Source organism: Pan troglodytes, chromosome 7 (genome assembly GCF_028858775.2).
Source record: "Pan troglodytes isolate AG18354 chromosome 7, NHGRI_mPanTro3-v2.0_pri, whole genome shotgun sequence".
In the NCBI taxonomy this organism is placed as follows: Eukaryota; Metazoa; Chordata; class Mammalia; order Primates; family Hominidae; genus Pan; species Pan troglodytes.
The window spans coordinates 68,760,103-68,904,281 of NC_072405.2; the positions used below are offsets into that span (position 1 = coordinate 68,760,103).

At 39.1% G+C, this 144,179-nt stretch overlaps 1 protein-coding gene across 1 annotated transcript; it reads right to left on the bottom strand.

Annotated features, from left to right (window-relative positions):
- Window positions 1-21,183: 21,183 nt before the first annotated feature.
- On the bottom strand, window positions 21,184-114,785 carry CA8 (carbonic anhydrase 8). Its single transcript, XM_024345179.3, has 9 exons — window positions 114,188-114,785; window positions 112,829-113,020; window positions 99,011-99,135; window positions 65,381-65,476; window positions 59,960-60,022; window positions 57,624-57,672; window positions 55,739-55,851; window positions 41,850-42,019; window positions 21,184-23,074 (listed from the first exon to the last, which is right to left on the bottom strand). The coding sequence occupies exons 1-8, from the start codon at window positions 114,285-114,287 to the stop codon at window positions 41,885-41,887; spliced, it is 873 nt and encodes a 290-aa protein (XP_024200947.1). The 5' UTR covers window positions 114,288-114,785; the 3' UTR covers window positions 21,184-23,074; window positions 41,850-41,884.
- Between the last annotated feature and the right edge of the window lie 29,394 nt (window positions 114,786-144,179).

A 144,179-nucleotide genomic window follows, 5' to 3' on the forward strand; every position in this document is an offset into this window, starting at 1 on the left:
AATTCATATGGAACCAAAACAGAGCCCACATAGCCAAAGCAAGACTAAGCAAAAAGAATAAATCTAGAGGCATCACACTACCTGATTTCAAACTATACTATAAGGCCATAGTCACCAAAACAGCCTGGTACTGGTACAAAAATAGGCACATAGACCGATGAAACAGAATAAAGAACCCAGAAATAAACCTAAATACTTACAGCCAACTGATCTTCGACAAAGCAAACAAAACATAAAGTGGGGAAAGGACACCCTTTTCAAAAATGGTGCTGGGATCATTGATAAGCCACATGTAGGAGAATGAAATTGGATCCTCATCTCTCACCTTGTACAAAAATCAACTCAAGATGGATTAAGGACTTAAACCTAAGACCTGAAAGTATAAAAATTCTAGAAGATAACATTTGAAAAACCCTTCTAGACATTGGCTTAGGCAAGGATTTCATGACCAAGAACCCAAATGCAATTAAAACAAAGAAAAATAGCTGGGACCTAATTAAACTAAAGAGCTTTTGCACAGCAAAAGGGGCAGTCAGCAGAGTAAACAGAGAACACACACAGTGGGAGAAAATCTTCACAATCTACACATCCGACAAAAAACTAATATCCAGAATCTACAACAAACTCAAACAAATCAGTAAGAAAAAAAATAATTCCATCAAAAAGTGGGCTAAGGACATAAATAGACAATTCCCTAAAGAAGATATACAAATGACCAACAAACATATGAAAAAATGCTCAACATCACTAATGATCAGGAAATTGCAAATCAAAACCACAATGCAATACCATGTCACTCCTGCAGAATGGCCATAATCAAAAAATCAAAAACCAGTAGATGCTGGTGTGGATGCAGTGAACAGAGAGCACTTCTACACTGCTGGTGGGAGTGTAAACTAGTACAACTACTATGGAAAACAGTGTGGAGATTCCTTAAAGAACCAAAAGTATAACTACCATTTGATCCAGCAATCTCACTACCAGGTGTCTACCCAGAGGAAAAGAAGTAATTATTCAGAAAAGATATTTGCACATGCATGTTTATAGCAGCACGATTCACAATTGCAAAATCATGGAAGCAACCCAAATGTCCATCAATCAACAAGTGGATAAAGAAACTGTGGTATATATATATATGAGGGAATACTGTGCAGCCATAAAAAGGAATGAATTAACAGCATTTGCAGTAACCTGGATGAGCTGGAGACCATTATTCTAAGTAAAGTAACTCAGGAATGGAAAGCCGAACATCATATGTTCTCACTGATAAGTGGGAGCTAAGCTATGAGAATGCAAAGGCATAAGAATGATGTAATGGACTTTAGAAACTTGGGGGGAAGAGTGGGAGGGGGGCGAGGGATAGAAGACTACTCATATGCTGCAGTGTATGCTGCTTGGGTGATGGATGCTTGAAAATTTCACCAATCACCACTAAAGAACTTACTCGTGTAACCAAATACCACCTGTACCCCAATAACTTATGGAAAAATAAAATATATAAATATAAATAAAAAAGCAAACTTTATCTAAAATAAAATAAAATAAAATACTGCGTAACACATATAGATATTGAAAAATAATATTGGGTGAATAAGGCAAGATAAAATGACAAATATAATAAGAAATAATTAATAAAAACATACAAAGCAATAATATGTATTCACATATCTATACATTTAAATGAACTGGAAAGCTGCACACTATAGGAGTTGGCTCTGAAAAATGGATTGGGGGATGCAACTGGTAACGGTTAAAGAAGACTTTAGTTTTTTGTTACGTTTCACATCTTTAACAACAGGTTAAACAAATATGACAATTTTTTTATAGTCATTAACTCTTCATGTTGGAAAAATAAGTGTTCTTAATTTACTATTATTATTATTTTAACTTTCTGTAAATTTTAAATCTATTAAATTTATTATTCAAAATAAAGAAAAAATAAAATGGGCTCAAACACAGAGCTTAGCAGCAACTTTCAGTAGTTTGTCTAAACTGGTAATGAAGACAGGATAGTGGGATGAGGACTGGATTTGAGTTGAGTAAATGTGACCTTATATGCTCTACCTCTCCAGCTGTGGCCAGGAGGGATTGCTGTGTGTTGTGCACCCTGGAAGCTGTAGAGGCGAAGCTCTTACACATCCGTATATATATATAACAAATGTATGGCATACTGAGATATATGAACCACCAAGGAGAACCTCAGCTGAAGGAATACAAGTTTATTTATTTTTAAATCTCAGTAGCATGGGATGGAGGCACTCACACAATTTATATACCTGAACAATGTTCTTTGAAAAAAAAAAAAAAAAGAAGCCATGGGAAGAGGCAATGGCCAACTATTTTCTTCAGTCTATTTTTTTGGTATTAACTAATAGAGACTTTGAACATACAAAATAGCGAACCTCACTTATAAAGAAAGGTGAGAAGGAAAAAAGAGAAAATAAGGACTTAAAAAGATATTAAAATAATCAGAGCAAATAAACAGGGAAAAATCCTTTTAACAATATTAACTTTTTAGAGATCTTTTGAAGTTTAAAAAAATCTACATGATATTATTTATATATTTATCACCCATTGATTAAAAAAACTGCAAAAAAGTGAGATATTTATAAATGAGTTTTATTTAGTTATTGAAATTTTTATGTAGTTATTGAAAGAAATAAATATATACATATTTGAAAAATAATGTAGCATACAATGTGTGTATATATATATATATGGCATTATTTAGTTAGTTTATAGGTAATATTTGAAATATCTCTGATTCTGTGAACCCTTTATAATAATCTGTGGACCCACCCTCCTCCCATCAGGTTATGGCAAAATAGAGAATTTTTGACTTTGGGTGTAAGATGACTAGAATAAATGGAAAAACAATAACCTACAGAAATTGGTAGCATAAGTTCAGAAAAGTCTTCTAAAGACATAAAAATAGATAAAGCTTATTTCCAAATGCTAAGTGGTAGAGCAAGGACTCAGATTAATCTGTTTGGATCAAAAACTTGCACTTTTTCTACTGAACATACCACTTGCTTTTTGAACACTACATTCTCCACGCAATGCTAGGATGAGTAAAACAGGTTGAAGCCAAGCTCAACACAAGCCCTAAAGCAAAGATTAAACTTTAGTTAAATCAGCCGATGCATTATGTTGGTAGAGGGTTATTTTTCATTATTCCAAGCAACATCTTTCTGGTAGTATGAGGGGAAGCAACCTAGTGCATTTAATGTGGCAACCTGGCAATGAGCAGGGGGCAATGCTAAGCACACAATGTTCTTATCTGTCTTGCTGTCTCTGCATTGGTGGATGCCTCTATCATGGATCCTGAGGCCGTCTATAAAATCTCCCCTCCCATTTTGCCAAATTTATTTATTTTCATGCTTTTAACCACCTCAGCCAATAATTCACCTAGCTTTCATGCTTACCTTTCATGAAGTGTTTTTATTTCTTAATAACATATTAAATTGAGGCTTACTATTCTAGAAGGGAGTTCGATTTGAGATACATGATATTTTTGCTGCTCCCTTAATTTTGAAGAATGCACATTCTGGAAAGGAGAAATACAGAAATAGAACACCAAGAAAAGATAGTTTCCCTACATTTTGGTTAATTTTATGTTCACTCTTAGTCTTTTTTCAAACCGTATGGTTTGTTAAGGTCCTGATGATATGAATTCTTTCTGAAACAGTCATAACTTTGGATACATTTATATTACTGAGGCAGCTTATTTACATTTATATATGTATACATGTATGTATTGCATTTTTTCTTGCTCCCCTTACTCTCTGTATGATACTGTTTTCTCAAAAGTGATATAAAATTGGAGACTCCATTCATATTCAAATATACACAGTTTAAAATGTGGATTCACGAAATTATCACGCTCATGGGCTCTATTTTCTAGGGACAAGTGAATGAATAAAATTGGGTTGAGTTAAATATATGTGGACATGATAACTGTATCAGAAGAAAATTTGAAGGTTAGATATATATACACATACACACACATATATATACACAGCATATATATACACACAACATATATATGTATATATATGTTGATGTATTATTATATTGGTAGAAGGTGGTTTTCATTATCCCAACCAAGATCCTTGCTAACTCCTCATTTCAGGAAGCTTCAGCAAAATTCCTGGATTTGCCTAGTTTGGGTCATGTGCCCATCCCAGACTAATCACTATGGCCACTTGGCCACTATGTATATAGAGTATTTAGATTGCCTTGCCTGAGTCATATCATGAAGGAGGTACTCTATGATTCAAATATCCCCTCCAAAATCCACATTGAAATGTAATTGTCATGGTGGTGGTATTAAAAGGTGGGATATTTAAGAGATGAATAGGCCATAAGGGTTCTGCCTTCATGAAGGAATTAGTGTTGTTATCACAAAAGTGCATTAGTTATCCTGGGAGTGAGCTCATTATAAAAGCAAGTTTGGCCCCCTCTTGCTCTCAAGCTGTCACAATCTCTTGCCCCTCTGCCTTCTTCCATAGGATAATGCAGCATGAAGGCCCTAGCCAGATGCTGACCCCTTGATATTGGACTTCCCAGTCTCCAGAACCATGAAAACTAAATTTCTTTTTTTTATAAACTAACCATTCTGTGGCACTCTGTTCTGGCAACACAAAGCAGACTAAGACAAATATACACATTTTAGAGATAAGGTCTCACTCTGTCACCTAGGCTGGAGTGCAGTGGCATAATCATAACTCACTGCAGCCTTGAACTTCTGGGCTCGAGTGATCCTCCCATCTCAGACTCCCAAATAGCTTGAACTATAAGCATGTGCCACCATGCCCAGCTAATTGTTTTTATTTTTGTAGAAACAGAGTCTTGCTATGGGAGCTCTCAGCCTCCCACAGCACTGGCATTACAGGTGTGAGCCATCACACCTGGCCACAAGGTAAGATATTAACAACCTTGCTAAGTTCCAAACACAAAATTCCATAGCCACAAGGAAGCTGAACACTTGAGTTCATAACACATAAATATTTGCTGAAAAAATAAACTTGAGCCTGTGTTCTGAATCCCAAAACCCATGCTCTTTCTGCTACATGTGCAGCCTCCCCATTTGAGCAAAATGTTAAACTACCCCAAAATTCTCAAAGTGAATGGGATTTACCAGGTGGATTGACATAAAACATTAAAACATAAAATGATAATTCTTATAAGAGCAATGTTCCATGATACTTCCCTATTGTCAGACGCTTTCTATTACTCTTGGTTGTAAGGATTTAGTAATTGATATCGCTAATACTTTGAAAATGAAGCATTTTCTGTGCACTCAGCCCACCAACATCAGAGACAGTTTAACTCAATAAGAATGATAGAATAGGCTTCCTTAAGAGATGAGGAACAGGACCATTATGCTGCTACTATTTCAGTGTCTTTCATCTATTGTGTTTCATCTCCTCTCGTTCCTCAGATTCTATCCTATAAGGATTCTTGATTTGAATTAGTGAGAAAAGTAGTGGATAGTGTATGTAAAATATTTTTAAAATCTGTTTTATCTTTTTAAAGTCAAAATGACTTTTACTTTCCCTTCAAAGTGAAAAAGAGAGAGAAATCTGAAAAGTATCAAGCACAGATGGAGACATTTGCATTTATGCTCTGACAATAAGGTATTTTTCTAGTGTCAACAAATGGAGATCTTTATTTTAAATGTTGCCAGGTTCTGCCTCAGCTCCATTTTTCCATCCCGCCCAACTACAAAAAGTAAAGAAGGCCAGACACTCTTTTCATTCTTAAAAAAATAATGTAGGATTCCTGGGGAAAGACTGAGGCATCTTTTCTGGCTTTGAGGTAAATGTGTGACTTTCATTAACATTAATGGGAGTTCTTCCCACTGAAAGAACAGACTCCATGTTTTTAAATGCTTGAGTAAAGATTCACACAAAGCTGGAAAAAAAGCTTTTTTGTTTTACGCAGCTATGACCACTGCTGCTGTACTAGGATTATGAATCACAGTAGGCTGTCCTTTTAAGACAGTTCATCCATTCAGTCATTTCAGAATGCTTGTGAAGAAAAAGATGGCATGACAAAGCAGGGCAATGTACCAGGCATGGTTTATCTCTTCAACATGAAAGGAGAAGGCTTTCAGGCAACCCTCTCGTTACAACCTTTTTTGTAAAAAGGCTAAGCTAATTGAAAAACTACTTGGGGCTCTATCTTTTCTCGGATAGGTTCAAAGTAAAAGAATAATAATAGTATTGCTCTTGGCATTTGCAAAGACTGAAGAAAACTCACCGAAACATGTAGACACAACAAACTAATCCTGGCAATTTTTTACTCTGATTTTAACACATAAACAGAATAACAGTTTTTTTTTATGTTCACTTCCAAATAAGAAAAAATATAACTTCATAAATTTTAAGTAAAATAATTATGGAACAGGAAGAAATATTTTTAAAGATCTAATGAATCATCTAAATTGTCTTTCAAAGTTCCGTCTGTAGCTAAAGATACGAAGAGATGATTGAAATTAATTCTGAAGACAAATCCCCATCAAAATGAGAAATAGCGCGCTACCTTACATTAAATGAAAAATCACTCATGTGGCATAAAACAGATAGAATAAATCAATTTTTTAAGAAGAATACAAGTATTCAATAGGAGTGCTGTTTTAAAAACGAAGGAGAGGGTTGAAGACTGCAACACTGACGAGGCAGCGGGTGGGCCGGGGCAGTGCACAGGGAGGGCTTGCTAACTCTCGTGGGCTTGCCCTGAGTCTCGCGAGTGCCAGCATTGCCCCGCCCTTGGATGGGCTCCTGCTTTCCAGCGTCTCACCGTCCCACTGTCCTACCGTCCCAGTGTCCCAGCGCTTCTATTAAACCAGCTGCTCTCGCCAGCTTGCCCCGTGCCGCCCCCTCCCCTTTGCCCTCTAAATGCATTTCTCCAAAGTCCTCTTAAATTTGTCTCACACTGCATGGATAAGACTGCATGGGCCTGGAGAAAATGGAGCCCTACACGGTTACAGCATGCCAGGAAGAGCTGAGGACGGCCCTGGGTGGGGCAGCTGACCCATGCAGCCTCTTAGAGAATGCTTAGAAACCAGAAATAAGCTCAGAAACTAACAGGACAACCACATATCCGTTAGGTTTTATCAAGAAGACACTCCCATCCTGAGTCTATGACCTGAACAGCTGTGTTGTTAGCAAGTTGGAAAGAAAAAGGGTGCTACGGCTTTAGGATCATATTAAAGGCCATGAAGCCGCTGAGTACTTTCCATATCACAAGCATTTGTACCGTGAAATCATGGATTCAGCAATGACTGCTGAGAAAAGATGGGAAAATGTACACAAAGAGACAGGTCATAGTTTACATTTCCACAAAATAAGTAAATTTGTATTTAGTTGTTACTGAGGTTTGTTTGTGTCTGGTAATAAGTTCAGAATCTTTTATCTCATTAGGAAATCTATCAGGCAACAAAGGTCTATGGGGGAACCATATGCTGTGGGAATTACCGAAGAGATCAAAAGCACAGTGCTGGAGGTGCTTAAGCACTACCTGAGAGAATCAGACATGGTCATAAAGTTTTTAAAGGACAATTTAAAAGCAAGGTATTTGAAGATAAGAAGATGTTTTTCTATTTTTTGGAGCCTAAAGAGAAATGAAAAAAATTGCAAGTAACTAAATAACTCCCCCAAAAAAGTAAGCTGAGAATCAGCAGCTTACTCACGTCTGGACTTATCTGTTAGAGGAGTGACTTAGAAGAAAGGCTTGGGATGAGGGGAAGGAGGCAGCCTCATACACAGCTCTCAGCCCTGGAAGTGAAGCAGGCACCGTCCTACCTTGTCTGTTTCTTCCATTTCGCTTCCACCTGCCCACACACCTCTGGGAGTTAGGATTGCCTGCCTTCCGCTTTTCTCCATTGCAGTCCACCATGAATAATGTGTGGGGCTAACCTCCAGAAAACATCAATTCTGTTAAAATTCTGCCAGGTCTTCTCTGCTTTTATTTGAGGTTAAATGTCAGGGTCTTATTTATCCTCAAATATCTCCAGTGTCTATTATAATGTCTGCTACTTAAGTGCTCAGTCTTTAACTTGTAAAATGGATCCATTATCTTCTATAGGTAGGTGAAGGTCCAGTTTCATAATTTAGTTCTCAAAGCACTCAGTTTGATTCCTTCATCCTGTCTTTTATTATCACCTCTCTCCACCTTCTTGTATATATTTAGATTCAGTCCATCCACCAACTCTCTGTTGGATTTCCTGTCTCCCCCTCACACCTTTCCTCCAGCTAGTCTACACACCTGAATCCCTTCTCCTCACCTGCCCTCTCCAACCTTAAAGTCATATGTCACCTTCCCTGATCACCTCAGCATATTCTTTGTTCTTTTTTGAACCCACGCGTGTGCCATCCACTCACATAATTCAGAGTACAAGATACTCTGAATTATAATTAGGTGTGTGTAGGGCAAGGATTGCATTTTCCTTAGCCCCAATGCAGTAATTACACATAATAAGAATTCAATAAGCATTTGTTGAATAAATACATGACAGCATAGCATCCTGTCCCCCTCGCTGCCAAGAAAGAAATATCACAATGTTAGCAATCATGTGTAACTTACAACAATAGAAAAGGAAGAAGAGAGACAAGTCAGATGGGGGAGCTTAATGACTGCACTTGGCTTTACCCATTTTTCCATACCATCCACAGCCATCCCTCACATACCCTTCTCTGTCCAACAGCCCCTACACTGGTGGATACAGACACCTGCTCACCAGACATAAAATACACATCACGATATGCAACATATTAAAGACAACAACAAAGTTTATGGCAAGCACTAAGTGAAATCATCCTAATGGGTTTTCGGATCCCAAGCAGCCTGCAAATCGGATTTTATACTATTTTTTGCCTCTAAGTGAGCTCGCCATCATTCCAGGAGGCATCTCAGTAAGCAATAACGCTTACATGCTTGCATTTAGGGACACCTGATAGTGGCACTATGCTTCAGAAATCTCGGAATTTCTAAAAAAGGACAATGCATTGATTCAATGAATTCTTAAAAATACTTTCTTCAGGAATTGTTTCAATTATTATATGGGGACATTTGTCGAGGATTTCTGATGGGTTGAAATTGAAAGGCAAAGAATACATTGCTACCAAAAAAATTGCACTGGTCCTGACTGGAGGCTGGGTATGGAAATAAATGGAAGGTGTACACTGAGAGAACATCAATGGTGACTAAATTGGGGTTTTGTGGCATAAGTGAATAAAGGAACATAAAATAAGGCAATAGTTCAATAGAGTGGTATTAATTAGGAATGTGGGGGAATAGAATTAAAGGGACTACTGTTAACTCACACTTATGTTCTGGATCACCTCCCACAAACCTACATCCTGTCCAAGAAAGGACTGCCCATTGTGTAAGTGAATGAGAGTTTTAGTCCCTGAGTGACCCTCAAGTCTCCTTGTCACTTAATTCTGTACTCGATGTGCCGCTAGAAGAACCCTGCCCATTTCCTAACTATGCAATTCAATCATACAGTAATTGTTGATTTTTTAAGCAGTTAAAGAACCTTGTCTAAAATCTAGTTTAAATAAAACTGTTAGCATTTTAATATATTAATACTAGAACTAGATCAAATTCATTAGTCTATCGTTTATATGAATCAAAAGACCATTTATTTATCTGCTTGAGATTCTCTTGCTAGAGTGTTGTTACACAGCTATGAAATGATTCCAAACACTAACATCGCTTCGTGAATGATGTATGTTTTTCTGTAATAAGAACTTGGAGTGTATTCCTTCCTCCCTTTGAGAATGTGACCTCTTATCAGATCCCATATGTGAGAACTTGGAGTGAACTCCCCCTTCTCTTCAGGACTATGACTTCAGACCTTATCAGACACCACATATGAGTTATTGACCCTGAACCACTAATTAGACTTCACTTTCCCCAGAAGTCTGCTTCTATTCTAATTGAGTAACTTGACTTTATAAAGTTTGGAGCCCATACCTATGTGGTTAGTGCACCTCATCTATCCAGTGTATTCCAGGTGAGGTTTCTTCATGTTATTCTCCCCCTCTTTAAGCATTATGAACCTAAGAAAAAAGTTTCTCTTTGACCAGATACCATGTGATTCATGAAATCATATCATACCTTGATCATCTCCCTATTTTCACCATACAGACCAAATGTTTTCAGGCAGAAACTGTGGAAGGCTCTGTTAATGTCATATATTTGTTTGGCGGCTGAAGGGCTGCTGAAAATCTGGCCGTATGGGTTGAAGAGGTTTTTTGCACACACCAAGATGAAGCAAGTGGTCCATGTATTGTCTTTGTTTGCCTTTGCAGCTCCACTATTATATATAAACAACAACAACAACAACAAATTTATAAAGGTAGATGGGCAATTGAGGAGCTTCCTTTCATTCAGCCATCTGGCCCTAAGAGATGCCTCTTTACTGTGGGCAATGAACAGGCCACAGATGAGGTCTAAATGCTAACTCTACTTGGAAGTAAAAGCAATGAGTGTTGATATTTGATGAATATAGGAACAACTCCATTTATCTACACAGTGTTTTCAATTCCTTATCTAAGTGTGTCATGGAAACTAAATATTCTTTCTATTCCCATTAAAGATAGGAAAAGCTAGGAATTCTTAACCTAATAAATTTTTTCAACTTTGAAATTTGGGGGTACACATGCAGGTTTGTTACATGAGTATACTGCATGATGCTGAGGTTTGGGGTACAAATGATCCTGTCACCTAGGTGGTGAGCACAGTACCCAATAGGAAGTTTTTCAGCCATTGTCCCCCTTCCTGCCTCCCCCTTCTTGTAGTCCCCAGTGTCTTTTGTTCCCATCTTTATGTCTGTGTATATCCAGTCTTGAGCTTCTGCTTATAAGTGAAACATGCAGTATTTGGTTTTCTATTTCTGCATCGATTTTCATAAGATAATGAACTCCAGCTGCATCCATGTTTCTGCAAAGAACATCATTTCATTCTTTTTTACTTAACCCAGTAATTCTGTAACACGTACAACACTTGGAATTAATTGATTAAAAAAGAAAGCCCACATCACCCACCCAGATTTAATGTTATTGCATAGGAAGTCTAGTGTGTTGTGAGGAAATGTGGGAGATTATTCCAGTCAGATCCAAGCAGAAAATGACTCTTTCTAATCAAACAGGTGATAAGTGTTTCATCATCTATCATTACATTGTAAAGAAGGCTGGTGTCACTGTAGAGAAAGAAGCTGCTATAGAGAACAGTGATGCAGCCACAGGACAGAGAGAGAGGCAGAGAGTGGGGCCTCCTGCAGCCATTTTCATTCAACAAGTCCATGAGGCACCATCACCTCACAGAACATTCTGGAGGAAAGACGTCTCCTGGAGAAATCTCTTGAAAAAGACTCAGGACTTCAAGACTGCACTTTGGGGCAAGTACATAAAAAGAGACCGAAGAATTATCTGTGATGAGAAAGACATTATCACGAGGAAAAATCAGAAGAGTTGGCTTGGAAGAGAACAATCTGCAGCACAAGGAAGGGCCCCAGAGGAGGTGCATGTGTTCTCCTTGTCACGTGGCTCAGGGCCAGTGACACGACCTTCGTGAGGAAGAGCTGCAGATGTGCATCCAAACCCACTGCATCTTCTTTACAGTTTGTTGTGTGTAAATAATAGATATGACTTCCTTTACCAGCTTGTGCATCAAAAGAGGTCACAGAGCTTTTACTTTTTTTAAATGAAGCACTTGTACCTCCACATATCCTTTTTAAATTTAAGAGACAGAGTCACTCTGTTACCCATGTTGAAGTGCAGTGGTTTCATCATAGCTCACTGGAGTCTCAAACTTTGCTCAAGTGATCCCCCCACCTCATCCTCACGAGTAGCTAGGACTACAGGCATGTGCCACCATACCCAACTAATTTTATTTTATGTAGAGATGGAGTCTCCCTGTGCTGCCCAGGCTGGTCTCAAACTCCTGGCCTCAAGTGATCCTCCTGCCTCCGTCTCCCAAAGTGCTGGATTATAGGTGTGGGCCAATGTGCCTGGCACACATACTCTTATTAATAGGAAGCCTAAGCATCCTCTTGGGGAGAGAGACTCCCCAAGCTGTCCCCAGTCCCCTCTCCTGCCCCAGAGAACCTGCCCCTTCCTTGGAATCAATTAATTCCAAGGGTGAGTGCATTGCTTTGTCATGCCTTTCCCACATAGCGAACTCCCAAGGTTTTACTCATCCTTCATGAATTATTTCATCTTCCTTCAAGAATTCTGATGTCCAGCACCTATTTTAGGTTGATCCTTCCTAAGCAATTCAGTTACTTTTGATGCCTAGTGTGCAGAAAGAAAAAAAAGGGGTGAGAGGCACCTCAGGTGTCTCTGCCTTGAAGAGTGTGATATTCCTCTCCTAGTACCTGAGCATGTATCAATACAGGCATAGGCTGCAGACAGCGATCCATGACTGTCTGTGCAGAGGGCTCCTGTGGAGCCGATGGGCCCTGGAATGATTATCCTTCCAAAAAGAAAAAGTGAATGAGAAAGAAGAGAAGCAAGACAGTGGTTGTATCAGTGGGACCTTGGGCAGTTTGCTCCAGCAGCCCAGGGCTCTTAGCCACTGGCATGTGGCGTGCTTCCTCTGTCTCTGAACATGTGGGCCTGCCAACAATCACTAGGAAAGCACAGAACCACAAGGCTGGTCCCTTCCATTCTCATGACAGAATTAATAGAGGTCATAGAAGGTGAGGTAACGAAAGCACCACAAATTTCCTCACTCTTTAGGCCCTACTTAAGGTCATGAGTTTTTCATGTTTGCTGTTTTGTCATGTTACTATTGAAGATCAGAGAAAACCCACATTTTGGTGTTCTGACTGAAGAATGAGAAGCTGTAACTGGATGTCATCCTTGTCAATCATCTTGGATAGGAAATGAGATCTGGGAAGATAAAAGGGATCAGGCCCTTTGGTGCAGCGGAGCCTGGGATGCTGATAGGCTAAACACAGAAGTATGTAGGTTGTAAAGTTTCCAGGAAGAGTGCAGAATGGGTTGCTGAGCCTAGGTCATCCAGGTAGCCTACCCACTTAAAGTCTATCAACCTCAAGAGGGTAGAGATTACATCGGTCCCATTCATCCCTGTTACTCTTTCCTAGCACAGTGCCTGGAACTTGAAAAAATGCTCAATAAACAGTTGTGGAATCAGTATTTTTGTAAACTACTAAAGCATAACTGTAGGATAAAAGGGCTTTTCTAATGTTTTAGATATTCCTATGGGTGATGGAGTAATAATAGCAAACACTTATGCAAACATATTCCCATGAGTACTAAAATACAAACATCTTAAGATTCATGTCTTGAAGTTAAAGATGAAGAAACTGAGGCCCAATAAATTAAGTACATTGCCCAAGGCACACGTTGCTGGGAGGACTCAGAGCCAGGATTTAATACAAGGAGTCTGGCTCCAGTCTATGCCCTGAACCTCTATATTGCCTGCCCATAGGACCATATGACACAATGTGACCACATGACTGCATTACTTGGAGTTAGTCACAAAACTGTGTCCAGAGAACAGTGTTACAAATATCAACTGGATTCATCTAAAGTACTGACCTGTGTCTTCCCCAGTTGTTACTCCACTGGGGATCTGGCTGCCTTGAAATCCTCTACTCCTTTTGTGACATCTCTCGTCGCTCTTGCCGCTTTCATTTCTGCACCTACCCCAGGCACATTCTCTTGTAATACATCGGCTCCTGCTTAGAGTCACTCTATGCCCTCCACTTGGTTGTGCTGAGGCACCACTTTCACATTTCAGCCGGAGGAGATGTGCCACAGCTTCCTGTTACTGATTTTCCTGCCTCTCAAGGTGATGGGGGAACTGGTGATGCTGGGGGATATTTGTTTTGTTTTTTGTTTTTTGTTTTTTTTACCAGTATTTTGCAAGTCATAGGAAAGATCCTAAATGAATTCAAAATCTAAATAATTGTTCTTTGACCACAGACACACTTAACACACTTTTCTTTCTGGTCAAAAGAAGTAGAAGATTTCCTTTGGCTAAATTGGAGTACAGAATTAAGAAATCCTTATATCTATTAGAGAAATGCAAATCAAAACCACAATGAGATAACCATCTCACACCAGTCAGAATGGCTATTATTAAAAAGTCAAAAAACAACAGATACTGACGAGGTTGTGGAGAAAAAGGAATGCTTTTTCACTGTTGGTGGGAGTGTACTTTAACCATTGTGGAAGACAGTGTGGCGATCCCTCAAAGATCTAGAGGTAGAAATACCATTTGACCCAGCAATTCCATTACTGGGTATATACCCAAAGGAATATAAATCATTCTATTATAACGGTACATGTATGTATATGTATGTTCTTTGCAGCACTATTCACAATAGCAAAGACATGGAATCAACCTAAATGCCCATCAATGGTAGACTGGATAAAGAAAATGTGGTACATATACACCATGGAGTATAATGCAGCCATAGAAAGGAACAAGATCATGTCCTTTGCAGCGACACAGATGGAGTTGGAAGCCATTATCCTCAGCAAACTAACACAGGAACAGAAAACCAAACACCACATGTTCTTACAAGTTGGAGCTAAAGGATAAGAACACATGGGCACAATGGCAGGGAACAACACACACTGGGGCCTGTGGGCAGGTGGGAGAACATCAGGAAGAATAGCTAAAGGATGCAGGGCTTTATACCTAGGTGATGGGATGTTCTGTGCAGCAAGCCACCATGGCACACATTTACCTATGTAACAAACCTGCACATCCTGCACATGTACCCCTGAACTTAAAAGTTGAAGAAAAGAAACCCTGATCAATTCTGTCATCTTATCTGGCCGGTTTTTAAAAGACAATTTAGAAAGAAAGAAAAAAAAAACATTACTGGCTCAAACATTGTCTGTCTCCTTTGAACTCATTTCTACAGTATGATTTGATAATAAGCATGTATTTGACAAATACAAATGCATGTGATGGTAAACATAAGTAAGGCCTCCCAGGGTGGCACTGAAAATATGTGTTCTCTTGCCAAAGATGTGTAAGTTAGCAATGGACTTAACAGCTTTCTCAGGGAGGCTCTGATACAGAGGAACACAAGGCTGGAGCCCGAGGGTCAGAACTACATTGAGAAATAGCAGGTGTAATCAATATCCATGAAATGCTTCAAATACATAGTTTTGTGCAAGCACTAACAGTAATAACATTCCTAACCTAGGTGACATGTACTGTTCCTTGGGAGTTAACTGCTCACCTGCTACTCGTCTCTCCAGCAGAGTGACACTTAGACATTACCTTATACTTGTATAAATAAGAAAGTCAGCCAGGGGTGGTGGCTCACACCTGTAATCCCAGCAATTTGGAAGACTGGGGAGGGAGGATTGCTTGAGGCTAGGAGTTCAAGACCAGCCTGGGCAACATAGCAAGACCCCATTTCTAAAAAGAACTTTTAAAATGTAGCCAGGTGTGGCAACACATGCCTATAGTCCCAGCCACTCAAGAAGCTAACATGAAGAATCTCTTGAACCCAGGAGTTCAAGGCTACAGTGAGCTATGATCATACCACTACACTGCAGAGTGGGAGACAAAGCAAGATACTAATTCTAAAAATAAAAATTTTTTAAAAGAGAAAAGAACCTCCTTGTACACTAGAAGCATTAATTCCTCTTCCTGGGAAGACCAATTTACCCACAAGAACTGTGCTCACATTTCCTTTCTGTGGACTCAGAAAATAATCTTTGGAATTACAGGCTTCATACTTACTTCCTCCCTGTCCTTCTTAAACTTCTTCCTGTTTCTGAGTATGTACGAGGCTGAGCTTGGCTATCATGACTACTGAGCCTAAGAGCGGAGGCAGTTCCCTTTCTGCAAAACCATCATAAGAGACTTCACTAGACTTGAGTGTGATTTTTTAGAGTTCCAAATATTTTTCTTGAGTATCTGGAACTATTTCATATGAAGATAATTTCCATAAGTGAGTAAAAAAATGAAAAAGAAATCATGTATATTATAGTTTCATATTAAGAGATTATTTCATTCAAGTGAGATTTGTTCAAAAAGCATTTGCAAGAAAATTTATTTAATATGACTAAAATTGCAAGGGGTCAGCTTTCATCCCAGTCTTGTGCTATAATACAATAGATTTCCTGTATGCCATAAAGAAGTAGCTTCATGTTATAATAGATAAAATGTTTTCATGCAATGTATAGACTTCCATCTGCATTTTTGAAAAGTCCCTTTGGGCCAGAGTCTATTATATTTTCACAGGAAAATTCCTATTGAGGCTGATTGAATTCCAGAATAATTTGAAAGCAATTAAAGTCCATCAAAGGAATGGCAATACAGTTATCCTGGAAATGAATCAGATCCAAAAAGTGTAAAACAAGCCAGTCTAGATCTTTGGAGCAGCTCTAAGAATTTTCTTAAGTTTTACTGACTCACTACAGCCACTGTTCCAGTGCAGGAAAAAGCTGTGTCACAGGCTCCACTCAAGTTTCAGAAATGGAAAATTTTCTTCAAATTCAATAGCATCATTTCCAAATGGGCATTCTGTATAACCTGAAGTGTAAAACCTCTAGTATGCTTTATCAAAACTTGATCTAAATCTGATATAGCACAAGATTTCCAATTAAAAACCTTTGCTTCTGTGTTGTTGTTTCCTAAAAGTGTTTGAAGGGTCAGTCACGTCTCACCACCTCACATCCTCAGTGAGTGCCAGGTAAGAGCTTCATACAAAAGCGCTACAGGAAAACAGCTCCACACAAAGGAAGGAAACATAAAAAAAAGAAAAGACTATTTCCTTGTACATATCCTTAGAGCTGCATTACATCATTGGTGGATAATGCCTCATCTTCTTCATAATTCTTTACGACCCAAGATTATAAACTATATTTAATAGCCTGCTTTTCATCAATCAATATTTGCTATATTAATATGTTTTAATAGAAACAAGTGGACAGCATTCTAAGGAAAATTAGGTTTTTCTAGGTGTCTATTTTATAACTGTGCCATGTTGGAGTTGTTTGTGAAGACTTAAAAATCATTAATTGGCGCACTCTAATTAATTGTCTTTAGTTAAAATATAGAAATAAAATTTCAGAGTAATTAACTCAATAAGTTAATGACTAATATTGTTATGTCAACTTCATTTTCATATTAAGAAACATTCCCTTTTAAACTTTAAGCTATCAAAAAGCATGAGCCCACCCTTAATTATAACATGATACAAAATTTTGAGAAATATGCTTACTTGAGAAAATTCCAAAACAGGACTGATAGCCTGACATTTTGAGTAACGTACTATCTTAAAATGACAGAAAACTACATCCAGGATAGCTGTGTGAGGATCTCCACAGACTTGCTCCCCAGTGAAAAAAACTGTGGCAATTAAAATAAATAAATAAATAAATAGGTGTCTGAAAACTGTCCTAAGGGTATATAGCAAATGGAGAAACATTTACTCAAGAAAATCTACTAAATCTCAGTAGGAAAAGTGAGAGTATTTGATTTGAAATTTGAGCCACAAATTCACTGCCTCCCTTCTTCTACCCCAGCTTAGTATGATTAAAACTCCACTCTTTGGGAAATATGATCAAGAAGATGGGTCTCCCTCTTCCCTCAGCTCCCAGCCAAGGGATACTAATAGGTTGCAGAGGCTAAATCTCTTGGGGCTGTGACCCAGAGGTCATGAGCCCTTTTCCTTTACCCAATCCCCACTAACAGAGCAGAAGTTCTATCTCTAATCCTGCAAAAGGGCCCAAATATAATTGAATCAGATGTGGAGCAATTTATGTCCCACGGCATTGCCAAAAACAATAGAATAATTAGCTAGCAATTAGTGGAACCTAACAGGTAGTTGTAATACCAATGGAAGCAAAGAGCTAGGCAGAGAAATCAAGGAAAGACACAGAGAGAGCCCTACTAACTTACTGTCATCCCAGAGTGACTGTGTACATGCCCAAGGCAGTGCTCTCTGAGAAACCACATTATAGGGTTCACACTACAAGAGTAACAGACTTAATTAAAATACTACAGCCGCTGGTTGCGGTGGCTCACGCCTGCATTTCCAGCACTTTGGGAAGCCGAGGTGGGTGGATCACGAGGTCAGGAGTTCAAGACCAGCCTGGCCAACATGGTGAAACCACGTCTCTACTAGAAATACAAAAATATTAGCTGGGCGCGATAGCAGGCACCTGTAATGCCAGCTACTTGGGAGGCTGAGGCAGGAGAAAACCCAGGTAGAGGAGGTTGCAGTGAGCCAAGATCCTGCCACTGCACTCCAGCCTGGGCAACAAAGTAAGACTCCATCTCAAAAATAAATAAATAAATAAATAAAATAAAATAGTACAGCCAAGTCACTAAACAAATAATCAAAAACAATGAAAACCCCAGAGGGGTGGTGTAAGATGGGGCAAAAATGAACAGAAGATCAGAGAAATATGAGACTCTATTAAGTGCATTAATACATGCATAATGGGAGTACCAGAAGAAAAGGAGAGAGAAAAAGAAGTGGAAATGAATATTCAAGGAAATAATGGCTCAAACATCCCAAATTTAATATTTTTCTTTAAAAAAATCATTCATCTACATACCCAAGAAGCTCAACAAATTCCAAGCAGAATAAATACAGACTCACACCCAGATACATCATAGTACGAAATCTGGGGCAGGGAGGAAACCATTTGTTTTTTGAAAGCAGAAACAGAAAAATGATTTGTCTTGTAGAAGGAAACCTCATTAAGCTTTATAGCTGGCATCTCAGCAGATGCTGAGAAAACAAAAACAGAAACTTTTCACCAGGAGTTTTATATTTAGCAAAACTATCTCAAAGAAGGTAAAATAAAGATAGCCCACATAAACAAAAACTAAAGATTTGTCCCTATCAGATTTGCCTTATATAAAAATATATTTAAAAAAGGACTTCTGCCTGGAACGAAGTGACCCCAGATATTATTTGAATCCACTCCAAAAAAAAAAAAGGGCACTGGTAAATGTAATTATGTAATTATGAAAGACAGTATAAATGCATTTCTTCCTTCTCTTAAAGAGCAATTGTATAAAATATCATGTAATTATGCTTTAGACCCAGAACATATACAAATGTGACATATTTGACAATGACAGCACAAAGGAGGTAAATAAGAACAAAGAAGTACTGGAGTAAGAAATCACACCAGATGGTGACTCAAATTTACAAGACAAAATGAACATAACCACAAATGGTAAATTAAAAGCTTACTAGAAGAAACTCTATAAATATAATTTGTTCTCAAGTCTTTGCTTGCTTCTTTAATATACAATTACAGAAAAAATATAACAATGTATTGTTGGGCTTACAGCATGTATAGATGTAATATGTATAACAATAATAGCACAAAAAGGGAGAAGAGAGTTCAGAGCTATTTAGTAGTAACTAAATAACTCACTGTAATGAAGTTATTATAAATCTGAAATCGATTCTGATAAATTAACAAGTATATGATATGCCCTTTAGCAACCACTGTGAAAATATACTCAAAAAAATGAAAAAAATCATTAAAGCAATTGAAATATACTAGAAAATATTCACCTAATTAAAAAAAAAGTAATAGAGAAGGAATAAAGGAACAACAACAAAAAAACACAAGACATGTAGAAAACAAAAAGTAAAATGGCAGATACAAATCCAACTATATAAACAATAGCATTAAGTGCAAATGGGTTAAATACTCCAATTAAAAGGCAGAGAGACTGTCAGACTGGATTTCAAAAAAAAAACAAGATCCAACTATAAGTTGGAGACACACTTTAGATTCAAAAATATAAATAAGTTGAAAGTGAAAAGATGAAAAAAGATACATCATACAAATAGCAACTATAAGAAAGCTGGAGCAGCTATATTAATATCTGACAAAGTATATATTAAAATAAAAAATGTTACTAGAGATAAAGAAGCACAAAAGTCCCAAAATGAATGTAGGAAAAAACTGACAGAATTGAAGGAAGAGATTATTCAACAACAGTCAGAGAATTCAATACACTACTTTCATTATAGACAGAAATAGGTGTATCAACAAGGAAATAGAAGACTTGAACAACACAACAGGCCAACACTATAGACCTAACAGCCATCTATAGAACATAGCATCCAACAACAGTACAATACATACTGTTAAGTACACATGGATTATTCTGCAGGATAAACCATATGCTAAGCCAGAAAGCAAACCTCAATAAATTTAAGACTGAGATCATATAAAGTATGTTTTCTGATCACAACAGAAAAAAATTATAAATCAATAACAAATTTGGGAATTCATAAATATGTGGAAATTAAACAATGTACTCCTAAATAACCATTGCCTCAAAAAGAAATTAAAAGGCAAAGTATTTTCTAATACCTTGAGATGAATGAAAACAAAAACATGGCATACCAAAACTTATTGGATGCAGCTAAAGCAATGCTCAGAGGAAAATTTATAACTGTTAATGCTTTTATTCAAAAAAGAATTCAAATCAATAACCTAACCTTCCACCTTAAAATACTGGAAAAGACACAAACTAAATACAAAGCAAGCAGAAGTTAGTCTGCTTTCTTACTAATCTTACTATTTTGTAAGAATTGAGCAGAGTTTGATGACATAGAGAATACAAACACAATAGAGAAAACCCCAAAATCCACTTTGGCTCCTTGAAAAAATCAATAAAATTGACAAGCCTTCAGCTAAACTAACCAACAAAAAAAGAGTAAACTCAAATTATCTTAATTGGCAAACCTTCTGACAACAGTATTACTTTACACACCATCAGGTACGTTAGTTACCATGAATCAGAGGCACTTACATGTGTATAAGCTACATGAAAAATCATTTCACTTTGTTGCCTTATTGTTTCATAAACAAAATGCACCCTAAATTAAATTTCAAGATCTATGACATTTGTCATTAATTCTCCCCTACTTTTTCTTTGGGAGATTCCTGCCCCAATTACAGGGTCCATCACATAGGTTTTACTTTCTTTCCTATCACACCATGAAAACGGATTTGAGATTAGTTGTTGTGCTTTTGTTTACTGACAAACTACCTTTCAAATTCATTCCTACAAAAGCGTATTATAAACAGTATTCATATTCTGAATCTGAGGTAACTAACTGTGGAATTAAAGGATTTTCCATATAAAGAATATTATGCCTCCAAACAATGTCACCAATGGACACCATGATCTGAACCAAGTAGTTCATTTCAGTCTTTTACTCAGAAAATATACAGTAAATAAATTCAAATTGCTTCAATATACAGAGATAAACACACATACACACACACACACACACACACCTGTGAAGGGTGAAGTCTGAACAACTAGATGTTATCCTGAAAGTCATTTAATTACTATTTGTTATTGTATTTGTTTATTTTGTGTATTTCAGGGAAAGATGAAAGGAGACTGCAAGAAGCATCAGAAGTCTAGTTCAAGAACAATCCCTGACTGTTCAGCACCAACCCGGTCAGGAGTGGAGAGGCTGGTACCTGTGCAGTGTTTTGTTCCAGGAATGCCATATGAATGGCCTCTCATTTATGGAAGGCTTCAGATCTAGTCTTTTGATGTTAATTACAAATAAGGCTACACGTGTGCAGCCAGTGTTTGGCATGTGAGTGGTAACAGTGCTAGATGTAAATATTTTTGTCACAGTTTTGTAACCATGCTTCACCGTTTCCTCATTGTTGGACACTAGGAACTGTTATACACAAGGGAAGTCCAGGACCTCTCTCCACTTTCAGAGGCACTGCCTGGTGCTGACCCCATGTGATCCAGGGCTACCAACAGATCTCAACCCTTAGCAAGCCCCAACTTTTCCACACATTGCCATAACCCTAGTCCTTTCTCTTGCTGCCCAAGAATAGATGATGAACTTTCTTTGCTTGAATTTCAGGGATATCTGGTGTGATTTTCATTTGTATTTAATGCTTCCATTATTACCATCTCTACTCAACACATCTAAAAACTCTGAACATATACTTATTCCACCTGTCTTAGATATTCTGCATCACAAAATCCCTCCAAACTGGGACTATGTTTTTGAAGTCATTCATTTTACAATTATAACAACAATAACAATAATATTTATTGTTTGCTTTGTGCCAGGTACTCTACTGCTTTACATAAATTATCTCATTCTGTCACATCTAACGGCAACTAAGTATACGCTTACATCTGCTAGTGGCACCTAAAATAAGGATATTGTTGGTCATCTTTAAAGAAATGTCTTAACATACCAAAGAAGTGGAATCAATAGAATAAAATATTTAAGTCTTACAAAGCGTACGACACTAAAGTAATATAGGATACCACTAAATTTATATTTCTATTTATGGAAAGTAAAGCTATTCCTGGTACATGGTGCTGACCTTCTTTTTATCCTATTTCTTACACCTTTCTCAAATTCCTATTAAACCACAGCTTCGAATATGTCAAATAAATATAATTTGATCCATACATTCAGTTAAATCCTTCAACTATGTAGTAATACCTAAAGTGAGTATTATGTTGCTGCATTAACGCCAAAAAATGTTTCCCATGGCAATCCAGCCTAATATTAATTGTGGTACGGGTGCTGAAAAAATAAAATGAGACATAATTTTACTAATCATTCACTTTGCATTTTGAAGCTCTATGCTGTTCTTAATCAAAACTCTTATTTTATTATCAAGAATTACACTAGTTCTAAAATGAGTGAATTTTCCGTTGGAGACAGGAAATGAAGAACTACTAACACCGGGAATGTATTTTTCCTTTCTCAATATTAACACGATATATATTCATATTAATAACAACTCTGGAAACTAGTTTCATTCCTTCTATACATAAGCAATAAACAGTATGTGCAACTATGAATCCTAGCAGCAGTAATGTGGATATATAATATAGGGTTTCTTTGGAATATACAGCCATTTCTAATATTTCATTTCAGCAAGTGTACAGGCAACCATCACAGATGTCCATCAAAGCTGGATTAGATGAAGACAAACAACGCAGGCTTTGAGGATAAACTGAAGGTGCAGCTCAAAAGTTTCCTTTTCTTATCCAAGGGCATTATAGGACCATTGTCTTCCTCCTTTAGGCAAAAAAAAAAAAAAAAAAAAAAAAAGTATCGATTATGTTACTGATATTCTTCCAAAGCAGACTGAAAAGTCTTTTTACAGTACAAGAGATAGTAAAAACTAAAAATTTCACAAGAAAATGTGGAAATTTCAAAAATATCTTTGTGCTCAAGTTTGTTATCTCTGCAATTTTTCCACAAGGTTTACCATAATTTTATTTCTATGGCAGACCTATTAATGCAGGATTTCACAGAAGCAAATACTTTCATCCAAAATAAATAATGCTTGAACTATTTTACAAACAAAAAATACGTACATCATGTCAAATAATAAAAATAAAGCTTTAAGTTCTTGTCATTCATTTCACGTATAATAATCACAGATGGATGGTAACTCAAGAGCACACAGACCCCTTCATTCCTAATTCCCAAATGACTTACAATTCTATTAAATAAATAAATAATAAATGCAGAATATATATATATATATGACAATAGTAATTGTTTGAGATAACAAATAATGTGCTTCTATATAGGAAAACAACATCAGCTAAGATTTTAGTTCATTGATACTGAACTTTTTGATGTTGAACTAGCATTGCTAGCAATGGCAGTGGGAAACTTGCAGTCTTATTAGTTGCCTAAGGTAGGTAATAAATCTCTGTTAAAATTTAGAATGCATATACTTTTGGACTTGGAATTCTAGGAACTTATAATAGACATATAATTATCCAATCATACAAACAGTCTATGTGTAAAGATATTCACTGCAAAAAGAAACTGGAAACAAACTAAATGGCCTCCTTCTGGGCAATGTCCTTTGGAAAAAAAGAAAAAAATAATAAAACAAAATAGCCTCCTTTCCTTAATAAATTATATTACTATGCAGTATTTCAGAATTATGCATATATAGTATGTATGTATCTGTGGACACACCTGCACACACACACACACACTATATATATATATATATATATATATACACACATTTCTACATATGCATACATATATAAACATAGATACATACAAATATATAGAATGTCTGGAAAAATTTATTAGAGAATATTTATAATGCTGGGTTATGTATTTCCAAACTATATATTTTTTCCTGCTCCCACTCTACCAGGACCAAACTACATTTCAAATACTATAGTCACAATAAAATCTTTTTAAATTTTTTAATCTTTTTAAATTGACAGAAAATATTGTAGATATTTATCACGTCAACAAAATGTTTTAAAATATATACACATTGTGAAATGGCTAAATCGAGCTAATTAGCATGTGTATTACCTCACATAGTTAAAAATATACTTTTAGCACTTTTCAAGAAAGTGACATGAAATTGATTATCAAACTGTAAAATCACACCAATTCAGAGTTAACGGGGCCTAAAGGTCACAATGTATGAATTTTCTGCAAAAGGAAATAACCTGGGGTCCAGTGTTTCCCAAACTATGTTCCATAAAAAACAACCTGGTTTAAAAAACGAATCCATGTTAAAAATATACTGTATCAACTCTGTTAAAATATGGTTCTTTAATTCAAAGCCATTTCAGAGGCTCTAATATGCTGATGTGCATTGCAAATCTCCAAAAGGAGGATATTATTACATCCAGGATTCTCCAGATATATGTGAACAGTCACCTCTTGATTTAACACACATTTTGGAGGACCAGTGCGCTGCAGGACTCATTTGGGAGAGGCTGGTCTAGAAGCATGTATCCTAAGTTTATGAAATTTCATTATAAAGAATATATCCAGCCTTCTAAATATTAAGCTACCATGGCCCAAAACATGAAATAAAATATGGGTAGGTAAATACACAGTCATTCTAATCATACGAGGTCAGGTCTCAAGCCAAAGCAGAATTTAACATTTAGTATACATCCACAGTGCAACAGATGCACATACATGTTGGTGTCCTATTCATTTTTGAAGCTCTCAGGGCATGATTCAGGGGGTTCTTGGTAAATGCTGAATGAATTCTAATTTACCTATGTGTAGAATCTGCTGGTGAATTTGCACACTCAGTTAAAATCTCCCTCACATGGGGAAACTCAATACCCTATGCTATTGAGCTTTTCTTACTTATATATTTTTCAAAGAAATGACACCCACCTATGCCAAGATCATATGATGACGATCTTCATTATTAGCTTTACCTGCCTCAAAAATGTACACTTGATCTTGTTTACTGCAAATGCCACATTAACTGAAAAAATGTTTCAATGAATCACAATCTGGGGTATGGATTTGGAATGAGGGAGAACCAAGTCCAAATCCCAGCTCTTCTATCCAATTTGCTGTAAGATTTTAGGCAATTTACTTGTCCCTTCTGAGACTCAGGCAATATCTACTTCTTAGGGAATGTGTGGGACTGTAATGACAGCAGGTATCATGTGCTGAGCATAGTACTATGAGTAATAATTTTGGTTGATTTTAAAATCATCTCACTAGCTAAAAATTAAACTACAATACTGTGCTCCAACATAAATGTGAAGTATGGCCCATTATTTTTATGCCATGTGTTGGAAGTTTACTTTTCAGTGTTTTAGAGAAAGTTTTCATAGGATAAAGTAATGCTTGGTCTCATCTGTTCTGTATTCCCAAGCTCCATCCCAACACCTGACCCAAAGCACTCAGAAAATGTGTGTGTGCATGCATAAATAAGTGCAACAAAATGAGAGTAGAAATTGCTAATTTTATTTATATCAAAATTATGCATGCATATAAAGGCTTAAAGTTTTTAAACGTTTGTTATGAAACTATCAGTCCCTTGTCCTATGCGTCACCAATTTCCTTCTCCTTAACTCTTTTAGCTGATTATTTTAACACTAGAGAGCTAAATGGCATGATTGTATTGCTTTCAATTTTGTTTCAGTATTATGTATACATTTTTCCTATGGAGAATGAAGATTTGACCCTCTTTCCTCCTGTCAACATCATGCACACACACACACACACACCACCCCATATGAACCCTTCCCATCTTCCCATCACCCCATCCTCCAAATATGGCTATATAGTAAATTTGGTTGAATCATTATGCAACTTCTATTATTGTAATGATGTAAAAGTATTCAGAGGTGAACTACATGTGTTAATTTTTCTTTCCTGCACAACATTTTGTTTTCTCTGGAGTGATAAATACCTTGGGTTTTTCCACCTAAGTGTTCTATGTGCTCATAACTGATTCAATGCACAAATACCTACCCATTGCCTAACTCTCCTCTCAAGAAGTGAAGATATATCATGCATTGTATCAACTTCACCATTCCTGAAGAAAGCTCATCTAGAACCTTCTCACCTGCTCACATCTGGACTGACTGGTTTGCCTATGATCTCATTCCACTGTCATTCTGGCATTTATTCATCCCCTTGGTTTTTCTCCTTTGCTGGCTCTCCTGTTTCGTGGATCCCACATCTTTTTCCTTAGCTTACTCCATTTTGGTGTGGCATTATCAAGTAGCTTCTGGGAAATAAATTTGTGGTGGCTTTGATATCTATAAATGACTACTGTAACCACACACTGGGTTAAAAGTTTGACTAGGTAAGGAATTTGGTGGGTTGTAATTTTCCCTCAGAATTCTGAAGGTCATGCTCACTGCCTTAGCTTCCAGCGTTGCTTTTGAGAAGTCTGGTATTCGAATTCCAGATTCCTTGATTTTGACATGTTTGTTGCTTTGGTTTTTGCCATTCTGGAATTTCTCCCTCCATGTTCTGAAGTTTCACAATGATGGTGTCTTGGTGTGAGTGTGTTTTGATCTACTGTGCTGGGAATTCAGTGGATTCTTTCCATTTGTAACTTTATGCTCACGAGTTCTGGGGAAATGCTTTGGATAATTTTGTTGCCTGATTCCTCTCCTCCACTTTCTGTGTTCTCTCTCTAGCTTATTACGTGGATGATAGACCTTTTAAACTGGTCCTCTAATTTGCTTACATTACTGTATTTTTCATCTTTTTGCCTTTTGCTGTAATTTCTGAGAATTTTCCATTCTGCCTTCTGATTCATCTGTAGAAGTTCTCATTTCTGCTACCATGCTTTCAGTTTCCAAAAGCTCTGTTTTCTAAATATTCCTTTTCTTAATAGCACCGTTTTTTTTGTGAATGCAATTTCTTTCCTTACCTCTCCAAATATATGAGTGACAACTTCTTGACAGTTTTTCTCTTCTTACAAAGTATTTATGTCTTTTAACTCACTTTATTGTCTGATTTGGGTTCTTTCATTTACAGTTCTTCTTCAAATATCTATAACTGTTCATATCTGGGACTGGCAAACAACCACTACAACAAAACCAGAGTGGAGGCGGAGGGCACCGTGGAGGCCTCTTTATTACACCATCACCACTGGATAAGCCCATTGGTCCACTTCTGCAGAGAAGTCACCTGGGCTGGTCAGACCCTCCCCAGAAGATACTTCCAGCTTCATCTGGAGAGTAGGGGCCTTTCTGCCAGTGTATGGGAGGATGACATGAGGTCTGAGGATGTTATTTACTCACTCAATTGTGTCTGTGTCCCCAAGTACAGAGTCTCTCTCTTAATCATCTCCAGAAGACAAGTATCTCCAGTCCGCCAAGGCTTTGGAGGGGGCTGAGAGATTAAGTGCTTCTTAAATAGCTTTCAACCAATACAGATGTCTTTAGCATCCTTTTACTCCAGCTTCCAGATGATGTCTGTTGCCACCAATTCCTGGGAATTTGAGAGATTCTATCATGCGAACGGGTTTGTTCCTCACATCTGCTAAATCTGTTACAAGACCATCTGCTTTCAGCTTCCAAAGTATTGTGGCTGTTGTCTCCTCTCTTGCTTCTGTATCCTTGTGAGGCAATGCACTTAAAAAAAATCTCTTTCCTGTTATTTTAATGCAGTCTGTGGTGGAAACAAAATTAATTGCCTATCTTCAATTGATGGTCGTTATTTGAAATAGAAGTTCATTTTTATGCCTTTGTGTATTTTCTAAAGTTCCTACAATAACTACATTAGTTAGTAATCAGAATACAAATTTATTTGGTAAAACAACCTAAAGAAGTAACACTTTGAATATATGAAGATAAGGCTGAACTCCTCCCTTTGGGATTTTCTCCAAATATTCATTTATCTACATCTAAATAATAAGGAAGCTTACTCATAAAGAGAAATTTTCTATTATACAATGATCAGCGTTCATAATGATGACCTCAAAGTATGGCCACATCCTAAGAAGTCTTCTAAATCATCAGCTATTTCAATATAATTATAGCAGATGCCGTCTTTCACATGACTTTTTCTTAACCTTGAATTATCTTTTATGAAGAGGCCCAAGGGAATGAGTGCAAAGCAAATCACTACTGGAGAATTTCCTGAAAAGCTACCAAAAATTTAAAAATCACGTGTTCACACACATGTTACTCCTCAGAGGTTGCTGCAGGTCACAGTACTGATATAAGTTCCAGTGATTTTGGCTCAGCTCATTGATAACTAACTAAAGTATCCCTCTTTAAGTACAGTAATTCAGTGTAACATCTCCAAAATAGAGTCTTTTAAGAAACAGCAATATGCTAGAAATAAGAACTCTCCTCTTCAGAGGGGGCTCTTTGTCCTGTACACTAGTGGAACACTTCCTCAGGCAGTTTGTACATGCTGCTCTGACGTGGAGTTAGCTGTGTGTCTGATTTACCCATGACACTAGGCTGTGAGCTATGTCAGGGGAGAGCTGATCTCTGGTTATGTTTATATTTTCACTCAGCCCCTAGAATACTGCCATACACCAAACAGAAGGTTAAAAATAAATGCCCTTCCATTACAAGCAATGGCATATAGACACCTTCTTTTTCAACATTCTCACTCATGACAGCATCAGGTCATGAGAGGAGGAAACAGAGGAAGAGGTCAGGAGTGTCAAACACTTTTGAAGAGTCAAAAGAGAAGAGGGAAACATGCCACTGGATTTGGAAACAGAAATCCAAGCACATGAGACATTTTTAAAAGGGTGCCAGATATTACTGTTAATTATTTAACATTATTCTGGAGTACTAGATAATGAAATGAAATAAAATCAGAAAGAAGGAGATAAAACTGTCATGATCATTGGGTGTTATCAGTGTCTATCTGGAAAACTCAAAATAATCAGTGGAAATCTTACTGAAAACTATATAAAGGTTAATAAGCAAGCCAGGGACAAATCTAATCCATTGTTTTTTCAATAAAAAAATTAACCAATGGAAAAATCTATAGCTAGTCAAAATCTATAATGATAATAATAGTAATTGCTCACATTTAATGCTAATCCTCCACAAAGCACTGTGATGTGCATTTTACCATAGCTCATGAAATCCTCACATCCCTGGGAGGTTATAACTCTTACTATATCCACTTCATAGATGAGGAAACTAGGGCTGAAAGAGAATCAATAGTTTGCCCAAGTTGTGGAACAGCAAATAGAGGTGGTGTGTTCCCCAAAAAGCCATACTCAAGCTGACTCCAGAGACCAAATATGCAAGTTGGAGTAAATATTGTGAGAACAGAGAATTATAAAATGCATGACAAACATAAAAAAACTTTAATAAGCATAGACCTATGCATTTTTCCTTGATATAAAGATTCAATATTATAAGGTATTAATTCTCCTTAATCACTCTATAAATACAATGCAAATTAAAAATCCTAATAGGATTCCTTTTTCTCTTTTATTTTTGTCTTTCATTTTCTTTTTCTCAACCTCTCTTTCTTTTGCTCTTTATTTCTATCCTTCTGATAAAATGATTTTATGGTTTATCTGAAAAAATTAAACATGTAAAAATAGCCAGAAAAATCCTGCAGAAGATACTAGTAAAGAGGGTCTTGTCTGGCCAAACACTGAAATATACACTAATGCCACATACATTGTGGTCGATGCACATGAATAGACAGATAAATGGAACAGAATAGGGAAATCAAGAATAGAACCAAGTATTTACAGGACATGATATAATGTAAGGAGCCATTTTTAATGAGATTGGCAAGGATGAAAAAATTTAAATATTCAACACTGGTGAAGGTGAAAAGTGTAATCTGACACATAGTTACCGGGAACATAAACATAGAACTCTTGGGAAAAGCAATCTGCATATGGATTACAATAAAACTCTTTGACCTAGTAATCTCATTTCTAAGAATTTTTTAAGGAAATGGGTAAGTTAACCACAGTATTATTGATGACAGCTCATCAAATTTTGGCATATACTTAAAAGCAATGTATGTAAAACCATTTTAAAAATAACTATTCAATGACATGAAAAGATATATCATCAAGCTGATTGAAAAATAGCATGCACAGTATAATCTCATAAGGTACATTACATATATATGTAACCATATGAGACACATATATAAAGAGAGGTCAATGGACAATCATAATGATAAAGGTAACATTTTTGAATCCTTACACTGTGGACAAAAAAAAAAATGTTAAGCACTTTAATTGCATTATCTCATTGTTATCTTCACAACCACCCTACGAGGTAAACACCACTATAGCCTTCTTTTAAGTGATGAAACAAGAGACAGTTATCAGTTAATGTTTTCAAGGTCACACAACTAATTACTGGTGGAATCTGAATGAAACCTGAGCCATCTCCACTGTGCTCCAGGGCCTCCATATCCATCACAACCCCCAGTGCTGGGGATGCTATCACTAAGAGGAGAGTTTGAGAGACGTTTGCTGCTGCTCCATTTTATTCTGTATTGTTTGAATATTCTACCATGAACATGTGCTATATGTGGAGACAAGGAAACAAAAAGCAAACAGAGAAATCAAAGGTGACCTTTGCTACAGCAGTTTCAATAGGTAGGAGATGTAAACTGAAGAGTAAAAAGATGAGAAAGAGATGCAGAATATATTGAATTGGTTTAAAAAAATGGCAAAAATGCCTTCTATAAAATACCCAATCAACAGTGCAAGCACAAATTAGCATAACCCTTGTAGAGGGTACTTCAGCAAATATGGTATGAAAAAATGAAAACATATGGTTCTTTCTTCCCAGGAATGTCATTCCTAGGAATTTATCTACAAGGGATAAGAAGGCAAAAGATAAACACAGTGCATAATGTTCTGCACTTTGCTGTTGTGAAATGTGGTGTCGTGAAAAGAGCTCAGCATTGGGAGTGGGGCCCACTTAGGTCTGAATTCTTGCTCTGCACTTTACTGGCTGTGACCTTTAGCAAGTTACTCAACGCATCTCAGCCTCAGTTTCTTTATCTCTAAAATGAAAAATAAAAATACCAGTCTCACAGGATTGTTACGAGGACTAAATGAGACAAAATACAGCATCATGTCTGAAATATTAAAAAGCAGTTGTTCTTTTTGTTCCCATCACTCACTAATATGTGTAACTTAGAATGAATAAATAAGCTTTGATAAAAACTCAAGGATAAATCATAGAAGTTGGTAATATTATAAAACGCTAAACTTAGCTTTTAAAGTTATTCAGAAGTAAACCTGTGTTAGGATACTTTGACACTTTCTCCATCTCAATTAGCACTAAACTAATTAGCAAAACTGTTTTACACACTACAGTGAGTCACATTTTTCTTCCTTCTTCTCTAATCCCTGGTGTGTTGTAAGGGTGATTGACTATCTAATTACTTCTTAATTGAATGCACATATTATACATTTTTCACTAGTTCGAGCTTAATGTTTTTAGTTCAGAAATCAAAGTCAATGAAATTAAGTTGAATTGGGATGTGGGCAACTATTATAATGAGAGAAGGTTTGTATTATATCTAATTATAAGTAAATGTGTATTTTAGCCTTATTTCCTATGGAAATATTTCAGGTACAGGAATGTTCCATACACAACTAATTCAGATGATTAATAACACTGTTATTCTTATTTACCATCCTTTATTCCTCGTTACAATGATTTTATTGCTAAGATCCACTAAATATAATTATTATTTAAAGAAAAGATGCCATTAGAGAAACATTGGTTGTATCTATACTAAAATCCGAATGAACATTCATACCTGCAAAAAACTGCGTTAAGTTTCTCTGCAACATAAAGGTTGCAGGAATTTTCACAGGCTGCTAACAAAAGGAAAACAAAAATCTTGGAACGCTTCAAATACAACCAGTTATATTCATGAAAAAATGTTTATTTACAAAAAACTAAAAATATTACCAACAAAATAGTATTCCAACTCAGTTAACACTTTACAGGTAGAATATCTTATAAAAGATTTTTTTTCCCTTTGGGCATTAGGCAGGAGTAAATGCTGAAGGAGATATTATCAGACAACAAAGGTTTATTGCTTCGGCTTTTTTCCAGGTATGCGGAGTAACCATCTGGAATAATTTAGTTGAAGACCTCTTCAGGCAAAAATTAGATTAAAGAACTTCTTGAGATACAATTCCACTCCGTGCTCCTAAGATGTCTCTGAAAATATGTTCTCTGGACAAGCCCTAAAGACATTTATGAGTTCCTAATAAAACTCATAAAAGAATGAGCAATAAGAATTCAGAGCAATAAAAGCAGTAAGAACTCAGAGATTCTGAAGGGGTTTTAAGAAGCACTGAAATGGAGAACAGACCCATCTGAAACCAATGTGGTTTTATGGTTTTAACAATTAATTTATTACCTGGTGCTACCTGGTTGCAAACTTCTTGACTGGAGAAATCTCCATATTATCCAATAAATATTTCAGATTCTGGGCATTATCTAGATTATTGTAGATAATCTGGGCATTATCTAGTACTGGGCATTATCTAGATTATTTTAGATAATCTGGGCATTATCTAGTACTGGGCATTATCTAGATTATTTTAGCTATTTATGTAATGAAAACAAGTTTTAACTGCAATGTTTAAGTAAAACTGAAGTAGCCCAAAGGATGAGGCCAATCTATATGTACCAACATAAAAATATCTCAAAGACCTTTAGTTAAAATGAAAATTTTTGTTTCTAGTATATTCTTGTTAAAAATATTTTTAAATAGCATGTTTCTCACCCTTCTGAGGGTTGTCAGTGTTTACCTTCCTGTTACATGGTTTCTTCTCTAACCAGAACTCCTATGTTAAAATCTTAACCACTAAGGGGATGAGGTGAGGCCTTAGAGAGGTGATTATATTGATCATGTGGGCAGAGCCCTAGTGATTGGGATTACTGCCCTTATAAAAGAGACCCCAGAAAACCAGTAGGCCCCTTCTACCATGTGAGGACACAGTGAGAAGGCACCATTCTACAAAACAAGAAGTGGGGCCTCACCAGATACCAAACCTGCTGGTGCCTTGATCTTGGACTTCCTAGCCTCTACAACTGTGAGAAACAAATTTCTGTTGCTTAGATGTTAGTTTATGGTATTTTGTTATAGAGGATCAAATGGAAGACATGTAACCCTTTCCCTTCTTCGGGAGATGGCTTCTACCCCCAATAAGGGGGTCTGGGTAAATTACTCCACACTACCATAATCCTTTCCTCACCCTTATGTAATTTCATTTCCATGCTGAGATTTTAGATTCTCTAGTTTTTGCCATATGTAAGCAATTTGCCATACATAAGCATCAGAACCATAACCTATATATAAATGAGATAAAAATAATAACAAGAAGGTAAATCAGGAGACGTCAGTAATTTTATCATGTTTCTGTGTTTCCTCAATAATTGCTAACACCTAGCTACATATCAGTAGATCTAATGTAGATCAGTTTTCCAGGGCCCATTTTTAAAAGACTTCATATAAATAGCTCAGATATTTAAATAAAATGCCAATAATACTACCTTATTTTGTGGATGACAATAACAAACCACCACACTCCTCCCCATCAATTCCATCACTCCCACTGTGCTCAGATGTGGATTCAGAATCCTTCTCAACACTCTCCAGACAGCTGGTACAAATCAACCAGAGCTGGCATGCAAGTTTGAGTGCTATAGGTCTTCTTGTCTTTTATTATTTTATATATTTTTATTTAATCTTGAATTTAATCTTGTATTTAATCTTGCCATAACAATCCTATGTAGAAGAAAGGGGAGATGCTCTTGCAACAGTCATGAGGAGATGAGGCTAACTTTATGGGTTGTGATGACAAAGATGGAAACACATAGATGGCTTTGAGAGCTATCAGAAGGCAAATCTGCAGAACTTGATAAATTGGAAATATGGGGTAAGGTAAAGAAGAGAGGTGTCATGCATGACTCACGTTTCAAAGAAAACTGGAAGAGAGGCAGGTCTGTGAAGGAAGACCATAAATTCAATATTGTATATGTTGAGTTTGAGATGTCTTTGACACATCTAAAAGAAAAGTTCTACAGACAGCTGGGCATTCAATTCTAGAAGTTAATTAAAAGACCTAGTCTAGGAATGTAAATGAGTCATGTGTTGTTAGTGGTGACAAGCTGTGAGAATGGATGAGTTCACCTACAGAGACAGCCCCAAAGGCTGAACCATGAGGACTCCAACATTAAGTGGACTCCAACATTAAGTAGCCTCCTAAAAGAACATTCGTGCAGCATGCAGAGGATGAAAGGTGGTGCAGGTAGAAAGAAAACTGGGTATATGGACACCAAAATAAGAACGTGGCAAGAAGGCAGGCAGTATCAGAACCTGTCGAGATCCAGTAAAATGAGGTCTAAAAATGCCCCTTAAAAAATGTATCATTTTTTGGTGAGGAAAAAAATGAACATTCCTTTTGTTGCATCACTATATAACAATAAAATATCTAAAATATGTAAAAGACAACCTACAGTCATACTTTCATAATTTCCAAATAATTCCAAGATAAATATGACGTTCACAGAAGTAAGTAAATACTTCCATTTAATTGACAAATATTTATTTGTAAGGTACTAGATGAGGTTCTAGATTGGTCAACTAGGTTTACTTCATTATTTCCTAACCTAGAAGTTTTAAATTTCATGTTGTACTTTAATGCAACTATAATCATCTTGAAAGCTGAAAGCTGTTCAGAATCAGAATTGACCAATAAAACAAAATAAATATCTGAATTTTTAAGGGCATTATTTTTAAATGACTGTTTCCATCAGTTTCATTGGTTGTATAGTTTGATAGCTTTATGTACCTTGGGAAGACAAACTTTCTGGGACTCAGTTTCTCTTTTTTTTTTTTTTGAGATGGAGTCTCGCTCTGTCGCCCAGGTTGGAGTGCAGTGGCGCGATCTCGGATCACTGCAAGCTCCACCTCCAGGGTTCACGCCATTTTCCTGCCTCAGCCTCCTGAGTAGCTGGGACTACAGGCGCCTGCCACCATTCCCAGCTAATTTTTTTTTTTTTTTTTTTTGTATTTTTAGTAGAGACGGGGTTTCACCATGTTAGCCAGGATGGTCTTATCTCCTGAACTCATGATCTGCCTGCCTCGGCCTCACAAACTGCTGGGATTACAGGCATGAGCCACCACGACTGGCCAGGACTCAGTTTCTTTATTGATAAAATTTTCAAAAAGCAATGTCCATCTTGAAGAGTTGTTCTGAGGTGAAATGAGACATACATGAACCGCATCTCATAGTTCTTGGCACCCTATGGCACACTGCAATTTATTACAAACAAATTATTATTACTACTGGAGGGTTTCCATGAAGGGTTTGTTAGCCTTTAACTCAAGTATAAAATTTAAAATCTATTTTTTAATTTATGCTTACTTCATGCTGTGTCTAAGATAGCTTAACAAGATCTCAGCACACATCCAGGATTCAACCTTCCATCCCTAAAGGGCATGTGGAGGAGAGGCTGGGGCATCTATGGGCTCTGGCCCCCACCTGTAGACTCTACCATACTCCCTATTTTAGGTCCTCCAAGATCACAACGAATGCTTTGGATCATTCCAAAGCACTTACCAAAACATATTCTGCAATCTCGTATTATTATCTGGTTAAATAAATTTGTGAAATGCTGTATACTATACCATACCCTCTTGGAGTTCACATAGGTCCCTGGCATAGTAAAGGTTCTCAGAAGTCTTGCATGAAGAAAACCTGCTTAATGAAGTATGTTACAAACTTGTTTGACTCTACTATATAGACATTTATAGTCTCGTGGAGTAAGTAAAACTAAAACTGCTAAGTGCAGTAGAAAACAAAAAAAATAATAATTTAAAACTAAACTAACATGGTACTAAACTCAGAAAGCAAAGAAGGATTAGTAAGGTCAGTTTACTTGGGAAAAAGACTTCATGGAGGTAAAACCTGGTCCTTCAAATATCAACAGCATTTAAATAGAAAACAGAGAGGAGAACATTCTAGACTTTAGGTTGGTAGATTTCTAGGAGTGACCCAAAAAAGGCAGACAGCTAAAACAAATTGTCAAAGTGCTAAGATTAGAGATACAAAAAAGAAAAATGAGATGCTTACAAATAGAAAACTGAAGGTCAGGTAAAATTTTATTGAAAGAAAAAGGATAACTTCCCTGATTGTCACTACTCTTACACGGTCTAATATGAACTCTTGGTATCTGCCTAGTAACAATCCAGTTTTTAATAAAGTTTCAATTCCTTAACCCCTTATTTTAATCTGAATGAGGTAGACTTTTAGGCAATGCTCTCAGTTTTTCCAATTGAAAAAATAGTAATCTCAGTATAAATCCTATTTTGATTCTATTTTCCCTCTATTTTTAAGATTTTTAATCATAATGAAATGCTGACATAAAAGCTTTATTTGATACTATTGCTTCTATAATACCCTCTTTTAAGAGGTACAGAAAATATTAAAACAAATTTATTCAATGCTTTTTTAAAAAAGTATCTCCTTATACTCCTGATTAAAGTATAGGTGATTTCCAATGATTTCTGCACTTGTTTTTTAGCATTTTTAGTAATTTCCTCAGATGAATTTTTAAGCTTTATGTTTCCAGTTGGAGACTTACTAACAAAACCTAATTCATAAAAAAAATTCACTTCATTTTCCTCCTCATTTACCTGCTTCCTGTTCTCTCTGGTTTCTCTTTTCCATGATAAATTTAATAGAGACACAGGAAAGCATATTCATCATAAACCAGGGAACTATAATATCCAGTGCTCGAAGGGCCTTTGTGAGGTCTATTGGAACATTTCCCCAATCCCTGTCCAGGCAGGTTCCCACCTAAACCACCTAGGAACCTCAAGTATTTAATGCCTTAGTCTTCCTCGAAAACCCACTCAAGATTTAAACCACCTACTTACAGGAAAGGTCTTTCTTGGAGCCTCTAGAAATAAATTCTTTCCTTAGCTAATTCAAAGCCTTTTGCTGATACTTGAAAGCCATTTTTTAATGTCCACTTTTGAGTATACATGAGGTAAAAGGCATGAAAGAACATGTTTAAATGACAAACTGGTCACAGTGATTTCCTTATGGAAAAATATATTCTTTAGGTTTAAAATCATGAAATCTACTGTATCTAGGGTATCAGAACATATTAACATTCGACATACAAGTTGGCCCATGACTGCAAAACATTCTTCCTCCCAAACACAATTTTGTTTTAATTCATAGTGGGAGGAAAAAATCATTCTGAAATTTTTATCCATGATAAATTATTAACATTTCTAAAACATAAAAAGGAAGAGATACATTTTAAAGCACGAATTATTTTCTTTGTTTAGTAATCTTGAAGAGAGCTCATACAGCTCTTGTATTTTTCATTGGTGGGTTAATAATTTTTATATCACATAATCAAAACATAATAGGTATTCTGAGCATCCTTGGTGTTTTGGCATTTTACTGAAATCATTTTGAGATCTGGTAGGAAATCCATTCCAGTTGGAGGAAATTCTATGAGATATAATAAATAGAAAACAGCTACATCTATAGAGCCTTCAGTTCTTACCCTAATGCTGTGCACCATGTTAAATTATCAGAGGAGAGTCCAAGTTCTACTGACTGAAAATATGGCTTTGAGCTTTCCATTTAATCTGGAAGGATAATAGCTTTCACCTACTTGGTCATTCAGAGTGAACATTCTCACTTTCCTTTCCTCACACAGGCACCCCCTTCTCTATAATGCCTTATCCTCTTCTAACCTGTAACTCTTTTAGGTTATCAAAGAAGACTGATATGAAATTGATACTTGCTATAGCTTTATTAAAGCTAAGAAGACAATATTATTAACCGCAAAAGTACAAGTAGGGAAGAGTTCAACAGTCAAGGATAACTTCAAAGATCCCAAAAGAAAAATAAGGGCAAGTTTGACAATGGGACTATTTGGAGATGCTTGCTGAATAACCCCATTTTTCTGGCTTTGTTTCTTTTTTAACGTATTTAGGGCATTCTTATTTTTCCACATTTAAGGCGGAAAAAAAGAGAAACTAAAGAGCCGTGTGACATTGCTTTTTACAGAAAATAATTATAATTCATTATAGTTACTGTAAACATGTATACAGCTTAACAATATTTAGGTCACAAGCGAGACAGTCTTTGAGCGTCAGAATACCCTTTTAAAAATGGGCTAACACTTTATGAAGTAAAAAGGCAAATAATCAAATAATCATTTTGCTGGAAGATGAGTACCAATGTCATGATACCAAAAGTAACAAGTAAACTGGACCTTAAACTTGTTATATCATTTGTTCATTGTTATTAAAATACATTTAGTTCTCCTGCATCATTTAGAAAATTCAATGGGTAAAGGATCATTTAATATCAATAGGCACCCATAAATCTGAATTAGCACCGCTGAACCAAAGAATTTCCAGCACCTGGATGACTTACATACTAATTCTTTAAACAAGTATAATACAAAATCATAGTTCATACTTCTTAAATGGTAATATAAAAAGTCACAGATTACTCATGGGAATAATAAAGCTTGGTTATCAAAGTCTTCCAGGTGCCCAGACACGTCATTTTTTTAAAAATCTGTCATTTTAAGTCTAAAACTAAAGTTATTTCAGTAAAACATAGCTAAAATATATCTGAATTATTTTAAACATTTTTTAGAGAACAACTACCAGAGAAATGTCTTTTCCTTTTTAGTTCCAAGAGCTTAAATGAAACATTCATGCATTAAATTCAAAGTCTGACTGTCAAATCATTTCACTTTAATAAAAATTTGAATTACCTGCCTTAGGGCATTATTAAATATCAAATAAAAAGTACACACACATAAGTCTGATTCCCAATATAATTTTTATATAGAACTCTGACCAGATTTGTATTACACATTTCAAGATAAAAGGATAAAAAAGTATTCATAAAAAAATGAAATAAGAATTAGTCACCTTAGAATTCCTGTACCATTCTTAGGAATTTGGGAGCAAATTATCCCCTTTAAGTAATCTCAGCCACCAAAGTAAGAACACAAATATATCTTCCTTTTAGAAATAGTACCTAAATTGTAATTAACTCAAAACTTTGAAAAACTACACATTATTCATCTATCATATAAAGAATATGAAGTATGTGAAATATACAAAATCTCACAAACAACGTTTCTCTGTGTGTGTGTGTGTGTGTGCGTATGTGTAAAAGAGAGAGAGAAAATAATAATAGTCATTTAGATATTCAGAGAATGGCAACTCTGGTCTAAGACCAGATACAAACCAAACATTCAAGGGAATAATCTCCCTTCATTAAAAGTATCATTTACAGGTATTGACATTCACAGGGAGTATACTAACTAAACCTAGACTGGAGAAATGCATAAATTCACGCTTTGCAACCCTCATCCCACCCCCGCTGCCTCTTGGCCTCTTCTGTGAACACATCCTTCCCTCTTTCTCTGCTCCTATCCCATCTTCGCTGCTGCTCTCCCACTCCTAGCTCCTGCCCCTTCATCATTAAATGGTAAGAGCAAGTCATGGGTACACAGCAGCTCTAAACCACCACCTCCTTCTTTCTTCCTTCCCATTGCAGCACAGAGAGTGCCCATCCTCTCAGCAAAAGCCAGTCTCCCTGTGTGCTTAGGATTTCATCCCTTTCAACTTTTCAGACTTCACTGCTCCAGCTCCTCCCAGAAGCAGTACCTTCAGCTTCTCTCCATCTACTTGCTCCTTTCCCACACCCCAGCATATAGACAAGTTCTATTTCTTTTGTTTAAAAAAGAAAAAAAAAGATTTCCTCAATCCCACCCCCTCTCTGTTGCTGCGGCCTCCTGCCCCACCCCAGCCCACCAAGGTGGCTGCGACCTGGAGTCTCCAGCTCCTCCCTTCCTATGGCCTTCAGCCTGCTGCAACCACATCCCTCCTTGATGTGTCACTCGACCACCAGTGTGGCAAAACTCTTTAACCTCTGCCCATGTCGTAGTGAAGAAAAAGGGCTCTGCCAGTCAAGCTGCCTGGATCTCCTTCAGCTCCACTGCTCAATAACTGTATTACTTTGGCCCGTAACCTAACTTATCTGTGTCTTGGCTAACTTGTCTGTAAAGCCTCCCACAAGATTTTATGCACACTTAATTAAGTAACCCCATTAGATCCATCAGAACATTATATGAACATATACAATGTCTACACCCAATACGTCCCTATTTCAACCCAGACTTGTTTTCTGTTCTCTACTCTTGAAATGTTAATGACCTTCATGACCAGAGTCCGCTATTGCAGTTTGTGGTTGACAGGCATCTCTCACTCACTGTGCTGCAACTCAACTCTTTATCTTCAACCAAACAGGGCCTCCCCGCAGCTTTCCCACTGCCACTCAGTGGCACTCCATCCAGGGTTTCCAAAGTGTAAAACCCCAGAATTTATCTTTGACACTTCCATCTCCCTCCACCCCTCATCCAATTCATCACTAGCTATAACCTGCGATTTCTATTTCACATACATCAACTTCTCTCCACCTCCACTGTTCCTATTCTAGTGTCTAAGCCTCTGCATCTATCACCCTGGCTACCTGGCAGACTTCTTCGTTTTTTTGTTTTGTTTTATTTTGTTTGAGACACGATCTCAATCTGTCACCCAGGCTGGAGAACAGTGGTGTGATCTCAGCTGACTGCGGCCTCCACCTCCCAGGCTCAAGTGATCCTCCCACCTCAGCCTCCTGAATAGCTGGGACTACAAGCGTATGCCACCACACCCAGCTAATTTTTAAATTGTTTATAGAGATGAGATTTCGCTGCTTCCCTAGGTTCTATTCCAACAGATGCTTTCCCCTTGGGAAGCTGTGGTTTGCCAGTGATGTACAATGACCTATGCACTTAGGCAATTTACAAGGTAAATAAATAATCCAATATATAGTCTTTTTTACATTTTATCTCGTCCATGTTTGTGATATTTTATTTTGTTAGTTCCTTAAGAGTAAGGAATACATAACATTGAATTCTATATATTAAAATACATAGATTATGTTTCAATCAATAGTGTATCATATTCAGATAATTAATAAGTGCTTCTCAATTTATCATATAAAAGGCACTTCCATAGAAGAAGTATTTCAATGCATGCCAGATATGCTCCCTCCCCCTGAGAAACAAGAGGATCAATTCTGCAGGAGACGAGAAGGGTCCACACTGAGGCTCACACGCTCCCCAAGTCCCCTCCTATGTGCTCCTTGGTCACTGGGACATGACTGGTGCTGCTTCAAGAGGACAACATGGTAAGTTACTAAAGAGGTATGCATGCATGTCACTTTTTCTGGGCCTGAGGGTGTCTGTTCTTATGAAAGCCACCAAAACTTGGAATTAAAGGCTACTCTGATAGGAAAATATAATCATAGTTTTTCTTCAATACTGCATAAAATTAAAATAACTACTTGACCTGTAATTAACAGAGCTCAAGAATGTGTCATAAATTTTATCAAGATGAAGTACATATGCTTTTATTACTAAATTACCAGGATCACAATAAGTGTACCTTTGGTACGCTAGGTTTAAGTAGCTGTGCACCTCATTTTCCTTACTTAATCTGGACATACCCTCATGAAGACAGACTTGTTCCTGTCCTCTTTGGCTACTGAAATGCAGCTCTAATGACTCTGTCACTAAGAGGCTGAGTGGGCCGAAAGTTGTCTCCCAAAATCCCATCACAGCCTTCCACAAGTTCTGCCCCCTTAACATGTGTCCTCAGCCTTCGAAATTCTTCTATCTGAAAATAAAAGCAGAAGAAAATAGATTAATCAATTATCGGACATTAACAAGATTGGAGTTTCATAAATGACATGCATAAAATATGTATAAATTACAAGAATTATTGAAGAGAAAATTAAAATTAAGCTTCAAAAAGAAAAAAAAACAGACTTAATTCTTCCAGACCTAAGACGTTAGAGAGGACCCTTTCAAGAGATGACAACAGAAGTAGACATATCAAGGTCTCTGAACAACTCAAATAGATAAAGAAATCTGCTCCATTTGTTAATGTAAAAATGATACAGGCCGGGCACAGTGGCTCACGCCTGTAATCCCATCACTTTGGGTGGCCAAGGTGGGCATGTCACAAGGTCAAGAGTTCAACACCAGCCTGATCAACACGGTGAAACCCTGTCTCTACTAAAAATACAAAAATCAGCCAGGCGTGGTGGTGCACACCTGTAATCCCAGCTACTCAGGAGGCTGAGGCAGGAGAAATCACTTGAACCCATGAGGTGGAGGTTGCAGTGAGCCGAGATCACACCATTGCACTCCAGCCTGAGTGACAGAGCCAGACTCCATCTCCAAAAAACAATGATACAAACCTCTCCCAAAAAGGTTTTATGCCTATCTATAGCATAATAAGAAAAAGTGAACAAATGAATGTGCTCTTAAATGCTTTCCAAGTACATTTTAATGGATTCTTATGTTACTGTATGTAAACACTGATTAGATCTTAGATTTATCAGATAGATTCAAGGTTTCCTTTCATCAAAAGACACTTTTGCCACTTTTCTAGCCCTCTGGAGAGCATAGGTCCAAAAAAATGATTTTCCAAAAGTCTGAGCCCAACTTCCTGTCTTTACAATATTGATTTTCAAGTTCATTTCCCTTTCTTGGGTGGGCTCTCCAGGTCCCATGGCTTCCCCACTGTAAGTGAAGAGGTTCTCAGAGTCCTCAGGGACATTGCCGATCAGCCGCCCTACAGTTTCTCTAAGAACCCAGAGCCTGCCAGACGTGACTCTCTGGGAAATACTAATGTTTAAGCAACAAGCAAAAGTGATGAGCATTCCCCAGGATTATTCCCATCTATCAATTTAACTACAGGGTTCATTGTCTGTTAATTCACTTAAGTGCCACACAGTCACATGACACATTCTTCATTCCATATACAGAAGGGGAAACTGAGGCTGGAAGTTTTGAAAATTACCAGATTAGCTAGTGGGTAAGTCTGACAATTCCAAGTCTACCTGCTCTTTTCTCAGCTCCACAGCCATCTCTTTAGGAATTCTAGTCAATTCAATATAATCTATCTCCTTCACATACCCCAGGGTATTGAGCAAACATGATTTGGGCAGCATCAATCCACCAAAAGTCCACCATCTGTGTATCAAGGGATTATATCCACAAAGATCCTTAATATGACATAGCTATAGAATTCTGCCATTCATAAAGAGAAATGAAACACAAGACAGCAACTAATTCAGGGGTTTCAACAAAGTCAAGAGACACCTATAGAGACTTTAGGGGGCCCACGAAAGCCCTAAATGATATGCAAATTTTTACATGTGCATTTTCCTCAGGAGAGGCTCCCTGACTCCAAGAGTTGAATCCCACAACATTCTAATTCAACACACTCATACATAGAGTCGGAAAAAAATTAAACAGCTAGTTCAATTAGAAACCAGGTCAGAAAGCCAGCTTCTTTTCTGTGGGTTTTTGTTTTTCTCTCTGTACTTACATGCGCTTCGAATGTCTTATTTTTCCATGTCACTGAATACTGATTGATTTCCCTTAATGAGATTAAGTCTGACCCAACTGGGATTGTCCTGTTTAGTTTTTTATTATACCTATATGCTGTATTTACATAGAGGAGCCAGTCAGATAAGCAATCAGCTGTTTAATCTACTTGATGGTTTTTCGCTAGATCTTCTTCAGCTATTAGAATGAAAATATGAGTAGCATCTATTGCTTGTTGCATCTGAAAAACTTCTAGAGACGAAGCTGCATGAGAATCCCTTATTATTTGCTTTCACCTTAAGGTTTTCCCTAAGTACAGAGTGAAAAGGAACCTGGTCAGTGAGAGAATCTTATGCTTTTTCAAAAAGAAGAATATCACGGTGAGGGCAGTGGACTCTGCACCCAAAGGCCAATTCTTGTGCTCTGCCACCTAAGATCCAAACGATCAAATGACTTCACCTCTTCAAACCTCAGTTTCCACATGTGTATAACAGACATAATAATAACAGTATTCACAAGGATAGCCTAGGAAATAAGAAAGAACATTCATGAAAATCACTCAGCATAGTTCCAAGCACATAGGAAGTGTCTGACAAATACTAGCACTTCTATTGCACAACTTCTTTTGAAGTGAAACCTTCAGCACTTTGAGATAAATATTTAGCTACAGTTGTATATGCAGAAAGTATTTATAATAAACCAATAATTCACTGAGGAAATTTAAAGTCATCTCTCCTAGCATTCACTTTCCATGTAATCATACTTAATACCTGCAACCTGAACCTATGAAGCATGCACAGGTCACTGAGGAGCAATGTGGGCTGGGAACTTTACTGCCTCAACATATGAAAGAATCCATTTTCTATTGACTTTGAAGATTATTTTAAAGCTGGGTTAATTTTATATTTATGCATTCTGAACTGGAGATAAACCTTTCAAGCCCCAGGCCTCACCCTGAAGCACATTCTGTGAAAACAACTTCTTCCAGAAGAGATGATCTGAATCAACAGCCAGCCAGTCTCAAATCACTGTACTCTCAGAGAAAACTATTTCACAAGAAATGTTTTTCTCTGATCACAGCAACACTTTGAAGACTTCAAACATCAACAGAGATGGAGGGGAAAATGTGTCTTTCTGAAATGCCAATTTTTCTAAAGCAACCACCCCCAAAAACCCTTTAGTCACTTCAAATGGTTTCAAGTGCATACTGAATCAGCCACACTGAAATGAGAGATTGTGATAAATGAACAGAATAATAGAATAATATTTCAGGATAGAAATCTTTAATGAAACTCAGATGTCAAGGCCTTCCAGAGACCATTATTATCACATATATCTGAATGTATGACTGCATCTATTGTCAATGCTACTCCACTTAAACATAGTATTTGTTATTTGTTTTTAACCAATTTAAGAGAAAACTGAATGCGGGGCACCAACATTGAACATTTCATGGAGAAGTCCCCACCTTCTGAAGGTATTAGATTCAACAGCCACTGTTTTTTGAACTACAGGTGCACTCCAATTGGTCTAAGACATTTATTCCAATCTTCACTGCCTCACAAACCAAATTATCCACTAAAAGTTCAGCTTTAAAACTGCTTCTTTATTAACGCATTCAAAGGGCTAATTTCCACGGTTTGCAGTTTAGTGCTACTTAACTTTCAGGAGTTCCCAAGTTCTAATAGATTTATTTTGACTTGCATTTCATGTGTCATCATGTTAAAAGAGAAATACAACACATAAAAGTCAGTATGCTCTATCCATTAACCCATCTATGGACGTTTATGTGGTTTCCCTGTCTTGGCTTAATGAACATGGGAGTGCAGATATCTCTTCAAGATACTGACTTCAATTTCTTTCAATCTATATCCAGAAGTGGAAATCAACAAGACATGGAAACACAAGTATTGTATGAACTCACTTATATGTGGAATCTAAAACAATCAAACTCTTAGAAGCAGAGAGAAGAATGGCAGCTGCCAAGAGCTGGCAGGAAGCAGAAATGGGGATATAATGGTTAAAGGGTACAAAATTTCAGTTATGCAAGATAAATAAGTCCTCGAGGTCTCCTATACAGCACAGTACCTATAGTTAACAATACTGCATTGTACACTTTAAAATGCTAAGATGGTAGATCTTATGTTAAGCGTTCTGACCCAGTAAAATATTTTTACAACAAAGGACATGGGAGGAAACTTTGGGAGGTGACAGATATTTTACGACCTTGATAAAATGGTTCTTTATAAAAGTTGGTGCTCTCATTTTCTTTTATTATCAATAACAAGAGTCAGAATAACACAATTCCAAATGGTACTAATCAAATTAAAAAGTCAAAAGCAAATTGTACTTAAACAGTCCATATATGTATACAGAGACAGATATAGACAGAGAGGACTCTCCACCTTTCATGTACTGCAGCCTTGTTTTTGCCTCATTTCTCTTCTACCCCATTATATAATGTTCTATCTAAAACCAGTGCTCCCTCTTCCTTACCAACCTCTCATTCATAAACCAACTCTCACTCTGTCATGACTCTTTAATCGATCTTTTCAATTTTTTTGAGGAAGAGAGTAGGAAGAACATTCACTCCCTGGTAACACTGACGTCAACGGTCCTGAAGCCATCCCCAGCCTAAAGGAGCCCCAGCCTTGGCCGCTGTTGGCCCTCATCACCTCAAGAGAGTTTCTGAGCCACACAGATTTAAACATACTAAAGAATTACAGATTAGAGCTCACAACCACAGGGAAAGTGCTGCCTATCACTTAAGACACTGAGAAAATACATATAAAAATCTCTACAAGCAATTAAAAATAACACATTTTAAGAAAGGGAAGAAAGAGTCTCCCCAGAGAGAAGATCCTTGATTTGCACTGTCCAGGATGGCAGCCACCAGGCCCACATGGCCACCAAGCACTTGAAATTTGGCTTGTCCAATCTGAGATGTGCTGGAAGTGCAGAATACACACTGCAAGGCAAAGACTCAGTATGAAAATAAGAAGAGAAATCTCATCAATAACTTTTTACCTTGACTACATGCTAAAATGATAGTATTTTGCACTTATTGGGTTAAATACACTATTTGAATTAATTTCTTAATTTCACCTGTTTCTTTTGACTTTTTTTTTTTTTTTTTACCGTGGCTACTAGAAAGTTTAATATGTGGATCACATCATGTTTCCACTGGACAGGACTGGCCTAGCGCTGCCCTTCACACGCACCTTCAGGACCTCAGCATTCTTGGGTTATAGCGCTGATCTCAATTACATGTAAAGACAAATGCAAGTACATATGAAACAGTGGTTCTCAAAGTATCCTCCCAGAATAAAAGTGTAAGTTGTCAGCAACTACCCCAGACCTACTGAATCAGCAACACAGGGGTGGAACCCCGCAATCTGTGCTTCAACAAGCCTTCCAGGGGATCTGACACATGCTCAAGTCTGAGAACCATGGATGTCTTCATCTGTTTTGTGCTGTTATAACAGAATACCTGAGACTGGATGATATATAAAGAACAGAAATGTATTTTCTCACAGTTCTGGAGGCTGGAAGTCCAAGATCAAGACATTTGGCATTTGGTGAGGGCATTCTTCATTCGTCCTCATGTAGCAGAAGGCAGAAGGACAAGCGAGCCAACAAGAAAATGCTGTGTGAAGCCTCTTTCTTAAAGGCCTTAATCCATTAACAAGGGAAGGACCCTCATGGCCTAAACACCTCTTAAAGGTCTCACGTCTTAATACATCACATTGGCAACACCTGAATTTTGGAGGGGACCCATTCAGGTGGGTCCTGAAGAAAGGACAGAGAAGAAAATCTCCAACAAATGTTCCCAATCATTGAAAATCTACAACAAATGTTCCCAATCATTTGAAGTGATTGTCAAACATAACCATGCTGTGGCCCTACGGCAACCTGGACTTTAGGGAAACAGCCCCTTTGATTCCATATGGAGCATGAAGACCCCTGAGAAAGACTTGCTGCTTCGTGAATGGGGTCAGACTTCCTCGATTGTCCAGGGCCAGATGTGCTTCCAGATCCCACAGGCTGAGCACATGGCAGGCACTAACTCGGGCTGTCAGGATGTAAAGAGTCCTACTTTCCAACCCACAGGAAACATGGAATGCAGAGGGAATGAAGAGGAGGAAAGACTGAAGAAAACAACATTTAAAGCAGTTTTCAATATTCTAGAAGACGTATCATGTATCCACAGGGTGAAAAAACAATAAACACATTCATATTCCTTCATTTCGCTGGTGTTATTTTAAGTTGAAAGAGAAAGGAAAAAACAGACATTTAATATGAAAATGTAGATAAGCTAAGAAATAGATAAGTAGGGAGGGAATGCAGAAAAAGGAGGAAGAAAAGGGCAGGAAAAGGAGAGCAAAACTTAATTATCAACCCATTTCTGTATGTGTACATACATATTTGCACAGATGGCACTATACCATAATACCCTGTTCTATCAATTCTAAGATTAATATGTATTCACATTTTAATGACTCTGTGAAATCAGAATATGTCTTAAAATTTCTGTTGTTAGATTTGGTAATGTTTTGGTATTTGTATTCTGTTCTTGGAATCTCATTTCCAAACACGACAATCCAGCTGATTGGCTTCCGAATGCTTAGACTGTCATTTATATTACAGTTATTTAATGGTTAAAATGTCCATAATCAATGAGTGGATAAAAAAACTGTGGTGTGTGTGTACATATATATACATACACACACACACACACACACACCCCGAGTCCCCACTTTGGGAACGCAGGGGGAAAGGGTGGGAAGGGGGTGAAGGATAAAAGACTACAAGTTGGGTTCAGTGTATACTGCTTGGGTGATGGGTCCACCAAAATCTCACAAATCACCACTAAAGAACTTACTCGTGTAACCAAATACCACCTGTTCCCTAAACACCTATGGAAATAAAAAATTTTTAATAAAGTTATTTAATGGTTAGAGATAATTTTTAAAAAAGAAATATATACTCATTCAGATCCGTCCAATTGTGTTTTTCTCCCTACATAAGGCAAGCTAACCAGGAATAATATGAAAAATTCAGCTAAGAAGGGGCTTCCAATTTTAGAATTCCTATTAATAGTACTCAGGACAATGTATGATGGGCTTAACAGTCCACACTACACTTCAGCTGAAGTCTACACCTCCCTGAATCACAGCTACTATGCATTTAATAGGAAACCATTATGATTTAGAACTTCTTCAATGTTGCTAGTGCCAATACTATTATCCTATGGCAGGTAATGCATGTCAAGATACCAATTCTTTCCACAATAATATTCAGCAGCTTAATTACATACATAAACCTTATGGTATAGAAGAAAACACTGTTCTTTAATTTAATGCAAATTTTTAAATTTCTCAATATAATCAGCTATGTGGGAAACTCCACCTGCCATTCATTGTTCCTTTTGCTATTTTATATGTCAAGCATCTCTCTCCTCCCCTTCTCAATTTTTGAGGCTTCTCAATTTTTCTTGGTCTAACTCCTAGAATCACATCCTCTTCTTTTGATTCCTCTCACTTTTGCTGCCTTCTTTGGACCTTTTCCATTTTTGCTCTGCTTCCTGTGAAATTCTATGAGCAGCACCAAGTAAAACATTCAAGGACAGACTGATTTATATTCCCCTAAGATTACAATTTTTTTCTAAATCACTCTAAATTGCATTTTAATATACGTAAATGTGTGTCTGTGTGTGTCTACATTTTAACTTTGCTGCCCTCTGAACAGATGCTATGATGGAGCTCTGTGCTAATAGCACCTAAATCTTTTCCTTGAGAAGTACAGCTAATTGAAAAGTCATCTATTTTCAAGGGCAGTTGAGATTATTCCTTCTAATATGCATTCATTCAGCTTCGGCTCCCCTGTGGTAAGATATGGTTTATCTCCCAATAATCAGGGAGCATGACTTTAGTAGGTTAGGGTTAGACTTTGTCACTGGCCTATTTTAAGGAAAAATACAAAGTTAGGTTCCCTTTGAAACCAGAGAGCCTAAGGCACAATGGTCTATCTCTGGATCTTAGCATAATACACTGGCCAGTATAGTAGTAAAATATTGTATCATATCTACAGGATCAGTTAACATTCTCAATATAGTTCAGCATTAACACTGTGAATGCTGGCAAGGGAATCCTTAAAGGAATTCTAGGTGGAAATGGGAATGTTGGGCACTCAACAAGTCTAAACCTTTCAATAAATTAAGATTTGTTGTGATTATAAAGAACATTTTTGTTTTTGAGATGGAGTTTCGTTCTTGTTGCCCAGGCTGGAGTGGAGTGGTACAGTCTCGGTTCACTGCAACTTCCGCCTCCCAGGTTCAAGTGATTCTCCTGCCTCAGCCTCCCAAGTAGCTGGGATTACAGGTACCTGCCACCACACCTGGCTAATTTTTGTATCTTTAGTAGAGACAGGTTTCACCATGTTGGCCAGGCAGGTCTCAAACTCCTGACCTCAGGTGATCCGTCCACCTCAGCCTCCTGAAGTGCTCGGATTACAGGCGTGAGCCACCGCGCCTGGCCAAGAAAAAAAAAGTTTCACTAAAAGATCTGATCTACTTTTAGGAAATTACCCTCGATAAAGTAATGCTGAACAAATGTGACTATAGACACCCAGCTCGTCTACTTTGTTCTCATGTCTATAATCTCTCCTTGTGGCTAAATCCAGTTAACACTTTTTAGTCCTTAACTGAATGTGTGTGCAGAATCTGACACTCATGATCTCTCCACTCCTTCTTGAAACTTGCCTCTCCCATGGCTTCTCTAACCATCACATGAGTCTCCTGACTTTTTCCACTTCTCAAGACATTTCCTGGGGACACTCTCACAGTGCACACCCCTGGTTACAAATCCCTCGTTCTCTGAATCAGTTCTTTTCTCTCCCTGAATGATTTCCTCTTCTATACTAACAGCTTCACCCACCACCTGTATACCATACCCCTTTCTTGGATGTCCTAAAGGCATCTCAAACTCTCAATATGCAACCACAAACTTGGCATCTTCTCCATGAAGGCTGCTCTTCCTCCTTGATTCCCTATCATGGTAGAAAGCAACACCTTACACTTGCCAGTCAACCAAGCCAAATCCAGGGGAGGTCCAGTGACAAAGCGGTCTTTCCTTCCCAAAATCCTTCCTATGTCATCAGCCACCAGGTTCTGCTTCTACTTCTTTATCATTTCTAAAGTTACTCCCTTCCCTCCATCTCATTGCCATGTGACCCACATCTTCATACTGCAGCTACAGAGTATGTTTCTTGAATTCAAATTTGGTCATATCTCTCTCCTCCTTACAACATTTCTGTGATTCTTTGCTACCTTCAGGAGAAAACCCAACCTCCATGGCACAGCCCTGAGGCTCACTGAGGAAGTCTCCTGCTTCCCTCTCCAACCCCCTCATGTCGCAGGCTCTCCACACTTACCGCAAGCGTTCCCCAAATACACTCTGCTCTCTGGCCTCCCTGCCAGACACAAGCATACAGACACTTTTCCCCTGTTGGCAATTCCCACGAATACTCAGACAACACCTCTTGACCTGGCTTGGGGAAGGCCTTCTAGATAACTAACTCTCATCCAGGCACCTTTCCTATGTGCTACCTCAAGACTACGTCCATAACATCCCATAGCGCTGGACACAGCAAATGACTGGGTTTTTTTTTTTTTTTTATGTACACCTATGTATCAGCTGGCCTTTCCTCCTAGTTGGTGAATTCTTTGAGAGTGTCTTTTTTATCTCCGCTTGTCAGTATTGATTACAGTAACTGGCACATAGCAAATGTCGAATAATTGCCAAATAAATGAAGGAATGAATGCATGCATTCCTTCAGACTCCACATCAGTCTCAAAGGAGCAATTTCACATGCTAAAAACTGCCTATGAAAAGGATAAAGAAAAGGAAGCTAGGACTATGACATAATTACCTTACTATATCAGTACACTGCTTGTATTAACAGGGTCAATGACAAGTAAAAGCAAATGAATGCATCCGAGTATCATAAAACATGCTGTATGTTAAGCCTTGGGGCTTTGAAATTTGGGCATCTAAGATTTTGGCTATCTGCAACAACAACAAAAAACTGTGTATGTATCCTCGAGACAAATTGTAGGAAAAGTAAATGCAGAGGAAAGTTTGATGTTTTACATGTATCATTCATAGAACAACAGTGACTATACGACCCACGGCCCCTGCTCGGGTTGCAGTCCCTGAGTCTGACCTGGATGGGGCGGCCGGCAGTGAGCATGGCCCTCACATGCCTGCTAACCCCAGACCCCTTCTCTGCTTCAGAAATACAAAGTCAGCAAGAGAAGGGACCTGGAGCAACTAGATGGCAAACAGAAAAGAGTGAATTGCACAGGGTCCTACCAGTTTAGAAGAGTCTTAGGAAGGATACTTCAGGAAGTATCAGCCTCAGGAAAGTGCCTCAGGGGACTGTATCCTCCCATCCTCACTACTTGACTCTTCTCTGTCCATATTCTTTTCTTGGGTGTCTTATTTCTTTTGTTTTTCTGCCTTTTTTTTTTTTTAGACGGAGTCTCGCTCTGTTGCCCAGCCTGGAGTGCAGTGGCACAATCTTGGCTCACTGCAACCTCCACCACCCGGGTTCAAGCAATTCTCCTGCCTCAGCCTCCTGAGTAGCTGGGATTACAGGCACCTGCCACCATACCCGGCTAATTTTGTATTTTTAGTAGAGATAAGGTTTCACCATATTGGCCAGGCTGGTCTCGAACTCCTGACCTCGTAATCTGCCCGCCTGGGCCTCCCAAAGTGCTGGGATTACAGGCATGAGCCACCGCGCCCGGCCTATTCTGCTCTTTTTTTGATGCTAAGGATCCCTAAATCTGCACATTAGGCCTCAGCCTCTGAAGTTCTTGTCATGTGTTTCCAACTGTCTGAGAGAAACAAAACTCCTCCAACTGGGGATACAGAACATAATAACAGAAAAGGCAGAAACCTCCTCTAACACTGCTGGGGGCTTCCTGACAAGGCCTCATGTAGAAAGGTCTCAAATAAACTGCAGTGTTGAAGATGGCACACCAAAAGGGGCAGTAGTTAAGCACCCAGCACTGACATCACACATGACTGGCTGGATCCCCAAATCCACCCTTACTACCTGTGTCAACCAGGCAAAGGTTTCTTAATCTCCCTAGGCCTCAATCACCTCATCTGAAACCTGGGAATGATAACAGCAGTCACCATATCAAGGGATCAACTGTTGTATTCACAGATTATTTTCAATATGCCTACAAAACCTCTAGTATTTCCTAAATCTTAACTTAAAAAAAAAAAACAAAAAACACTTGACTATTCTCTAAACGTTGTCCCTAAATCCCTCCTTGCCTTTCCCACAAAACTTCTAGAAAGATGGTCTATATATGGTCCATATTTATGCTTGGTCCCTCTACATTCAGCTCAACATTCTACGGAAACATCTTCTTTGGGTTAACAATGGCCTAACTGGCGATTATAGCTCTTGTTCATGAATCTTGTTTGCAGTGATGAGGCAAATCAGAAAAGAAAAGAAGGCGTTCATCATGGTAGGGGCCTCAAGGCAAACTGCTTAGATGGGCTAAGGTGTTTACTTACCTGGAGGAACCAGAAACAGCACAGTGGAAGGGATGGAGAAGGAATGGTATTGCAGAAGGGAAGCCAAAACTCAGCAACAGAGGAGGATACTAAAACCAGAATCAAGCAGTGAGCATACCTAGCCAGGGAAAACATTAGGTACCAGAGGACATGAACAAGCTGAGATCCAGAATTTAAGCCAGATGGAAGCCAGAAGTTCAGAACTCCGAACACCTGGGCCCATTTTTAAAAGGTCCTGTAGTTATTTGATGCTTGGGTTGGCAGCACTCGTCCACAGCACTTCTCAGTATTAACCCCCTCCTCCTCCACATCTTGGCAACACTCCCTCCCTGTTTTTCTCAAGACCCCTGGTCCTTAGTTCCTAAGAAGGCATCATCTCCCCCATCTCCACTGCAGTGTTGCACTCAGTGGGGGCTATCTTCTTGTCTTCCTACTCAGCTTGAGCTATGGCGCCAGGAATTCTAGCTCGCTGATCACTGAATCTGTTTTTTAGTTTCTTCTTGGGCATGAAGCTAGAATGCACTTTCCAGCCTCCCCCACCGTTAGGGTAGTTATGTGACCAGTTCTAGCTAACAGAAAGCAAGCACAAGTGGAGCTCCCTGTTTCTACTACTGGCCCTCAAAAGATCCCTGTTGAGATCCTTCACCCTATTTTCACTGAGGGCAACTGTGGGAGGAGGACAGTGAAGATGGAAGTGTTTCTTTCTATACAGAATGACTGCGAATGACTACACAGAGAAAAGCCTTCACTGCGAATCAGAAACACATATGTTGGATTTTATGTGAGCATGAAATAAATTTCTACTGTGTTAAGCCACTGACATTTTGAGGTTTATCTGTTGTAGCAGCCAACATCTTCACTGTTAAGTCCCAAATCTAGATATCGTGAATCCAAAACTCTAGGCTTAACATTAGACCCAAATTTCTAACTTCTTTCCTGTCCTTCACTGGACTAACTTCTAATATTTTGCAGAAATTATTCCCTAAACCTCTTGGACTGGGTTGGGTTTCTTCCATATGTGTTTCCAGAGCACCTTACTTATTATCATGTTAATTATTTAGTCATCTGCCTCCCCAACTCTATGGTGAAATTTTTGAGAGTAAAGACTGTGTTTTAATCTTGTTATCCTCTGTGTCCAGTTGGCATTCAGGAAGGGTTTCTTTTTGTTCTTCATTTTTAAATTAAAAGCAAAGTGCATTTAGTGGTACTAAGAAACAAGAACACATCACCAGTGATAAGTGAGTATTGGCAGCATATACCCCTGTTCAGTGTGATGACAAGAGCCCTTCACCTCCACAGTTGTTTTTCTCAAACCCATACCCCTAATCTAATCATGTGGAGAATAGTCTCTTATAAGAACAAATAGATGAATGACTAAATATAGGAATTAGGATTTGTCATAAAAATATGAAGGTTCAAAAGTGATATGATCGAAGTTCATAAAATAATGAAGGGTATGGGGAGGAGAGGCTGAGTGGGGAAATTTTTAAATTAATCCCTAGCAAAACAGAAATAAAGAGAAATTACTAAATGTTGGAAGAAGGATTTTTTTTTAAGATTTAAGGACAAAATAAAGAAAGCTTTACTGAGAAGTTAGTGAACTTGAGCTTTTTAACTTCAAGAATTAAAGGCAAATATTTAAAAGCTATCAAAGAAAACTGGTTTGCTGAGAGTATTTCCCAGGCCTTTTGAGGTTGATCATGGAAGAAACAATATAGCTCTCCAGAACATATCCATCCCTTACACAGATCCCTGAAAGACAGGAGATATTTAAAGCCCCTTCTGTAATATCAAAATCATGGCTTAAATACATTCGAGTGACGCTGCCTCATGTTCCACCAGCTAACATCCCAGTGACAATTCACTCGGATGCTCCCACCCACTGTGCAGTAGCATTTAGGGCACCTATGAAGAGCCCAAGGCCAGGGGTGGGCGACCAAAAGTAGAGCTAGAAAACAATCCAGAATTTTCTAGGGCACTCCTTCTGGGTCCTTCACCCCGCACATGCAGAATTTTCCTGTACACACCAAGGCAAAACTATTTCAAAGCCTATGAGTGACTTACAGAAATAACCGGCATCCCAACTTTACTTCCAGACTTTCTATTCTCCACACCTGGGGAAATTCACATAAGGAAATAACTAGACTAATAAAAAGTTTTGCTCTTTCAGTGATTTCTATTAACTCTCTAAAAACTAACTTTTAAAATATAGACCATAAATTAGTGTTGGATTCTGTCCATCCTTGACCTTTCAATCACTTTCACCAGTTCAAGCCATTTAACTTTCATCTGGAAAGGTATGACTGATCTAAAGGAAGCTAAAACATAAAACAGACATTTTCCTTTCTCAGAAACAATATTTAACTCAGAACTTCACTCTGAAAGATTCAAAGTAGCACACTCACCTGTAGCTGGGATATAGTTAAAGGGTATCGGAATAATATCCAGGTGACACCTTCACTGCAAGGTGGGATGGTGAGAGAGCCTTCATACACCCAGTAATCCCGCAGCAGAGGGTCTGCACAGCCACGTGGACATGTAATGGAAAAGGCAAGTGAATTAATAACAATCCTGATGACTCCAACAACAATTTTCAAAATTACAAACTGTTCAAATGATGCTTCTAAGATGGATGTCATTTTTAAACTAGAGCCCCACAGTCTTACACTACTCATTGTGGAGAAAATAATTGATAAAAAGCATGATGAATTCTCTATTATTTACAGTGATTTCTATCAATGGATTACTATAGATACCTGTCAAGCTTAATCACTTTAGAAGTGTATCTATATTTTGGGTTTTTTCACTTTATTAAAGAATTTACCTATTTCATATCTAATATTTATTGAATGCTTATGACGTGCCAGCAATTTACTTTAATTCATTTAACCTTCAAAACAAACCAGTGAGATAGGTAGTAATATTAATGTTATATTTCAGATGGGGAAACAGAATCTCAAAAGAGTAGTAGTTTGCCTGAGGTCACTCAGCTAATAATCACTGGCAGAGCCAGGATTCAAATTCAGGCAATCTGGCTTCATAACCTGTATTTTTTTTTCTTAAGAGACAGGGTCTGGCTCTATCACCCAGGCTGCTGGAGTGTGGTGGTGTGATCATGAATCACTGCAGCCTCAAACTCCTGGGCTCAAGCGATCATCTCACCTCAGCCTCCCAAGCAGCTGGGACTATGGGTGCACACCACCACAGCCAGCAATTATTTCTTCTTTTTTTGAGAGCGAGGTCTGGCTATGGCTAGTCTCAAACTCTTGGCCTCAAGCAATCCTCTTGCATCAGTCTCCCAAAGTGTTGGGATTACATAGGTATGAGCATGTCTGTCTGAAAGCCTGTATTTTTAACCATTCAGTTCTAGCTACCACTATACTGCTTCTGCAACAGCAAAATACTAAAATCATATTACAATAGAACAAAATGAGTCATTCTTATGAAATCCTTTAGCTCTGCATTAGAGGAATTTATGACTAATATGATGGATAAATGGTTAACATACGATAGAAATTGGTTTGTTGTAGAGCAATTAAATGTAGAAAATAGAAGATACAATGCATCAACTGGTTTTGTTTAAAACACTAAGGGACAGCACATAATTTGGGCAGAGAAATGTGAAGATCAAAATTTTATATACAACAACCTTTAAATCATATTCTGAGTATTTAATGTATAATTGTTACCTGTACAGAAATACAAGTGGAATAATATATAATAATAGTATTACTGCAGAGAGGTAACCTTATAAAATTAGATACAAAGTTTATTTTACTCTAAAGATTAAGAACTCCACTGATCAATCTTAGAAGTACATGAAGGTTTTTTCTTTGTTTGTTCGTTTGTTTGTTTGAGACAGTTTCACTTTGTTGCCCAGGCTGGAGTGCAGTCACGTGATCTCGGCTCACTGCAACCTCCACCTCCTGGGTTCAAGCGATTCTCCTGCTTCAGCCTCCTGAGTAGCTGGGATTACAGGCATGAGCCACCACACCCAGCCAAAGTTATTTTATTATACTGGTGCTTTACACAGAGGTAGCAATTTTTACAAATGACAATCCTACGAAAGCTCTTCATGGATCAATGGAACTAGTGGCAAAGTGTCTCTTTATTATTTCAGAAGGTTTACTTCCATATTTAGAGTAATCTGGAAATGGTATCTGCTAAACAGAATACAAATTGCAAATAAATTTTATTAATTAACAATATATAGTTTTACATAGTCTGAAGAAAACAATGTGACTATAGCCACAGTTAAAATTCATTTTATGCAATCAGGTAAATACTCACCTGGTAATAAAGTGTTAGGATTAAAGCAAGGTATTGTTTTGGACTTCCCCTGAAAAAGAAAAAAATATTTACCCAATGTTAAAGTAATATTTCTAGATTTTAGAATAAAAAATCTATTAGAACTAAAAAATTAGAATGAAGTCTTTTCTGAATGGCCTCATCAGGTCCCACAGACTTGTGGGTATCTCCTTCCACCTTCTCATTGGAGTAACATTGTCTGGTTCCTGCTCTAATTCTATGGCTATTTTCTTTGCTGCCACAGTTCAATTCTCCCTGTAAGTCCTGGTGTGGAACCTACACTTGGTGCCCCATCTGACCCATATCAGTTACCTTTTCTGCTCTGAGCACATTCATACCAAAGATTTGGGCTAAATTCTCATTGTAAAATGCCAGAACCCTGGATGGGGGAATTTTCAAAATGCCTTTCCTCCTGCTTGCTTTCATTTCAGCTCCTAACCTTTCCGGCATTACAACCTGGCTTGCAACTTCCTGTTTTGTCCTATTTGGATTTGGTAACTCAGCTCTGGGATCTATGCTAGATGCTCTCCTCATCTGGAAAGGGAGATCTGAAACAGATGGAAATATTCTGTTCCGATCAGTGTTTATCAAAGCTAGATACAAATTTCAAGGGAATCATTTGCGCTCTTATTCAACAATTCACATTTAAGATCATCATTTTAAATCATGTCATTTAAATTGCTTAGACTTTAGAGGAAAATAGTCCTGTCATGTGAATCAGATGTTTCTTAAAAGATTTTTCTCTATTGATACAGATGCAATAGGGAAAGTTATTGCATAACCTCCAAGTCCCTTCCTGACTCCCTGGGACTATTTCAAACATTAAAGAATCTAGCTTACTTGCCTCCCCGATCCCCCTGAATTCCATAATGACTGGTGTCCTATTAGATGATGAAATAAAGGAAATTTTCTCAGTCCACTGCAGTTGTACAAATGTAAGTCAAAATGTGCCCTTATTGTCTTTTTATCAGCCTTTTTTATCTGGACTGGGCATCCCTTGGAAGCTGGGTTCCTTCCAAACCTACTCAGGAGATCTTCAGTGGAGGTTCTGCCTGGTTCAGGATACCCTGGGCTGTGCTAGCATAAAGCTAATCAAACTTGATTCCCAAATTGATCTTTCTTAAAACTGGCTTTGGGTCTCTGGATCTCCTGTAATTAAACAAGTTCAATTTCTGCTCTGTATCTCCAGCAGCCCTACAGGACTAGACTACTTCCCCTCCCCAAGGCCACTCACATTCAGCTAAGTGTGAGCCAAGAAGGCACTGCTTATAAGAGGGACTGGCGTTGGGCCAGGCACGGTGGCTCACGCCTGTAATCCCAGCACTTTGCAAGGCCGAGGTGGGTGGATCATGAGGTCAAGAGGTCAAGATCACCCTGGCCAACATGGTGAAACCCTGTCTCTACTAAAAATACAAAAATTAGCTGGGCGTGGTGGTGGCATTGGCTTCCTAGCAATGCTAGGCCATATCATGGCAGGGTCATGTGGATCACCTTCTCTCGGATATTATCTTACCACATATGTGTACTTGTTTTCTTTTTTTAAATTTATTTAACATAAATACTTTGAAATATGATTCCCCAAATTTTTATTTGTTTCATTTATACAACTTTCCTATAGCACGCAGGTAGGAAAGGGTTAACTCAGCAGGCCTGAGTTGCTCAAACCCTGCACATCCCATATAAAGGCCTGTCTTCAGGACTAACTCTTTGCTCCTGGGATATAACCTCTGAGCTTGGAATATTCTACCTGATAAGACTGTTTCTGTGTGCCTGCAGCCTTGGGCCATGCTGTATTTATGGTGAACTCCTGTTGTTATATATCTGAGGCCTTGAGACATACTGTACCAATTGGAACAGATAAGCTGATGCTGACAATGTGACTTATGGCGAAGAGGGGAGGGAGACGGCTGCTGCTAGAGAGTGAGTAGCTGAGGTCAGCTATGTTGCATGCGTTTAGTGCTTGCATGACTGACCCCTAATAAATCTCTGGACACTAAGGCTAGAGTGAGCTTCCGTAGTTGTCAACACTTCACACATGTTGTGACACATCATTGCTAGGAGAATTAGGGGCATCCTCAAGTGACTCCACTGGGAGGGGACACCTGGAAGCTTGTGCCTGGTTTCCCCTGGACTTCATTCCATGCGCCTTTTCCCTCTGCTTTTTGATCTGTTTCTTTTCACTGTAATAAACCATAACCACAAGGATAGCAGCTTTTCTGAGATCTGTGAGTCCTTCTAACACAGCATCGAGCCCGCAGGTGGTCACAGGGACCTCCTACACAACCAGTATTTCTATATTATTTTAAATAATGACTTACCTTATACTGAATATCTTGGAGGATTTCAGTCACAGCCTTCAAGCCAACATGTTCCTTTCCTATCTGAAAAACATAAAGCATAAACCACAACCACAACATTTTTCAGTGTTTAGCTTTAACTAAAAAAAAACTAATAGGGCTGAGTGTGGTGGCTCATGCCTGTAACCCCAGCACTTTGGGAGGCCGAGTTGGGTGGATCACGAGGTTAGGAGATCGAGGCCATCCTGGCTAACACAGTGAAACCCTGTCTCTACTAAAAATGCAAAAAATTAGCTGGGCATGGTGGCACACCCCTGAAGTCCCAGCTACTCAGGAGGGTGAGGAAGAAGAATCGCTTGAACCCAGGAGGCGGAGAGGTTGCAGTGAGCCAAGATCATGCCACTGCACTCCAGCCTGGATGACACAGCAAGACTCTGTCTCAAAAAAAAAAAAAAAAACTAACAGAACTCGGTTCTAGTCCATCTGAATGTCCTTTTTGAGGAATAATTAAATGGCCTTTTATTAATAACTAGGTCAATGTCTACTAAAGGTAATTAAAGTTGTGACAAACCTAGTATAATAAAGTATTAGTTACGTAAATGTCCAAGAACTCATTCTAAATTCTCTTTACTGTGTATAGGAATCACTCACTTTGCTATATGTAGTATATCAAATTATAAAATACTGTTATATAAAAATATCAAGGATATTTTTGAATTAAAACTACTCAGTACATGTTCAAACCCTTCCATGTTTAACTCTGGCATTTATAGATCATTGCTATAAAGATTTTAACAATACTGAAAAATTATATTAACTTAGAAAAGCAGGTGTGTGATTTTGTATGTTAAATTCACCAAAATCAAGACCTTTCTTGATTACTACTAGACATAATTTTATAACTACCCTTCTATTCTTAAATAAATAATAATGTGCTTTTTATAGCCTTCTTTTTAAAAACATATCACTATATATTATTAGTGTATAAAATGCTCCCAAAAAATGGAGACAAAAAAATTCTAACATTTAATATTCTTGACTTTGGCTTTAAAACTTTTAAGTGAAATCTGACCAATTTCCAGTGGTCCATGATAATGGAGGAGAGTAATGGAGGTCATTTAGAACCTCAAATAAACAATCATTGCTTTTGTCAGTTTTTCTCCTTCCACATAGATATTTGGAGAATGACCTAAGAGAAGCCAGAGTAGCTGTCGATATGTTTACATTCTCTGTTTCTCCCAATGTTAACTAACTGCAAAACATGCAGATGAAAGAGCATCCAAAGGGACAGGAGAGAGACAAGAAACGCTCTACCTAAGATAGGCCAGTCAGCTCTAAACAATCAAGACGTGAACTACTTTCCAAGAGTCTACAATTATTCCTGAGATAGGCTCTAAAAACAGAAAATAAATTTTCTAAAGTTAAAAACAAAAAAACATTTAAAACCTAATGCATATGTACCTGTGGCAGCAGCCTGAAATTTTAGGCAGAAATCATTATCCATTCTTCAGGAGAAATGGACTTCTCTTTTGTCTTACTGGTTTAACCATGCTAGAGCACTGGGAGGCCTACGTCTGCACTTGGGGTCTGTTTTCATCTCAGGCATCTCCTGTTGGGTTGTAAACTCTTTCAAGAGTCCACATATGAACCCTAAGGCCACTCAATGTGGTGCTCAGGAACAGGCTCACTTTGCACTGGACTGCCTGGATTCCAATCCTGACTCTGCCACCTCTTAGCTGTGTGGCCTTAAGCAAGTATAGTTAACCTCTACATCCTTCCGCTTCCTCAGCTGTTTGCTGGAGAGGATAAAAATGATAGGGTTGAAGATAAGATTAAATCAAACAAAGACTGTGGAACAGGCTTGGGTCATCAAAATTCACTTAATGTCCATTATTATTCTTAATCTGGATGCCCTACAGCATCAAATATAGTTTTTCCATATAGTAGCTCTTAATGACTATTACTAGCTCCTTCTATCTATAAAGACTCTACTTTATGGGCAAAACCTCATATCTTGCAAATTCTATAAACTCTGCTATTATGCCATCTCTTTCTTTTCCTTCCTTGCCAAATTTGTGTATGAAGAAATGATGACCAGCAAAAAGCAAGTACTGATGATAATCTCCACACCCCAGCTGCTAAAACTGTGCAAGCAGCTGTTCAGATAACACAACCTGGTACCAAGAGTCCACCAGGAACCTTGAGAACAACTCATTTCTCACCTCTCACCTTTGCTGTCTTTCACCACCACTGGAAATGCAAACCACTTTGGTCTGTTCTCCTTTCCTGGCATCTCAGCCCTGAACCACCTGTTTTTTTTGTTTGTTTTTTACTTCTAACTCAATCTCTCCTTATCTTCCACTGCACTCTCTAGAACAGAACAACTCTGCATTTCTGCCAACATCTCCCACCACTTCCTGATCTACCTGAACCCTTCGAGTCTGCCCAAGGGCACAGCTCTTTTGCAGGCCTTTCAAGTGGATGCCATGCAGTCCCCCAGGGAGACAGACTGGGGTCCATGGTCAGTGCACTCCTGCTCCCTTCAGGGTGGAACTCTGACCCACGTGCTAAAGCCATCCTCCCGAGGGGACCATCTTCTAAGGCTATCACGCCCTCCTTCTTTCTCCCTTACTGACCCACTAGTCAATCTCTCCCAGGCATCACCTCCTGCTGCCACCCTGGATGACTTCAGCATTCAGGGGGTGACCCATCCCCTCCCTGGCCTAAGTCTCTTCACCCGTCAGTCCGTGGCCTTCTGCCCCATTCCACCCGAGCAAACCAACCCTGAGGACACTCCTGGTACGTGCTCTCATTCTGAAAACTTTAACTCTGAAAGACTGGCCTCTCTGACCAGATGCCCCGGGCCATCCAGCTCTCCTGCTCTTTCCTCTCTCCCCTTCACTGATCACCAGGTGCCAAGGCTGGCAGGTCCTTGTGGCCTCTCCTTCCCCCTCCTGCCTAGACATGGTGTGGGACTGGCTAGACAGAATGATATCTCTCCAACCACTCTCCATTCTTTAATCCTTTTACCTCCTAAATCATCTGCTCTCTGATGGATCAACACGACTTACCAGAACTCTCTATTCCTTTACCCGGATAAAGAAAAACCCACCATACCCTGTCCTGTATGATCTGGGGCATCCAATCCCAAGGGGGTTTCCCTCAGTGACTGCCAAATATATTATCATCCCCTTCTGGTCTATTTCAAGACTCAATCCCACACCCACGTTTTCTTTGCTCTATAAATAATTTTGCTTTGTGTGTCTCAGAGATAATGAAGGTTGTCAGGCATGAACTCCCTCAATGTCCTGCCTTTCTCCACCTACAAATCGGCCCCATGTGTGCCCACACTTTCCTCCTGGCCCTCTGTTTTGGAGAAGGGGCGGGTCTGCTCCTATCTGAGATTAGTCCACCTGCATAAGCTCTCCATCCCATGCCCTCTTGCCTCCTCCAGGACTTTTCCACATCAGTGACACCCTCTCTTTCCAGTATTTTTAATCTCTATGTCTGCAATAGCTCTTATTGCTCAGGGAAAAAAAAATACTACAGGCAGATCTCAGATCTCAAAAGATTCACTGGACATCATCGCTAGTTATTGCCCCATCTGTCCTTCCTTCCTTTGGCCAAGCTTCTTGGAAGGAAAGTCTACTCAATGTCTCCGACTTCCTCCCTCCAAATTTCTCTCCTCCAGCCTGAGGACCCGACCTCCCCCGATGGATTTCAGCCCATCCCTCCCTTCCCCTCTCCTTCCCTCCTTCCCTCCTTCCTTCCTTCCTTCCTGAAATTTTGCTCTCAGTTCTGCGATTTCACTCTCTCCTGAGAATCTGCACACAGATAACCTGAATTTTTCATCACAGAAACTTATGAAAAGTTAGAAAAAGTGTGCTTGCTCTCCAGGCTTTCCCTTGCCTGCAATAATGCAGCTTGTTCTTGGAAATACTCGCAGTAGTTCTAAGGGGCTGGGTTTTCAGTCGGGGGCTCTATGAATCCAGGTCACCTGTTAAATGCTAAGAATCAGGAAGTGAAAATACTAAGTTATCACACCTAATTCCATCCACAAATATTTATTGAGTACCAATTCCAAAGATGAAACTGACATGTTCCTTTCCCTTCTATATATGAATATGTGGTTATTTGTATTCTTATTTTTATTTTACTATTTTTTATTCTTACTTTTAATAATGAGATAGTACCTTCTACTGTCTCAATTTCTCAGATTTGGATATTTTATTAACTTTTCTGGGTTATAACAGTAGTCTTTCATAATTGTTACTTCAATATACTAAAAATTATCAAAATATATTTGTATAATGAAAACATTTTTCATTAATATTTTGTGATTTCTTTCTAGTTATATAACGCCGTTATAAAATACAAGGAATATAGGTCCCCGCCTGTGACACCATGAAATAAATAGTAAGAGGACTCACTGAAAAATGTAAGGATTTCCTTTAAATTTCTATGACATGTCATATTTGCAAGATGCTGATTTTAAAATATTAAGAGCCTAAACTGGATGGCTACTTTCAAACATCAATAAAGACATATCTAGGAGATATGTATTAAAAATTGTTGCAATTAATTTTTGATATATATGCCATAAAAAAACAAGTTTAAAAGGGCCCATTATCGAACTCTCTTTGGAAAATTAAGTTTCTGAAGAACACTGTGCTAACATGCTCTAATCCCAGGTTATCCAACAGGCAGCCCAGAGCCACGCAGAGCTGCAACTCTGGTTTCTGGTCCTGATGGCAGCTTTAAAGCTAAAATTTCCAGATACTCTTTCACCTCTAAATCTTTTACGATGTCAAATACGTAATAAGACAAAATTTAGAAGATTCACCTTAAAAACTGAATTAAGTTTTTACCTCTGAAAGCACGTGGCCTGCTTTCATATGTTTGGGTAAATTTATATACTCTTCTTTGCCTACCACAGAGCTCAAATCCAAATGTTATATTGACTATATCTGCCAAGGTCTTTGCCAGTCTGATTTTTATCAGTGTTTCCTATAAGGCATTTCAAGTCATCTCAGAGTGAAAATTGTTAATAAAGAAGGGCTAAAGTAATCTACTACATACTTCTATATTATTGTTATTGGGTTTTTTTGTAGATTTTTCTGTAAACCAGGGTCTAAAGACATTTTCTGAAATCCTTTTTCATAAAATAAACTCTACCTTCAGGAGTCATTTTCTAAATCATTTCTCCAAAGACCCTGAATGCTACTCTGAAGAAAATTTCTAATAAATAAAGGAACTATTTTCTATCAATGAATATGTCTGAACTCTGATAAACCATAAGGATCAAGTTTTCTGTTTTTATCAGGTGTTCTCTCTATGTGTGTAATTTCATCTCTAAGCAATAAAATTGAGAATAAAATTTTACAAAATGATTTAGAAATTAGCATCTCTAAACAATACGATAATCACAGCAGACCAAATTACCTGAACAAACAGAGCAATGATGGCGATTCCGTGCGGCTTCCCCACAGCCTCATCAATGCTGCCAAACAGAGTGGAGTTCCAGTGGATCAGATGGAGCTGAGTGAGTGGCAACAGACAGACCACATCATTTAATGTGCTACTTCTAGTCATATAAGCAAAGATACAGCCATTTCTTTACTATTTCTATATGGTATCACATACCACAAGAGGATCACAAGTAGACACAAACTACTGGCTTAATACGAGTTCTCTGTATGAATTCCTTCCTTCTTATTTCTGAACAGAAGCAGTGCTTAGTGGATCGCTGCCTCTTAAGTCCAGTTTTAGTCCTGATGAGGAGGAAGACAACTGGAGGGACTCACAGACTTCACATTGATTCAGTTATCTTTCCTTGGATGTCATCCTTTTGAATCTCCATGAAACAAAACTCCAGGTCTGGGCACAAACACTAGAACTCATTCAAAGGATGAATACCTGCATAATCAAATACTGCATCACCCAGTATTTCCATCAGGAGATGTACAAAGCCAGTTTCCAGTTCCAGTAAATTATTTCAACTTTCTAAGAATATTCAGAGATAGCATCCTGGAAAAAAAAAAAGCTGCATATTTAAAGCCATGGTAAAATAATAAATGCTGATGTAAATCTCTAAAAGAAGGCGATTTCCTGCACTGGCGATAAAATTTTATCTGTGAAGAAATGACAAACAATGCTCAGAGGCCTCCCTCACTCCTAGCCTCATAAAGCTTTGCAGCTTTCAAGTTTATCTAGAATACGCACTTGCTCCTACAGCACTGATAAAACACTTGCAAGAAGCCAAGCTCAATTCCTGATTAAAAACCAAATGTCCACTGAGGTTCCTAGTATAATAGTAGGTAGGTAAACCTTCTGCCTAGAATATTACCTTCATCACTATAGCTTTTCATCGTTATAATTACTTACCGCCTTGCGACGTCGCCTCATTTTAAAATTAGTTCTAACACCAAAAGACATATCTAAAATTCAACCACTATTTATTTTAGCATTTATATTAAAATATTCAGGAAAATTATCATAAGGATGGCCACAAATTGGATTTTTCCACTGCTGAATTTACCCAGGTAGAATCTGATATTATAAAACTGACCACTAGGGGGAGGTAATGAAGTCCTCTACCAATAATAGAACAGATAACTAGGAAAAGACTGTACCCATGGCCCACTCAGCCAGGTCAGGCTGTGAGGCTGTGAAAAACTCACAGAGACTGTGACTACCCAGTAAATGCAACTGAAAGGCACTGCTTTTAAGAAAACGATGTTCTATAATCTCTCAATAATAAAAGACAATTTTAATCTTCCCTTCTCCAGCTGCAACAACAGCATAGGAGTCCTAGTGGTAGAGGTAAGAACTGATTGCCTTAATTAAACCACCAACAAAGAAGGTCTAGGCCCAAGGTTAAAATAAATTTTTATTCCACAAATTACAAAATTCCAACTGGCATTTTTCTTACTTCTCACAGCAATATTTTGGGGCATTTTTTTAAACAAAACATTAATAAACCACAAAAGCATGGGTTTTTCTTTTTCCCTACTCCCCACAATTCAGCAACATCATCACTCACAGCTGCCCTTCAAAAGCTGCTGCACATTTTTTGTGTGTTTAAAAAGCTGAGAGTCCCCACTCCTTAAGTGTGCACTGTGGGTGGTGACTTTGTTTCAAAGAGTAAAGTATGGAACAGGGATAAAAATAGTGACTTTACAGTGGATAAACCTAACAAACACTACCTGATCAAGGTCAACATCAACAGTGATTAGTCATGTTGATAGGGTGTATGTATCCCTATATGTGATGAGCACTTTACTGCTGTGTTTTCTCTCAATGACCCATAACCCAATCTAGCCACAAGAAAAACATCAGACAAATCTCAGTGAGAGACACTCCACAAAATACTTCACCAGTAAGTACTCCTCAAAACGGTCAAGGTCATCAGAAACAAGGAAAGCCTGAGAAAAATGTCACAGCCAAAAGAAGCCTAAGAAGACATGAGAACTAAATGTAATATGGTGTATGGTGCCATAGGTGAGATCCCAGAACAGATGAAGGACATTAGGTAAATACTAAGGAAATCCAAATAAAATGTGGATTAGTAACATATCAGTATTGGTCCATTAATTGTAACAAATGTAACCATGCTAATGTAAAATGTTACTAATAGAAGAAACTGGGTTTGGGGTATATGGGAATTTTCTGTACTGTCTTTATAATTTTTCTATAAATGTTAAACTGCTCTAAAAAATATTCTTTTTAACAAAAGACAAAAATTAAGAGAAATGCTGGCACTTCAGCCAACCCAAGCTAACAAGGATAACAGAAGGTTGCTATGACCCCCACATGTCCAGCAAAATAACACGAAATGAAAGCAGCAACAGCAGCTCTCCCATGCATCCTTCACTCTACCTTCTGGGTCTTCAATAATCACCTGAGTCTTGGCGATTCCAGGGCAGGAGAGATTCTCCCTCCCCTCACAATAACAAGGGACCCAAGCTTTGAGAAACAAAGCTCTGTCCTGCTTCTGATAAACCTTCTTCTCTTGAAGGTCCTTTCTCTCATTTTCAGGCCAAACAAATCATGACAGACCCCCTTTCTACACCAGTAGAGGTTGGCTAATTCAAGTACCAGGCAAATGTCCAACCCATTCTGGAACTTAGCCAACCTTCAGCTGTAACCTAGTAGTGGTAACCTAGGTGCGTGGCCCACAGGCACAGCACTCTGCACCTGCGCTGCCTCTCAAGTTAGCTCACTCTGCTACCCATGCACCTTTCCTCTCCATCTGTATGAGTCTGCTAGGGCTGTCATCACAAAGTGGCACTGACTGGGTGGCTTAAACAACAGACATTTACTTTCTCACATTTCTGGAGGGTGGAAGTCTGAGATCAAGGTGTGGGCAGGGCTGGTTCCTTTTTAGCCCTGTCTCCTTGGCTTATAGATGGCCACCTTCTCCCTTTATCTTCACACAGTCTTGCCTCTCTAGGAGTCTGTGTCCAAATTTCCTCTTCTTATAAGGACACCAGGCACAGTGGATTAGGGCATGCCTAATGACCTCCTTTTAACCTAATTATCTCTGTGATGACTATGTCCAAATACAGTCACAGTCTGATGTGCTAGGAATTGGCACTTCAACATGAATTTGGCAGGGACACAATTCTGCCCATGACACCAGCTATCTCACCCTTTGCTTTCTGCTCACCATAAGAAAGTCTTTTCAAATCTGAAAAGCTTGAATTATTCACATTGACATCTGTTCTGCCACTGCCCCTTCTTTATTCCAATGATTTTATCATACTGTGCCTTATATTAATTAGTGCTGGTTCTGTTCCACAAAGCAAAGCCACAGAGGCAGGAAAATTATAAGTGCTTTTGAAGGACTAACAGTACCTTAGTGGGTAGCTAGAGGGTACATAAGTCTGGCAATGACAAGAGGTGAAGCTAGAGAGCTAGAGGGGTCAGACAGCACAGAGCTTTAAATGTTACCATAGCTGTATTCTAGAAAACACTAAAGCAATATATTATTGCAGTGAATATTATTATTATGTATGCAGTCTGGAATCAAACTCCCCCATAATAACCTCTTTCTTTCAAAGGTCTTTTTGACAGTACAGGGGCTGGATTGGAAGTAGCAGACACTGAAAGCTGGAATATAAGCTAGGAGGATACCACAAAAGTCCCAGCTAAAAAACTATGACAGGAGTGCAGGACAGTTAATTTTATGTGTCAGCTTGGCTAGGCTATGGTGCCCAATTGTTTGATCAAACACCAGTCTAGATGTTGCAGCGAAGGTGCTTCTTAGATGTGATTAACATTTAAATCAACAGACTTTGAGTAAAGCTGAATGCCTCCACTACATGAGTAGGCCTCATACAATCAGTTAAAGGGTTTAAGAGCACAGACTGAGGTCACCCAAGGGAGAAGGAATTCTGCCTCCAGAACTCTGGATAAAAATCAGCCTGCGTTTCCAGCCTTGAAACTCAAGCTGCAACATCAACTCTTGCATGAATTTCCAGCTTTCAGCCTACCTTGCAGATTTCAGATTTGCCAGCCCCCACAACTACATGAACCAGTCCCTTAAATTAAATCCCAATCTCTTCTTTCTCCCTCTGTTTCTCTCTCTTTCTCCCTCTCCCTGTTTCTCTGGAGAACCCTGACTAATACAGATCATGCAAACAAACAAAAAAAAAGTATGGCAACCAACAGAAGTTTAAATCTGATGACGACTAATACCAATGGGAATAAAGAAAAATGACCCTAACAATCAAAGTGACAACATTTGGGATTTATTCTTCTAAGACAAAACATGATCCCTTTGGGGAGGGGGGATGAAGTGACAAAACAATCCTCTGATGATCAGAAATAACACATTAAAACTTCTACTTATATTTATTTTTATCAAATGCCTTTTTATTTCAACTTTTTCTATGCTTCATAAAATACATAATATAAATACATATTAGTGCATGAATATAATTTATTAACAAATACATATATTATGGATACACGCTCCAAAGTTTGTTCTAATGCAGTGGTTAAAGACATCTGGAGACAAACAGGTCTGAATGGAAAAGCATATGATACTACAGATATGGCTTAGGAAATGATGAAGTGGCCTGCAGTACATCTTATGAACTGGCTTATTAAGGTCCAAGTAGACAGCTATTATCAGCAGAGAGGACTCACCAGACTCACTTCAAAGCCTAACTGCCCAGATACGCTCTGGGGTGTGTCTGGTCTATGGAGAGGGCAGGATACAGAGGCGGCAACCCTGTGCACTTCTCCAGCTCCATTATTCTGAGAGGCAATGTGCTCTCATAAAAGACCTCTGCTAGGAATCTCATCTTAGATTCTTGTTTCAGTTCTACAACTCTTTAGCTCTGTGAACTTCACTAGTCACTAACTTCTTTCAGCATGTCTCTCTGTAACACAGGAGACCGTATCTTAAAAGCTTGGATTATTCACGCTTTTCTCTGTCTTCCCATAGTACTCTTTTTCCTATATTCTTATCACGTTTTACTGTTATTAGCATTATATATAGCCAGCAAAGGCAGGGAAGCAGGATGATGGATTCTGACAAAGAAAAGCAGCCAACTGGATTATAGTTTAGACCAAGTATGTAAATGCCACTTACCATTTCTAAGGAGAGCAAGGGTCGGCGGCATTAGCACTGCATCTGTTTAGAAGTAGACGGGCCACTGCATAGGGTCACTTACTCCTCCAGGGTCCACTGGACTAAAGATGGCTCCAGGCAGGACCCTGCCCCACAGGCCTTCAAGAGCCTGGACCTGCTCTACCTGGTAAACACACTGCACAGCAGGTGGCTGAGGGGCTGCCTCTTGCAGCCTGAACCCAAGGCCTACTATGGCTACCAACAACAATAGCAGAATCCCTCCTGCGGAAAGAATCTGCCTCCAGGCTCCCTTCAGCCATTCTCCCTCCAAAGGCAAAAGGTTTGGCCTCCTCCTACACTTGGGCACCTCAGGGTAGAAGAAAGTGGTTTTCTGTAACAATTAAAGCTGAGTCCTTCCTCACTCCTTATAACTCTTCCCCCCAGCCCACCAACAGGAGGCAAGTGTTACAAAGACATAAAACAGCCAAGATCCATTATTACTCTGGCAGCATGATGATCATTATGTCTTCTGTTAAAAAATTGGACCACAGGAAAACCACCATGATGCATCCTTTTACAGCTTCAGGGAAAATCTTGGACTGAGCTTTTGCTACAGGACTCACAACTTCATATTCCCGCAACTGATTATGCTGCCTTACCATTAGCACCTGTGAAACGTTCAAAACGTTCATCTTAATGCACTTAACTCACAGAATAGATAAATTTGTCCAAAGTTAAGAAATTGCGACATGCCACAGCCTTATCATCATTTGTCACTGAGAAAAATAAGTTTGAAGACTTCATGGCAGCTTAACAGAAAGCTATCTTCACGACAAATGAGGTTTATTACTAACATAAATAATACGACGGCAGCAAAGTACCAAAGAATGAATCATGAAGAATGGAAAAAGTAGTAAACACTGAAAAGGCAATTATGACTCACAAATTTCCTTTTCCCCAGCCCTGGGCACTCATACAAATTCTGTGACATCTCCTAACTGCAAATGCAGGGACCTTTCCTTTCAGATGTCTTCTTGACACCTCAAGATGAACATTTCTACAACTGACATCAACCCTCTTCAAAGGAGCTTCCCACCCACACACTCTTCACAGAACTCCCCTTCCTGCCCCACTTGCCAGGCTTGAGACCTGGGACCCCCGTGCCTTTATCTCCAGAGCTCATCTAGACCTCTCCTGGGCCCTGGCATTTACATTATGAAGCCCAACTAATCTCTTTTTAACACAACTTTCACCACATTTCCTCTGTTGAAAATCTCTGATTTCCTTTATTTCCTATCCATATCAGACTTACATTTCTCAAACCACATCCTTCCCCACCCTAACTCTCCCCACATGCTCAAACCAAGCATGACCCTGACTCCTCACAACAGCCTCCCCATTCTGCTTATGCCCACTCACCTGGAATGCCTTTCCCCAATCTGCCCTGACACCCACCCAAATCCTACCTGTCCTCCTAGGCACTGATGGGCATTTGACAGAAAGATGGAGGCTGGAGATGCCAGAAATAAAGGGTGCAGGGAGGAGGGGGGACAGTGGGAAGGGAGAAAGAGACAGAGAACTTCAACCAACAGATAGGAAGAAAAAGTAAGAGAAAGAGGGGAGATAACTGGGATTTCTACCAAAATCATTTTATCAAAAGGGAGATAAGTTCAGGGGTGTTTTGAGGGTTTGGTTTTTGCAACAGATGGGGTCTTGCTGTCATCCAGGCTGCAGTGCAGTGACAAATCACAGCTCACCGCAGCCTTGAACTCCTGGGCTCAGGTGATCCTCTCACCTCAGCCTCCAGGGGAGCTGGAATTACAGGTGTGAGCCACAATTGAATTCAGTTTTAGATAGGAGTGTAAACCCACATCAGAACAATCAAACTAGTGCCCCATCAGTGAGAGGTGCAGAACTCCTGCTGCCTTGAGAAAGGGCTAAAGGTACAGGGAGCAGATACCCCTAGAGCACGGGTGTTCAATCTTTTGGCTTCCCTGGGCCACATTGGAAGAAGAAGAACTGTCTTGGGCCACACAGAAAATATACTAACACTAACAACAGCTGATGAGAAAAAAACAATTGCAAGAAAATCTCATAATGTTTTAAGAAAATTTACAAATTTGTGTTGGGCCATATTCAAAGCCATCCTGGGCTGCATGTGGCCCACGGGCCACGGGTTGGACAAGCTTGCCCTAGAGAAATGTGACCTTGTAGAGTTGGTTCACTCACGGATTGATACGGTTTGGCTGTGTCCCCACCCAAATCTCATCTTGAATTGTGGCTCCCATAATTCTCACTTGTTGTGGGAGGGATCCTGTAGAAGATAATCAAATCTTGGGAGCAGTTCCCCCCATACTGTCCTTGTGGTAGTGAATAAATCTCACGAGATCTGATGATTTCAAAAGGGGTTTCTTCTTTCACTTGGCTCTCACTCTGTCTCTTGCCTGCCGCCATGTAAGACGTGCCTTTCACCTTCCACTATGATTGTGAGGCCTCCTCAGCCACGTGGAACTGTGAGTCCAGTAAACCTCTTTTTCTTTATAAATTACCCAGTGTTGGCTATGTCTTTATCAGCAGCATGAAAACAGACTAATACATGGATCAAGTCTTGAGAGAAACTGACGGGGGACCAAAGACTGAGCTTTGGAAAATGGTGAGATAACGAAAGAGGGACTATCGAATATGCAAGAGGGAACTCAGAAAATTCCAAAGTGCCATTAAAAGAGAACAGACTTTCTAGAAGACAGTGTGGGCATCAATACTGTCAAGGAGATACTAGCAGCAAAGCTATGACAGCTGCAAAGAAACAAGGAAAAATGAGGACAGAAAGAGACTTTGGACCTATTGTTTTTTAGATTATTGAGATGGCAGTTTCAAGACAGTGAAAGGCACACAGGGAGAACACAGAGACATCAGGATAAAACAAGTGGAGCAAGGCCAATCAGCCTATAAGGTAGGCAGGATTATCAGAAAACAGACATTAGAAGTCAGCTGAAATCACTGGTTGAGAGTGAGCAAAGCTCACCTTTGACTTTTTAATATTCTTATCTATTTTCTTAATGGTTAAAAGTAAAACTGGAGAGAAATAACAGGCTGCTGTTAAGTTTTGATGAATAATAAATATTCAATGCAGCCCATGAACTCAGATGTAACTGGACCTGTAAACCACTTTCTACCCAATGTATAGTCATTAAGAACTTTCCTCTGAGCCAGGACACTATAGAGTATAGCTTCACAGAGGGAAAAAATCATCAAGAACAGATCTTCATTTCTGTGTCCTGATTTTGCTTAATTGCCTTCCTCAGCCCCCAAAAAATCCAACTATAGAAAACTGTAGCAGGTCCCAATAGATTCTGAGTTCCAGAAGCCAAGTATCTCACCCACCCAGGCTCTGCCACACTCAAAACAGCCCTTCTCAGAGCACTCAGAGGGGGCTATAAAATTTTGAAAAAGAAAAAAAAAGATTATATCTCAGCTGTTCTTATGATACTGGAAATTGAAAGAAAGAAGATAGTAAGCACTGGAAAAAGAAGGGAAAAAAGGGGGAAAAGGAAACAGGAAGTAGAACATTTGAGTCACAAAATGGGTCATTAAATAACTGAGAAATAGTTAACAGAGAAAGCACCATCTCTTTCCAGATCCACTCATAATTATATGAAGCAGCCCATTCATCAGCAGATAAATCAAGATTTAGTGTGTATTATTCTCAGATGCTGCTACGCTTTAAGTCATCATTGTCAATATATTATGCGGCTATTATTCAGAGAAGGACGTTCAAGGTGTAGACAGATATAACAGTGACAAAATACTGTAAAGCATGGAATGGAACATAAATTATTCGAAATTCTATCTCTAGCTATCACCTACCTGTTATGTCTGCCAAAACCTAACCATGTCTTGTATACAGATAGGTAGAAGAGAAATAGGGGAATGTGACAGAGGGCTTCAGAGCAACATCCCCCATGAAGACGTTAATATCAAAAGGTATTTATAGTGTTCTTAGGATTCAGAATCTTTCATTTAAAAGGCACTAGTGCTATGTAATTTATAAAAAGAAGATCTTATTTCAAAGCAGAATGACTGCCTCTTTAATTGCTGACTGATTTCCTGCCTTCTTAGGAACAGGGCTTTATAACACCATTGGACTCTTCTCCCAAAAATGAAGCTTCCTTTATGAAATTCACTATAAAAGATTGGGAAAAGCTTGGTGCAGTCATACATCAAAGAAAAGAAAAACTACATCATTTTTATGTTTTATATTTAATGTAAAATCAGAAGCAATTAAAACTCATTCTTAAACACTGGTTTCTTGATTTCCAGGAAATATCCTACATTTTATTTTCTAAAAAAAAAAAACCTGAATTGTAGGCTATAGCTGCAATTAAATTGCTATAACTTCCCTACTTCATTTATTATTTTGTAAAATAAAGAAAGCAAAGAGATTGTCAATGGGTCTTGTTATAGAATGTAAGTCATTTATAGATTGGATCTGTTCATTCTATACAGTGAATCAGTGACTAATGGCTGCAATCCTCTCCCTGCTCATCCCTGAATGAGAGCCACGATGATGAAAGAGTTCTGAAATAATGGCAGCATTCATCTCAACATTTATTGAGCACTGACAGTATCTAGGGTTTTAGTGTTCACTGCTTCTGACACTGGAAATGCAAAGACTCAAATCTTGTTATAAAAGAATCCAGGATGTAAATAAACAAAAATAAGAAATTTATAGCCCAATAGAAGAAAAGGATGAGTGAAAAGGATTAGTGCACAATCAAAATGTTAAAGGATGCTGTGGGTATTTTTATTGATTTAATAGGCACTGATGTTACATTTTCTGCCAAGAACTGTTCTTTACAAATATTACTTCATTCCATCCTCATTAGCATCTTTATAATAATAGATTCTATGACCACCATCAAACACCCCAATTTAACAAGAAGGAAATGGAGGTACAGAAGGTGAAGTAACCTGCCCAGGATTATACAGCAAACAAGTGACAGAGCCAGACTGTGGACACAGGGAGTGTGGCTCTACCACCTATGCCACCTCTGATCCCAAGAGGGAGGGTTGGAAAAGACAGAGCGGGGTAGACTGCACAGTGTGAGTATTCAGACAAAGCATGGAGGAATGGCAAGGTTATCTGCAAAGACAAGAAAAACTAGGGAAAGGAAGGGAGGGTGTGAGACCCAAGATACTGCTAGCATGCCAGCCACACACCTGGTGTTAGTGAGCACTCTCACTCCAGCTCCTGGGAAAGCTACCTGAGCTGAGTCTCCTTTGTAAAAGGGAGACCAGACTGTCTATCGTGTGATGCCCTTACAAGGGCAAGGAATAGTCTCTGGAAAGGTTTTAGAAAATATAGAGCAAGTGCTGGCTAAAGCAGAATCCGAGTCAGAGAAGTGGGAGGTTCTCTGGCAACAGAAAGGTGGGCAGCACTGAAAGGTCTAGCGCCCCACTTTAGAAAACACAGGTATGGTCACTTACCTTCAGTAGGGCTATCTTCTCATTATGCCGCTGAACTCACCTACTTACTTTCTTACAGTTTAAAGATAACTAATAATGCATTCCATTATAGAAAGCCAGATCACTGCCATAGAGCCCCAATGTCAAATGTCTCCAGAAGTGAGGACAGCGGAGCTGTGAAAAACTGAAGAATTGGGGCCATGCCTCCAAGTGTTTAAACTCTACAATTTACAAAATACAGTGCCAGCTGGAGCCGTCCTTAAATCCAGCCCAAAGGCCCACCAGTCAGCATCCCCACATACACATCATTAATATTCTAACACCAAGGTCACCTGCCTCCCAGAGAAAATAAAACCATCAGAAGGAACTGTCTCTGCTTCCTGCCAGGACCTCCTGCCAGTCTTTCCTCCCTCCTCCTCTTTTCCAGGAGTAAACATCTGCTCCTTTCTGCCACAGCACTCAAGGGTCTTTCATCCACCAGCTCTTTTCTGAGCCTTTAACCTCTCTCCCCTTAGCTCCTTCTCAACACCATTTAATATGCATAGATGTTTCTCCTCTTTAAAAAAAAAAAAAAAAAAATCCTTGACCTCACATACCCTCCTACTACTTTCTCTTCACAGGTAACTGTTTAAAAAATTATCTCCACTCCCATCACCACCTCCTCCTTGCCCATTTCCTCTGCTATCTACTGAAATCTGTCTCTTGTCCCATCAGTTTAGTGAAACTGCTCACCATGTTCCCCACTAAATCACGTTTTCGCCTGGGAGACTAGATCACCTGCTCTGCAGCAGCTGGTAGACTTGCCTGTCTTTCTCACACTGCCCCTTCCCCTGGGTTTCGCGGTGCCACACTCTCCTGGTCTCCTTCTTCTTCAACAGTGGTTCCATCGCAGGCTCCATTACTGGTTCTCTTCCCCTCACAGGGTTCCGCCCTAACACCTCTTCTCTCTGAGCATGTTCTTGATGGCTGTTCTTATCTACTCACATGTCTTCAATCCTCACCTGGATGCTCATGACTCCAAAACCAGCATTTTAAATCAAAATTTCTGTCCCGAGACCATATCCCTTTATTAAACTGCCCAGTAAAATATCTCCAGTGGGATATTTTAAAGTTAGCATTTAACAGCTGAGTTCCCTCCACCGCCCCTCGGACTGTGTCTTTGTCTTCGGTTCCCACCTCTGGTGATGGAACCCAAGCCAGGAATCTCTTCCATCATCCTCTTCCCTTACAAACAATGAAGAGCTATGTCCTGCCCTTTCCACCTCTCAAAAATCTCCCAAATGCATCCACTTGGCTGATTCCCATCACCAGTGCCTTAGTTTCAAGATCCATAATCTATAGATAGACTTATGCCCGTCTCTTAACTGTCTCCATGCCTCCAAAGCTGGCTTTGATTCATTCTCTACCCTGCAATTATATACTGTAAGCCTGCTCATCAGGTGCTCCTATCTGCCCACGAGGTACAGTCCAACCTCCTTCACACGCAATGCATTCACTAAATGAATATATCTTTTTACAATCTTGATAAGTATGGCAAATTTGGTTTATTATGTATTAACTATTTCAGGTGTGTTGGTGATAACAATTAGAGTAATAAGCTCTTTTTAGTAATAAGCATGCATGCACATAGAGCAATTTTAATTGGGTTTAAAATTCAGCACTATTTCATTTCTCTTTCATTTGCCCGCGAAATACCACTGTCAATTTTCACACTCCAACTTTACATAGCTAATAGATTGTCTAATAACCCAGTTTTCAGAAAGAGTATTTTTTAAATCCAATTACAATTCAAACTATTACAATTTACAATAAAATGCATGTATCTGAAAATGTTTTTAAAAACCACTCTATTTTAATTCCCACTACACCTGGAAAGGTACTTGTCTGTTAACACTGCTTACTCAGGGTCTTTCACTTTTTGAATTGCAATTATCTAAAGCAAAAATCAGAACCTGTTTATTAGAAATAGGGGAAGGCGTACAGTGTATAGGGATGAGAACGGTAGTTGGTCCAAGTCTCAGCCATTACCTAAGTGACCTTGGGCAACTAATGTCTCATGACCTGATTATTCAGCTGAAAAATAGACATAACATCTACCTTTAAGGAATATTTTAATGATGAAATAAGATATGGCATGTGTCTGGCAAACACAGTCTCCATAATCATTCCCACCATTCCCTGGGGATTATGGTACAGTGCATCTTGTATTAACTCCACGGCCATGAGACAATGCAAAGAACACAAAACTTTTCAACAATATAAACACCATATATCTTCAAAATATTGTGAGAAAAGTAAATTTTGACAGGCTAAAAAAACAAATATATACATAAAGGCACATGTAACCAGAATTCTACAAAAAAAAAAATTCTCTTAAGTGGAGGAATTTTTCTTGCTCTACAACTAAATGAAACTGCCCTAATCTGAAAGACAAATAGCCCTGTGAAAATCTACACCTATGCTTTTCCCATAAAGTACTTCCTTATTTATATAAGTTTTGTAATTTACTTTAAAATCATAACAAATGAATCCAACTCACTTGTTGCTCAAGGGAGTTGCACAAAGAACCATTCTTTAGCAAACTCATCATAAACCACATTATTTCTAGTGCTAATTAAAGGGAATTATGCTTCGCTGAGATTTGTGTAAGACTCTCCTGTTAATAAAATAACAGTGCTATAGGCAATCAACTTATTTTAAAGGACATTCTAGAAAACTGACTTTTAACACACTAGTGACCTGAAATACAGAGCCCAAGTTCCCTTTCAATGTTGTAACAAGGTAAAGTATCATTTTCTTTGATTGAGGTGGAACTTGTACCAAAACAGCTTGTGAGGTTTTCAAAAAGGTCAATTAGGAACAGGAAAGGCATCAATGGGTGTGAACCAAAAAAGTGCAACAATTCAGATAGGAAATTTTACCTATGTTTACAAGGCAATGCACTTCAGTTCAGTACAGCTCATACTGACTGGGCTGGGTGCAGCCGGGGTGGGGGGCGATTTTTAAAACAAGATTATTACATTTTGAACATAATCCAAAGTGAACAATCATCAATGGCCAAAGTGCTTTTAAATGTTGAGAGCAGATATGGGAGCTCCAGTTAGGCAGTGAGGACTTCCCTTACACCCAATCTTACCTAACCGTGAACCTCTTTCTCCAGGACTGACTAGAGACTCGACTTCCCAGCACTGCTCATTCCCCTGGTCTGCACAGTCACAAGTGCCTAACAAGTACATACACTGTACTGCTCAATGCCTTTATCATCCCAGCCATCTAAAGCATTCTCAAAAACCTATGTAAATTCAAACAACAAAAACAAAATTATTTTTTCTAAAAGTTTTTATTACGAATAATGCATTTCTGGGGGGGGGGGTTGAGTTTGTTTTGCTTTGTTTTAAGACAGTCTTACTCTGTTGCTCAGGCCAGAATGCAGTGGCATGATCTCGGCTCACTGTAACCTCCACATCTCGGGTTCAAGCAATTCTTGTGCCTCACGCACCTGAGTAGCTGGGATTACAGGTGTGCACCACCATGTCTGGCTAATTTTTTTTTTTTTGTACTTTTAGTGAGATGGGTTTCGCCATGTTGCTCAGGCTGGTCTCGAACTCCTGGCCTCAAGTGATCCACCTGCTTTGGCCTCCCAAAATGCTGGGATTGCAGATGTGAGCCACTGTGCCCGGCCACACATCTGTGATAGAAATAATATCAATTAAAAAACTTTATTTGTATATGTATATGTACTTACTGAGAAAAGCCCCTTAAAAATGCCAAGGACTATCTTTGCTGTACATAATGTAACTCAGAAGAAAATTTTACTATGTAAAGTTATTACAGAGGTACAGTTACTATCTTTGCTTTTATATAAAAGTATTCGATATTTTTAACTAATTTCCTGTTAAGCCTTTAAAAGGATAGAAAGTGTAATAAAAACATTGTTTCTGTGGGAAAAATAATAACCACTTTTTTTTTTTTTTTTTTTGAGATGGAGTCTTGCTCTGTCCCCCAGGCTGGAGTTCAGTGGCGCGATCTCGGCTCACTGCAAGCTCCACCTCCCAGGTTCATGCCATTCTCCTGCCTCAGCCTCCCGAGTAGCTGGGACTACAGGCGCCTGCCAACACACCCAGCTAATTTTTTGTATTTTTAGTAGAGACAGGGTTTCACGGTGTTAGCCAGGATGATCTCGATCTCCTGACCTCGTGATCCGCCCATCTCGGCCTCCCAAAGTGCTGGGATTACAGGCGTGAGCCACCACGCCCAGCCAATAACCGCTTTTACAGTGACCACTTCATGGCATATTTTCTTTTTTTCTTTTAAGTTCCGGGATACATATGCAGAATGTGCAGGATTGTTACATAGGTATACATATGCCGGATTGTTACATAGGTATACATATGCCGGATTGTTACATAGGTATACATATGCCATGGTGGTTTGCTGCACCTATCAACCCATAATCTAGGTTTTAAGCCCCACATGCATTAGGTATTTGTCCTAACGCTCTCCCTCCCCTTCCGCTCCACCCCCAACAGGCCATGGTGTGTGTTGTTCCCCTCCCTGTATCCATGTGTTCTCATCGTTCAACTTCCACTTATGAGTGAGAACATGCAGTGTTTGGTTTTCTGTTCCTGTGTTAGGTTGCTGAGAATGATGGTTTCCAGCTTCATCCATGTCCCTGCAGAGGACATGTTCTCATTCCTTTTTATGATTGCATAGTGTTCCATGGTATATATGTACCACATTTTCTTTATCCAGTCTTTCATTGGTGGGTATTTGGGTTGGTTCCATGTCTTTGCCATTGTGAATTGCACTGTAATAAACACATGTGAGCATGTGTCTTTATAGTCAAATGATTTATATTCCTTTAGGTATATACCCAGTAATGGGATTGCGTGTCAAATGGTATTTCTGGTTCTAGATCCTTGAGGAATCGCCACACTGTATTCCACAATGGTTGAACTAATTTACATTCACACCAACAACATAAAAGCATTCTTGTTTCTCCACAGCCTCGCCAACATCTACTGTTTCTTGACTTTTTAATAATTGTCATTCTGACTGGTGTGAGATGGTATCTCATTATGGTTTTGATTTGCATTTCTCTAATGATCAGTGCTGTTGAGCTTTTTTTCATATGTTTGTTGGTCGCATAAATGTCTTCTTTTGAGAAGTGTCTGTTCATATACTTTGCCCAGTTTTTGATTTTTTTTTTTTACCTTGTAAATTTATTTAAGTTCCTTGTAGATTCTGGATATTAGACCTTGTCAGATGGGTAGATTTCACAAATTTTCTCCCATTCTGTAGGCTGCCTGTTCACTCTGATGATACTTTATTTTGCTGTACAGAACTTCTTTAGTTTAATTAGATACGATTTGTCAATTTTTGCTTTTGTTGCTATTGCTTTTGGTGTTTCCGTCACGAAATCTTTGCCCATGCCTATGTCCTGAATGGTACTGCCTTGGTTTTCTTCTAGGGATTTTATGGTTTTCAGTTTTACATTTAAGTCTTTAATCTATCTTGAGTTAATGTTTGTATAAAGTGCAAGGAAGGGGTCCAGTTTCAGTTTTCTGCACATGGCTAGCCAGTTTTCCCAGCACCATTTATTAAACAGGGAATCCTTTCCCCATTGCTTGTTTTTGGCAGGTTTGTCAAAGGTCAGGTGGCTGTAGATGTGTGGTGTTATTTCTGAGATCTCTGTTCCACTCCATCAGTCTATACACCTGGTTTTGGTACCAGTACCATGCTGTTTTGATTACTGTAGTCTTGCAGTATAGTTTGAAGTCAGGTAGCATGATGTCACCAGCTTTTTTCTTTTTGCTTAGAATTGTCTTGGCTATACAGGCTCTTTTTTGGTTCCATATGAAATTCAAAGTAGTTTTTCTAATTCTGTGAAGAATGTCAATGGTAGTTTAATGGGAATAGCATTTTATATATATAATGCTATATAAATTACTTTGGGCAGTATGGCCATTTTCACGATATTGATTCTTCCTATTCATGAGCATGGAATGTTTTTCCATTTGTTTGTATCCTCTCTTATTTCCTTGAGCAGTGGTTTGTAGTTCTCCTTGAAGAGGCCCTTCACTTCCCTTGTTAGCTATATTCCCAGCTATTTTATTCCCTTTGTAGCAATTGTGAATGGGAGTTTATTCAAGATTTGGTCCATTGACTAGCATACTTTAAATGAGTCAATGTTACAGTAAATTATATCTCAATAAAGCTTGTTTTTAATGCAAGAGAGTAAAATCCCTCCCTTACATTTAACCATTAATTTGTGAGGATCTGATGCTTAGAGGTAACGTAGCCATCTGGCAATCATGAGTAAACAAAGCAAAGAGGAAAAGTGAAAATGCCGAAATAGCTTAGCAGAAAAACAGAAAGAAATTGGCCTGTGGAAATATGGCTGAGTGGCCACATAAACCGACAGTGGCACCACCCTTCAGGAGTTCCTATAATGTGAGAGGAAATATTTCCTACTATTTCTTAGTGGTGTCTTCCATTGTTTACCTAAAACCAATGCACTCATACAATGGAGAAATACGATACTGAGCAAAAACACTCCATTGGGTACTTATATCAAATCCTTTAGATGTATGCATAGCAAACACAAATAAAATAAAATTTTCATTGTGTATTTTCATTACAATCCAAATGTTGGCTTCTGACAGAAAAGTAATATTTCTTAAAAATAAAATTGTGTCTAACGATAAGTAAATTGAGCTTTTTGCTCTGATCTAGAGCTTTTTGCTCTGATCTAGAAATTTTTCACACAAAAAAACTAAAAGGTATTTTCTGTATCATCATTTTACAGTATCCCCAAAAATAAAGACATGAAGAATATAAACCAACTATGAATGATCATAAAATGTATTATCAGCTAAAGCAATTTTAAGAGTCTAAACCTAATCCCAAATCTCTTATTTTCACATCAATATTTCCTAATAACCAAGCAGTAGATCTTATTATTAGTAGTTTATTATTGTGAGTAGCTTAATAAGTTTCAAGAATGGATTGATTACTGATGTGGATAAGGACAACATATGCTACTATTTTAGCGACAATCATAATATGCAAAGTGGGAGCATATAATAGCCATTACCTAGCATCAGAAATATAATATCCCTTTGGTGAAGTACTGCATGATTAGACTTGCTCAGAAACATTACATATTCCTATAATACCAATAAGCATTGGTGACAGATACCAAATTAAAACAGCAACCGTTACCCCATGACATTGGATAAAGAACAGATACTGTGTGTTCTTATATTAACTCATTTACTTAGAGCTAGACTATTTTTAAATAGATAAATAAGTAAATATCAGCTGCTGCAATAAATCTCATTCTCTGACCTCTCTTCTGAGTTACAGATACACTTTTCCAGCCCTTTCCTGGGCATTTCCACAGAATAAATGGCAACTGTCAAATTCAAAACATATCAAATTACATACCACAGTTTTCCAACAAAATAGTCCCCGTTTCTGACAATCCTTAGGAGCTCTGCCATCCTTTCAGTTACCAAGACTCAAATCTTAGAGGAACCAAAAGCTCCTCTTTTCCCTGATCTCCAAACAATCAAAGCTCGGTAAGCTCTCCACATTCTTCTCTCCCCACACTGGTTCTAACACTCGTTCTTTTTCCTTTTGTCAAGGCCATCATCCCATTTCACGTCATCTGAATGTCAGATCTGATTTTTTGCCATGATTTCCTAAAGGGCATCACCTCTTATGACCAAAGTAATTGGTTACATTTCACTTCATTAGAAGGAAAAGTTTGTAAGGGAAGTGATTTCCGCATATCTTTTCACTAATGTGTTATCCTAATACCTAAAACTGCCTAGAGCATACACAGAAGACACTCAATAAATATTTAGTGAATAAAATAAATTTCATAACTGTGTAATGTTGAACAGTGATGCTCCACTGCTCTTGGTCAAATAACATATATACATCACACATCTGACCAACTCCATTCAAGAGCTTCCGTTCTTTGTCCCCAACCTACCATTCTAAATTTATCTTAACTAATTTCTAGATCCTCCAAATCCAGCCAAAATAGACTATTATAAAACAGTTATATTTAATTTTATACATATACGGTATACATGTAATAATAGCTATATATATATTTATATGCCATTAAATTACTACAAAATGCTATGGAGAAAAACAAATTAGAGAAGGTGGACACAGGTTCCAAGTAGATTAAGGAAAGTTTAGGTTGGCCTCACAGATTATGTGGCATTTGAACACAGATTCAAAGATGCTAAAGAAGCAAGCCATGTGGCTATCTGGGGGCAAGGTGGGAGGAGGAAATCCTCTAGACACAGGACATAGCACAGGCAAAGGCCCCTAGGTGGGAGACGGACGTCTCTGTCCTCTTTACATCCTCAACACCTGTCACTATGCCTAGAACCTTCTCATCTACTCTTTTGCCCATCTTATGTATAGCCCACTATATGCCAGGAACTAAAATTCTATTAAAAGTCAAGCCAAACTTTCAAACATAAAATTCCTAGAATTTAGTTTTGAGTTTAATTACATAAAAACCTCAACCACTCACGCATTCAGCATGACCATATTTGACCTTGAAAACTTTCTCCCAATTCCCTTTCCCTCCCGACACTGCCATGTCATTTAACAACATACGGGTCTCCTGAGCCTCATGCTCAAAATCGCAGTTCATGCATAACACTATGTACATGCTCACTGAATATTATTCTGAAAAATAACATCGTATTTGGTCAGCCCAATTTCATACCTCCTATCTTTGTCCATACCCCAAATAAGAAGGTTAGAAGAGAAGGCCAAAGTCATCTGCCATTCTTTCAAATCTTTGCCCAACTCCCTGCTGCCCGCCATAAAACTCAAAATTTATTCAATAATGCATTCAAAATGCTTCTGAAATTAGAGTAGAGCAATCAAGTATAATTTTTCCTACAAAGAAGGCTCAAATTTAAATGTACTCAAGAAACAAAAGTCTAGTTGTCCCAAGGCTTTTTAGCTCCCTTCACATCAGTAATGCCAGTAGGACAAATCCTAATAATCTAAAATAGAATTATGTAGTGCTTACACAATACTGGCTTTCACATCAATGTCAAAGTTAAGTCTCTATTAAAATTTAGATATGGGTAAATGTAAAATATCCATGTAATTTGATGCATCTTCATTTGTGGGTTTCATACTCAATATTCCTTATCTTTATATTCTATTTTTAAAAATTTATAAAGATATATAAAGTTATAAGAGCCCCCAGGTGCACTGATGGGATATGTACATCTACACTGAAAAACAGCATGAACAATAAGAAGGGTGTGACAGAAAGGGAGAGATTTCAGGACCATCAATTGACAACAGCAAGCTGTGGTGATTCCAAGGAGTGTAGATATCAAAAAAAAGTCCCTCAAAAAGACACCCCCAAAAGGGGAGGTTCTGCTGGTGTTGCCTCGGAAACTCAGGCAGAGGCATATAGTACCCTGTGAATATCAATACGTTAAGACCATCGGACTTTAAATGGGGATAGAAATTCCAAAGCTGAATCCTTTCCCTTGAGAATACAAAGCAATTCCAATTAGCAATAAATAAATGCTAAAATCTACTAATCCTTAGTTTAATTCACTCTTCTGTTGTGGGGAGGGAGATCAGCACTGTTCTGAGTAGGACTCAAATTATACAAAGCATAGTATAGCTTCAAACATTTTAATCTCCTCACCCTACCTAGAGCTAAGGATATATTTATAACTTTTCAAGGAACCGCAACCCCAACTACTACAGGTTGAGCATCCCAAATCCAAAAATCTCTACTCCAAAATATTCCAGTGAGCATTTCTTTTGAGTATCATGTTGGCACTAAAAAGTTTCAGATTTGGGAGCTTCTAGAGTTCAGATTTTCACATTTGGGATGCTGAACTAGTGAATATATGAATATATTGCAAATATTCCAAACTGTGAAAAAAATTCAAAATCCAAAATACTTCTGGTCCCAAGCATTCCAGATAGGGCTACTCAACCTATATTGTTCTTTAACTAATTTGAAACTGAATGGAATTAAAAGCAACATGGCTCAGGGTGGTGGTTCACACCTGTAATCCCAGCACTTCGGGAGGCTGAGGCAGGCAGACCACTTGAGGTCAGGAGTTCAAGACCAGCCTGGGCAACATGGAAAAACCCCGTCTCTACACCAAAATAAAAAAAAAAATTAGCCATGCATAGTGGCACGCACTTAGAGTCCCAGCTACTCAGGAGACTGAGGTGGGAGGATGGCTTGAGCCCAACAGGCGGAGGCTGCAGTGAGCCAAGATCACTTCACTGCACTCCAGTCTGAGTGATAGAGTAAGACCCTATCTCAAAAAAATAAATAAAAATAAAAACAATATGGATAGTAGTGAAAGTGACACTATTGTTAAAATAGTTAAAATTCATCAGCTTCCTTCATAATGGTACCTCACTTTCCAACTCCCTTTTTTTTCTATTAAGTGTACCACGATTATTCCAATAATTTCATTCCAATAATATTCCATTTCTCAAGTTTCATTTCTCAGCATCCTTTTGGCTTTTTCTGAACACTCCTCAAGCCGACTCCATTTATCCTCAACTGCATCTCTCACACCACCTCTTCTTTTGCCATCCACATCTTTTTTTCCCATTCACATTCCACCACCATAGTCCACTCGCTGACATCATCTACCTGCTTAAAAGTGCTAGTAGTTCTCGGTTGCCTCATCAAGGTAGCATCTCATTCTCAGGAAGGAGTTAGGCCCTCCTCAACTTGACTCCAGGACCCTCTGGGGTTACCTCTTGTGCCCCTTCCCACACAGCGTGAGGAGACCAGCATTTCTGCCCTGCCTCATGCTACTTTCCCATCCTGAAATGGTCTCCCCAGCCTTATTTACCCAGCGAACTCCTATTCAGTCATCAAGGCCCAGCTCCAACAGCCATTCCCTTCTAGAGTATTCTCTGAGCCCAGTAAAAATCAGTTACTCTCTGATCTGTGTTCTTTATATCCCATTCCCTAGGGCTTTTTTCATACATAGTAGCCACAGTCGCTTTTGAATAGGCCTGCCACACCATGGGAATGTGAACTGTGGCCTAGATTATCTCTCACGGTCATACCCTCAGCACCAGCCACAGTGGCAAACACACAGCAGTGGCTTCCTGAGTGTGTTTTGAACTGATTTACATTGTCACTTAACCCTTTAATCGTTATCTTTTCACATGTTTCTGTCTTACTTCCACCTCTTTAAACCAGACTGTAGAATCATTAAACACAAATGTTGTTTTTTTACATTCTATATTTCTCACAGGGTTTGGCTTTAAACATAGACACTTAAAACTTGTTTGCTGAATGGTATATGCCACTCTACCATCTCCCTCCCTAACAGACTCAAAACTCAGTAAACAGCCTGTGGAAGAGAAAGAGCAACCACAGAACATCCCATTGCAGCTCAGCTGAGAAGGTGACAGACCATGGCCAACGGTACAGCCTTGATTCCACTATGACCCACACCACTGCCTGTATGTAGACCCCTTTAATATAGTCAGTCTCTAGATCAGTCAGAGTAGAAAACAGCAAGATTGGGAACACAGTTAAACAAACCACGTCAGCGCTGGTAAGTTAATTAGGAACAATGCCCACTGATAAAAATCTGTAATATTTGTTCTCCGCAACAAGTTGGATAAGTGATATTTGTTTTTAAAAATCACTGCAAAATATTTCCAGTGCTGTACAACACAAATTTGAAAGAGGATTAGTGAGTTAAGCCCTGGACCAGGGTCACAGTCTTTGAAAAGTGAATCATCCATAAACCACCCTTAGTTATATCCATGGTTCAAATGGTGATCAGCTCAGGCCAAGATGGTAAATTGCACAAAAACCCACCCAAGTAAATTAGAAAAGAAAAAACGAATAAGCAAGCCCTGGATGATTCAAAATCCCTGTTTACCAAACCCTACTGCTAAATTATTTTAGAAAGTAGAAAACTATGTTACTCTTAGATAACAATGGAGCAAAACAAAAAGGGATGTACAAAATCCCAGATGGCTAAAATGAACAAACCTGTAGAGAAAGGAAACAACGTTTCCTTTACTGATTCCCAGAGCTTTGTCCTCTTGCTAGTGTCCAGTGCCAGTGAGCTTTAAAGGGTAAGTGGGGAATTTGAGAGAGTCATCAATCTTACTAATGGGACCGCTGCTTCCCTATTCCTGGTTTCTGTAAGGAGGGGTTTTCCCTGAACAAAGCTGGCTTTCCTCTCTGCTCCTTCAACCAACTCCTCCTCCTGTATTCTGTTTCAACTGTTGTGAAATCTGAGCTACTCTTAGGGAGCAGACTCATAAATCCTACCTGGAACACCCCCAGCCCCCCACCGCCCTACCTTTCCTGCCCCTGCCTAATTCTGGACAGACACTCTTCTCTCGAATTAAGCTATGTCTCCAGTATCGTTCTGGCCACAATAGAGGTGATGTTTTGTTCTCCATCTGATGACTCTAAGAATACCTTCCTTCCTAATTTGTTCAGAACTCAGGCTAGGGAGAAGGGATCTCTTTATTGGATCTCCTCTGAGAACTCACCAATTTATAGTTCCCAAGGAATATTCCTGGAAAATGCATTAACTCTGGAGCCAAATAAACTGGTTCCACTGAATAAACTCTCATCCAGAGGTTTAAATGATTCATTAAGCTGAGTTTAGAGAATTTACTTGCCTTTGGGTTCCCAAGTGAAGACATTAATTGATGAAAAAGGGTCTACCTTTCATTTGTCAGGTCTTAGAATAAATGTCTTCCTTCTGTACTTAATGTTTATATTTCAACAACTTAAACTCAGGTTCTTCTATTCATTTCAGGTTTCTTAAAGAACAAAACTATACTGCCCTATGGTACAACATTTACATCCAGTATACCTAATACTGCTCTTAAAATGTTTTTAGAAAGCACTTCAAGTGAATATCAGCTTTTGTTTAACAACATTTTCCACCATTACATGAGAAACTCAGTGCAAGATGCTTCCAACATTACGCTATTAATTTTTTTTTTTTTTTTTGAGACAGAATTTCGTTCTTGTTGCCCAGGCTGGAGTGCAATGATGCGATCTCAGGCCACTACAACCTCCGCCTCCCGGGTTCAAGCGATTCTCCTGTCTCAGCTTCCGTAGTAGCTGGGATTACAGGCACGTGCCTATACGCCCGGCTAATTTTTTGTATCTTTTAGTAGAGATGGTGTTTCACCATGTTGGTCAGGCTGGTTTTGAACTCCTGACCTCAGGTGATCCGCCCACCTCAGCCTCCCAAAATGCTAGGATTACAGGCATGAGCCGCCACACTCGGCCTAAACGATTAATTTTTATAGTCTCTTCCTGAGTTGTATAAGGGTAGGTAGAATTTTAATATCCTTATGTACTAATGAAGGAATTGAGGTTAAACAGTCAGAAAACAAATGTCATTGTGAACTGCAAGCAAAATGCCACTCTCCCTGACTAAGAATTTACATTGCCAGAGCAGGCTGTTGCCTAGGGAACCATGTCATAAAAAGGTCCAGCATCTCAGAGGACTCACGGTATGTTGTTCTAGGCTTCTGTCACGAATTTTGGGTGTGTAGAACCCTACAAAGCTAAAAGAGAAAATGTATTCAAGCACAGCAAAGCAGTAGCAAGGGTGCAAATATCTTACTAACATCCCTGTGCCATTTTAAGCTGTCAATCTTAAATACCAGAAAAAAAACAAAAAAAAAGCAAAACATACGGTTTTTACACAGGTTAAAAACTTACAGAGTTAAAATCTCCTATCATCATTCGACTCAATTAGAAGTTTTATACTATTGTCCAATTATCTTTCTCAAGGCAATATTTATTTTCCTTGCAAAATACAGTGATAAAACAAATTTTACTGTATATGCATGCATAATCATCATAATAAAAAGGTGTGTCAGGAAAAATGACCTGGAAATGTCATATTGATTAGACTTATAAAAATACAATATATTCGACTAAACAGGGAAGAAGTTTTAAAGAAAAAAGAAGACTTTACATTATTTTCTCCATTCATACTCTCTGCATTTCTTATTTATAGTAACAAAACGTTTTTTGTTTTATTTGTTTATTTTTAATTTTTTTTTTGAGACATAGAGTCTTGCTCTGTCACCCAGGCTGGAGTGCAGTGGTGCAATCTCTGCTCACTGTAACCTCCACTTCCTAGGTTCAAGCGATATCGTGCCTTAGTCTCCGGTAGCTGGGACTACAGGGGCCTGCCACCATGCCCAGCTAATTTTTGTATTTTTAGTAGAGACAGGATTTTGCCATTTTGGCCAGGCTGGTCTCGAACTCCTAACCTCAGGTGATCTGCCTGCCTCAGCCTCCCAAAGTGCTGGGATTAAAAGCGTGAGCCACTGGAGCCCAATCCAAAAAGCTTTTTGCATCCCCCTCAGGATGTTTTGACAAGATTTTTATCCTCACAATCCCAATCCCACCTTTGATGTTCCCCATCTCCTCCTAAAAATAGGAAACACAGCAGGGTTTACTCTTCGCTGACCTCTGAGCTAATGTCTAGCCCTTTTTCATAGATAAGTTTTAAAGGCAGGTTGGAAAAGGTTTACTAGCTTGCCTGAGATTGCAGAGGTTAGATGTAAATCTAGGTTTTTTTCAACTTTGGGCCCTAAATTCACCAACTACATCATTCAGACTTCCTCCCACACTGCCAGAGTCCTCAGGGAGGATGTCACAGGGGTCCCAGGTTCTCTAGCATCTCTTCAGAACCTACACCTTTCTTAACTCTTCCCCATCAAGAAAATTTTCCTACCCTGTGTCTGATTCTCATTTTGTTGGGTTACTTAAGTTAGTCTAGCCTACAGTGACCCGTGACTGGTTATATCTAGCACAATGTCTTTCACATAGTAGTTGATAAATATTTTGTGTGGTTGACAGTCATTCACATCTCAAACAACGTATTTGCATTCTAAGAAATGTCTTCAAAATCTTCCTCTAATTAGCTTCTGATGACCTGAATCTGCATACTGCACAGGCAGGTTAGGTGAGTGAGGTCTTTTCAATGTTACAGTAACACAGTTTTGCTTTCCGTGGTTTCAGTTAACTCTGATCCAAAAATATTAAATGGAAAATTGCAGAAATAAACAGTTCATATGTTTTAAATTCTGAGTAGTGTGATGAAATCGCATGCCATGCTGCTACATCTCGCCCAGAGCATGAATCCTTCCTCTGTCCAGCATCTCCACACTGTACACGCTCCCTGCCCATCAGCCACTTCAGAGTCTTCTCAGAGATCAGATTTACTGTCATGGTACCACGGCAGTGCTCATGTTTAAGTAACCTTTATTTTACTTAATAACAGTCCTAAAGTGTAGAAGTAGTGATGTTGGCATATTGTTATAATTGTTCTGTTTTATTATTGGTTCTCATTAATCTCTTACTGTGCCTAATACATAAATTAAACTTTATCACAGATACGTTTGTATAGGAAAAAACGAACTATTAATATACATAGGTTTGTTACTAGCTACAGTTTTAAGCACCTACTGGGAGTCTTGAAATGTATCCTCCACAGTTAAGGGGGTACTACTGTTATCTTCTAAAGCAGCAGTGCCCAACCTTTTTGGCATCAGGGACCAGTTTCATGGAAGACAATTTTTCCGCAGACAGGGGGCAGGGGATGGTTTCAGGATGATTCAAGTGCATTACATTTATTGTGCACTTTATTTCTATTTTTATTACATTGTAATATATAAGGAAATAATTATACAACTCACCATAATGTAGAATCAGTGAGAGCCCTGAGCTTGTTTTCCTCCAACTAGATGGTCCCATCTGGGGGTGATGGGAGACAGTAACAGATCATCAGGCATTAAATTCTCATCAGGAGTGTGCAACGTAGATCCCTCACATGCGCAGTTCACAATAGGGTTCATGCTCCTATGAAAATTTAATGCCACCGCTGATCCAACAGGAGGTGGACTCAGGAGGTAATGCTCACTGGCCCACCACTCACCTCGTGCTGTGCAGCCAGGTTCCTAACAGGCCAGGTACCAGTCCATGGCCCAGGACTTCAGGACCCCTGTTCTAAATACTCGCCCATTTAGAAAAAAAGTGAGTAGGAGAAAAATCACAAATTGCATTCGAACTCCCCCACTGCATGAAAAACTCCCTGAGTTGTCTATTGTACTCATAGCTGTCTCCTTAGCACTTAGTCCAGGGCCTAAATATGAAATACTTTGGATGGATGGATGGATGGATGGATGGATGGACAGACAAATAAAAGAATGAATACATGGAGTTATTTAGATGGCCACCCAGTTATGGACTATATATTCAAATCAGAGGCTATTTATTATCTGAAAATATATTGACAGAAAATGTATTTTACTGCAGAATTTAGATCTGTCAGAACCCAATTGAAAATATTTTCTACTGCAGTATTTATAACCTTACCCATACATTAATTACATATTATAGGAACTAATTTTCAGTTTTTCTACACATCTGCCTTCTATCATAAAATCAGCTATAATATAAATGCTTTTTTGCAAATTTAGTTTGCCAAAACAACCTTTTGTATATCCTCAAACAATGGCAAAGAATGAACTACTAAAAGAAATACTAACAAATATAAAATCAAAGGTAGCTTCAAAGTGGCTTCTCAAAGGTCAAGTTGGCCTTATTCACTTCTGAGAGGGAATACAGCTAAAAGAACATTTCTGTTTGTTCAACATTGTAATTTATTTTCTACTCAGTAAACTGTGAGGTTTCTGCATGAAATGTAAAAATAAATATGCTGAATCAAAGCAGAAACCATGATTTTTATGAAGTAAAAATGCAAGTGTTCATTAGAATTCAGGAAACATAAAATTTGTTTGCTCTTTTTTTTTTTTTTGCCAAGATGTGAGAGGGAGATTCTGCAATCATGACTTCTGGAGAGGCCACTGCACAAGGCTCTAACGCCTTCATCTGTTTATACACAGGCTCAATCTGCTAGCTCTATAGGAGATTCCAGGATACCAAATAATCATCATAATAATAATTATTACATTTAGAGACAAGTTGTTCCTTTTTTCTGGTCAAAATAATGAGACTTGCCAGAAAAGCTGAACATTCAAATTTCAAATCATTTCCTTTAGTGTCAGTCCTAACTCCTCTTAATACAAACCTTTCTTTTTACTCCCAAAGCAACCTCAATCCAAAGTATTAACTACAGCTGCAAATAAAATTTCAAACTAGAGTTGATTTTCCTGATAATAACTGGCTGTGGAAGGTGAAAAAAAGCACTGCCTAGAGCAGAAGTCAGTTCATGGGCCATTTCTGAGGTTGTGGCCCTGAGCTAACCTCCCGCCTCCCCAGACCGCAGTAAGCATCTCTGTGAAGTGGGCAGGAGTAGGCTATCTACTAAATCCACCACCCCTTCGACCCCATTCTTGGAGGTAGCAGGGATTCCAACTTTGCAACACACACCCCTCCTCTGCTGTCACAAAGCCACTCTAACTTCACAGCCTGTAAGGCAGGGGCAGGGTGCCACAGCCTCACTACCACCCTCCTGTGGAAGGTGAAAGCAGTCCCCTTCTGAATGTAGGGTGCTTACAGACATCAAAACTCCTTATATCATTAGGGGGTGCAAGGACAAAGCCCACTGTGTTGTCTCTCTGCAAGTAAACCATAAGCAAAAAGAGCACCATAGAGGATAATCCTTAAATGAAATATTTAATTAACCAGATGATACTCTTCTTCATCCAGGCCATACATATGGTTTCCTATAAATGATCCTGTGCAATTTAACCTTTTGAACTCTTAGATTTCTTCTTTGCTAGATAGGAGTTTGGACTAGATGACCTTGAAAGGTCCTTTTAAATCTATATTTCTTTAGTGATATATCTTGTATCTAATCTTCAGAATGTTCACTCTCAAACTAAAGTCATCCCATTACATTTCCTTGGAAAATCAATGGAAATCCCTTATTTTAGAAGAGGTTCAACAAACATGAAGCGCTATTTGAGATGTTCCTGAAAGTTAAATAACTTGAAAGGTCATAATTTCACTATTAACCAGGCAAACTCTTCCTGGGATCTCCTTAGAATAGTAAAATACATGAATAAAAATAAATCTTTCTGTGAGGTGAACATGCAAATGACTTGGGGAGCAGCAATCTTAAAGACCATTCACTTTTACTAAGAGAACACTAAATACTAGACGCTACCATGTGCCGCCTGCAAAGAGAAGAAGAAATGTGGGATATCTGGCGACCTGGCACAGGGGCCAAATATAGTTTAAGGATTAGCAATATATTATGAGATAAAGTCTTCAGAATATTTTTGTTGGCCTATTTTGCAACCAAGGCCTGGACTCTTCACAATTAAAGCATCTTGCTCTGTACGATGAATTTTTTTTCTATTTACCTAATGCACCCAACTTTCCATCAACAGCTGGTATGTGGCACAATCATCACTAAGTCCTTTCAGAGTACACAGAGCAACAGATGCTCTTTAAATACAATATAAAGAAAGATAACGGTCCAACATACAATATGGCTAGACCTCCTTCTTGGCAATTCACTCTTCAATCATAGCTTTTAGGCCCGGAAGGCAAGAAAGTCAGGCTCCCCATACATGATCTCCTGTTAGTCTGTGGGCAGGATCAGTGCCTATCCCTGACAAAATTATCATTCATCTGCAGTGATGCAAGAAAAATTGAAATAATATACATTTTTAAAAACCTAAATCTATCCAATTTATGAGTCCACGCCTTATTTCGAGATCACATCCTTCCTACATTTGGCTATTAAAGATCCTCTCTTTATAAAATGATGAAGACAGCAGAGAGTAATGTTCTTAACTGGAAAAATTAAAACTTGACACACTGTTGGTCTCCCCATCACTTTCGCCCAGGCTGGAGTGCAGTGGCGTGATCGCGGCTCACTGCAAGCTCCGCCTCCTGGGTTCACGCCATTCTCCTGCCTCAGCCTCCCGAGCAGCTGGGACTACAGGCGCCCGTCACCACACCCAGCTAATTTTTGCATTTTTAGTAGAATGGGGTTCCACCATATTAGCCAGGATGGTCTCGATCTCCTGACCTCGTGATCCGCCCGCCTCGGCCTCCCAAATGCTGGGATTACAGGTGTGAGCCACTGTGCCCATCCCCACTTTTTTGTAAATTGCACTGATCCAGATAAATCTAAATGCCTGAGAAGCTCTCTTCCCTGGAATTATGAGAGTAGCTATTCGTGTATAAAAATTCATCCTAATTTACCAAAAATTACACAGACCACAGAGTTAGGCTACTTTGAAGCAGCAAAGATGGCAGTGTCCACAAATGACACACGTAGAATATACAGCCTGAAAGCAGAATGTGAACCTGTGAGCCTAAATACCCAAGAGCCTTAAATCTGAAGTTAATGTGAAGGGAATAAACAGTTCCAGTGGAATGGTGAATGCATGGAGTGTACTAGTGTGTTAGCAAAATGGCAAAAAAAAAAAAAAATCATATAGCATTAAAGTTAGACTTCACAAGCTAAGACATCCAACAAAGTTCAAAGAAAATAAGGAGCTTTCCACAGCCACCAGAAGAACAAACACACAAGAATTAATTTTAGTTGAACTCAAACTTGTCTTAAATCAATAATCTTCTACTCACATTAATGTCTTGACTGAATATCACAATGCAAAACACCCACACATTATGGAAAAGGATTCCAGCTGGTGCTGGGTGCAGTGGCGCACAAATATAGTCCCAGCTACTCAGGAAGCTGAGGCAGGAGGGTCCCTTGAGACCAGCTCAAATGTACTCTGGGCAACATAGTGAGACCCTTTCAGGTAACAGGAGGAAAAATGCAGCATGATTATATCGTTCTCTCGCTAATGCACTGTCATTTAAGCATAAACCTGGAGTATTCACAATAGAATTCAGATTTACCAGATGAGAGCATGATAAGCAGTGTGTCAGATGGCTGTGGAAAGATGTGTGTTTCTGAAACCTACAGGTATCAAGAAGGAAAAACACAAATACATCTTGCTTAGTGTAGAGCAGCAGTTTAAACCATTTAAAGTCCCAAATTGTGTTAAGTTTTGAAACCATGTCAGTGCTGACTACTGAGAGTATCAAAAATCTCTTTAGGGCTGTTGTTGTATTTATAGTTTCTAAAAGGTGAGGGAAGACAGCTCGATGGATTTCTATTAAAAGCTGTTCCTGGCCGGGCACGGTGGCTCATGCCTGTAATCCCAGCAATTTGGAAGGCTGAGACGGGCGGATCACCTGAGGTCAGGAGTTCGAGACCAGCCTGGTCAACATGGTGAACTACAAAATTTAGCCTGATGTGCTGGCATGCACCTATTATCCCAGCTACCATGGAGGCTGAGGCACATAATCACCTGAAACTGGGAGGCGGAAGCTGCAGAGAGCCGAGACTGTGCCACTGCACTCTAGCCTGGGCGACAGGGCAAGACTCCATCTTAAAAAAAAAAAAAAAGGTAATTCCTGTGTGTTCCATGTAACAGACAGAGTAAGTATTTGCTTATAGTGTCTGTCTGTTTAACAAGCCAGCCATTTAATTTTCAATGAAATCAACAAAAAAGAAAAAGGTGCATGGATATGTGATTTTGAGGAAAAAAAAAAGTCAGTCTTAAAATGTAAGTAAAATATGGAACATGACCTCAAAAAAAACAAAAAACAAAAAACACTGGAAAAAAAACCATGTTCCCAAAAGGGTACCTGGTCTTACTCTACACTGTGCTGCTGGCCACGCCCCTGTGCTTGAGGTGGCCCTTGGTGGCAGTTCAGAACCAGGGGACCTGTAGTCCCCTGTATGAGCCAACTCGTCCCCAGTCCCAGGACGTTCTTCCACATGGAAACCCTCTCTCCTCTCTTTCACCATACCACAAGAGCCCTCTCCTCCTCAGAACCCACCTCAGTTTTCAGAGTCTCCACAAAAATAAATCAATAAACAATCCTGGCTTGCAGAGATCTCCTTCTAGTTCTGCATAACCATAGCATTTATGCACTCAACAGGATAGAGCACTAAGCGAACACTGGATGACTGATAGAAGTATTTTCTCTGGAATTGGATCAGGGATAATCTGGGATAAAAAAGAATATAAATATTATTCACCACGTATTTTGGAAAAATCATAGTCAGCAATTCCATTATCCTAAATACAAATATTTCTGGAGAAACAAAGCCTCACTACCAGGATTTAATCTTCATTCAAAACAAACCATTACCTGTGCTTAATGGACCGGAGCTGTTGAAACGCCACCAAGTAACCGGACCAGTCTGGACATTCGGTCCGGAAATGCTATCTCAGTACAGAGCAAAGAGCACAGCTCGCTAATTACACTTCCTACAGCTTTTAAGTTCTGCATGTCACAAGCAAAGCCATGGAATTCTCATCCAGAAGTTCTCGCCTCCCCATTTACAGCTACCTTTCCCCAGAACTTTTGTTACTAGAGTCAGTCTTTGGGGGCTGAGATGAAATGATGAAATGGCCTTTCAAACCCAAAGAGGGAGGCAGGGCAAAGGCGTTGACAGTCCAGGGTGGTCCTGCCCCTCACTTTGTGACCCACGACCCAGTGGGGTTAACTGTCTTGGATTGTTTTGTGTCTTCTTTCCTTTTTGATGCATTCTGGTATGAATTTTTCCTTGTCAGGTTGGCTGAGGATGGGACAGGAGAGAGAGGTGACACAGAAGTGTCACAGGCAGTAGAAAGGAGAGGATGTCTATAGGCACTGAGCAAACAGCTCCTAGACAGGTAAGCTCTGGGGGCCTTCCCCACCAAGGCCTTTGAGAAAGTGCTTCTCCTTACTGTCCACGCCACTGCACACCTCCTCCACTCTTCAACACGCTGGTTTGGTTTTTTTCTCTCCAGCCTTAAAACATGGAACATTTCACTTCTAAGGTTCACGTCTTTTATTTTTAATGAAAGAGATATCCTGAGCTTCCAGAGATTTTTTTATTATAATTACAGTAATGCTGTCAAACACTTCAACAGAATCCTCTAAAATACATGTATCACTGACATAAAATTATACAGCCATGATTTCCAGCCACTGAAGTGGTACTGGATATTGCATCTGGTCATGAGCAATTTTATATTTAATATTAAGCACATGCACAGTTGTGAATGTCAAAAAAAAAGACTGGAAGACCAGCAGCCCCCAGAACATACTCTTACATGACACCAAAGGGCTATTTTCTGGGGTAAACTGAGGTTCCTTCTAGAAATATCATCAAGACCTGGACTGAATCCAACATCCCCTCACTTTCACCAGTGTGAACTGTCTATCTCCACTGTGCCTGGCAGTGGGCAAATGATGGGAGTAAAAAGGGGGCAAGAGGGAGCTTCGGTCCTCAGGAGCTCACAGGCAGCAAGAAAGACGCTGTGGAGACTAAATGGTACAACCCATGGGGCCAGCGCCGTGGCAGTGCCCTATCAAGCATACAGGGAGCAGAGAGAGAGAGATGAATTCTGCCTAGGGAAAAAACTAGAGGAAAGTCCCACAGAAGACATAAGATTTCAACTGGGCATCAAAGAAACAGCAGAAGTTAACTAAGAACATAAGTCGGGGAGGGAATTCTTTGGACAAAAGAATCACTCTCAAAAAATCTCTCTTTCTCCCTCCCTCCCCAAGTGGCTTGGGGTGAATAAAACCAACCCACCAATTTTAAACTAGCAAACCTACACTTTTCATTACTGTTGAGGTTTCTCCAATGGTTGCTTGTCTTCAGCTCGTCACCTATCCAAAGCATCCACAAAAATGACCTACTGAATTTGCAGAGGCAGAATTTTTACAAGAATACTAGGGTGAAATTTAATACTGTAGATTGCCTTTCTGGCCACGTGCTCATGCGCACACGCCAAGCCACGAGAGTAGACGGGAGGTTTCATGTGCTGCCCTAGGCTTCCATTGCATTAAGCATTTTTTAAATTTTAGTATAAACCGATAAAATTCAAGAGCTATGCATCTACTTTTAAACTAAATCATTTTCAGTAAATCGCTGAATACTTTATTCAGAAAACAAGATTTTTACAAGATGATTTGTTATTCTTACCTCCATGGGAAAAGCTTTGAAATTAACCGTGTGCTCAGAACCACGCTGGTTTTCTCTTCCCCAGTGAAATCTCACTTCGTACAGTTCAAATTCATGCCCTTGAGGCAATGGTCCTCCCGAAAGAACTGAAAAAGAAAATATATGTTACTGAATTATATCACACATTTACCTCAGCATTATAAACATTAGAGACTTTTTTTTTTTCACCAAAATGCTCTCATGGGCTCTACAGATTAAATTCACAAAGCCAAAATGAGAAATTTATCACAACTGTGAGGTGAATTTAAACTATCTAGGCTTGGCTGAAATTCTTGTATTGGCCATTCAGACACGGAAGTTCAAAACCTCTGAAAAACTCATAATGATATGCATATTTTAATTTCCTGTGTGTTTTCAGTCTAGAAGTAGACAAGAAAAACAAATGCCTCCCTTAGAGATTTAAGCTTAGCACTGATCAGGAGACAAAAATATGGTTTGACTCTCCGACTGACCAATAATATTCTGTAGACATCTAAATAAATTAAACCACGTTTGCAGATCATCCACTTGTACTAGAAGGCTTCCAATCTAGAGAACGGGTGTGTGGACTAATAAAACTATCCATGAAGAGGATTGATTAGCATTAAGTCAATCAACAATGAAATCACACTTTAATAGCTGATGGACATTCATTACCACAAACGACACAAAATAAAATTGTAATAAAATATTAACAATACTCAAAATATTAACATCAGTCCCACAGGACCATGTCTCTATTTCTCATTGCTGGATATGATCAAGACCTTTATCCCCAACAAGAGCACACTAAAGGATAATGAAAAACACATTTGCATGAGAACCTGTCTTAAAACAATAAAATTATTTAGTTAAAAACCCCCTGACAGCGTATGTACAAACTTGAAATAAAGTTTCCTACAAACAAATGGTCAATTTCAATACAAATAAAAGTTGTTTAACTCAGGGCATTTTTCCTCTAGCAACTCCCAATTCTGAACAGTATCAGCTAAGAATTTTAGGTTATTTAGCTAACAAAATTCAACACCTTCACCTTTCCTAGAAGTAGACTTTTTGAAACAGATTGTCCTTTTGGGTTGCCTTTGAGGAGGACATAACAGATTCCACACCTCTCTCGAGGAAGAGTTCTGTCTTTCATCCTTACCCAAAAACTCAAAGGAGAAGAAAGCAAATTGGTGCAACAATATTTACTTGTTTGGTTGGTTCTTCACCTAATGACTTGTTTCAAAAAGGATTTAAGGCTGCTTATGTCAGGGTACATATAATACAGTCAGACAGCATAAATTAGGAAGAAGAACAAGGGGAAGCAAAGAAAGAGGCAGAAAATAGATGGAGAAATGAGGCTATTAGACACAATGGAGGTCATGGAGTCCTTGATAAAGGTGCCCTACAAATCTACTCCCAAGCTTTCTACCAGCTCAAACAACGAAGACAAGGAACATCCAGAGCAAGAAGTAACTTTAATTTTTTGAGTGGATACACTTCACATCAACAGGAAAGGGAAGTGAGATTCATGGCCCTTAGGATCACACTGTCATGTATGATTTTAGATTTTAGTGTTTGTCCTCATGCTTGGTCTGATTTAGGTCACACAACAAATCCAAGGGGATAGTCTTATCATCAACTCCACAGACAGGGCAGAAAAGCGGGATGAAGAGGGGCTGAATGTGACCTGCCACAGTCAGCCTCCTAGCAGGCTCCAGGACAGGATCTGGAACTCAAATCTTCTGACCCACATCCCAGGGTTGAGGCAGGGATAGGGAAACCCAAATTTCAGTATCTGTGAGCATGAACTAAAAAACAATGAATTATCTAAGCCTAGATTTATAAAGTGAAGTTGCTCCTTGGAGAACTGCACTTCATCCTATTTCCCAGAACAATCTAAAAAACTTTTAATATATGGATCAGAAAGGTTTGTAGATATTCAGAACCACAGTGCAAGCTCACTTCACCTTCCTCTTCAATAAACATCCATTCTGTGGATTTAAGAATGTATGAAACGTTTCTAAACAACCTCACAACTCATTCCTTTCTCTTGGCTGTCCAAATTCGGTCTTAAGAAAAACCAGGAAGGAGACCAGGAGTCTACCCACTGTGTATCCCACCTCCCAAACCAAAATGAAAAAAGAGAAAGAGAAAATACACCCCTTGCCACTCCCAGCAACAGTGGGACCCAAGGCCTCAACAGGTGAGCTCTATAACACCACTTCTAAAACAAAGTGATAAAACTGTCCTAGAAAAGGCTCAGCTCCACGTGGCTAAGGAAAAAGAAAGAGGAGTGTCATGAAATGAAGCACATGTGAAATGGGAAAGAGGATTCTTAAAACTCCTTCCCCAAAACCCCTTTATCACATACACTCAGAACACACACACACAAAGGCACACAGTATTTCTAAAACTGCTCTGTTACAAAGCAGCTTACTAGTTCGACTAGTAAACAGGAGTCTACTAAGTACTGTCATATGGAAATGAATGATACAGCTTGTAGCTGGTCTTGACAGTGATTTCAGGGAACCATAAAGAGATCCATGCTTCAAAAATATACTCCCTGCATGACCAGTGCTCAAAACTTCCTTAACAGCAATGAACCCTTTCACTTAAACTTGGAGACAGTTTAAGTGAAACACTGTGGAAATTCAAACTGCACAGACCCATGTTTTGATAGGGAGAACTTCAAAATCCAGGGAAGTTTACTAATCCTTCCAACAGATATTGTTTTGATCATCTACTACCTTGTACCAGGTACTGTATTAAGTATTTAGAATACATTGATTTTGACAAAACAGACAAAATTCCCTGGCCTTGTAGATCTTACATTCTATTATCCTGAAGTGTAAATTCATATATTTATCAAGATCATATTTTTTCTGAGTCCTATCTGGTTACTACACAGGTTTATTAACTGTCATGTCATGATCGTCAATACAATTACAATAAAGTAATTACATTCTATGGTATGAAAGGGACACTGAGAAGGGAAGTGTTTTGCCCCAGCCTGGTTCTCCAGGGAGAGGTGACAAAGAGGTGGCTATCAGCCAGGAACCAGGCTCTGGGTACCTTTCACTGTTGCTGCAGATGAATAATCCAAAATAAACCACACTAAAGTCATATAGCCATACAATGCCATAAAAAATGACAAAATTCTCAATTCAGAGTTTTACGAGGTGCCAGGTAAGAGCATTACCTGTTCATCCCCCAAGAATGATTGTGTTTATGGACTAAAAATAAATAGCAGCTTCTATTTTATCCGTCTGGTAACCCTCTTCCAGCATTATTCTCCCTTTTTACTGCTTACATTTTTTTAAATAAAAAAACAAATCATCTCAGAAGGGGTAGCCTTTTCCTACATTTATGAAAATCAAATTTTGCTGAGTGATATTGGGTCACTACATGGCAGGTTTATTAGTTATGATGTCATCTGGTTCAATAAAGTTACAATGAAAGAACATGAAACTCCTACTGATGACATGCTGAATTTTTTTAGAAAAGGAACTTGTGAAAAGAATATAAAATAAACTGATGCCATTGCCACAGCCTCCATTTTCTTTAATGCTCTTTAATATGCTTGGCAATTGCATTTATAAGACATAAACAAGAGCTCCCTGAGGAAGCTTTTGTAAGATCTGAAAACCCTATAAAGACATGATGTATATACATTTATCTAAATCTATCTAAGCTTCTACAATCCTTTGCTGAAAACAAATTTACCAGATAATTCAAAGGCTAGTGCTCAAGCCTTATTCCTTTTCATTTGACTTCAAAGCTAAGTTTTGAGATCAACTCGACACCTGGCCCTGTGCTGGCCACTGAGTGTATAAAGCGAGCAAGATCCAGCCTTGGTGTTGACTGGGCAGTCTCAGTGGTTAAAAAAGTAAACTGAATAGTCTAAATAGAACACATCAAGAGCAGGAAAGGGTAGCAGGAGGGCATCCAGCAACGGACAAGCCAATAACAAGCATGAATCATAAAGTCAGGTAAGATGTTCCCAAGAAGATACCAGCTCAGCTGAGTCTTGAATAAGCTGAGAGGTGAAAAGTGCATGGAGAGTAGAGCAAAGAGCCTGAGAAATATTCTGAGACATGAAGCAGCTTAAGTGTGTTCTAGGAGAATAAAATCAAAAGTTAGCTACAGTCAAGGTGGGCATGAGGAGGAGACATGCAGCCTATGCTTACGAGCTGGGATTTCTCCTGTCCAGAACCATTGAGGGCTTTTAATCAGGGGACTAACATGATCATATCTGCAATTTAAAGTATTATTCGTGCAGTATCTGCACAGATGACAGAATAACAAAGGGTAAGCCTAACCAGTAAGAAAGCTGCTATCATGCCCAGTTACAGATGGTGAGGCCAGGAGATGAAGCCTGCAGAGCCACACCGTCAACACAGAGGAAACCCCACACCAGTGGGTCCCTGGTACACCACCCGAAGGATCCAAAGGATTCATTCTTATTTTACTTACTTACTTACCTACTTATTTATTTATATACGTCTTTTTGAGATGGAGTCTTGCTCTGTCATCCAGGCTGGAGTGCAGTGGTGTGATCTCGGCTCACTGCAACCTCCGCCTCCCGGGTTCAAGAGATTCTCCTGCCTCAGTCTCCCTAGTAGCAGAGATTATAGGGGTGCACCACCATGCCTGGCTAATTTTTGTATTTTTACTAGAGACGGGGTTTTACCATGTTGGCCAGACTGGTCTTGAACTCCTGACCTCAAGTGAGCCACCTGCCTTGGCCTCCCAAAGTGCTTGGATTACAGGCATGAGCCACCATGCCCAGCTCCAAAGGGTTCATTCTTAATGGATTTAAAGACTTTATAACCTCAAAGTAACTTTTAAGAAATTCCAATGTTATCTCTAAAACTTCCCCAAAATAGTATTATTTAGTTCTTTTTTTAACATTTGAGGCCTTAAAAGCAAAAATTTTTCAATATTTTTAAACTATCTTTGGCTTTTAACCTATGGCTCTATTAAATATCTTCAGCTCTTAAGGGTAAAGATCATAACAATAGCACAGAGAGCAGGCCGGGCAAAGTGAAGCACATGCAAAATGATGCAGATGACAGGAACTAACCAGGTAATTCAAATGCACCAAAGTTAGCCAATAATAAATACAGTCATTAATCCAGCCAGGTAGTGGCTCACACCTGTAATCCCGGTTCTAAGGGAAGCCAAGGCGGGAGGATCATTTGAGCCCAGGAGTTCATGACCAGCCTGGGTAACATAGCAAGACCCCTGTCTCTACCAAAAATTTAAAAATTAGCTGGGCATGGTGGCAGGCCTATAGTCCCAGCTACCAGAGAGGCTGAGGTGGGCAGATTGCTTGAGCCCAGGACTTGGAGGCTGCAGTGAGCTATGACTGTACTCCAGCGTGGCCAACAGAATGAGAGCCTGAAAAAAAAAAGAAAGAAGAGAGACAGAGAGAGAGACAAGAAAGAAGGAAAAAGAAATTCAGCCCTGACATTTCATATAAATAAAAAACATAGAGCCTCTTCTTCAGTGAAAATAATTTTTAAGATATTTTTGACAATTTCATCTTTAAATCAGCAAGGTTGCCAAGAAACACTGTTAAAAAGTTGCCATGTTTGGGGGGGAAAAGTAGGATTAATAATCATCATCATCTATCCTAAAATTAGTATTGAGAATTATAAGAGACCCAGAAGTAAAATATCCTAATTAAAGTTTCTATAATAAGTAACAGTGAAGGGCACAAATGACCTATCTTGATTGGCAATTTCTCCCATAATGATGGTTCATTAAAAATGTCATTACCCTTAAGACATTGCTTGTAGTCAGCTGGAGTGACACTACTGCACAAGTGTGGGCAGTCTCACACATTTTCTCACTACTTAAGTATCAAGCCACTCAGGCTAGAAATCTGTAATTATTTTTTATGCTTACAATCCTCTTTATACCACTGCAAAGATGTTTAATTTTAATTTGCCTGTGTACCTTAAATGTTAAGATTCCTGAGGGACAGTGACCCACTTGTCCTGCTGAGAAGCTAAATGATACATGTGGCAGCCTTAATAAAATTCTCCATACTCTAGGAGATAATAGGACCAATAGTCTGGTCAGATCACCCTGGAATGTGATGCTTGCTTCAACTCCATGTTAGGAGGGAGGGACTCTGCTACCTTGAAATTTGCCAAGAGCAGAGGTAGAATAGTGACAGGATCTGAAACCGGGGGCTCCATCCAAGCCATCTCTCTCCACTGATCTCCTCCACTCCCCTGCTCCACATAACTGACCCATGACATTCTGTAGATTGCATCGCAGAGATCACTCCTGTGTCTTCCCCTCCTTTTCCACTGACACTGCAATGCCTGTGGTTTTGGTTGAGTCTTTTGTACTAACCTTCAAACTGGCTCACACTCTCTCCCAGATCCCATCTCATTCAGTGCTGCCAGCTTGATTTTCTTAAAGCAATGTTCTAATTATGACTTTATCCTACAAAAAAAAAAAAAGAAAGGTTCTACTCTTTAGCCTCTGTGCAGAGTCCCTCATGAATTTGCTCCAAAATACCCTCTCTATTCTATTTCCTGTTAACCCCCTTTATCATGAACAAATCTTCTCTTCCAGACATACTGAAGGATTGGCCTTTCCTCATACAACCTCTAGAACTTTCCATATCTTATCTTTTGTGCAAGCTGTCCCTTCTTCCCACACACCCCAGGCTCCCCATATCCAAATGCTATTCATCCATCAAGGATTATTTCAAATGCTCTTTCCTCCACAAATCCTTCCCTAAGAATTTCCACCAAAAATAATCTCTCCCTGTATAGCTATAATATATTCCATGACCTACCATTGTATCCTCCTTGAGGGCAAGCTTTGGATCTGATTTATACTTACCTTATCCAAAGCATGTAACTGTTTGCAAAAGATGAAACGAAGATTGCCAACCTCACCCTGCAGGCCAGAGGAAACCAGTGAACACGTATGTTTAGTTCACAGGTGCACATCTCCAGTTTCTCCTGACACATTAAACATCTGGCAAAGTAGGCCTGCTCTCTGCAGCTTGCCAGTTCCTGCAGTCCCCACCAGCCCCTACTGTCTTGTCTACTGACACTGCAGATGAAGCAGAGGATCAGTAGCTATTTACAATCTCTTGCTCTCCTGGTTGCTCTCATGTATAGTATTATATCTGCCTGGGTCTAAAAGACAAGTGAGTCTATAACTCCCATAGTAAATTATCAATAAGTAAGTATTGAGGGATGAAAGGCTGTCACGTGAGCAACAGCTGAAAGAACTAAGAATGTCTGAAAAGAAAAATGGCAACTGCATGTTATGACTGCAGTATTTGAAAGTGGAAGTATAATTATATTTGTTCTAAATAGGTCCAGAGACCTAAAAGAGAAACAATGGCAGAGATCATAGAACTTTTTGACTTTTGGAATTGTCAAAAGCAAAATGGGTTTTCTTGTGAGAAATGGATTTCCTTCCCTGAGCTATTCAAGCTGCCCACCCACCTGCCAGGGGTCTGAGATAGGAGGCTGCACTGGCCCATGCCACTAAGAGAGCCTGTCACTGTGGCTCCTTTTCTAAGCTCCTTTGCTGTCTTATGGGGAAAAAGAAGACAAACAAAGTAGCACACAGTCTATGCAGATGCACTGCTCATGGGGTACATGCAGGAGAAGAGGGTTCAGAAGGAAACCTTAAGAAACCCTGTTATTTAAGCACAGTGGAAGATGAAGCACCAGCAGAGAAAAGGCAGTCAAAATTAGGAAGAAGTGTCAGGGAACTGTGTGGCCCAGAGACTAACAGGAGAGAAAACTTCCAAAAATTCCATTTCCAGTGCAGCAGAGTTAAAGTCCTGTAAGAATATAAAAATGCCCATTGGATTTAGGGGATGATGAGTTCATCAGTGACCTTGGCTTGAGAAGTTCCAGCAGAGAGGGATGGGGGCAGGGGCTCATGCCCCTGAAAACCCTCAAATTTATATTAAGGCAGTAACTCCAGATGGGATTATATATACAGGAACAATATCATTACAATTATGTTAGAAGTTTTAGTTTGATAAGTCTAAGCATTTAAATTATACTACAACTGTTCTAAACCTTTTTGGCAATTCTTTATGATTTGTTAATATAAACTAAGCAAAAATAAAGAATAAAACAAAATAACTCAGGCCAAAGACAGCCTCAGGGAGGGCTGAGGTTTTAGCACAGTGGTGGTGTGAAGTCAGCTTTAATTTCTAAAAAGAACTGTGCTTCTTGTGTGCATTTTTTTTTTTCTAATTTAAGAAGACAGCCCACTGTACTGGCAGGGGGTACCTCCAGTTAGACAAGGAAGATTGTACTCAAAACATTTATCTGCCCTCCCTCCTCAATTCTCACTAAATGAAGAGGGCACAACTTGCCAGAGCAACATGAACAAGACTGGAGAACAGCAGCAAAAGAGAAATGCCCAAAATAATGGGCGGCGGTAGGGGGTTGGTGCTGGAAAGCAGACTGAAAGGTAGTGAGTGATTCAGCAAAAAGAGAAAGCTAAAAGCTAAGTAACTACAGGAAGAAGGCCGCAAGAGGCAGGCAATTCCTACCGCAGAACCCAGATGCTATGGTTTGAATGCCTGCATCCCCCTCCAAAATCCATGTTGAAACTGAATCCCCAATGCAACAGTATAAGATGTCCAGGAGGTGATCAGGTAAATCGGATGAGGGCTCTGCTCTAAGAATGGGATGAGGCTCTTATAAAAGCCTGTGTGAGCCTGTTTGACCCTTCTGCCTCACACCATGTGAGGACATAGCACCGAAGCACCATGTACAGAGCACAGGAAGAGCCCTCACCAGATACCAAATCTGTCAGCACCTTGATCTTGGACTTCCGAGTCTCCAGAACTAGGACAAATAAATTTCTATTATTTATAAATTACCTACTCCACAGTATTTTATTATAGTAGCCAAACAGACTAAGACACGAGAAAAGACTCAGGAGGTGGAAGCATTAGAGATACTTCTGAATGTGGCAGTGCAAAGTAGGAAACTGAAAACAGAAAAACAGATTTAAAGTTTTTAAAAGGAGCAGTTAAACCTCATCATGCATGGTCAGGCATGATGACGAGATCCCTGGCAGAAGATGAAGGACATGTGGACTTGCTAAATGGTGATAGTCTCCTGTCTGTGCCAACAACCAGAAAGCTGGTGGCCAACTTGAGCCATCCCCAACCCCAAAACAAAAACACAAACAGGAAACAAGCATATTCCAGATAAACCGATATAAGCAACAAAGACTCCTCCAACAACATGGCCAGGTCCTTTCTTGATCATGGTACTGTAAAGCCCAACAGCCCTCAACGCCTGCCCAGGTGCACAGAGCTTCTGATCTGCTTCCTAGACTCATTCTTAAATAGGAACGAAGAGCCTAAGATCACTGGACTTTTGAGGAGAACCTCCGAAATAAAAGAGGGATGCCAATATAAATAGAAAAAGAAACCCAGAGTAAACAGAGACAGGTAGGGATAGAAAAGAAGCAATATAGAAAAGAATGAAGAAAGATCATACATTCATGAAATAAATACTGGATGTTGTATTTTTTTTAAAAAAAAAGGTTTTTAATTGCAGCATAAGTTCAATGTTTTAGAAATTAAAAACAAGAAAGCAGAAAGTAAGAGTTCAATCAAAAGACTAAACGATTAAAAATTGAGGAAATCTACTAGAAAGTAGAAGAGAAAGGGAAGAAGAAAGTGGGAGTTACCAAAAGAGGAGGAAAAAATAAAAATACAAAATTTATCAATGAAATAATATAAGAAATATAAGAAAATTGCTGGTAAATAAAAGACACAATTATCTTGACTGGAAAAACCTACCAAGTGCCCAGCATATAGTGCAGAAACAATCCCACCAAGGCATATGGTTGTAACATTTCAAAACAACAGTAGTAAAGAAAACACTGTAAAAGGTTCCAGAAAGGAAAAAAGAGAAGAGACACATAGAGGGGGTTGAGAAGCAGAATGGCGCTAGATCTTTCAACTGCAACGCTGGAAGCTTCAAGCAATGTAATCATGATGTCAAACATCAAACGAAGTCAAGAATACTTCCAACCCAGACTGCCACTCCAGGCTAACTCCAATCAAGTGTGAAGTATAATAAAGACACTTATAGACACATAGGCATCCAAGCATGTAGCCCTCACTTGCCCCTCTTCTCAGGAAGTTCCTGGAAGATGAACTGTACACGCAAATAAACCAAGAAATTCCCTGAGATGAAGGAGCAACTCAAAAAAGAGGATGGCACGGCATCCAGAAAACATTCGATCTAACACAGGAGACAAACGAGGGGACTTCCACAGCATCCAGGAAACATCCGATCTAACACAGGAGACAAACAAGGGGACTTCCACAGCATCCAGGAAACATCCGATCTAACACAGGAGACAAACAAGGGGACTTCCCAGGCGTGAGGTCCAAGGAGCTGCAAGAAGAGGCTGTTAAGAGAGGCCTGGAGAGCAGAAAGGAAAAGCAGCCTCCACAGGGAAAAAGAAAGGACAAGGAGGAGCGAGGGAGGGAAGACAACCTGATGCACGCGAATGTCCTAAGAGAAGATCCGTCATATGTTAGAGAGTTTGCAAATTAATTACTGACAGATAAACAAAAAATTCAATTAACAAAAATGCATTAACTCCAGGAAAATACAAAACACTGTTTAAGTGAGACAAAATATAATCTCAGCTGGAAACAACAGTTGCAGTTGTAATAATAAAAATAATGAGTATTAATTTAAATAAAAATTAATTTAAGTAGACTCCAGGGGAATGAGGCATGAGAAATTACATAATGGATACAATGTACACTATTTGGGTGACAGTTACACTAAAAGCCCAGACTCCACCACTATGCAATATATCCAAGAAACAAAACTGCACTTGTACCCCCTAAATGTATACATATTTTTAAAATTAATTTAAGTATACAGCGATAATAAGAGAGTGAAACCATAAGAAAGAGGGCAATAAGAAAACTGGCCTCGTCCAGGTGCTGTGGCTCATACCTGTAATCCCAGCACTTTGGGAGGCCGAGGTGGGCGGATCACCTGAGGTCAGGAGTTTGAGACCAGCCTGACCAACATGGTGAAACCTCGTCTCTACTAAAAATACAAAAATTAGCTCGGTGTGGTGGCGGGCGCCTGTAATCCCAGCTACTTGGGGAGGCTGAGGCAAGAGAATCACTTGAACCTGGGAGGTGGAGATTGCAGTGAGTCAAGACGCACCATTGCATTCCAGCCTAGGTGACAGAGCGAGACTCTGTCTCAAAAGAAAAAAAAAAAAAGGAAAGAAAATTGGCCTCGTCTTCAATAGTAGAGAGTTCATACATAGCTTACATATCAAAGCATAACAGCATTATTATATTCTTACATTCTTGGAGGTAACCACAGGAGAAACAGCTAGAAAGTTTCAAAGTAGTTGTTACTAGGGAACAGCAGCCGTAGGTGGGGAAGAGTAGGGGATAACCACAGGCAGAAAGAACCACAGGCAGAAAGAGTATTACTCACCCTTTTTTTTTTTGAGACGGAGTTTTGCTTTTGTCGCCCAGGCTGGAGTGCAATGGCGCAATCTCGGCTCACTGCAACCTCCGCCTCCCAGGTTCAAGTGATTCTCCTGCCTCAGCGCCCCAAGTAGCTGGGATTACAGGCATGTGCCACCATGCCCAGCTAATTTTTGGATTTTTTAGTAGAGATGGGGTTTCACCATGTTGGTCAGGCTGGTGTCTAACTCCTGACCTCCACTGATCCACCCACCTCAGCCTCCCAAAGTGCTGGGATTACACTTGTGAGCCATCAATCACACCCAGCCTATTCAACTATTTTGTATATATTCTATTTTGATAAAGATAAAACATTACTTAAATAAGCGAATGACAGGGTATATAGAGCTTACAAACGATTCCTCTGAGGAGCTTAAATATCCTAGGGGAAAAAACAACTACTCAAGACATGGTATTTTGGTTACTTTTCTTGAGTTTGCAGAAATATTGGAAGGGAAAGAACAATAAGGAGGAAATTATTACCATGACAGAGAGGATAAGGGGAATCTGAAGGAGGAAGGTCTCCAGGGAGGCAGGAAAAAAGGGTTCTGGATCCAAATCAGGCCTAGACAGAAGTGCAGACACTTCTTCTTCAGTGGGCAGGGGTGGAAGAAGGAGGAAGAGAAAAGCACAAAATGCTAGGTGAGGAAGAAACACACTTCAAGGTGAGAGGGCCCAGATGTTGGTCCATAGTCTCTGTTTTAGAGTGAGGCAGAAGATTAAAGAAAATTGTGAGTGTTTGAGAAGGTAGCAGAAGAAAATGGTAAATTCAAATTGATGAAGTAAATTTTATCTCAGAGCAGGACTAGGCACACACAGATGCAGCAGAGTATATGTGCTTAGTCATTCCTCTCTGCTCCCACAACCCTTTGTAACACTTGCCACATCAAGTGTACACTAGTACTTTAAAGAACTGGCTTTTCACTAGGCTATGAATCCTCAAGAACTGTCTTTTAAATTTATATGCAACCAATATTCATCATGACACCTGACATGAAATGTATTTTTGTTTTGTGGATATAAAAACATTTATTTCCGGAAGTTCAAAGCATCTCAACACATCAACACACATGTACTTCTTTAAATTGCTTTTTATATGCCAGAACAGTCAGCATTCAATAATTTTACAGTATCCTTTAAAAAACAGTAAGGAATGTCCCATCAAAGCTAAACCCACACCCCCAAAAAAATTCAAGTCGAAATTTCCATCTTAAACTGACTCTGACTAAGTACATATAAAGCCCAGTAACTCTTTTGGGCAATGCTCACATGCTGACTAAACTCAGAACAGCGAAGGAGACTACATGAATCTATGACTATCTCATGGATTCTAAATTAAAGCTTAGAAACATTTACAATGAATAAAATAAATCCATAGTTGGAAATCAACAGCTGCCTTGATTAATAACAAACCTAAAGATTTTATAGTTTGAGGTATCAACTTTATCAACTTGGAATTAATTTTCGAGCACAGTCTCTATTTATCAAGTACATCCTAATATTTCAGCATACTTTAATTTTTCCCAAAAGAAAAAGGTAGTTATTATTCACTATGAAATGCATGCTATTAATGCTACATTTTTTAAAAATCTGATTTCCTCTTTCCTACGATAAAGCCAAAAACTGATTTCCTTGGTAATTACCTAACAACTTTTCCACAGAACATTTCAGATCCATCTCAAATAGGTTTGCAAGGGGTAGGAGAAGTTTCATGGGATGGAACTTAAATAAATAAATAAAAGGAAGAGGTTTGTTTACCATTTAAATCTCTGGCTGAGTTTAGAGGGTGTTTCTTATTGTTATCAGTTAAAATTATTTTTGGCAAACTAATACAGTAGAGAAAATTAACCTGAGAAGTCTACCTTGAATGCCACGTTATGTCAATAAATTCTAATCTTTGGTTTCACAAAGTAGCAAAACAGAGAATTATGATTATCTAAGTGATTTAAGCTAATCAACAATTTCGGACAAAATGCAGATTACTGCACCTGCATGTACCTGTCCTCATATTTCACAAGGTATAAGGTGATCAAACTAAGGTTTTTCCAGTAACATCATAAGAAGCAGAACAACCGACTGATAATCTTCATAATTTCACTCTTTTGTCCTTTTAAAATTGTTTCAGAAGGTAATTCCCAAAAATGCTTTACATTATAATACAAAGGTATCCTGAAAATAGAGATACGTCAGTTGTACTTTTTAAATTGTGCAAGTTAAATCACAGTTCAATAACTCTACGCTGACTTCTAGTTTAAAAGACCACACAAACATATTTTCTAAAATACCTGATTTTGACTTCAGGATAACCTGAATGGTATGTCCATCATTGGTGACTTCACAGTCTCGGCACACCACATAATTTGGGGAGAGGCGGACATCCAACAGCGAGGGGTCATACCTAGCCTCTCTTGAGTTTAGGTTAATAGGAGACTGGTATTCCCCATTAGCATCAGGAAACACCAGACCCCACTCAACACCTAAGAACAAAATGAAATAAATTAAAAACAGGTTAAAAAATAAATTACAGTAAAATTTAACATGTAAAAACTAAACACTTAGAACCCTTGATATTATGAAGAGAGTAATGATACCATCACTATACAGATGAAATATGGTAATTCTATTTGTTTTTGCATTCATTATTTGAATGATCTGTTATTATCAAATACCATACACAAAATCCCGGACTAGCAAAATATTCTATTTGTATTTGTCAACAAAGACATAATAATTTATGATTCTAGGAAATTTGGGTCATCTTTAAGTGATTAGAAAAAAAGAATACCAGAACAATTTCTTCTGCTTATTAGTTCAATTACGTTCAGTACCTGGGAAACAGCTGTAACTTTCAACATACTTAGTGACAGTCAGAACCCTAACTCTCATGCTAGTGAATAGACGCCCCTTATCAGACATGCAAGTGTAGTATTTTAAAGTGTGCACATGTATATATCTGTGTACATACATATTCCCATAGTCTTTCCAAATTTTTTATAATTAAAATTATATATTCTATATTGGTTTCAACATATGTAGTAAACATCAGCACTACTGGTTGGCTCTAATAGGAGCCCTAGGTCTTTAGGAATAAATCTAGGAAACTCGAGTTTTTCAGAAAGTCAACCGCTTCTCGCCAAACCCAATGATTCAGTCTGAAATTCAGGACATGTTTTAGAAAGACTTGAGCGTTGCTAGCAGGCTTCACGAAAAGACCAGAGGCAGAAACACTTTCTCCCCAAAGTCTTCAAGCCAAAAACGAATTCTTAACGCTAACACTGTCTTCCTCAGGTGTTTAGTAAAATGTACCGCTGCTCTTCTTGACTACTCAGAAGACATAAAAGGTACAGCCACGGCTTGGAGGCTAGCCCGCCCTCCGGACCGCAGCAGGTGCGAACGCCAGCCCTGCGGAAGGCTCCCGGGCGAGAGCGCAGGCGGCGGAAGAACGCAGGCGGCGAGCACGCCTCCCTGGAGCACCTCCCGCCCGAAACGCGCCAGGGGAGTGGGAAAGTGGCGGAGACCCCGGTGGGAAAGAGGGCACGTGGGGGTGCTCGGAGCGCGCGGCAGCAGCAGGACTCGAGTCCCGCGCTCGGCGAGACACTGACGCCGCCGCGGGACCCCGGACACGCCGACTCGCGGCCACTTACCTTCCTCGTAGCCCCACTCCACACCCTCCTCTTCTTCCTCCTCATCCTCTTCCTTCTCGGGGAAGGCGACGGTATCTTCGATGAAGCTCAGGTCCGCCATGGGAAGGCCGCGGGGCCCCTCGGCGCTTTCGGCAGCAGTGCCTGCGCCTTCGCGGGGCGCGGGGCTGGAGCCGGAGCGGAGCGCGCGTTGGGGAGTGTGAGCGCGCGTGAGCGGCAGTGTGGGTGCGAGAGCGCCTGCGGGTGTGAACCGCAGTGTGAGTGCAAGCGGGCGGGCGTTCGGCCCGAGTGTTCCAGAGACCCGCGTGGGGAGCGCGTCCGGAGGCCCCAGCAGAGCGAGGGAGCGGCTATGGCCTGGGGAGCGAGCGCCTGGCGAATTTTATACCCGACCGGGGCGTGTCTGGTACGCGAGGATCCGCCCCCTTCTCTCTCTGGCCCTTGGGGCCAGGGGAGCCGACAGTTAGAATGCGCCTCGGGGCGACCAGTCCCAAGTCACGGAAACATCGGCGCATCCCCGCCCGCCCTTCCCCCGGGGTCGCCCCCGCCGCCTCCTGGCGCTTCCTCGCGGCGGCGACTCCTGCTTGGCCTCCCGTGCCTTCCTTCCAGAAGCCCGCAAGTCTCCCAAGGTCACTCGGGACCCCTGTGTGCCTGGCCTAGCCCAGAGGCTGCTCACCTATTCATTTTCATCCGTACTCCAGGAAATACCAAATGAAGGGGTCCTGGAGGAGAGAGATGGGCTGCCGTGGGTAGGAGAAAGGAGAGGGCTGGGAGACCCCGTAACACAATAAAAAGAGACTCTCCAGCGGAATCTTCTTAGTATCTTCTGAGTATTTACTTTTTAAATCGTCCGTTCAGCACAGTGGAAACGAGTATGGAAATTTTTCCAAGAAAGTTCTATTAATTCCTAAAAACGTTTAAGAAAAGAAAATGGTTGTTATCTAGAGAAGTAGCTATGATTTAGGGATTTTTTTTTTTTTCAGAAAGAGGTATTGTTTCAAAGCAGGGCTAGCAGAAGGCAGTAGACAGAGGGTGTTCGCTGTCAGAGTCTGGGGCGCTGCTGCAGGCTCACCTGGCTGTATACACAGCTCCCAGTCACCTAGTGAAATCGTGTAAATAATGAAGTGCACACATTGCATAACAAACAGGAACTCTTCTGATCCAAAGAGGTGGCATTGTTACCCTTAAACGTGCTTCTCAGTCTAGTGTTAACGACTTCAGCCCTCTGTTCCTGTGCCTTTTAAAAGCCCTGGTCAGTAACCCCTAAGTAGGTTAACTCCACATTTTTAGAAGATATATGTGCACAATAAACTCGAGTTAGGACCTTAAGTACAATTTGTTTTTTATATGCTCTGGTCATTCATGAAGATGTCTATTTGCAGTTTGAATAACCTGTTCCTAAATCACACCAGCCTTATGAAAGCATAATTCCTCAAATAAGGATGGAAATGATCCGTTTGGGAATGTTTAGTTTCTGTGCTCATATCCTTTACTGCCTGCTAAGCACCTCCACTTTTTAAAAAGACACTTCATAGCCTTTAAAAAAAAAAAAAAACTATTACAAACTGCTCCAGAAAGTACACTGAGATGGCAAGAAGTGGGGGGAACCCTCAACTCACTCAATTCTGCCACTTTCTGGAAGGTTTAACCAAATATATGGAAAACTACTGGCCAACATTAGCTTGGAGGATAACCAGTGGATTTTAAGCATTCATATAATTTCTCTTTTCCTTAACTGTGCAGAGGACTGAACCAGTTTGAGAAACTAAATTCATTTTTCACTCACTGCATTCTGGGTGTTCTTTAGTGGACGGTCGTTTGCATCTTTGCAAGCCTGGGACTGGCAGAAGCAGAAGCCTACCCCAAAGCCAGAGCTATTAAAAATAATAAGCACTACCGAAAATATTAACTACTTTTCACTGAAGGTCTCCTAAAAGGAACATTTATTTTTCCTTTCTTGAAAACTTTTTTGTAATCTTCTATTTGTTTTAAGTTTCTTTTTAGAAGTATGTTCACACGTTAATTAAATGCCACAGCTAAGGAAGCCCATACAAAGGCTATGAAGGAATTGGATAATGAAAGCACTGCCACTCTGAGCTCATCAGCAATGGCCTTTCTCCTCTGTCCCCCAAATGTGCCTAAGTATGACATTGTAGCCACTGTGTGACCACCAACTGTGTTTAAAATATCAGGTGAATCATAGAGATGTTTATCAAACCAGAGGATGGTACAATCACCATGGTAAAAAACTGAATTTTCCATGAATAAATACTGTGCCATATTTACAAAAGATAGGCTGAAAGATTGAATTATTAGTATTTACTTTTACAGTAAAAAGACAATTTTGCATATAGCCAGCAATGTATTACTATTCAAATATGCAGTTGACTGCTAGCATTGGCCTATATTTGCTCCTTCTGAATTGTTCATGATTATTTGTAGAATGTAACTCCTGTATGCAAGCCTAGGGTTCCCTGTCCAGCCACATATGAGCCAATCCTCTAAGTATCCAAATATTCAATTAACAGCCTTAATTGCTTTGAGACTGTGGGCTTCAGATTTTTGCTAATTAACAGCACCTTAAGACCTTCTCTTCTCAGGTCCCTGCACTATATTACCACCAAAGATGGAATTTCTATTTCTAGTTATTATAAGGTGTCTGTCACTAAAAAAATCTAAACACACAGATCAAAGATATAGGGCAATTCTTTGTTTTACAAAATAGAACAAGCACATCTAAATCCAATACCAGAGAATCTAAAAATATTCATACTCTGTATTATGAATGTGTCTTCCACATATTCCTCTATAATTTTTAATAGGCTTTCAGCCTAATATTATATTTGATCCCTTAAATTAACTTTATATTGCTCACATTTAGTGCTTGCATAGCTAAGACCAAACCATATTAGTAGAACAATTTATTAAAACTAAGACCTGTATAACTAACTACCATTTGATACTAAGAGAATATAAATAGAAATATCTAAAAGGGACAAACTAATCTAGATGTCAGAGGAACCAAAGTACTAAGGTCGCTTCCCAGAGTCCACAACCTAGACAGCCCTCTCCTATCTTTCCTCACTGCCTGTCTACTGTACCAAAGCTTTCTTATTGTATCGGTGAGTCTAGGCCCTAGAGTCATAAATATGACCTCCTCTTATGTGCACCTTATGCTCTGGGATCACCTCAAGGGTACAGCTAACATATGCATGTCACGTGGCTCCTATACAAACTGTAATTCATAAACTTCAACAGCAATGAATTGGGTTCCTTCATGTGCGCTGCTCTGGACTAGGCACTGTGGGAGAACCAAAAATAAAAAATAAAATACTACTTCTGCTCTCAAGGAACTCATGGTTCTCTGGAGGGAGGAGAGGAGTAAATAATTATAATACAAGGCAATATGCAATATTAATATGTTAAATAGAAATACAGGTACCACTACATCTAAGGAAGATGGAATTTTCATACTAATGGGAATGATTTAGAAAAGTTGAACAAGATGGCATTTGGGGCAAACTAGAGGAAATGGGCAGAGTTTGGGTGGGCAGCATGTGAGCAAATAACATTCCAGGTGTGAACAAAGATGCCGAATCATGCAAGTGCTCATTGCGGATCTATTTGCTCCCTTAAATGCCATCTGTGACTGCCAAAACCAATTCAGATACACTAAAAATAAGCACTTCTCTAGGCTTATGTCTCAGGTAAGGCACTTTTTCCTATGGTTGTTTAATTCCTTATGTCTAGTTTTTCTTTCGTCAGGAAAGACAGCAAAATTTTCTTCGTTATATATATTTTGATTTCTGAAGGTTTCAAACTTTGTTGATAAAAAAATTTACTTCTTCCTTTTAAATTACTTTTTTCAACTGATTAATCTTTTATTTCACCTGCTTAAAGTTACATTTACGAGCCTCCTTTTTCTTGTCCTCTTCTTGGTCTTTTATCTTCAGAAACAAACGACTAGGGCTCCATGTAGTCATTGGAGATGACATCATTGTCTCTATCATTTGCTGCCCCTTCACTGCTTGACCATGTGACTTCTTTGACGAATTAAATATGAGTAGAGGTGGCACGTGCCATTTCCTAGAAGAAAGATTTAGGCGTTATCAAAAACAGACATAGTAGCCCATCAAGTAAAGGTGAGTTCAAGGATAATTTTTATTTGCTCAAATGCTGTTTTTGCCTTTATCTTTTTCTTCAAAGAAAAAAAAAGTACCTCTCTGGCCTGCAAATAAACCAAACAGTCTAGTACAGTGCCCTTATCTTCACCTCGCAAATTTCTTGGACGCCCTAACCCCAGCTAGGGCCCTTACCACTTCATGGCAGAATGAGAAAGCCCTTATCCATAGAAAATCCCCATCTTCTCTAAGGAACATGGACCGCAGCTCTCTTCCCCTCTCTCAGACCATGCGAATTATGCCTGAGGCCCTACATGAATTCAGCACCAAAATGACTTATGCTGAAATAGGAATATTTAAGATAATTACATTGGTGACTCCCAAGTCACCAAAAGCTCTAGGGCACCTTCTGCCAAACAAAACCCCTTATGTGTTTAAGCCACAGAGGTTAAAGTTACCTCTTCTTAGTGCTTTCACGATGCCCTGTATAGATCTCTAACCCTGAAGTTAAGATTGTATTTTAAATATGTATTTTATGACCTTCTCCTCTAAACAATGAGCTCCCAAAGAGCAAGGCACTAGGCACTGTGGGAGAACCAAAAAAAAAAAAAAAAAAAAGGAATAAAATACTGCTTCTGCTCTCGAGAAATTCACAGTTCTCTGGGGGAGGAGAGGAGTAAATAATTATAATTATTAAAACTATAATACAAGTAAATAATTATAACTATAATACAAGTAAATAATGATAATACAAGAAATATGTTAAATAGAAATGCAGGTACCACTACATTTAAGGAAGATGGGATTTGCATACTAATGGGAATGATTCAGAAAAGTTTCTTGGAAAAGATGGCATTTGAGGCAAACTAAAGGAAATGGGTACAGTTTGGGTGGGCAGCATGTGAGCAAATAACATTCCAGGTGTGAACAACGATGCTGCTTTGTGTGCCCCCATGTAGCACATGGTAGGCACTTAGGAATTCGTTTCCCTGTGCCATCAGCCATACAGTAACCTGATTAGCCTGGATAAATGTATTAGTGCAAATAAAAGTTGTGGTTACTAAGGTGGAAGCTTTCAAGGCACAGTAAAGCCACAAAAAAGGGGAGTGATCAAGTTTACCTGGTGGCAGATGTGTCAATAGGGGCTTCATAAAGGAAGTGACTTGGAAGCTGAGCCTTGGGAGATAAATAAGTGCTGCTTTACCCTCAGAAACGGAAGGGGAGGAGGTAAAAAAAAAATACGTTCCTCAAAGCATGATGTAGACTGATAAGAAAAAAGAAGGAAAAAAAGAAAGACATTCCAATAAAAGAAAAAACAAAAGCTCACATATAGAAGCCAGTGTGGGTTCACTTTTTTGATCAAGTTAATTTTCTTTTTTCCATGGTATTAATAAAAGGGAAAACAACATTGAAATCGTATGTCTATGTTTGTTTTAGTGTTTTTTTAAAACATGTTTCAAAACAATAATGACATGAGATAAAATACAAAGCAGATGGAATGCTTAAGTCAGTGCCCGTTGTTGGCAGAATGGCAATACTGAAAATGTATTGGACCCTTGTTGACTTTAAGAAAAAATGTATTGGACCTTGTTGACTTTAAGAGAAGGTGCCAAGTTAGAATAGCCTCAAGGCCACACCTATACCTTAGTTCCCACAGCTCACTCTGCCCTACAGCATGCTGTTGGCTGTCAAAGATGCTGCTATGCCTTTTAGGCAAGACACCAAACCAAAGCACAGGAAAATAAAAACTTGAGCGCTGTGGTCACCTCCAAAGATGGCTGCCGTAATTCCCACCCTCAGTAGGCATGTGCTGTTCTTCCGGTTTACAGGGGAGACTATTTCCCCTTGAAGTGGAACCACAGCTGGTTTTATGACTTGTTTCATCTCCATTGGACTGTCATAGAGTGACACTATGCCAGTTTGGGGCTGAACCTTTAAGAGGGCTGGACAATTTCTCTTTGCTCTCAAAAACCGGTCAACATGTAAGAAATCCTGAGACCACTATGCTGTGAAAAAACCCAACCTAAGCCAGCCACAGGGAGTGAAAAGACATGTGGAGGAACACTGAGGCACAGTCACGTGAGTAAAGCTCTCTCAGATCTTCCAACCCAGTTTAGCCACCAGCTGAATGCAGCTGACCCTATGTGGATCAGATAAAATGTCCATCAGAGTGCTGCCTGAATTCCTGGCCCACAGAATCATGAGAAATAATAAATCAGTGTTTTCAGCCACTAAACTTTGGAGTGGCTTATTATGCAGCATAAAGAACGGAAGCAACACTTCCTATGAACCAGATATCATGCCAGACACTTCCCACAGATTATTCTCTTTAATTCTCTTAAGAAGCTCAATAATCTCATGCAGTGTTCAGATGAGAAAATGGAAGTTTAGATGCGTCCCCCACCACAGACAGAGGCAGTGAATGGTCTGAGAGGTCTGTCTCACTCCAGAATCCATGCTCCTGGCCACCAAACCCTACTGCCTTCAGAGAGGGTGAATTCAGCCAAGGCACTCCATCTCCACCAAACGCTGTTGGGAATCAAACACCAACTCACATGCACACTCCAGTCCAATTACATCCTTCCTGGGTAAACCATGAGATATGTTGGACCAGTCTTGGCTGCTATGGTTAGAAGGGTCCAAAAAGGAGGAATAAAGGAAGCTAGGTTGGAAAACTACAAGAGAAATTTTTTTTTTTTTTGGCAGACTTTCTTTTTCTTTCTTTTTTTATTTTTTTATTTTTTTGAGGCAGTCTTGCTCTGTCACCCACGCTGGACTGCAGGGCGCGATCTCAGCTCACTGCAACCTCCACCTCGTGGGTTTAAGCTATTCTGCTGTCTCAGCCTCCCAAGTAACTGGGATTACAGGCACCTGCCACCACAGCCGGCTAATTTTTGTATTTTTAGTACAAACGGGTTTCACCATGTTGGCAAGGCTGGTCTTGAACTCCTGACCTCAAGTGATCCACCTGCCTCAGCCTCCCAAAGTGCTGGAATTACGGGCATGAGCCGCTGTGCCCAGATGACTTTCTTTTTTTGAGCAGTTTCTTATTAAAGAAAAATTGAATGGAAAGTACGGAGTTCTCATACACCCCCTCCCCTCACCCATTTCTCCTATTATTAACATTAGTGTCATACATTTGTTCCAATTGATATAACAAATATTTATACATTATTATTAACTGAAGTCCATAGCTTACATTAAGGATCACTGTTTTGTGTTGTACATTCTTTTTTTTTGGTTTTGTTTTGTTTTTGAGACAGAGTCTCACTCTGTCGCCAGGCTGGAGTGCAGTGGTGTGACCTCAGCTCATTGCAACCTCTGCCTCATGGGTTCAAGCGATTCTCCTGCCTCAGCCTCCTGAGTAGCTGGGACTACAGGCACGTGCCACCACACCTGGCTAATTTTTTTTTTATTTTAGTAGAGATGGAGTTTCACCATGTTGGTCACGCCTGTAATCCCAGCACTTTGGGAGGTCGAGGCAGGCGGATCACGAGGTCAGGAGATCGAGACCATCCTATGTTGTACATTCTATGCACAGATACAGAAAAGAGAATCAGTGGCTGGAATCCTATGTTGGAGAGATTTGTTCCCAATCTAGCCCTCCTGTCCAGCACATCTTAGTCGATCTCTGCATGCTACAAGTCTGGCCTCTCCCCGCCTGTCCTCGTGGCCCCTGTCAGTTTTAGCCCATTCGCTAGCTTTGCTGCCTTGAGTCTCATGGCTCCCTGTCCACCACTTACCTTAAACCTCAGGCTTGTACCACTCAGACCAACAACCCAGGAACTGATGTCTGTTGATAGGTTGCAGAGTTCTCTCTTATTGGAGGTTGATTTACTAATTACCTATTATATATTATGTGTGCAACATGATTTAGCTAATTAATTCATAATAACATGACAAAGGTATTTACAGATGAAACTGAAACACAGAGAAGTGTTTTTCCCATGATCACACAGCTAACAAGTGGAGGAGTTAAGATTTGAACCTAGGTCTAACCAGCTTTAAAGCCAGAGATCCATAACCCTTTCCCACCTCACACCTCAGAGTCAGCTTTTAGTCACTATTGTGCCAAAAATCCCATTCAAAGTGTCATTAGTTATTCATCCATTCACATTTGCAACCAACTCTCCATGGGATATGAATGGTTAAGTGCATACTTAGCAATCTAAAAAGCTACTCCTCAAAAACAGAAAGCATTCAAGATGTTTTATGTTAAATATTTCTATTCCATAAAGAGTTTGTGTAATGAGGAGGAACCAGGGACACTAATGAAATACACAAGGCAGTAAACATTTCTAATGCTAATGGAGCACAGCATGTTTACATTATGATTGGAACCCCATTGATTAGACTTCACTGAATATAAATTTTAGCATAATTATCAATGATGAGAGACAGTCAAGCTTGGTGCTGAGTACATGCTGAGCACTAAAGACTGACTACACTGCTTTCAACTGGTCCTCAATTATTTAAGGGGCATTAACACGACATGATAGCTTGATATTTCCCACCTTGACAGTGGAGATAACAACAGAAAAATGTGCTAAAACTATCGGGGAACCTGCCCTGATAGTCATGTAGGTTCTTTTCTGTTTTCCCTAAGCATTGGCCGGTTTGAGAAATAAAGGGGCAGAGTACAAAAGAGAGAAATTTTAAAGCTGGGCATCTGGGGGAGACATCACATGTCAGTAGGTTCCATGATGCCCCACAAGCCACAAAACCAGCAAGTTTTTATTAGGGAGTTTCAAAAGGGGAGGGAGTATACGAATAGGGTGTGGGTCACAGACATCAAGTACTTCACAAGGTAATAGAATATGACAAGGCAAATGGAGGCAGGGTGAGATCACAGGACCACAGGACCAGGGCGAAATTAAAATTGCTAATGAAGTTTCGGGCACCACTGTCATTGATAACATCTTATCAGGAGACAGAGACAGGGTTTTGAGAACAACCGGTCTGACCAAAATTCATTAGGCAGGAATTTCTTCTTCCTAATAAGCCTGGGAGTGCTATGGGAGACTGGGGTCTATTTCACCCCTACAGTCTACAGACCATAAAAGACGGCCACACCCAGGGGGTCATCTATAGACCTACCCCCAGGCGCATATTCTCTTTCCCAGGGATGTTCCTTGCTGAGAAAAAGAATTCAGCGATATTTCTCCCATTTGCTTTTGAAAGAAGAGAAATATGGCTCTGTTCCTCCCGGCTCACTGGTGGTCAGAGTTTAAGGTTATCTCTCTTGTTCCCTAAACATTGCTGTTATCCTGTTCCTTTTTCAAGGTGCCCAGATTTCATATTGTTCAAACACACATGCTCTACAATTTGTGCAGTTAATGCAATTATCACAGGGTCCTGAGGTGACATACATCCTCCTCGGCTTACGAGATGACAGGATTAAGAGATTAAAGACAGGCATAGGAAATCACAAGGGTATTGATTGGGGAAGTGATAAGTGCCCATGAAATCTTCACAATTTATGTTTAGAGATTGCAGTAAAGACAGACATAAGAAATGATAAAAGTATTAATTTGGGGAACTAATAAATATCCATGAAATCTTCACAATTTATATTTAGAGATTGCAGTAAAGACAGACATAAGAAATTATAAAAGTATTAATTTGGGGAACTAATAAATATCCATGAAATCTTCACAATCCACGTTCTTCTGCCATGGCTTCAGTCAGTCCCTGCGTTTGGGGTCCCTGACTTCCTGCAACAAAAACTACATCAGAGATTTAAGTAACATAATTATCAGATATTAAGAATTATTTAAAGTGAACCTCTCCAAAATAAATCTAACTTCAAAAGTCTGGGAGAAACACTTATCTTATTAAATGTATGAATGTCATTAGCATAATATAATATGTTGGAAGGCAGAGTAGCACACTGGTTTTGTCACTTAATAAGTTTTTATCTTGATCAAGTTATTTAACCTCTCTTTGCCTTAATTTCCTCACCAATTAAATGAGAACCATAATAGTACCAAACCAAAATAACTGTTGGGAGGATTAAATGAGTTAATATAGATAAAGCACTTGAACTAGAACAGTCAGTTCTACTAGAATGCTTGTTTTGAAAATGCAAATTTGTTCCAATGAAATTGATATATTAGGGAACAATTTGAGCACAATGAGACTTCCATGCTTGTTTATGCCACCTTCATTTATTGGAAATACAGAAAACTGCAGCCAGTTGAACTGGGTCACGCAGGGAATGCACAAAACGCACACATATACACACCTCAAACACCTGCCAACTACCTCAGTTCACTGTGTGCTGTGAGCCATCCCCCATGCTCATTAGGTGCTACAACTGCTGGTCAGATTTCAGCTAACCCTCCTTCTATCCCTTCACAGTAACTCACAAGGTACAGTGATACTCACTTCCACAGGCAAGCATCAGGTCTTTTCCTAGTTAAAATGGATACTTATTTCAGCATTTATACCTTTCTTAACCATTGAACATGTGTAACAAACTACTGCCATTTTATTATGTTCCTTTTTGTTGTTGTTTTTAACATGTACCTAGTGAGGTTTTTGACTGTTGTGCCCCTAAACTCATTTTCCCCATAAACCCTGTGATTGTTATTGCCAATTTTGCATAGTGCAGTAGTTTTCGGGAATGCGTGTTACATTATAGCAAAACTGACTGTCTCTGGCATGTAATAAGTACTAAGATAATGTAATTATTATTTTTATAGCTATTATAAGAAATGGTTGGTGTATATTATCTGTGTATTTTCTTAGATCATTTCATGTTTGAGTTAATTTTTATTATCATTTGTTTGAGTACTGTTCATATATTTTTATTGTATTCATACTCAGGAATGTCATGATGATTTATACATTTGTGACATTGCTCAAAGTGTATAAAACAATGCAAGAATCATTTGTCACTTAAGGATTTCAAACATATTGAGCGTCCTAGTAACATATCTATATCCCTTAGAGACCACAGATAAAAATAAGACCTGCTGGTAATCAGCAGTAGCTCTAGGTACTTGACATCAAGATAGTCTGGTTTTAGACACCCACATGCATTTGGGACTAGTTATCTCTAAGCCTCCTTAACCCATGATCACATAAATAGGAGATGATATTTACATTTCAAGAGTGACAGAGGTAATCAGCGGGTCCATCATGGAGCTGAGGTCATAGGAAGAAGGCCAGAAGATCTTTTGAGATATGAGCTTTCTGCACATTGAAGGACACAATGAGAATACAAACACTTAAGTCCTGGGGTTCTTCTGGGCAGTCTGTCAATACTATAACGACACTGCTCTACCTAAGCTTTACTGACTTCAGCATGCTCAATCATACATCCATTCATCCAGGTGATATTTATTGATTAGGTACTCTGGAAGACACTGTTCTAAAGGCTTGGGATACCATGATGACTAGAATTGGTCTTTGTGCTCGAGGAACATAGAACTTTGAAAATAGTATACCCACACTCAAAATTCTTCAATGTTATAACCATGAGAAACAGGCTTTAGAAATCATATAACCATTGGAAAATGTCCTATAGATGGGGGGCTTTTGGGTTTCACACAGAGCCATCAACAAGGAAGCCTGATATACAGAAGCCCTGACTGTAAATCAAAAAACAACCTCGTGTGCCTTTATTCTGAGAACTGCACACACATGTTGTTTCATCCACATTCATGCACTAAGACATTAGCACTCTCATCAACTCACAACTGTCAAACAAATAAAAGTCAATATATATGAGGTTTCCTGAACATTGTAAATAATTATGCAAATGCAAATTAGTTTCACAACTAAGTTGCTGCTCAAATCACATGTCTAAAACTAAACTCATTGCCAGCTCACCCCACTTGCCCTCACACCTTGCTTTTCTTATGTTCTTTGTTGCAGCTAAGGAAGCTACCATTCATCCAGTCTGGAAAGCATGGAATCACCCCATACTTCTTTCCCTCACAACTCCAGTGTTTCTCTCTAATTCAACCCTGTTAATTCCAAATCATTTCAAAACATGTCGCACAACCCTTGCCTTTCTTGTTATCCTCACAGTTACTGCCACAGTTAAAAATCTATCCACTCTCACCTGGACGAGTGCGCCCACACTCCATCCTCCATTGCTCATCTTTGATATCAATGGTAGAGTTCACATCATATCTCTTTCCTGATGAAAAATCGCTGCTGACTTCCTGCTGCATGCAGCATGTAAGATCCCCGCTCCTGAGTACAGAATAAAAGGACCTTAAAAAAGGATAGCCAAATCTTGCCACTTAGCCTCATTAAATTTGCTCTTTATAAGTGACCCAAAACTCCAACCATACAAGACTTATTAACTACAAAATATCCAAGGTTCTTTTCATGCCCACCATGCCTTTTTGCATAATGTTCCTTCTTTGATCCATTCCCTTTCCCTGGGTAGGTTACAGGAAGGGGGGATGGCAGGGGAATAGGTGCAGGAAGACTCAATATTAATGAGTATATGTGTCTCTTTTAGGGTAGGAACTGATCAGAAACCTATCTCATTTATCTTTGCATTTCCAAGATCTAGTAGGTTCCCGCCTATAGTAGCCACTCAGTAAAGTTATAAACTAATGACTTTAAGGCACCCTTTCTATCTATGTCTACAGAGTTGCAAAATAATCAAAGACAATCAATGGTTCACAGCCCCAAAAGAATCACAGTACCTTGGGAGGGACCCTTGGACAATGCCCAACTTCCTATTGAAAGAACACCCAAGCATCTCTTTTGCCTACTTTAAATGTCTATCGTGATTTTCCTGACAGAAGAGATCTTGAAGATACCTTAATTTTAAAGGCAGTGCTCAGAAAAGTCATGTGATTTTCCCAAGTTTACACCCCTGTAGAAAGCCAAGACCTGTGGGCGGAGGATTACCCAGGTGCCGAGGTAAGAGACTGAAGGCACAAACTGTTTCAGTATAATAAAGAAAATAGTTAGAATAAGAATAGTCATAATACAAATTAGATATAGAGATGATCATGGACATTATCAATCATTAGTATAGACGTTATTAATCACTAGCTTTTAATATTTCTCTTTGTTGTGTTACTAATATAAGTAAGGAATAACCAGCGGGTATAGGGTCAGGTGCTGAAGGGACATTGTGAGAAGTGACCAAGAAGGCAAGAGGTGAGCCTTCTGTCACGCCAGCATAAGGGCTTCTTGAGGGCTCCATGGTCAAGCGGTAATGCCAGTGCCTGGAAAGGCACCCGTTACTTAGCAGACTGTGAAAGGGAATCTCCTTTCCTTGGAGGAGTCAGGGAACACTCTGCTCTGCCAGCTTCTTGTGGGAGGCTGGATATTATCCAGGCCTGCCCGCAGTCATCTGGAGACCTAAACCCCTCCCTGTGGTGCTGTGCTTCAGTGGTCATGCTCCTTGTCCACTTTCATGTGCCTCCCATACTCCTGGTTCCTCTTTGAAGTTCTTAGTGGATAGTGGTAGAAGAAATAGTGAAAGTCTTAAAGTCTTTGATCTTTTTGATAAGTGCATAGAAGAAAACGCTGACATATGCTGCCTTCTCTGTCTGCTTCGGCTACCTAAAAGGGAAGGGCCCCCTGTCCTATGATCACATGACTTGCTTCACCTTATCAATCACTTAGAAGATTCACCCTCCTTACCCTGACCCCCTTGTCTTGTGTGCAATAAATAGCAGCACGCCCAGCCATTCGGGGCCACTACCCGTCTCCACGTCTTGATGGTAGTGGTCCCCCGGGCCCACCTGTTTTCTCTTTATCTCTTTGTCTTGCGTCTTTATTTATTACAATCTCTCATCTCTGCATACGGGGAGAACACTCGCTAAGCCCCGTAGGGCTGGACCCTACAAAGACCAGGTTCAGGTCTCTTTTTGATGCTTAGCATTTTTTCCACTGTCTGTAGAACCATTCAGCATTTCTCTAACTAGAAATTCCCAACCTTGAATTTTGGCAAAGTTTTCTTTCCTTTTCTAATTGTTGCTCTCTGGGTTTCCAGGGCTTATTCTGACAATACACTTTCTTGGATACTCTTAACTGGGACTCTGTAAGAGTTCTCTTGTAATTGGTGGAGTTACCCTAGATGTTTATAACCCAATGAAAAATCCAAATACTTCCAGTAATGACTATAGTAGCTTCACTGTCTGTTTTTCCAACAGTCTTATGTTTTACTAACATCTATAGAGCTGTGTCTTGCCCAGAAATACAGAGTATTTTAATCTATACTTTTTTTTTTAAATTGAGATGTAGTCTTGCTCTGTCACCCAGGCTGGAGTGCAATGGCGTGATCTCAGCCAGGCGCAGTGGCTCACACCTGTAATCCCAGCACTTTGGGAGGCCAAGGCTGGTGGATCACCTGAGATCAGAAATTAATCTATACCAATTCTTAAAGTAATTGCAAGTGAATGAAATTCAATAACTGTAGTATGTGATTTCTGTCAGAAAAAAAATTAACTCATTTTATGACCAGAAAAGAAATCTCTCACAATGAAACTGACTTAGGCAAAAAGGTATTGTGAACAGTCTTATGGCAAGTTAAATGCTATTCCAAATTTTCAACATGATCCTGCAAATTTAACACAGATTATGAAAGGGCGTCTTGTGGACCTCATTCAGATTTTCTGAGATCAGTGACTATAATCTGTGTGAAAAATTAACACAATGGCCCCAAATCAGTGTGCTCTTAAGAAGAATTTCTTTAAATGAATTAGAAGTGATTCTAAACTGTGGGAGATGGTGAGAGCCAAGAATCATAATTTTTAAAAGCTCTTCCAATGGATGTCAATATATAATAGGACTAAGAGTCACTGGGCTAGAAATCAACGAACTAGATAGAGCAAACCTCAACTAAACCATCCCACAAATGTTTCCCATTTCCCCAGAGATGCCACAAAAGTTTAAAGGTTATTTAAATAAATTCAATGAAAAGCCTATAAACAGTCACAGGAAAATCACACTTCACACCCAGGCATGGCAAGGGGTTAGGGCAGGTGCAGGGGTGAGCACATCAGCACCAGGTAGTGCTGGGCTTATTTACTCTCTTAACCCTCAGAACAACTCTGTGATGTAAATGTCATTGTCTCCATTTTAGAGATGAGGAAACTGAGGCTCAGAGAATCTATGTGACTTTCCCAACATAACAGAAACAATAAGTGGTAAAATGAGAATATGTACAAAACGTCTAGCTTCAGTGATGATGACTTCCATTACTACAATCATAGAATGTTGTGACTCCAGGAACATGACGAACAATCAATAAATAGATGCCAATTGATGCTGATAAGCTAAAATATATTTTTTCATGAATTTGACATTTAAAATGTTTCAGATCCCTGCTGATATACAGAGTAGAGAATGAGGATGCTAGCTCATTTGACCTCATCATTTCTATTCTTGACTACTGCAATTGCCTCCCAACCTGTGTCCCTCTCTTGAGTTCTCTCTTCATCCCAAAATCCCATGCTCTCAAAACTTCCATGCCCTCCACCCAGGATCTCAATTGATTGAACCTACCTCTTATAACAACCAATGCCAGAAACTTGGTGGTCCCCAGATATACTGTGCATTTTTAATTATGTGAATTACAATGTTGTTCCCTCAGCCCAAATGTAGAACGCCTTTCACTCCTCTTCCTATTCTTCCCCTCCTCAGCCTACCTTCATCCCTCATTGCCTATAAAACACTGCTCAAATTATTTCTTCTTATGAAGACTTCCCTGATTCCCACACTTTACAAGGCATTTGGTATTCTTGAAACATTTGCTTCGTAATCATTGCTTATATGTCTTTCTCTGGCACTTGAGTATACACTCTGCAAAGACAGCAACTACACTTTATTCATCTTTAAATCCCCAAGACCTAGTAAGAGTCAGGCCCATAGTAGGCACTCAGCAAATGCTTATTGACTAATTCACATAACTAGATCTTATTATTTAAAAAAATAACTGATAACAAATATTTGGGAAACTCCATACCTTTGACTCTCTAAAATGAAAATTCTGGGTCTACCGAGAATCATTTAGAAAGCTTTCAGGGCCGGGCACAGTGGCTTACACCTGTGATCCCAGCACTTTGGGAGGCCATAGCAGGCAGGTCCCTTGAGGTCAGGAGTTTCAGACCAGCCTGGCCAACATGGCAAAACCCTGTCTCTACTAAAAATACAAAAATTATCTGGGCGTGGTGGCACGAACCTGTAATCTCAGCTACTTGGGAAGCTGAGGAAGGAGAATCGCTTTAACCCATGAGGTGGAGGTTGTAATGAGCCAAGATTGCACCACTGCACTCCAGCCTGGGTGACAGAATGAGACTCTGTCTCAAAAAAAAAAAAAAAAAAAAAAAGCTTTCAGGCAAAAAAAATAACTGAAATGTATTGTTTCATATGCTGCACATTTTGAAGTCCAAAGTCCTATTCTTACAGAGCGCCTGTAAACCACAAAAGATCTGAATTCATTATTATTTTATATTTTTAAACCATTAATTTTGTCCTCCCTGGGAACTGCTCCAGCCTGGATAACCTTCCCCTCTGTAAGGGAAGCCTGATGAGGACCTTGTGCTCCTGACTCACACACACATCCAAACCCGTCTGTATTTGGGGTTGATAGAAACCTTGTGCCTTGGGGATGACTATGAGAAAATGGCCCCTGCTGCATTCCAGAACATCTTACCAACAGGAAACTTTTGTTTCTTGGTTACACAAAAATACAGAACTGTCTTTCTTTGCATCTATTGAAAAGAAACTTTTGTCTTCTTGGCTTCCAAGAATATCCAGGCCTGTCTCCTTTTCCAATAGACTGAAATGCAATTCCACCCCCCACCCCCTTTTTTTCTTTTCATAACTGCTTTGGTACTAACAGATGATTGTTATGGGACCAAACCAATTTGTGCAAAAAAATGTGAGTTTTCATAGCATAAGTTGGAAAAGGAATCCCTTGTGGATATAGCTAGATAAATCCAATGGACAAACACCCACAAAATCAGACCCTAATTAAAGTTTTCAAGGAGATATCCAGGCACATTCTAGTTGGTAAATTATGCGGTGTCTGTACATTAGAGATAGATGTGTTTACCAAATCCTGGAATAATAAAATTAAGAAAGCTCCTCTTGGAGATTAAAAGATGTAATTTTAAGAAATATGAAAAGGTCTACTTTATGCAATTACTAAGCCTAGAAAAATTATATATGTTGACAAATTTATAGTTTCAAGAAAGATTTAGATATAGTCATGGGTCCAGTAGCCAGTGGATACACTGCAAAAGGAACACGTAAGGATATGTATGCCTCTGGGATCTAACACACTGGGAAGTTGTGTCCCATCACTAAATGTCCTTTATAATAATACAAGAATCTGAAACACCACCTTTGATTTATTCTTACATTAATATTTATATACACTCAGTAAAATTTGTAGAAGTACCTTTGTTGAAAGCATTGGGACTCAGAAAACAGTACCCCAAAATATGACACTTCAGCCTGCTGAGTACATTGAACTAAAAGGGATTGAGGAGCCTCAGAAGCAGCCTCAAAAGGAATGCCTCTCTCCGACCTTCTCCTGTCCTTTTGTCTCCTGTCCCTCTGTCTCCCCCACAAAGGAGTCATAGAAACCAGAATTCCTCTTCCCCAAAGAGGCGCATAGAAACTAGAACCCCTATCCCCCAAAGGAAGCCATAAAACCTAGAAAGGGCACACTCTCTGTATTCTCCCTGGAAGATGCTCATTCCAGAGAGGTCCTGCCCCTTACCCAGGAGAAAGAAATGCTACATAGAGAGGCCAAGAAGACTTGGAACAGACAGGCTTTGCTGGGTTTCCCCATCGGTCTGTTCCCATTAGGTCATACCTTTTTGTCCAATCACATTTCTACACCATTGCCCATTCTTCATCGAAGCCAAGCATAAAAACAGAAGTTTTCCCCAGGTCTTTGGGTCTTCATTCTGAAAGCTCCCATGTCATATAAAACTTTGATAAATTTGTTATGCTTTTCTCTCATTCACCTGTCTGTCTTTTGTCACAGGAGTATCGGCAGTGACCCTCATGATGGGTGAGGAAACATATCACACCCTTTCTTCCCCTAAAAAAGAGAAACGCAAATAAACATTAGGAGCCCAATAATGAGATAATGATGTAGAGGAAACAGTGCATGAAGACTGAGAAAGTCAGGATCATTTGGAGTCAATCCAGAAAGTCTCAGCTTCACTGCACAAAGACCACTGTTTCACAATAATGAATAAGAAACATCAAAAGCATATATCCATTGTAAAGAGAAGCATTTTGTTTGTCTAAACCAGGGGTTTTCTAATTGTGGTCCTTGGACCAGCAGCACAGGCATCACCTGAGAAATGGTTAGAAATGCAAATTCCTGGGCTCCATTCCAGACCCAGGGAATCAGAATCTCTGGGGAGGCTAAATTTGAGGACCACGGACCTAGATTTGTGCTGTCCAGTAGGACAGTCACCAGGAGCCACATGTCTTTATGGGATATTTGAAACATGGCTAGTCCAAATTGAAACATGCTGGCAAATGTAAGAAACACACTGGATTTTAGAAAATTAGTACAGAAAAAAAGAAGGTAAACTATTTCATTAATGTTTTTATATTGATTACATATTGAAATAATAGTGATTTGGATATACTGCATTATACAGGGTATATTACTAAAATCAATTTAATCCATTTCTTTTTACTTTTTTTTTGATCTGGCTACAAGAAAATTTACAGTTACATATGACTTGCATTATATTTCTATAGGAAAACACTGGCCTATTGCAAACCTCTTAAAAGTGTAAAAATTGCCTCCACAAAATTCCTGTGAACCCAGAAAATCTGAGACAGGTCTCAGTTAATTTAGAGAGTTTATTTTGCCAAGGTTGAGGACGCACCTGTGACACAGCCTCAGGAAGTCCTCACAACATGTGCCCAAGGTGGTCAGGGCACTGCTTGGTTTTATACACTTTACAGAGACATGAGCTATCAATCAATATATGTAAGAAGGACATTCATTCCATCCAGAAAGGCAGAGATAACTCAAAACAAGTCCCCCACCCCCTCGCCCCTGGCCCCCAGAGGCTTCCAGGTCACAGGTAGGTGAGCGACAAGTGGTTGCATTCTTCTGAGTTTCTGATGTCTTTCCAAAGGAAGCAATCAGAGTTTGTATCTATCCTAGTGAGCAGAGGGATGACTTTGAATAGAATGGGAGGCAGATTTGCCCTGAGCAGTTCCCAGCTTGAAAGGGCCCAAGATATTTTACTTTCACGTTTCTCCCCTTTTCTTTTTTAAAATCTTGGAGAAAGCATTTTACAAGAAAATGAGTCTCTTTTCAGGTTTCATCTGGTCTCTCATGACTAGGAGGGTTTTTTCCTAGACGTGTAGGTCCCCAAAGCTCATTTTTAGCAGGTTGTTAAGTCTCATGTCCTGTGAAGAGAAAATAGGGGGAGGAAGAGAGAAAAACAACAACAAACAAAAGGGCAATCCTAGAAACATTGAGATAGGCCACATTACTCTGAAGTCCATACATTAGTAGGCAGGTATGAAAGTGACTTATCTATGTAAATAAGTTGCTGTTATTTTCTTTTAAAGTTCAGGTTGTCTGACTTCAGTTCCTAGGGCTTAATGATTGACTTCAAATTAGGAAAAATGGGGAAAAAGGAAAAAAATTGAAAACATTATTTTGAAGACTCGTAGCCAAGAAAAATTAGAATTTGGTTCAAAATGTAGAAAATAATAAAAATGGAAAAAACATTAGGCAAGACTAGAATCTAACAATAGGTGTACTATAGTTTTGAAACACAATTTTTCTCTCTCTGGTTTCCCATTTTTACTAAAGACAGATCATGGCAGGACAGTTTTGCTTTATTATAGTTGGCCTAATAATTTGTATACAGTGCAGCAAGAATAATTTGGTGGTTTTTTTTACATAGGTTTTAAATTGGCTTTGATGGAACTTTGTTCCATAAAAGGAATCTCACATAAGACTTTTTAAAGCTGAAGCCAGCCATGGATTTGTGCCATCAAATATCTATGAGTTGGGTGAATTTCCTCTTCTCTTGAGATTCCAAGATAAACCTGGGGCTTCTAGATCTGTCAATAAATGACTTTCTTTACTAACCACAGGTCAGAAACCCTGTACAGGGACTGTGTACACAAAATATGGGGCCAGTTTTTCCAAGGGCTTTATTGGCTCCATAAGTCTGATTCCTTAAAGGAAAGCACATCATTCCAGCCAAAGCCTTGGTAAAATAACCAGTTTCTCCAGTTGTGTCTTGTTACAAAAGAAAACAGATTCTTATTGCACTTATGCAAATAACTGTATTGCCATAATTTGAGAATACTCACAAATAGTTTCCAAATTCTGGAGAAATCAGGTAGAGAGCAACAAATATGCTCCAAATTTTGTTCATGGGAGTATATTAAATTGTTAAAAGCTGTCAATAGCTCAAAAGAAAAGTTGTGAGACTCTGAAAAATAAGACAAAGGATCAGCAAACATTTTAAGCAAAAAGTCAAAAAGATTAGTTTAGTCCATATAGTTAATTCCTGTTCTGCTTGATATTTGTGAACTTTTTAGGTCTCCATTAATCCTGAAACTTTCATCTCTATTCTGAAGTTACAGTCTCCAAAGTTATCAGAAACCTGCATTCAAGAGCACCTGTTGTATAGCTGATTATAAAACCACCTTCTAAAAAGGACCAAAACTAGACAACAATGGTCCATGGTGACAAAAAGTTTTAGGGCAACCATAGTCAAAGACACAATTGACAAAAAAATTTGTTGGCACGCAATAATTTTAACATAACAATTACTATTATTACTGATAATATACACTAAGTTATATCAGAATTATAGGAGTTTCCCATAATTTTGGAACACATATCAATAACATAGTTATACCATATGCCCAAAGAAAACACAACACCATTTCATATTTGACAATGCTTCCTGTATAATTTTTGTACCAAATAAGCCAAATTATGTTTTTGTTTTTTTTTTTTTTGGACTTTAGGGAACCTAGTATCTTAAAGGATTGATTCAGTCAGAAAAAAAAAAACATAATTTATAATTTGATTTAGGAAAGCTTGTCAAATATCAAAGGTTTCAAACATTTGATATCACAAAATAGGATCACAGGTCATTGTAAAATAAGTCATTCATTTAACCAAAGTGATAACTCAAAGATTTCAACAAAAAAGGTGAAAACTTTTATTTTTTGAGAGAGGAAAGTTAATTTTCCAAACAATATTAAAAACAGCACGAAGACAATCAAATTTGTTTTCCAAAATTTTATTAAAAATCTATAAAACTTTAATCTTGACCATAAGATATAGCTTACATAAGCCTTTTAAAACCTTTATAACCTTTGTTAAGGAATTGGTTAATGCTTCAAGAAAACCTTGATACTCACAGGGGCCCATATGCTGGTCTTGCATCAGTGTGTCTTTGATATTAATGATTAATTTATAGAGAAACTGAACTTATGTTATCTTCCAAAATTGGCCCTTACAATCATATGCACCCACCTCTTCCATGATAGTCCCTGGGCCTTGAGGAGTTGAATAGTTTTAATTTCTTCCCCTGTGTCTCAGGAATGCAGTTTATTTTGTTTGACATCTTCTACAGGGCCCGAAGGTGAGGCTTTAATTGCTCTCAGTGATGTAGCAGGACTTGATGTCCTTTTTAGATCCAGGAGTCAAAGCCCTGTAACTCAATGTCACAAGGACTTTAAAAGCACATACAGGAAGATACATGGGTGGAATAACCTTAAAATTTTTTTTCTGTTTCTGTCTTCCTAAGCAAACCAAAACAATATGATAACTGGATCATATTAAAGTTTTGGGTTTTTTTTTTTCAATATAAATCCTCTTACTGTGACTTACACTGACTGTTCATGACATGCTTAGACTTTCTGGTTTGTCCTGAACATCCCTCTTTCTTAAACAACCAGTAGTTTTATTTTATGACTAAATTTACCATACAAGATTCTTTCTCATATAAAATTATTTCTCTTTCAGCTTTCTTACCGCAACAACAGTGAAAAAATAGCTCTTTTATTTTCTGGTTCCTTTTACCTTGTTTTATATATAACCTTTAAATAAGCTTTGAATTAGACAAAAGTTGTTCACCTTTTTTTAATAAGGGCACAGTTTTTTTTTATTTTTTTATTTTTAGCAAGAATGTTTTCCTACTATATATTTATTGGAAAATAACCAATGTATGAGTCTGTTTTCATGCTGCTGATAAAGACATACCCAAGACTGGGCAATTTACAAAAGAAAGAGGTTCCACATGACTGGGGATGCCTCACAATCATGGTGGAAGGCCAGGGGGAGCAAGTCATGTCTTACATGGATAGTAGCAGCCAAAGAGAGAGCGCTCGTGCAGGGAAACTCCCATTTTTAAAGCCATCAGATCTCATGAGACTTATTCACTATCATGAGAACAGCACAGGAAAGAACAGTCCCCATGATGCAATTACATCCCACCAGGTTCCTCCCATGACACATGGGAATTGTAGGACTTACAATTCAAGATGAGACTTGGGTGGGGACACAGCCAAACCATATCACCCAAATAATGAAATATCTATTTATTAATTTAATATAACTTTACATTCTAAATTATGACCAGTTTGTCTACAAGTATTTAGCCCATTACATTTACCTAATTATTTTATTTTAATTGTTTACCAAATTATTTAGGAAAACTGTGAGAGTCATGATTTAAAGTTATAAAACTGCTATTGCATAATAACTGAAAGAGTGAAAAAATGTTTGACCCAAATGACTCCATCTTGTTCTTAACCTCCAAGCTGTTCTTGTTCAATCCTGGGCATAGGCCAAACTAACTTTGGGGGAAACTTAGTTTACAGCTTAACTTTGAAACAAAGACTATAACAGTCTTTTCCCAAAGCAAACCTCCTTCTTTCCTGTGGACTAGACTGCCTAAAGCTACAAGATTAGAAATTTTGGTAATCTTACTAAATTTAAGATGTGGCTATTTCCATTAAACCAATATCAATATCTTATTTATTAAAAATTTCAAAAGGAAAAATTATTCTGTTTTGGGCTGGGTTTATAGTTTCGTAAACCCTGTGCCAAAATTTGACACTTTATAGTGTTTGGCAGGGATAAGTATGAAATTACTTGATTAATGACTGCCAACAAAAAAGTATACTGGCAATTCTTAAGACAATTCTAATATTACTTTGTCAATAATTTTAAAGCTAGCTTATTTGTTAAAGATTTTACTTAAATTACATAAACTTGAAAAAGGATTTGACTAGTCTTTTCCTTTTTAGTATCTGATTTAAGCACTTTTATTTTTTAAGCAATTAATTAGAGCTCTTTTACATATTTTTAGTAGTGAAACATTGTGTACACAACACATAAATAGATAGGCATGCTGATAGAAGTACATTTTACAGATTCATAAAAACCCTTTACTTCCATTCTTAGAATTTCAGATTCTTGATAACCTGTTTTACAACCCTGGGCAGTTGTCAACTAAATTGCCTTAAATTTGCATGTTAAAAGAAGCAACTCAGGTGAAAGTCAAATACCAAAATTTACATTACAAGGTGCAGAGAGAGAAGTTTCCTATGCTAGAGGGAAATTAAAATGGATCTAATTGCCAATTAAACACAAAATTATAGAAATTATAAAGGCCTTTTAAAAATACACACACACACATACACAGATCCTATAGCTTTTACTTCAGAACTTTTAGCCATAAGATAATTACAAATTACCAGCTTGCAAAAAGAACTTGTTGGATCTAAACAATGGTTTTTATCTTAATAGAAAAATAGGGCCAGGCACAGTGGCTCATGCCTGTAATCCCAGCATTTTGGGAGGCCAAGGCGGGCGGATCACAAGGTCAGGAGTTCGAGACCAGCCTGGCCAACATGGTGAAAACCTGTCTTTACTAAAAATACAAAAATTAGCTGTGTGTGGTGGTGCACACAAAATAAAAAGAGAAGAAAAATCACAGCAGATTTAGAGCAGGCAGAAAAGAAAAAGTTGAGAAAATGAGGACTTAAAACTCTATAGTTTGCAAGTTGTGTGAAGAGACCACCAAACAGGCTTTGTGTGAGCAATAAAGCTTTTTAATCACCTGGGTGCATGTGGGCTGAGTCCGAAAAGAGAGTCAGTGAAGGGAGATAGGGATGGGGCCGTTTTATAGGATTTGGGTGGTTAGTGGAAAATTACAGTCTAAGGGGGTTTTTCTCTTGCGGGCAGGCGCAGGGGTCACCAGGTGCTCAGTAGGGGAGCTTCTGAGCCAGGAGAAGGAATTTCACAAGGTTAATTGCTCAGTTAAGGTGGGGCAGGAACAAATCACAATGGTGGAATGTCATCAGTTAAGGCAGGAACCGGCCATTTTTACTTCTTTTGTGATTCTTCACTTTCTTCAGGCCATCTGGATGCATTCGTGCAGGTCACAAGGGATATGATGGCTTAGGTTGGGCTCAGAGGCCTGACACTTAGGGCTTTTGTTTTGTTTTGTTTTTTGAGATGGAGTCTCACTCCTGTCACGCAGGCTGGAGTGCAGTGGCATGATCTCGGCTCACTGCAACCTCCACCTCTGGGTTCAAGTGATTCTCCTTCCTCACCTCCTGAGTAGCTGGGATTACAGGCATGCACCACCATGCCCGGATAATTTTTGTATTTTTAGTAGAGATGGGATTTTGCCACGTTGGCCAGGCTGGTCTTGAACTCCTGACCTTGGGTGATCCACCCACCTCAGCCTCCCAAAGTGCTAGGATTACAGGGGTGAGCCACCACGCCCAGCCAAGGGCTCTTTTTTCCTTAATGTAAATGTGCACAAAGACCATATTATTTTGGCCAGTAGAGGTGCCATAAAACCTACAGACTGCTCAAAAGGGGGTCATTCTCCTTGTTTTCTCATCATTCTTAGATTGTTTCCCTTTTTTTTTCTTTCTTTTTTTTTTTTTAAGGGAGGAACTGAGCTATGGTCCATGGTTTTTGTGTGGTGGATCAGCATGTGCTGCTTGTGGGCAGGACTCCACAGTGTGTCACCACTGAGTAGTTTCAACCCTTTTATATGTCTCAGTTTCTCCCTCCAGAGGTCTGTGACCTCAGAGAGGGCTCAAAACACCAGATGATTAGCCCTTACCTGTGTTACCTAGATGGGCCATTTATAAAATTAATTTTTGTTGGGGATTCCCTTGCAGAGCTGCTGCACGTCATGGGGTGGTCAACCTCCCAGACACTCCCATGGGGCCCCCGGTCACCCAGGGAAGCCTTTCAGCTGGAAGGAGCAAAATGCCCCTTCTCTTCAGGGCTAAGAAAACTCAGTCTCTCATTAACATATCAAAACAACAGTTTAGTTCCTCATGCAAATGCACACAGACAAACTCAATTAAGATTAAAAATTTGGGAGAAAAAGCAATAGAGAAGACCCTTTCAAATGCATCTCCAAACTCGAATTAGGATCCTTAAACAACAACTTCAAATGGGAACAAACAACAAAGCCCCAACAACATGATCACTGAACCCTCTAATGGTAAGGAGAAATTCATGTTACAGGAAAGGGGGCCAGATCCAGGCTCCAAGACTGGGTTCTTAGATCTCGTGCAGGAAAGAATTCAGGGTTAGTCCATAGAGTAACATAAAATCAAGTTTATTAAGAAAATAAAGGAGTAGGCTGGGTGCAGTGGCTGACACCTGTAATCCCAGCACTCTGGAGGCCAAGGTGGGCAGATCACCTGAGGTCAAGAGTTTGAGACCAGCCTGGCCAATATGGTGAAACCCCGTCTCTACTAAAAATACAAAAATTAGCCAGGTGTAGTGGCACGTGCCTGTAGTCTCAGCTGCTCGGGAGGTTGAGGCAGGAGAATCGCTTGAACCAGGGAGGCAGAAATTGCATGGACCTGAGATCACACCGCTGCATTCTAGCCCAGGTGACAGAGTGAGACTCCATCTCAAAAAAAAAAAGGAAAAAAAAGAAAGGAGTAAAAGAATGCCTACTCCACAGACAGAGCAGCCCTGAGGGCTGCTGGTTGCCCATTTTTATGGTTATTTCTTCATTATGTGCTAAACAAGGGGTGGATTATTCATGCCTCTCCTTTTTAGATCATATAGGGTAACTTCCTTACATTGCCATGGCATTTACAAACTGTCATGGCACTGATGTGAGTGTAGCAGTGAGGACGATCAGAGGTCACTTTTGTTACCATCTTGGTTTTGGTGGGATTTGACAAGCTTCTTTACTGCAACCTATTTTATCAGCAAGGCCTTTATGATCTGTCTTGTGCTGAGCTCCTATCTCATCTTGTGACTTAGAATGCCCAACCATCTGGAAATCCAGCCCAATTGGTCTCAGCCTCATTTTACCCAGCCCCTGCTCAAGATGGAGTTGCTCTGGTTCAAATGCCTCTGACATGTAGACCAGTTGGTTGTTAATCTTAACTTTAGCCAAGCCAAACCCTAATTCAGTTACTTATCTAGGAATGGGTTTCAGGCAGAAGACTGCTCTCTACCATCCTAGAAGCAGGAAAAACAACAACAACAACAACACACACACACACACACACACACACACACACACTCATCTTCTCTGTTGGAAGTGAGCTTAAACTCCATAAAGGAGTTACCTGCCTTCCCTCATGGGCCCAAGATATTTTCCTTTCACATTCCTATAAAAGATTATATAACTTCTGCTTGAACATTTTCAATGACAGAGAACCCACAAATCAAAACTTCTATTTCTTTTTCTTTTCTTTTTCTTTCTTTTTTTTTTTTTTGAGACAGAGTCTCCCTCTGTCACCCAGGCTGAAGTGTTTTAGCATGATCTAGGCTCATTGTAACCTCCACCTCCCAGGTTCAAGTGATCCTCCTGCCTCAGCCTCCCAAGTAGCTGGGATTACAGGTACATGCCACCACGCCCAGCTAATTCTTTTTTTTTTTTTCAGTAGAGACAGGGTTTCACTGTGTTGGCCAAGCTGGTCTTGAACTCCTGACCTCAAGTGATCCACCCATCTGAGCCTCCCAAAGTGCTGGGACTACAGGCATGAGCCACCACACCTGGCCCAAAACTCCCATTTCTTAATAAGTTTTTCATATATTAAGATCTGCTTTGCTGTAGCTTCTTACCCCCTCCTACCCCTACCCCCAACCCCGTTTACTCTGGTTCTGACCTCTGGAACTACACAAAATAAGGACAGCGCTTTGCTTCATGACAGTTCTTTAGTATTTTATAACTTGGATCACTGTCCACAGTGCATCTCATCTTTGCCCGGCTGAAAATATTCCTGGTCCTATCGTGTGTCCACATAATATTAATACATAATTTCAAGAGCTTCTGCTGTCCTGGTTACACTCTGGATAAACATTCTTCTCTTCATAATATATCTCACGTAAAAAAATGGTCCAAGTCTTAGAAACAGACCAAAGTGATTCCTGGTGTCCTTTCAGTGGAGGGCAGGACATTGTTAGCAGACCCTCTGGGATTCTCTAATTCCACAGGACGTGCACTTTCAATTGCCTGTGATTGACTAGGCTATTTTACAACTCTGTAGGAATAGGGTTTAAGTTATAGAAAATGGATAACGATGCAAATGTTTCCTGCCCATAGCAATGCAAATGATTCCCGTGCATGACAATGCAAATGAATTTTGTCTGGCAGAGAATATAAATCTCTGCAAATCAAAATCTCATTTTAAATGGATTTTAATTAATGAGTTAAATAAAATATTTGACACATTTATTTTATTTTTGTGATTTTACATTTCTGAAAATTATGCTTTTAACCCTCAGGAAACAGGTTCCCAGAACGCAGTGGACCCTTCCTGCTTGCCTGGTGACTCTACGTGTGGGAACTCGAGAGCTTTTTAATAACCTCATTAGCACTATTGACACTTTGAGTACAGAGTGAAACAAAACAATTATTTTCTTCACAGATGATACTGTAGCCAAGTTTCTCATATCTTATGCCTTTATTTTATAACACGAATGCTAGATTTTTTAATATTTATTTCTTTTAAGTTTAATGTTGAGAATGTGAGCTCATTACTCCAGCCCAAGGAAACAATTGTCCTGTCATTTATGTCTTTATCAAAGAACAAACCAGAATCCAAAACCGCTCAGAACTCAGAGGACTTTGGTAAGCAGAACCTGCTTTCACGGCCGGAATAGGGGAGAGAGAAGGGAGTACAAGGGTTTCTCTGCAGAAGCACAATCCAGCTGAGGCTGAGGCAGGTTTGTGGGAAACTTACACAACTGGGGCAGGGAGGCTGTAAGCGGTCCTCTCCAGGAAGAACAGTAGTAACCACAGGAGCATCTCAAACTGGGCCTACTCTATTGATAATAGAATGTCTAAGTACCTTGTAGATATAACAGAGCCAAGACTGCAAGTCATATGGCCCAGGCATGTACAATAGGAAAGATTTGACCTCTGACATCCAAAACCAACAATTCCTCCCCATGGAAGCAGGAAGACCAGGACACAACCAGAATCTGAACATCAGAACCATTTCAAAAGCGAGGGGGTCTGACGGCCAGGAAGATCCAGGGCTAAAATCAGCCTCAACGTACCTTACCAAAAATAGTCACATTTGAAGCTCTCCAATCAGACCTTACCACACCAAAATCCCTTCTGCCTTCCAATCCCTTGAAACTTGCCCCAGACTCAAATCTGGGAGACAGATTTCAGCCGTGCCTTCTGTGTCCTTACTGGTCAGCCTCTCAATGAATTGTTTTTTATCTCAAAAGCTGGTGCCATAGTATGGCTTCTAATCACATCAAGCAGTGAGACCATTTGCTCAATAACAGAATAATGCAAAATTGTCCATTTTTCTTTATACAATGTTACACATACTTCACTAAAATTACTCTCCTCAAAATAATATAAAATTAAGAATATAAAATTGCTAGAGCCTCTCCAAGGGCCTTGCAAGGTACCCTGTGAAAGTGACGGGCCCTGAGCATAAGCTTCTTTGGCTTCCCCATTAAGACTGTCTGAAGATCTGCTAAGGTGTGTCAGTGCAGAGAACGTCCTCAGTACCTAGGAGTGCTGACTTCCTGCCTATCTCACAATTTTCATGTCATTCATTTCTGTGACTCCCACCTCTTTACAAAAGATATGAACAAGCTCCATGCACCTACTTTTTGGGGGTGACCACTTATTATTACTACTATTTTTATTATTCAGCCCCATGACTTCCTATATTATTCTTAGAGATCACTTGGGAAACTGATTATCTTGATTTTAACAGAATGAAGTTTTCAAAGCTGTTGACCTTTATAAAAATCTAGTCTCCATGCACCTATTTTTTTGGAATCATTTAAAAATTATTCCCAGCTTACTCTGCTTTCCTTTTTAGAGGCTTCATAGATACAGACAAAGAATCTTTGCTTGGCCAAACTCTACTCAGCCTTCTGAATATTCTTCTAGGCCCATCTGTGCACTTCCATGTAAAATCCAGTTTTCGCAAGACCCCTGCTAAGTCAGTTTAGCCTGAATTCACCTTACCCCAGAGATTCCCTCTTGGTAATTTTTCCATTTGCTGACCCCTACCCTGCTCCTTGGCTCTAAGGTCCCACTTGCCCATGCTGTACTCAGAGTTGAGCCCAGTCTCTCTCCTTCACTGCAATGCCCCATCGCTGTGGTCCCCATACCTATTGCAGTGGACCTGAATAAAGTCTGCCTTACTGTGCTATGACAAGTGTCACTGAATAATTTTTTTCTTTAACAATACCTACTTTCAGATGCCTGAATTTTGGGGGGTTTTTTCCAGAGTAAAACAACAGATGTTGGTGTGGATGCAGAGAAAAGAGAATGCTTATACACTGTTGGTAGAAATGTTAAATCAGTACGACCTCTATGGAAAACAGTATGGAGATTTCTCAAGGATCTAAAAGTAGAACTACCATTCTTCCCAGCAACCCCATGACTGGTTAT

What these genes read in the sequence shown, in the direction of transcription:
- CA8 (XM_024345179.3), bottom strand. Translation starts at nt 114,287, where the DNA reads ATGGCGGACCTGAGCTTCATCGAAGATACCGTCGCCTTCCCCGAGAAG. An exon ending in TCCTAACACTTTATTACCAG is followed by an intron (nt 55,852 to 57,623) that starts GTGAGTATTTAC and finishes GTGGCTGTGCAG; the next exon opens with ACCCTCTGCTGCGGGATTAC. An exon ending in TAACTATATCCCAGCTACAG is followed by an intron (nt 42,020 to 55,738) that starts GTGAGTGTGCTA and finishes TTTTATTTTCAG; the next exon opens with ATAGAAGAATTTCGAAGGCT.